Source organism: Fistularia commersonii, chromosome 1 (assembly GCF_037954325.1).
Source record: "Fistularia commersonii isolate RoL2024-O1a breed Wild chromosome 1, RoL_Fcom_v1.0, whole genome shotgun sequence".
NCBI lineage: Eukaryota > Metazoa > Chordata > Actinopteri > Syngnathiformes > Fistulariidae > Fistularia > Fistularia commersonii.
This window is the reverse complement of record NC_141284.1, coordinates 25,777,861-25,922,039: the sequence shown is the minus strand read 5'-3', so window position 1 is coordinate 25,922,039 and position 144,179 is coordinate 25,777,861. Positions and strand designations below refer to the sequence as shown.

The 144,179-nt window shown below is 43.6% G+C and overlaps 3 protein-coding genes and 1 long non-coding RNA gene across 9 annotated transcripts; 2 read left to right on the top strand and 2 right to left on the bottom strand.

The window, feature by feature from the left end:
- Positions 1-5,310: 5,310 nt before the first annotated feature.
- On the top strand, positions 5,311-8,831 carry LOC147237973 (uncharacterized). Its single transcript, XR_015106942.1, has 2 exons — positions 5,311-5,362; positions 8,640-8,831. It is a non-coding gene; the product is annotated as an uncharacterized LOC147237973 (long non-coding RNA).
- A 22,236-nt stretch (positions 8,832-31,067) lies between these two features.
- On the bottom strand, positions 31,068-40,681 carry tmem229b (transmembrane protein 229B). Of its 5 annotated transcripts, none has more exons than XM_086156843.1 (2): positions 40,453-40,681; positions 31,068-31,920 (listed from the first exon to the last, which is right to left on the bottom strand). In XM_086156843.1, the coding sequence occupies exon 2, from the start codon at positions 31,876-31,878 to the stop codon at positions 31,282-31,284; it is 597 nt and encodes a 198-aa protein (XP_086012969.1). In that variant the 5' UTR covers positions 31,879-31,920; positions 40,453-40,681; the 3' UTR covers positions 31,068-31,281. The 5 variants fall into 5 exon arrangements, with proteins under 5 accessions (XP_086012969.1, XP_086012951.1, XP_086012941.1 ...); XM_086156825.1 differs by having other exon boundaries at positions 40,425-40,676; XM_086156815.1 differs by lacking the exon at positions 40,453-40,681 and adding an exon at positions 32,825-33,539.
- Positions 40,682-48,462: 7,781 nt separating this feature from the next.
- mta1 (metastasis associated 1) lies at positions 48,463-94,285 on the bottom strand. Of its 2 annotated transcripts, none has more exons than XM_086156793.1 (18): positions 94,095-94,285; positions 80,334-80,401; positions 77,479-77,572; positions 65,431-65,557; positions 63,356-63,419; positions 62,889-63,006; positions 62,133-62,235; positions 61,631-61,730; positions 60,171-60,359; positions 59,416-59,490; positions 58,623-58,681; positions 58,141-58,385; positions 56,414-56,565; positions 55,034-55,223; positions 54,501-54,590; positions 53,538-53,693; positions 51,387-51,535; positions 48,463-49,159 (listed from the first exon to the last, which is right to left on the bottom strand). In XM_086156793.1, the coding sequence occupies exons 1-17, from the start codon at positions 94,120-94,122 to the stop codon at positions 51,426-51,428; spliced, it is 1,968 nt and encodes a 655-aa protein (XP_086012919.1). In that variant the 5' UTR covers positions 94,123-94,285; the 3' UTR covers positions 48,463-49,159; positions 51,387-51,425. The 2 variants fall into 2 exon arrangements, with proteins under 2 accessions (XP_086012919.1, XP_086012928.1); XM_086156802.1 differs by having other exon boundaries at positions 48,463-49,156.
- Positions 94,286-110,747: 16,462 nt separating this feature from the next.
- crip2 (cysteine-rich protein 2) lies at positions 110,748-133,543 on the top strand. The gene is made up of 8 exons (XM_086156771.1): positions 110,748-110,948; positions 125,301-125,395; positions 129,820-129,877; positions 130,282-130,413; positions 131,560-131,628; positions 131,705-131,799; positions 131,922-131,979; positions 132,244-133,543. The coding sequence occupies exons 1-8, from the start codon at positions 110,906-110,908 to the stop codon at positions 132,309-132,311; spliced, it is 618 nt and encodes a 205-aa protein (XP_086012897.1). The 5' UTR covers positions 110,748-110,905; the 3' UTR covers positions 132,312-133,543.
- Positions 133,544-144,179: the final 10,636 nt, after the last annotated feature.

Genomic DNA, 144,179 nt, shown 5'->3' with positions numbered 1-144,179 from the left:
AAACTGTCTGGTTCAGTGAAAGATTTGCTCATTAGGCAGCGCTGCCCGGAGAACGCCCGCCTCCCCCCTTGGCCTCCACCCACATGGAACAGGAAGTAATGGATCAGACATTGCAAAAAAAAAAAAAAAAAATTGCAGCCGGTATTTGACAAAGTTACTTTATGCTATGCCTGGCTGCGACGACGCTCCGTGTGTGTCCGCGAGCGCGCGTTTGAATGCGTGTCCTTGTCCGCCTGTTTGTTGCGCGCCGTGTGGTAATGATGCAGATTTTCCATGAGGTAGCGAGCCGTGCACCGCCGTGCACCTCCAGCGTCAAAAAGCCCCCGCCGAGCCACGTTACGGATGTGAACGGCGACATAAAAGCGTAGAGCGGCGAGAAAAACGGCTCCCGCCACCATCGGTTGACTGTTTCCCACCATAAACATCCTATTTATCACCTAAGACCAGAGCGAAGACACAGGAGGGCTGCCACACACACACACACACACACACACACACACTAGCGGCTACAGCTGTCAGATAGAAGTACAGACAAGGATTTTCTTTCCTCCAGGTTGCACTGGCTTCTAAATCAAGTGCAGGGATTCTCCGCTGTCACGCTATCCGGGCACGGCCCGTCCTCAGACCTGTCTGGCATCAGGAGTTCTTGGCACAGAGATTCCTATTGAGTTTTCACACAGACACACACAAAAAAAAAAACAAAAAAAAACAACAAAAGTAGGTCATTTGCTAAGCGCTCGCTGGACGCGCGCAGTGGAAAGAAAATAAAAAAGGGGGGAGTTGAATGGACATCCAGAGCTCGACTGGAGGTCGATAACGGCTTCCTGCAGGGGCCGGAGGCGACGCCGCGGGTGAAGAACGCACTGACGTGATGTTTTGGGAGGACGTTTTGCCTTTTTGCCATCCTGACTTGGAGGTAAGACCGGGCCCCGGTATCACATGGGGGAAAAAAACCAGGAAGTGGTATTTTGTAATAATCCGCATCACGTCGTTGTTACTTCTGCATCTTTTCGATCTATTTTTGATCTTTTTTTTTTTTTTTTTTCGCAATAAACATGCATGTTTTTGCACCGTTTTGTGCCGCCGTTTGCAATCCTAACTCTCAAAGGGGACGCTCGCTTTCGCTTTGCCGTTACAAAAGACATCAATCTCAGCGTTTCGGAGCAGTCGCGATGTGTTTCTGTTGAGAATACACTCGAGCGAGCATTTTCTCGGTAACATTTTATCCTTTCTGTTCCGGCAAAACCCTAAAGAATTCACATTTTCAGTTTATCTTAACACCGGCTCCCACGCAGGCCCTCGATGAAGCCTGAAACCAATTACGTTTGTTTATCAACAAGTCTCCGACGAAGTTTCCCTTCTCTTCCCTCCGACGACCCGACGCAATTCGCGGCGCGCGCGTTGTCATCGCCGCCAAGAATTGGCCACGAGGAAATATCCGGTTCGAGATAAGCGGCGCAGGAAGCGAAAACAAAATAACGTGAGAGGCAGGAAATCAGGTGACTTGGAGTTTCAATGCCACCCGCCCTTATAGAGTTACAACAGAAACGGATTCTGGCCTCGGAGAAACGTAATTACGGCCAAAGAAAGCAAAAAAAAAAAAAAAAGGTCACACCTGAAAGAGCTATATTTCTCTGTGTGTGTGTGTGTGTGTGTGTGTCAGCCCCGCCAGGGTGACTATACTGAAGTTTTCAGTCAACAGTCCATAGAGTTATGGAATCGATCCCTGCCCCCACATCCTCCCTTCGCCGCGAGCCCGAAGCGTATGTCTGCCAGATGTCCAGAACAAGGGTTGGGGGGTGGATATGAAAGGGCTGGAGCCTGCCAGGGGTGTCTTATATCGGAGGAATTATTATCCTAAAGATATAACAAACACATGCCGTCAGTCCCTCCAGGAGTAAAAACCCCCCCCTCCGACCCCAGATCTCTATTAGAGCCACGTCCCGCTCGCTTCGCTGACCTTTCGGAAAAGTCGGGAGGAAGAAAGACGACGAGGATTTTCCCTTTTCCAGTCCGCGACTCCACCTTTCGGTCTCTACCTGAGAGAGTGAGAATTTTTTAGGATTCGATCCCGCGATCTAGCGCCTGGGGGAGGTCGCTGGACGGGTTACCTTTTTCCGGCTTCTTCAAAACTTTCCGTTCGTCGGAACCCCCGCTCCGAAATGTAGCGTTCGTGTGGCGATTAGAATAAAATGCAGCGAACGCCGCGCTACCGTCATTCGGAGACGGTTTTCGCTCCCCCTGCGTTGCAGAGAATACAAATATCCTCGTTTTAGTGAAAAGCTTCCACACCCACAGACACATCTAACCCAATATTCGAACAAACAAGGTGAAGTAAATATTTTTCCGCGCAGAATAAAACAAAAGTCTATTCCCTTTGACCGGATAATTCGCTAAACTAATCATTGAAATCTGGGCTAAATCGCCTCGTAAAAGGATCCGAGCCAGAGACACAGATGCGCCACCCGTCGCTGCAAAAGCCTGGTTTTACGGAACGCGCTCCGCAAAAAAAAAAAAAAAAACGGCCGTAAAAATCCTTGAAATATGTTCTTCACTTTGTGTAAGTTCTTGTAAAGTAAACTATATACACGCGGGGAAACTCGATCCGGTGACTCGACCGGAGTACAACATGTAACACACATGTATACAGACCCTCATAGATGGATATCTGGCCCCCGGCCCCCCGGAGCATTTGGGTGAATGGACTCGGAGGAGGGTAGACAGTACCTGACATTTACTCGGTACCGCGGGATAGACAGGCCATTGTCTGCGCTGAAACGAGAAACTCGGTCGCAGAAGGGCGAACGAAGGAGAAAGAGGGTGGTGTCAGACAACCTGATATCAATCTAATGATATAATGGCGAGCGCTCTGATGTGGATATCTGGGATATCTAGACTTATGGCTCTTTGTCGACGTCCCTTCCGACCTTGGGAAGCTTCTGAGACACAAAGACGGCGAAACAGACGGCGTCGCGCCGAGCGCTCGGATCCTTTACTCGCAGAAGTACCGCAGATTTTCACTTGGCGCAGAAGTATTATTAGCATAATAACAGCAAAAAAAAAAAAAAAAAAAGAGGTTTTAAAAGTGAAAGGGTCCGTGAGGCGGTGGGTGTTTTTCCGCCGTTTGATCGATTCACCGATCAAGGTGATTGACGTGCACCTTTAATACACTTTGTCCGGTCGTGTAAAATTAAACACCATATTTGAAAAGATAATGCGGTAAAAATAGAGATACTGAGAAAATAGGAATTATCCCAGCATATTCTCAGTTCGCTCGTGTTTATTTTTGTCATTGTTGTCGCTCAGTTTCTGTTTCTTATCCTTGCTGTTGTTGTTTTGGTTGTCTTTTCTCAAACTTGCTGTTACTGTTTTTTTTTTTTCATTCTGTTGTCTATTTATATCCTCGTTGTTCATTTTCCTGTCTATTTTTTGTGTTTATTTTTTTAACTATCTTTTAATTGTTTGAATATTTGCACTCATATGTATAATGACATTGTCATTGTTGTTACACTGCGACAAGAGAATTTCCCCTATGGTGATCAATAAAGTATATCCTATCTTATCTTATATGCAACTAAGTAGAAAAGCAGAATCTCAACTTACAAATAGTACTTGAGTAGACGTACTTAGTTACTCTCTGAGACAAGGAGCAGTAAAACAATGTTGTTCCTGCTTTTTCTTTTTTGATGCAAACTTATTCATATTTATACTCATATTTATTGAAATGATCATTTTTGCACTGCTGTGACAAGAGAATTCCCCCAATGGGAATCAATAAAATATATCCTATCTTATACAAGTAGTAAGGCAGAATCTTAACTTACAAACAATACTTGAGTAAATGTAATTCTTAGTTACTCTCTGAGAGAAGGAGCTGTAATACAATGTTGATTCTGCTTTTTTTTTAAAAGGCAGATTTATTCATATTTATACACATATTTATTGATATTATCATTGTTGCACTGCTGTGACAAGAGAATTTCCTCTATAGGGATCAATGAAGTATATCTTATCTTATCTTATAAGTATGTAACTAAGTAGAAAGGCAGAATCTCAGCTTAAAAATAGTACTTGAGTAAATGTACTTAGTTACTCTCTGTGAGAAGGAGCTGTAAAATAATGTTGATTCTGCTTTTTTTTCTTTAAATGCAGACTCATTCATATTTATACTCATATTTATTGATATTATCATTTTTGCACTGCTGTGACAAGAGAATTCCCTCTATGGGAATCAATAAAATTTATCCTATCTTATATGTAACTCAGTAGAAAAGCAGTATCTCAACTTCCAAACAGTACTTGAGTAAATGTACTTAGTTACTCTCTGAGAGAAGGAGCGGTAAAATAATATTGTCTCTGCTCTGTTTTTGTTTTGTTTTTTTGATGCGGACTCACTTTCACTGCCTGAAACGTTCGGATCGTCCTCGCCGGCCTCAAACCTCCCCTGGATTTGTTTTGGTTTTTTTCCCCATCAAATCATTTCAAAGAGAAAGAGGTAAACATTCGGCGAGAGGGAAAAAGAGGCGGACATATGGCGGACAAAGGCAAACGTTAACAGAACAAGCCGTCCCCCCCCCCCCCCCGAAAGCTCAAAAGCTGGGACCTGGTGCGGCGGGCCGACCAACGGGCCGCCACGAAAACACCTCCAACCACTCAGCATCCAGCAGACGAAGAAGGAAGCGAAAGAAGAAGTCAAGAGCCGGTGAAAGGAAGTGAGACCGAAGCCAGTGAAACATCTGCTCCGGATCCTTTTTAGTGGAGTCAGTCCTCTTTTTCACAGACTTATGTTTGTGCATAGGTCAGGAACACACTCCAAACACACACACACACACACACACACATCGTGACGTTCAAAGACGTGCACATTCAGAAGGAGAAGTTACTAAGTCGACGGGCTCCATATCTGATGGGTTCTTGTCTTAGCGGCTCATCCAGAGGAATAATAAACGGCACCGACACAAATCAGTGTTATCTTTTCACTCGTGAGGGTGGAAAGGGGTGAGCCAAAAGAGCAAAAAAAAAAAAAAAAAGAACAAAGGGACCAAAAGGAAGAGGAAAAAAAAAAAGGAGGGAAAAGGAGAATGAAAAGCCCCCTTCTGACTCGCAGTGACCCACATACATTTGCCCAGCTTTTCTGGGGCTCGCTCTCTCTTGGCAACCGGCAGCCGCTGTGAAAGAATCCCAGCGTTCAGCCAAAGGCAAAGACCGATGTGAGGGAGGGGAGGGAAGGATGGCAGGGGGATGGGAAGAGAGAGAGAGAGAGAGAGAAAAAGAGGGAGGTGTGGACAAGTGGAGACCAGATCCCTCCCTCTCTTCTTCAGCCTCTTCATGAAGGTTTGCAGCTCGGCGCCAACGCCACTCGGTGAGCACCTCTCCGACACGGAGAATCACGGTTTTCGGGTCAAAGCGCTAAAATCGCGACATCTAGCAGGAGCCGAGAAGGGGGGAGGGGGGGATTTATGTTACCCGTTTTTGATATTTTTAAACGAAAAATTAAACTTTCAACGTGAGGAAGAAATGCTCTTTATCACCCGATGAGTTGTAAACCTGAAAAAAATATACAGAAAATCCAGAAATGCTTTATGATGGAAATACTTTGAAAGCTTGATAAGTCAGTTCAGCATCAATAAATAATGCTGGAATTAAAATCTGCATTTAAATGCCTGTTAAATTAGACTGTGCTATAAGTGATATAAAGGATTGTCTCAGAAAATTAGTGTGATAAAGTTCTTTATCTTCTGTAATGCAAGTGAAAAAGAAAAAAAAATTTTTCATGATATTATAATATTTTGAGATAGGATTTTTGAGTTTTCTTAAGCCATAATCAGCAATATTAAAATAATAAAAAGGCTTGCAATATTTCAGTTGATTTGTAATGAATCCAGAATGTATGACATTTTTGTTTTTGTAATTGCATCACAGAAGAAAAAGAGCTTTATCACAATATTCAAATTTTCTGAGACAGTCCTGTACATAATAAAAGTCGAACAAATGCTAAAATATAGCATAATAAATGATAGAGTATAAGTTTGTTCATGTGATTTTCAGCTTGCAGGTGAAACAGCTGATTATATTTGTCACCTGCTCGGCGAGGTTTAGTCAGTTTCCAGTTTTTCCAGCCAAACGAACCTCGGTCCCGCCTTCGGCGCAAATTTAATAACCGAGTGCGAAGGAAGCCCACGCAGGCGGCTCGGGAGTGAAAACATCCAATAATAACACCAACCTTCACTTCCCCGTAGACGAGCGAACGCGGCGGCGGTTCGTCACCGAAGGGAAAGCGATCGGATATCAGCGAGCGGCGTAAACGTGCCAGCTGACAATTACCCGGAGGTCGGCCGAGATAAGGTTGCTCTCCAAGGCCCGGCGACGTGTCGACCCGACAGTCGGGCTGCTGATACGGGGACCACCGGCCCGCTTGGCTCCGCTCGCCGCTCTTGGAAGCTCCACAAACCGCTTTTTGCTGTAAAATCTCAACATAATGTCACTGGGAAAAGAAAAAAAAAAAAAGAGCAAAAACCAAAATGAGGTTGCACAGATTGGGAATTATAGACGTAAGGCTTGAAACCAGCTCTCTACAGCAGGGGTGTCAAACTCATTTTGGTCCGGGGGCCACATACGGACTAATTCCATGTCAAATGGGGGCCAGACCAGTAAAATCATTACCTAGAAGTAACACTAAGTCCAAATTTTTCCTTTGTCTTAGTGTAAAGGAAGTAAACGGGTACAGTATAAAAATCTTTATATGTCATGAGCTGTTCCTCTAAAAAATACATGATGAATTAATCTTAAAAATGAATATTAAAAAGGATCGATGACACCCTAAAAATATCATTGGGTTAAAAGAGAAAATCTTGCCACTAGAATTTATTAGAAAATGGATTATTAGCAAGTATAAGGGGAGGTTATAATATTTACAAGGCTAATGGTGGCTATTCTGGTTATTAAATATTTTTTCTTAAATTTTGCCCATTTTTTTGCTCCTGTTTTTGTGGGTTTTTTGGAAGATAAAAAAAAAGAAAATATTGTTTTAGCCATGTCAAAAGACGTTTTTCTTAAAAAAAATTTTTTTTCAAATTTTGAAAAAAAAAAAAATTGAAAAAATTTTTGGAAAAAAATGCAGTTACTTTTTCATTTTTTCCTTGCCTGTTTTTTTTTTTTTTTTTTTTCTCTTAAACCCACTGTATAAAACAGATGCATGTGAGAAAAAATACGCTTGCCCCACCAACACAAAGATTTGATTTCAAGCGGGGGGGGGGCACAAAATATTGTTTCCGAGGGCCGCCAGTGTGTTTACATTCTGACACCTCGGCCACATCGCTACACGCAAACAAAAGAATTCAAAATCCCTTCGTCTGCGGAGAAATACCGACCTGTTTGATTGCGTTTCAGGAAATGACGGGCGCGTTTCGTGTCATGCGATGAAGTGTGCGGTCGCCATGGGAACCGTGAGGTGTTGCGACCGCGATCCTCGCACACGGAAAAATAGAAACAAAAAGGGAGTTCCTCTCTCCGATTCAAATTTTCCCGCCGAAGACCGAATACTTCCTCCAACTTATCTCAATCGCAGTTTTAAACGACGGCGATTTAAAATGCCGAAATACATTCGTTCGCCCCGAACCTCCGCTTAAAAACAGTTTAATCCCCCCCAGACTCTGATTTTCGTCTTCGCATCGTCGGCCTCCGAGCCTCGTCATTTAATACTTCAATGAGCGACAGACTGACAGAAGCGCGTCCAGGCTCGGTGCGGCTGAGTTTTAGAGGAATAACAGCCCGAGCGCTGGTGTTTCAGGCCCAATTGAGTTCAGGCCGGGACTCAAACCTCTAAGCGGCGGCCGCGGTTCGGCACGGATCGCCATTTGGTGAATTTCGCCCCCCCCCCAGCTGCCCGGCCGGCGGTCACGTGATGTTTTGCGGCGTCTCGAATCTGGTATATTCTCATGTTAAACATCGGCGCCATCTTTGGCGGTCGTTTCGCCACCTTCCTATTATTTTCCCCCTCCGTCTTGACGGAGTGAGAAAAAGAAAGAGAGAAAGAAAGAAAGAAAGAAAGAAAGAAAGAAAGAGCGAGAGGTTCGACCGCATTATTTCAGCTCTTATTTGAAGCAGCAGCTGCGTCTCAATCAGCAAACCGACTGAAAAGAGACCAGTCGAAGGTTTTAATGGGGCATTTGATTGGGGTGTCCAGACATGTAGCCTAATGATGGATGAATGCGTGGCCTTCTCAGCAACAGTGACATAATCAGAGAGCTGTAGGTCAGTTGGAGGCAGCTGAGTGGCCGTGGCCGATCCAGAGAAAGGGCCCTTTCAGCCCCAAAACTCACGGACGTCCATCCAAGTTCATTAGCAGTCAGGCTGGCTGCGGGGCCTGCTGCAACCTTCTCCGACACACACACACACACATATCAGCATGCACAGACACACAGAACATCGCATAACAAACAGCTTTTTCTTCTTGAAGTGAATCAGTTTTTGTTCTTGCTAATCCATGGCTGTGATTTTTCTCCTCTCCTTTGCCTTTTAATAGCTCTGGCAAAGTGTTTCATCCATAAACAATAAAAGGTTGGAGCTAAAACATTTTCTCTGGTTTGGCCCCTTCACTACTAATCATCTATACTCTCCCCTCCTTTCCTGCCATTAAGCCACGACGGAGCCAAACCCGCAGCCCAGCCAAAGAACCTGATAGTCGTGGAACCCATGCAGCTCGCCGCCGCCGCCGCCACCCCCCCCCCCTTGGAATGCATTTCTGCTGCGCTGCACTTTTCACCATCCAGCAGGGAATGGATGCAACAACCCCCCTACCTCACACACACACACACACACACACACAAAATACCCCACCCACTCAAACCCCAAACCACTTGCTCTTGAGCGATTGCCCTCGAAACCTGTGCTGCAAACTTGCATCAAATCTCAGGGATTAATAGCGCACATCAGCGGGTTCTACACACACACACACACACACACACGGACACACGAGGAGCCGCAAACACTCGCGCCCGCCTTCTCATAAACGGCCACGACGGCTGGAGACAAATTCCTCTCCCATCACACTTTGCAGTGCAGCTTCCCTGAACCGCAGCGGCGCTCGTGGAGGAATGACAGCCAGACATCGCATTCACCTCAGCGCGTGATTCTTGTGTTTCAATGTCAACACAACGGGGGAGACCACTTCACTTACCGCTCCCCCCCCCCTCCAAACACACACACACACACACACACAAGTGCACATTCACTCCCACCGAAGCAGCCGAATCCTCTCTTTCGTTGGTCCCGCATACATCCTTCCATCCCGCCCTTGAGACGGATCGGCCCTCGCTTCGCCCATCGGTACATTTTGGCGAGCGACAGAAAACAACAGCTGTTTTCTCATTTTATTTTATTAATCCCCGGCGGGGAAATTCATTATCTGCATTTTACCCATCACGGGTGAACCGCTAGCGGTTGGCATGCAGCGGGGAGCAGTTAGGGGGGGGGGGGGGGGTTCGGTGTCTTGCTCAACAACACTTGGACACACCGGGAGGAGGCGGGAATCCCACCGGGGGTTGACGAAAAGCGAAAATGAAAAAAAAATAAGATAAAACATGAAAGATAAATAGAGAGACAGAGAGGAAAAGATGAGGAAACGAGGGGGGAGATAAGTCGAGTGTGACCCGCATCCTGACGGGTCGCCCTCCCGCCGCCACCCGCTCCTCTGGGAACTATTCTACCGCCCCCTGCTGGACGCCGCGCTCGCAGCCCTCCGGCTCTCAGGGCTTTTCATCCGGTAAAACACCTCTTTCCCACACTCGGGTAACAGCACGCTACCTGCACGGCTCACTCGCGATGACTCAAATTATACACAACGCTCAACCGTAATTATATAGGCCGTGGCGTGTGGTTGTCCCCGTGTGACAACGGGCCTCCACACCCTGCCACTCTACACCGCTCACATGAACTCGCCCGCAGCGCCTTATTTCATAAAGGCATCAACTAGGTTACCATCTGATAATGGCTGGTATGAAACATGGAGACGGAGAAGGACCATCCCCTCCGAGCGGTGCTGCCGTTGTGCCCCGGCCCGGGTGAGTGTATTATACGCCCAGGTGAGTGTGTGTATGTGTGTGTGTGTGTGGGTGTGTGTAGTGTAGCTGCAGATGCGTGGGTGTTATTTTAGCCTGATACTGTTTCTTTCTCTAGCTGGATAATATTTAAAGTCTATATATATATATTTTTTTTTAAGGTTGTGAAATCAGTAAGATTCTTTCCGCTTGTCATTATTTGTTGCGTAAGTGTAACTATTACTAGCACGTAAGGTCCATCCTGTTGAATCCCTCATTCCATAAATTGGAATTCACCGTAAAAATCAACTTGGATATTTAATTTTGCTCCCAGGGACAGAAAACAGTCATATAGGGGAGAAAAAAAACATTAAAATACACACAAAATTTGAGTCTTAAAGACACTATATAAGTCAGAAAAATATATATATACTATATATATATATATTATAATCTTATATTGTGTGAAAATCAGTTACCTGAACATCTGCAGACACGCATCTGTGAAAATCTAAAAGAAATGAAAGAAGGATTACTCAGACTTTAGCTAAATATCAACATATTATGATGTTTAAAGCTTAAATGAGTTGCCGATTATGAAAGAGACAACTCACCATTTTTATGATTTTATATTCATGGTTCATTTCATAATAAAGTTGTTGTTTTTGTTTTTTTGACATGTGAAGCAGAGGAGGAGAAGGCACTTCATCACCCGCGGCTCTGGACCTTCATCCAGACGGCCTCCGTGTAGGACGGATAAATAATCATCTGGGACCACACGTCTTCTAGTCTGTGATAAAACACACACACACACACACATACACTTGTATGAACTGTGTTTGTGTCCCTGTGTCATTCATGATGGTTGTGTGTGACTCTGTGATAAAATAAGTATATTTATGTGTCTCTACTCATTTTCCTGTGGGTCCATAAGCACTGCGGGGTCATTTTTCCCAGTCTACAGTGGAGCAGGTTATGGGATCTGGCTGTAACGCGGGGGTTGCGGAGGGGCATAGGTGGTGGTGGGGGGGGCATAATGGTCTCATTGACTCAATCGCGAGCTCCGACCTGCCAGCCTGCCAACTTTGTGAGCAAGCTGCGGAGTGAGCATTATTGTAAAAAGGCCTTTAAAACCGCTACTAAGCCACGTTAGGTGTGCGAGCGAACGCGAGGTAGTGAGAATTGCACGGGGCGACGGTTGTGTAAAAGCACCCCTTTTTCCTGGAAAGAGAATCGGGTGGGGAAGGGGAAAAAAAAAAAAAAAAAAGGTAGGTCAGATTGTTTTGAGAGGTGTGAAACTTTCATTAAATGCTAATTTTGCAAACAAGCGCTTGTTAATTTAAAATCGCTCTCTTCCTCGCTTCGTCCTCCTTCCTCGTGTCGACTGATTTCTTCGTCCACTTCGTCTCCCTCGCCGTTACTCTGCCTGCGACCCGTTTGTCTAATTTCCGCAGTTCCTCCGTCGTCTTTATCCTCTGTCCTTTTCCGGGTTATCTAAACGTTTCTTTGTTCTTCGACCTCCGACAACGGGAACATTGTCGGGGGCAAAACACTGAACCCTAAGAACTCCCCTAAGCGCTCCCTAACCTTAAGTAAAGACCATTTTTAGCCCTCACAGTTGCAATATCTTTATTTTAATCCTTCTGGTTTGTGAGTCAAGCCTCTTAAGTCGCGAGTATTTCCAGAAAAGTCACGGCAACAATGATAGCGAGGGAGGAAATCAACATAAATATGATAAAATATACCGTCAGCGTATTATCAAGTCAACCTCAGCCACCATAATGTGTCTGTAACATGTGAACATTGGTGTTTTCAAGACTGTCTCTCCAACCCCCCACCCGTGGCTGAGATTTGTAACAACAGCGCAGAGTCGTATTCCCGTCTGAAAAAGGCCAGTAAAGCGATCACACACTCAGATATCAAATGACACACACACACACACACACACATTATGAATCAAACACAGTCACAACACACAGGGACGGACAAAGAGCGCAAACACAGCGTCTTTGTCTGATTCGGCCGCACACTTGTAAACAGCCGCTGGTTTACAGGTTTACTACTCATTTATTGCGGTTTCTGAAATCGGCGCGACCGTGTCGGACAACAGTGTCTGTCGTCGGCGAGCGTTCGGATAGCGGCCATTTTTGGCGCGCTTGTAAAATCGGCCCTGGCGAGAAACCGTATCGGGCGAAACGGATTTTACGGGCGTTTCATTTGCGCTCCCTCCGGGCCTAGCGAGGGCTCGAGCCCCGTTTCAAGGTCAACAATTTTTTTCCGTCATGATCGCACCGGTTATTTTAACATTATACTGGCTATGTTAAAATTGTGATTCTAATTGTGATCACTTTTTGCAAGAAAGGCTTTAAAATCCTTCTCCACCAACCATCTTCGTCCCCTCCTTTTTTTCCCCCCCTTTTATCTGCTCAAACAAGCGCTTATCGTTTTATCCGTCCTCAACGGCCCTCTAGATTTCACACCTGCTCCGATAAACTCCCATAAACGCCGTCGGATAAGTTTCATATCGAAGGTGATCTCCTACCGTTGGTCCGGGTAAACGAGGAATGAGGAAACGGGGGGTTAAAGTTCAGGGAAACGTCGACGAGGGAGACGAAACTTTTCCCGTCAACTACTTCGACCGACGGCATGAGCGTGTGCTGTAAAACAAGAAGGGGAAAATAAAACACAACAATGAAAGCTCGCGCTTCGTGCGAATGAGAGGAATTTGTCATCTTATCCGATCCTGAATGCCTCCTACGAAGCTTTTAACGTTTTTCGGACGATCCTTTGGAATTAACTTACAGGGTTACTCGCTGGCTTTCCCGGGTTTAGAGGGGTCCAGATGGGCCGCATTCTTGAGAAAACTTAAACCTGGCGGGACATTTTTCCAGATATGGGTGGTCGACCCGGGTAACGAGGGAAGGGCGACGCTTCGGAGGAGCGCCAACTGTCAACCGTCCAACATCAAACGCGGAGAGGCGTCCGGTGGAAAGTGACCCGCGGTCCAGTCTGGCTCAGTCTGTCGCCCTGCGCACATGTCGGCGCCCCCCGCGACGCGCCGCCGCCTCCCCCTTCCAGACGGCCGAGATCAGAGCGGCGCTGTCACAGATCCGCCTCGCAGCATCCCAGAGGGCCGGCGCCTGGATGCTCACATACCAGGCGTCCCGGTCGAGGCACCTGCTGCACAGGCCCGGGAGGGTTAAGGTCAAACTCGGTCGAAATGAATACATTTTAAAAATCGAACCTCTCCGTGTGGGAATTTGAAAGAAATACGGGAATCTGGGGCGGCACCGAGGCAAGCGCTTCGTCACACCAAGAGGGTACCTGTTGGATTCTAACAAGGGGTTTTTCTTTTTGGGGTTTCCAGACGCCTCTACATTTTCCGCAAAAAACCTGCAGTCGGTCGATTGGCGACCCCAAATTACCCAGATGTGTAAAGAAAGTGAATGTTTGTATGTTTCTATATGCGCCCCCGTGATCAACCGGCAACCGGTCCGGGGTGAACCCCGTCTCTGCTCCAGTTGGGTGATCTCCAAACCTTCCAACCCTGGCTGGAGGATTTGCAGAATCGATAATGGATGAGTGAGTAGCATTAAAACGTGCGGCGGGTCGATTGGAGGGCCTAAATTGCCCAAAAACGTGTGAATGACGGCGTGAGCGGTTGTTTGTCTCGATATGCCAGGGGCGCCCGAAACGTCGATCCCGAACGATCGGTCGATCGCAAAGGTGACGCGGGTCGATGGTGAAGCCCCGCCTTTCATAATAGACTCAACCGGACAACGTCAAAAAACGACTCAACAGCGAGCCGTACGATACACTTCAGTACAGGTACCATGTCATTAAAAATAGCTGTTAGCCTATCATCAATCCCATTTAACCGCTTGATTGACACACAGTATAGCCAATCCGGGATCTCGATCCGAATACAATTCCACCATGACTGATGGACATTCGGAGGCTGGGCTACATGTTAGCTGACTGAGTCCATTCTGTGTGTGTATGTGTGTATGGATGTATCTATACATACATATACATATACATATACATATACATAAAAATATACATATATACATATACATACATACATATACACATACATACATACATACATATATATATATACACATATACGTACATATATACATATATACATAAAACATACATACACATACATATATACACATATATTTGTTTGTATATATGTTTGTATACATGTATGCGTATATACAAACATACATATACACACCGACATACAGACATATATACATATACATACATATATATACATACAAACCTATATATACATACATACATACATATATATACACTTGCATACATACATATATATGCACATATAGATACATACATACATAAAACATTCACACACATACATACATATACTCACATGTATATGTATATATATATATATATACATACACATACATATACACATATATATGTATGAATTTATATATACATATGTATACACACATACATATATACCTATACATACACATACATATACATACAGGACTGTCACCGAAAACTTAGAATATTGTGATAAAGTTTTTTGTCTTCTGTAATGCAATTAAAAAAACAAAAATTACTTTCTCGTGATATTCTAATATTTTGAGATAGGTTTTTTGAGTTTTCTTAAGTTGTAAGCCATAATCAGCAATATTAAAATAATAAAAGGCTTGCAATATTTCAGTTAATTTGTAATAAAACCAGAATGTATGACATTTTTTCTTTTGTAATTGCACAGAAGATAAAGAACTTTATCACAATACTCTAATTTTCTGAGACAGTCCTGTATGCACACACACACAATATACTGTATATACATGCATATACATACACGCGCACACACACACATACACACACATATATATATATATATATAGATAGATTTTTATTTTTCTTTGCAAGTAGATTATTTTGAATTGGTCAGTTTAAAATTAGCAAAAGGCCAAAAAAGTGTGTTCACCCATGCTTTATGCTACGTGTCTAACTCAAGGCCAGCGGCCCTCAAGAACTTCTTAAAAGGTCTGCCTGTCTTAAAATAAATAAGTCAAATGTGTGCATTGACCTTTAACTACATTTCGCACAATTCATGCCGATCGTGTTACCGCCATGTGTGATTAGATTGCAGCGTATCTAATTCAACTGAGAATACAAATGATCCGTAATGTCAAGGAAGAGAAAAGCTGATGCAGATGGAAGACTGTTTCAAGAAAGATGGGAATGCATATGTAACATTTTGGATTTGAATGAGTGATAAATTCAGATTTATTTAACATTAAGGAGTAGTTACATTTATTTTACATTAAATGAAGTTACATTTATACTGTTAGCGTTCCATGTGGCCCTTTGGTCTTCTACAGCAAACATCAAACTACTCTCCCATGTAAAAGCTACAACACCAACCCTCTAAAAACAACAAATCAGCCGGATCTGAGGGGTCAAACAAGGACGGAGGAGAAATGAAGATCCTCAGTTTCCCCTCGATTCCTTCACCTCTGGAAGCAAACCGAGGGGAAGACGCTCCGCGATGCTCGGCGCCGCTCGGCCGCGTCATCGTTTCGGCCCGGCAGCGGCGACGCCGCATGTGAGCCTGACCAAGTTGTTTTCCGTGCAATGAAAGAATGAGGTCAGTGATGAGCTCAGACAATGAAACAGACCCGCTCACTCATCCAGGCATTCACTGACCTCTCCGCCGCTGAAAACGCCGAACCTGCTGTTCCAGTTAGCATAACCTATTTTCCATCATTGTCACTTGTCTACGACTGTTTGTGTGCGTGCGTGTGTGTGTGCGCACGCGCCGTTTCCTTGTGTGTACATGCCTTCCCCGCTTACTTGATTGACAAGTCAGAACAGCCAGAGCAAACAATAGGAGTCTAATGAAAGGTTTAAGGGTGTGTATTTGTGTGCTCGCAGACGATATCAATCACCGGTAAAAGCCTGCTGACTCTCTGAGGTCAAGACCAGCTCGCGACACACAAAGGGGAGCCCTCAGGTACACGTCCACGCTTACATCACCGCCGCTGTGGACTTTCCGCGTCCCGTCTGACCACCGGCTCTCGGCCAATCGGCAAGCGCGGCGGGCTTTGCCCAAAAGTGATAGTAAGAACGAGTATCGTTCTGTTTTGAGTCAACATTACCAGCGAGGTCAATGATTCACTGGGAGTTTAAAGGAACTTACTTTGTTTCACGAAACGTAGAAAATGCAGGGAATATAATTCTGCAAGTTAAACCAGGATCTTTTTTTTTTTTCTTTGCAAGATCTCAAAGCATGTCACGCATGTTGGCTAACAAATACTAACTGTAGCTTTACTGACTGAGGCCGAGTGAACTCGCCCATTTCTGTTAAGAGCCGACTGCTAAACTACAACGGTGATAAATGTGTTAGCAAACTACTTTTGCTTGCAATGTTAAATGCAGACGATTGCCGACAGATCAATATTTTAGATGTCGTTTCATCCATGCATCTTCCACTCCAGAAGTGTGGTGTTGGAAGCGAACCTTCTTGTAGCCCGTCACTTCACCACCCTGCAGCAGTTTTGTACTCTATTTATACCCATATTTATTGATATTGGAATTGTTGCTCTGCTGTGACACAAGAATTCCCCCAATGGGGATCAATAAAGTGTATCTTAAAACAATAATCCCCAACCTGGCACTGGGGCGATATATTACGCGATATATTAACGCTGACATTAAACCCACAAGCGAGCAAAATGACTTTAAAACAATTTTTCTTTGGGGAAAGGGGAAAAGGCCCAGTTAGGAGAAAGAGGACGAGCCTATGCGCGGCGACCTGATCTCCAATGAGGCAATGAAGCCTTCAAAAATACTTTGCCACTTAGAGACCGAGTACCCTGCGTGAAAAAACAAGCTTTTGGAGTGTTTTGAAAGAAAAAAGCAGGAATATTTATATATTAATATGTATTTATCCGCCACACCTTGAAGGCCAGTGTGTGAAAAAGGTGATTTTTTTTTTTTTAATCTTCTTGAAAGTGAAAAGCGAGTCCAGTCAAGTCAAGTCGCCAATACGATAAGATTTCGACGCGAGTTTGCCAAGACCCGGATGACCGAGACCCTCCGCAGACATATTGTCTGATATTAAACCGGTAAGAAACGGCGAGAAACATAACGGGGGACTTTTCCCACATTTTTTGGGACTGCCCTAAAACTGATGAAATTCTGGGAAGAGGTAAAAAAACAAATAAGTGAGATTTTAAAATCAAACAGACCAATTGATCCACAGCAATGTATTATGGGTACAGCATCAACAAGTGACTATGACAGGGTGCCAAGAGAGGAGCTCTGGTATTGTATGAGGAAGTCTGGAGTGGCAGAGAAGTATGTTAGACTGGTGCAGGACATGTATGCTCGCTGTGAGACACTGGAAGTTCAAGGTGGAGGTGGGACTCCATCAGGGATCAGCTCTGAGCCCCTTCTTGTTCGCAATGGTGATGGACAGGCTGACAGATGAGGTTAGACAGGAATCCCCATGGACCATGATGTTTGCGGATGACATTGTGATCTGTAGTGAGAGCAGAAAACAGGTAGAGGAAAATCTAGAGAGGTGGAGGTATGCTCTGGAAAGGAGAGGAATGAAAGTTAGTCGCAGCAAGACAGAATATATGTGTGTGAACGAGAGGAACTCGGGTGGAACGGTGAGGCTACAGGGAGTGGAGATCAAGAAGCTGGAGGATTTCAGGTACTCGGGGTCAACAGTCCAGAGCAACGGAGAGTGCGGAAAAGAGGTGAAGAGACGGTTCCAAGCAGGTTGGAATGGGTGGAGAAAAGTGTCAGGGGTTCTATGTGATAGAAGACTTTCAGCCAGAATAAAAGGAAAGGTGTACAAGACAGCGGTGAGACCAGCGATGATGTTTGGACTAGAAACTGTTCCAATGACCAAAAGACAGCAGGCAGAACTAGAGGTGGCAGAGATGAAGATGTTGAGGTTCTCTTTGGGAGTGACCAGGATGGAGAGGATCAGGAATGAGTCTATCAGAGGGACGGCACATGTTCGATGTTTTGGAGAGAAGGTCAGAGAAGCCAGACTGAGATGGTTCAAGAGATAGTGAATATATTGGTAGACGGATGCTGGAATTGGAGCTGCCAGGCAAGAGGTCTGGAGGAAGACCAAAGAGAAGATTTATGGACGTAGTGAGAGAGGATATGAAGGTAGTTGGTGTGAGAGAGGAAGATACAGAGAATAGGGTTAGATGGAGAAAGTTGATTCGCTGTGGCGACACCTGAAGGGAAAAACCGAAAGAAGAAGAAGAAGAAGAAGATCAACAAGTGACTTAAGGAAAAACCAGGTGTTTTCGCTTAGAGTTCTTCTATTAATTGCACATAAAATGATCACAGTAAACTGGCTCAAACCCCACCCACCTACCCTGGACCAGTGGCGTCAGAGGCTTAAGGATGTAAACTGCATGGAACGCATAACAGCAAACTTACGACTTCAGACAGACCTATAGCTTGACAAATGGGCATCCGTTAAAAAATATTTGGAAAGTTGAAGATATTATCTCTATTTGACTGAGTTAGATGTTTTTTTGTGATTTTTTTTTTTTTTTAATTTTTCTCTTGCTATTGAGGAAATAAGTGACCTATAAAGAATATTGTATAATGTGTATCTTGTTATGAGGTTTTGTAAGAATGTGTATGACTCTGTTAAGGAACCTGTTCTAATAAATGTTAAAAAAAAAAAAAAAGAAACGGCGAGAAAAAAAAGGTTGCGGAGCGCTGGTCTAAAAGTCTCTCGCAAGAAATCAGCGAACCCCACCTGACACCGGGACTCCCTCATTCCATCGAGCGACTCGCGCCGCGGTCACCTGCGAGCAATCACTCATCTCCCCTCTCGCATTTCACCAAACACACACACACTCATAAACACACCCGGCGCGGGTCCACCTTCACAGAGGCGCCATTCTACTGCGTGCGGAGCTGCGACGGCGCTCTATTTTCTTAATGACAAGAGAGATTTGTAGAAAGGGGGAGGGCTGCTGAGGAGAGCAGACATGATGTAAAATAAATTAACCGCTTTATAAAGAGCAGCGGAGGGTCGTGAGAGGGGGCGGGAGCGGGTGAGAGGAAGGAGAAGCTCCCGCGAGGGGGAGCGGGCGAGTCTCGGACCGCGGTTGGACGACGCAAACCCGACGTCCGCGCCAAAACCAACACGAGCCGAGGCGAGCAGATGCTGTTTGCGTCGCCGCCAGAAGACGAGTTATTTCGTCGATGTTGTCGTCGTCGTTTGTTGTAGCCGAACCCGCGAGGCGTCGCTTAAACGTGTTCGACGCGGGTTTGTTTATTTTACATTTAGAGATACTTTCGTCGGAACCCGACACGTAAGGTTCGCCTCGGCATCGGCTACGGTACGCGCCGCCCCCCCGCTTCTCCGTCATCATGAGAGCGCGCAGGTGGCTCGCCGCAGCGCCCGGAGTTCAGAGGTCGCCCGCAGCTTAATGCCGCACGTTGGAAATATCAACCGTCGGGCCCACACATCAAAGAAACTCTATAAATAAACGCAGACTCCGTCCGTCTGCCCGCGCCCGAGTAGCTTCAGAGGATCAGGGTGATGAAGGTGGCGGCTGGGGCGTGAGGGCGAGACCGCAGGGGCCGACCCGGCGCCGGAAATCGCTCTGTTTTCCTTGACTCTCAAGCGGGGGCTTTTTTTTTTCGAACCGACCAAATGGCTGAAAAAGCAAAGGCTACGAACGTCTAGCATATTTCACGATTCGACGTCATAATGTGGCACACCTGCACAAACAGCCGCGGCACTGAAGGCTCCTGTCGAGCGGCTCCCATGCAGACGGCGACGTGCCCCTCCGAGGGTTCGGCCGTGTTTGGTCTAACGCTGAAGTTTCCACAAAGAGAGAGAGGGAGAAAAAAAATTAAAAGAACACAAAAGTATTAGCTGAATTGGCAGGAACGGCGCGGTTGAAAACGTGGACGTTCCAGCCCCGCTCAGCCGGACGTTCAAAAGCACCCTTACACCTGGTAACAAAAAGGTAATTATGGAGCAAACAGAGGCCTCACACACACACACACAAATGCAGCAAGTCACTCAAACTAATGGCATCCTTCCTGAAGAGGTCTGTGTCAGAACCAGCCGCCACCTCCACCTCCTCCACCGCTCCCGGCCGGCGGCTTGGAAGCCGCGCACGGAAAACACAAACACTTCCCTCGACAGGCGAGTCATTCTCCCACCGTCGGAAAACATGAGAGGCGGATGATGACCGGGAAGTCTTATGCAACAAGAAGCTCCCGCAGTTAAGCCGACGGCTGAGGGGCGCTGTTAAGATTCTTATCTGTTTTTTGTTTGACTTTATGAAACAATGTGTGTGTGTGTGTGCGTGCACGTCCACATGCCAGTGTTTGCGCGCCCGCAGCTGTCGTCAGTGTAAACAAGCAGGTGATGCTTCAGCGCCGCCGTTAAATACAGTTAGGTAGTGATTCGGCGACGACGGTTGAATTCGTTTTTCCCGCCGTAACGGACGATGGAGAACGCTATCTTCGTATACATTTTGGTGTGTTTTTTTTTTTTTTACAACCCGTACAACCGTAACTGTAAATTGGAGTTGTAAAGTACATTGAGGCAATCGCAATGCAAATGACTTTTTATTTGTGCAAGTCAGTGTGCGGTTGATGTTTTTCAACGTTGGCCGCAGTTGGAAGGGAAACGGTTGGGAACAAACAGGGGAGTTTGGCGGTGAATTTCCGAGGAATCGGTCGCCAATCTATTGTTACTTTTCCCGTTCACCGATATATTACGAGACTTATCAAATAACGAGACGTGAGACGGAGCTGCGTTTTTATTTCATTCTCAAAAACCAACCCTCGCAAGATACTGGTGACCCTCAATATCTCAGGATGCGGTTGCCCGACCAAATAACGCAAATATACGTACAAATACATGAATATAAGTGAGCCGATGCAGTTTTAGATATAATCTCCCCTATTTAAATTTTGTTTGTACATTTCTTATCCTCGATGAGCAATTAGATGGGCGTTGACCTTTGACCCTTTGTCATTACATATTCACATTTAAAGCCGATTACACGTATTTGAGTGTTTATTATTGTTACTTTGTGAATTATTATTAAGTGTGTTGTTTACATCCCCCGAGGGGAACAGCGACCCTGACCTTTGACCTCCGAAGTCATGCGAGGACCATCCCATGAGTCCAAGTTGAGATCTAAATCCTTCCAGGCTTCGAGAGGTCAGGTATGAACCAAGCGGTCACAGTGACCTTGAGGTTAACCTCTATATTTGATTTATCGTTTTTTTTTTTTTTTTGTTGGAGTTTGAAGAACCTCCCTCGAGGCTCTTCTGTGATCTTGTGTTCAAAAAGAGGGCGGACCGACGGACAACCCGAATATAAAAACACATCCGGACACGGCTGTCAACGGCCGAGGAATAAAAGGAAGCAGGAAATTATGCACTTTCACAGTTGAGGTCTCTCATAAATGGTTTTTAAGTACCAACGCCAGGGGGCTAATAATACAATCAAGTCGCATTTTTGAAAGGCTTGTGGATTAAAGTGCCGGGGAGAGATCGGGAGAAACACGGGAGGATCTCCAAAGTCATCTATAGACTGTTAAGCATGTAATAGCTGGTAAATCATTTCTTCGCCTCGAACGGGTCTTCATGAAAATCGAAAGTCAGCTCAGCGAATTCGTCGCTGTCGCACCCCAAACCAACGCTCTCCCTGAAAAAAAATAATAAAATAACAGAACAACAGTGTTTGAGCTCATACTGCCATTAATCCTCCAAAATGGAAAAGATTATTTAAAAATGAACACCCTCCTTGTCCAAGCGGGTTCTAGCCGCTAACTGAAATGCTATTAATACTGCGGGTTCTGGTGGTAGAATGAGGTCTACGGTCGTGTAGGCCGTGGGGAGAAAAGTGGGAAAAAATGCGTAGTAAAGCTCCAACCCCGGCATTTGGATCCCATCAAGCTACGATGACGTTAGAACGTGCAAAGTGCAAGGATTCCCACTTCAAAGAGGGGAATGTGGACGAGCCTCGGCTGCAATACAGTGTGGCGTCTGTTTGAAGCCTAGCGGACCATTTTAAGACACAACGCAGACTGGGGCCCTCGGGGCCCCGCTGGACTGAAGGCAAGTTGGCATGGGTTACGTTGGACAAATAAGACACTCTGATCGGTGCCCAAAAAACTGCATCTGAAAAGGCCAAATGGAAAGGAACTTGGACTTGAGATTAAGCAGGGATGACGTGCGTGTGTGCACACAAAATAAAAAGACCGTACCCGCCGAAGCCCTCTGACGGATGGAGGCTGAATGGGCCCCGAGCGGCCGGCTCGAGCCCCCGCTGCAGCTGCGCCCCTGGTCCGCAGGACGGGCAGCGGCAGCACATTAATTTTAATAACTGCTCTTATTTTCTCTCCTGCCAGCGGTTATTACCATAATTCACGCTCTGCTGAGTACCTGGAGAGCCGGACCGCCTCTAATAGCCCCGGACACCTCGGACAGAGAAACAACACAGGAGAGGAGACAGGAAGGATAATAGTGCAGGGTCAGAGGAGGGGGGCGGGAGGGGCCAGGAATCGAAAACAGAAGCCTATTAGCTGACACGCTGACGTTAAGGATGTTATAAAGTGATTATTAACGTGCAGACGATGAGAGTTTGCGTATGAACGCGGGTCCTTGACAAGGTTGTCTGAGTGCGTTTAACAAGAGAGCCGACACGTCTGTGCACGGGGGGGGAAGCGCCGCGTGTTGCGGATCCGCAATATCGGGGTTGACGTTCGGCTTTCGAGATCCCGCGACGCGGGATTCGAGTCGCATCGGCGAAAAGACCCAACGAGGTCCGGAGACTCGAGGCGGTCGGTCGCGTGTCGGCGTCCATTATCGTCGTCATTTTTTGGAAGCAAATACACGGGAGCGACCGCTTTCCGGACGTGGGCGAGCCGCTCCGTGAAAAACGTCGGCTGTATTTTCCGATAAAGGGATCCAAACGATGCGGAAGCAAAAAAAAAAAAACGTCATGTCGCCGACGGTGACAAAGCATTAATGTTTTATTTACAGCTGCGTGAAGAAAGGGGGTTTGTGTCAGAACGCGGCCCGTTTCGAATCCTCCTGCGACCAAATGTTGGATGTCGGTTTGATCCGTTACATAATCTGGCTCCCGTCGTGCTATGAAACCTTACCTGCGTTTGGAAGCTCGGATTATGGAATGAGAGTTTGAATGGTTATCCAGGGCAGCACCAGATTTTCCAGCAGATTTTGCCATTTATCTTAATTTCCACGCGTTTTCCAGAACCGGGGAACGATCGACTGGTGCGGAAACCCAGACTCTCGCTGTAACTTTATAATCTTTACGCCTCAAAAATTTAAAACTGCGCTCCCTCCCCCTCCCCCTCCCCCCCCTTCGGGTTTTATTCCGTGTCGGACGCAAACACGATCCAAACACTCCTACGCGCACTTTGATTTCTAACAATCATCCCTGAAATAAAATACATGTAAAGCAGCGTGGGAAAGCTGCGTTCTTTTTTTTTTTTTTTTTTTTTTTTTTTTTCTAGTTATGCAAAACCGAGCCGGAGATAAGCCGCGACGGTTGACGGAAAAACGGCGAGTTTTCAAGACACAGCTGTCGAGAACTGTCAACGTATCGGCGCGTCGTAAGCGACCTGCTTTTTCATCCGATGCGGGCGGATAGAGAGAGAGCAAGAATCACCGCGACCTGGACCGGGTTTCTGTCCAGATCTGCCGTCTAATTGCTCTTTGAGCTCATCTCCGGCACCGCCAGGTTCTCGTTTCACATGCCCCCGTACAGGAAATGGATAGCGAGGAGCCGCGTTTTAAAGGTTACCTGAGGGAATACACCTGGGCCCAGGGAAGGATCGCTCCCTGGCTTGTCGGAAATCCAGAAATCTGTCCCGCTCGGTCGAAATTCAAGAAAAGCAGAGCGGAGAAAGAATGTTAACTTCATGGAAACACTTCTAGTTTCCCTAAATACGTCTGTCGCTGACAAGATTAATATCTACTCCTCTGTATGTGTTGCTGATAATTAATTACATCTGATAATACATCATTCAAAATATAGAACACATACCTTTTTTTTTTTTTTTTTTTTTTTTTTTTAGAAAATGCAGATGTTTTTTCGGTTATTAATGGATATACCAGTATTGTAATTCATGTTCCCGATGCCTGTGTGTGCGTGTGTGTGTGTGTGTGTGTGTGTGAGAGAGATCAAGCGGCCTGTTTAAAAGTGAATATCCTGCATACTGGAGAGCATTACCGTTTTATTTTTAAATGCAGAAGCCCTGACTAGTGGAGTCTCATTGATAATGTCTCAGTAACCTTAGCACGTGTGTCAGTGCACGTGTGAAAATTGAATAATAATAGTGACCATATTACCTCATCTTGTTTTCTCAAATTCAGTCACCTTGAAACTTCAAGAGCAGCCTGACACGACACCTTCACGTTCAGAGGTCTTGTTTGTTATTTTTGCAGTTTTTGAAATGTTTGGAAAAAATGTCACCAGCTCAACGGTAGAAAATAGACCAAAAACTTCCAAGAATAGATGAAATGTACTACGAGAGGAAGAGTATACCATCAATGGGCTGTTCTTCTTCTTCTCCCCCCCCCCCCCCGGCTAATCCAAACCTCCGAGCCCTCCCGTGCCGCGCCGCCTCACGGGGGGAAAAAGTGAGTCCAAAAAAAAAAAAAAAAAAAAAAAGCCCCAAGTTTTCCAGGGCCAGTAAAAAGGCCCTTCCAGACCTGTGAAGGCATGAATGTGTTTCGGCGAAGGAGCGGCGATGCATTCACCGACACGTCAAGCAAGTTTTCCCCTCCATTGAGGGCTCTGATTCAGTGGAAATGCAAATGTTTAAGGTCTTTTCCCCCCCGAACCCTCCGCAAGACACGCACACAAACCCTCCCTGACACTCAACAAACTGGCCGCGATGCTGTCGCTCGGCCCAACGCTCTCCGACGCCGTCCTGACATTCAGAACAGCGGCCCTTTGTGCCTTCACACACACACACACACACACACACGTCTCTGCAGAGGCTGTGCCACGCTAATCCCTGGACTTCTATCTACCTGCACTTCCTGTTAGACTAACTAGAAACCTGACACAGCCAACAATGAAGTCACACACACACAAAGCCCAGCGAAACCATAGAAATTACAGTCGGCTGACACACACACACACACACACACACACACACACACACACATAGTCTTTAAACAGACCGGAATAAGCATGAGGTAACAGAAGACAGGTTGTGGATCTCCATATTTGGAGTGACAGTGAGTGATTGGAGGATGGTCGAGGAGCCGCGTGTCAACAGCAGTTTCGAGCCATTACTGCACAGGTGGGAAGTACTTAAGTCCAAAACTTGCAGGTATTTTAAGTATTTTGGTTAAATTTGGTTTTGTCATTTTCTCTGACAAGTTTCTACGTTGACTCCGTCGTTTTAATCAAAGATTTTCCAAACAGAAGCCCTACGTTAAGCGGCTGAATCGTGAATTTATGCATTTATTTTTTGCTTTTCATTTCGGGTTTCCCGACATCGAGGCGGATTTCGACTTTACAAAGTAACTCAGAAAAAAAGCCGTCAAATAAAGTTCCTTCAGAAGATCAATCACACGCGCCGGAGATAAGGAAGAAAAAGACGCATATAAACTTTATTGATTTGCTTGAGACTTATTTTCATTAATCTAATTTTTTTTTTTTTTTAGAACATTTCCCATATGTTGCCATTTGATTTACCAACAAGTTTCACATTGCTGACCCTGACAGCTAAACAGAGGAGGCCCGTTCATGTTAATATTACCATTTAAATTATTTTCCAAATGTGATTTAAGTTGAAAAGAAACAGCTTGTGGACGTCCGAACACTTTAACTTATGTAAAGATCGTCTTCCGAGACTTTTTGTTGTTTTTTCAAATCCGAGTATCTGCGCTCCTACTTGAGTACACAATGTGTGTGTGTGTGTCTGTGTGTGTGTGTGTGCTGCTGTCATGCATTAGTGGGGCAGTGAAGTGGACACACCCTCATCCAGGTAGGTAGTGGGAGTGAACGCCGCCTGAGGCTGCAGTTAACTTGAAGCCTATTGAGGCAGCTGCCCGGACTCGTACCTGACCCAGATTGTCATTACCTGACACAAGGTGTGGCAAAGAAGACAAGGGGGTGATGGAAAGGTTTGCTCCGGGGCTCCTTTGCCGTCAACGTGCAGAATTATCTGAATGAACTTTTATTGCGAGGCGTGTGACGCAGGACAACAAAAAAAAAAAAAAAAAAAAAGAGCCTGAGCCATAACACGCGGGTTTAATCTACTCAACAACGTGTCGTGTTTTTGCGAACGTCCGATCCGCCGAGTTAGATTGGAAACCAAAATTTGGTTCCCGCGTCTCGTCGAAACGCCTTTCTTGACAGATTTAACTTGCGCTGTGACGACTCGGTGACCCGACAGCTCGGGTTTCTCCGACTGTGAAATAGCGCCCCCGTGTGGCCAAGCATGTGCTGTCATATTGTATTTTCAATTCACCCGGACGCCGATGGATAATCGATCGATCGAAACGATCGGGCTTACCGGGTTGGCTTCTGCCGCTCAAAAAAAAAGGAGGCCTCCGGGTGAGAGAGCAGGGACCCCTGACGGTATCTGGAAGAGTGCAGAAAGAAATGATCTTTCACAGGATAGTCATGCAAGAGGCCCTTAGAAAGCAAAAGCAGAAAAATGTATATATATGGAAAGAATATTTAAAGATGAAGTGAAAGAGGAAATAAAGTTAGTTGAAGAAAATGCAGAAGTTGATGGCTGTGTCTGTGTACACATTGTTCAGAAATAAAAAAAAAAATATATAAACAATGGATTTTCAAAAGAAAAAAAAATTAAAAACAAAAATCAGTTACCCAATAACTGACATAAACTGAATTAAAAAAATAAATATATATATATATAAACAATGGATTTGTAAAAGAAAAAAAAGAATTAAAAACAAAAATCAATTACCCGATTACTGACATAAACTGAATATAATGAAATATATATGTAAACAATGGATTTGTAAAAGAGAAAAAAAGAATTAAATACAAAAATCAATTACCCGATTACTGACATAAACTGAATATAAACAATGGAAAAATGATAAATAATAATCTTTAAAACAAGCATCCAAAGATGAACAAGACCTCGCGAGAAAATGATCGTCATTGATGAGAAAATGGAAGAAAAAGAACTGAAAAAAATCGTATAAAATGATCAAATGGACAGTCGCCCGCCACTGACCAGCCGTCTGATTATGAAGAGTTAATTTAGCATTAAAAAAATGTCACATCTTACATACAGGGTGTGAGGAGGGGGCACGTCGCCCCGGGGCGGCGCACAGAGTCAATCCGGGCCTGAGGCCAGATCAGACTGAAGGTTTCCAGCCTATAATAACAAACAGCCGAAACATGAAACCTGGACAAAAACCCTTATGAAAATATAAAAGCGCTGCGTACGCCAGAGGAAACCCATTACACACTTGCAAAGACCCGTCTGTGCATAGATGCGGAAGATAAAGAAGACATTTTAAAAGATAAAATGTTAATTACCGAGTTACTATTATGCTCAGCTACTATATTGCTGAAAAATAGCAAGCTGTTATCATCTGTCAGCCAAACATAATGAAATATGGTTATTTGATGTGGTAACCAGCAAGTGTGTGTGTGTGTTTATGTGTGTGTGTGTGTGTGTGTGTGTTTAATGAGTGAAAATAACTGGCGGCCCAGGAAGTTTGTTTCGGTATTGATGCATTTATCTGATTTCTGAGGAAGACAAGCATGAGAGCACTCAGTGTTTTTACGAGAGAGAAATTCTGTTACAAAATTAGGCGCTGACAAAACATGTACATGATATTTAACTGAAAAATCAGGGAACTGACACTCTTCCGTGTATTAAAAAGAAAGATTTTTTAACATCAACGCCATTGTTTTTCAGTATTTTGCATTTCTATCTCATCACTATAGACAACCTTACTAAATTATTATACTAACATGTTTAATTTCACACATATACAGAATGTTAAGTGTTTTCTTTTTAACAATTCTGCCATCATAATAATGATAATAATAACAATCGTAATCTGAAAAACAACGATAAGTGGTTGAAACTGAAGGCAGGCGGAATGTGGAATTGTTTTCGCGGATGGACGCAGGTCACAGTTCAGACGCCGGTCCACACAACGCAGAAAATACCTGGTAAAGGTGAGAGAGAGAGGAAAGCTCCTGAAATATTTCCATAGGAAATGCAAAAGGGTCACTTCTGACCCGCTTACGGAAAATTGCGGAACCGATAGAAATCTCCCTACGTTAAGAAATTCACGGTTATCAAAAACAACGTGAGTGGCGGATGATAGGTGACCCCTGAGAGGCCCGACAGTGACCAAACACTGCCTGCGGGAAGAGGAAAAAAAATCCTATTTGTTCCTTAAGGAATGACAAAAAAATGATAAAAATAGTAAAAAAAACAAATAAATAAAACTACACCATATTCTCAGTTGGCTATTCGGGATCTTCCCGCCGCCTCGTCTTCGATGTACATGTTTTGTCAGCTAGCAAAAATAATGACTTCTGAAACATACATTTCATGACCAAATAAATACACATAATCCCAAAGATTGAAAAATAATACACATACGCAACCAGGGTTAGTGATATAATATACAGTTCTTTCAATTTTAAAAAAATCTATACATTTCTAAAAATTGAAAAATACAATAATCATCATTACAGAACAAAATGGGGATATTCGATAAAGTTTGGAAGGGGAAAAAAAAAATGGGGGGAAAAAAAGCGGACATGCAAAAAAAACCCAGGGTTTCAGTTCAGTTTAAACGTACTGTACATGCATATACTGAGACCCTGTGTTTGTAAAACACGCTGTTCACACGCAGCAGATATTTGTTCATTCACGTGATGCAAATACATCTCCAAACATGTGCATGTTCTAACTATGCGTCCCATCAGAGCAGGAAAGCCGGATAAAGAATCTGCTGCATGCCTGGTTTATTCCCGGTAAAAAGCTCACATCATGATTGAATCTGAACTTTATGGTTTGTGTCAAATGATAAAAAAAAAAAAAATCTCAAAATTAATGAATAAAGGCAAAAAGGCAATACTGTTGATTTTTTTTCCCCTTAGTTGCAGTTATTAAACACGCCACCAGGTGGCAGCATCTCATCTACGATCAGTCATGTCTACCATGTGAAGGTTGGAAGTGGGTGCAGGGGGAAGTGGGGGTACTGCAGGTCGATGCGGCCACAGCTATGAAGGTCACACCAATCATCTGCTGGGAACGCAGATTAAGATTATATGCCGTTTTAGAATTCACAAAGAGTGGAAAATTGTTCGTAAAACGCTCCCTGGTTCAATTCTGACGCGATTCTGCTGGTGACCAGTCCCGGGAGAAACCCTGCCTCTCGTTTATTGACGGCCGGGATAGGCTTCGCCCCCCCCTCCCTGCAAAACCCTGAGTGCAGGATGAGCTCTATAGATAATGAATGAGTGAATGATCGCTTGTCAAGCCAACTGTTAATGCAGGAACACTATGTTCTTCTGCCTTAAACCTTTACTGAGGCGGAAGCTGTCAGGCCCGTTTCTGATCTTTAACGTTGATCCGGCGCTCCTTCTTCAAAAAACAGATCTGCAAAATCACTGCAGTGGGCCACATTTCCCCCGGCACCGACACCACAGCAGAGCTGAGGATGGGAAACTGAGACGTGACTTCAGACACTCTAAGTTTGTTTTGAGAATTATCTTTACTGGCGGTTCAACAGGTCCAACTGCGGAATCTGACGGGTGAAATGTGAGGGTGTCTTCATTTAATCAAAAAAAAAAAACATCTTTCCATTATGTATTGTCACTGCTGGACTTTTTGCTTTCCTGCCTAAAAATGTAATTCATGGATATCTGGGGGGGGGGGGTTCTTTCCAAGTATTTATTTTTTTATGTTTGGGCTTTTGTTTCAGGCGAGACTGATGTTTCACAGGTGAATCGTGGCACGGATTTCCTGATGGCAAATGAAAATTTGAAATACAGGTTTTTCAAAAGGAGGCAAATCGGACATGCAGACTGTGAGTCATGACGAGGCTTTCAGAGAACCTGTTTTAAAAAAAAAAAAAAAAAAAAGGGAAGTTTGTTTTTTTATGATTCATAGTCACTGCTGTCCAAACACAATCCTGCAATTATGGCAAATGGACTGTATTTATTTAGTGCCTTTGAATGCATCGCATTAGCCTGAAGCACAAACACATTGAGCCCTACAGTGATCGGCGGCAGAGCTGCCATGCAAAGGCCGCCTGGCCGCCGGGGGCGGCTTGCGAACCCACCTCGTCCTCAAGGACACTTAAAACATGCTCTCAGTCAAAGCTAACGGGGGAAAACGTGCGAACCCATCAAGAGACTTTTCTGTCCGAGCGGAAAACAAACACTGGCTGCCAGGTGAGCTAGTCTGTTGAGGATGTGTGTTACGGGAGGACGACGCCCCCCCTCCCAGGCTCGAGTGGTCCTCATTTATTTCAAAAACAACATTCTCCATTGCGTAAGCTGATGCTTAGTGTCCGGCTGAGCGTTCTGCTCTTAAAGTATCCTCTCGTAGCTACATCACTACAGAACTTGGAATAATATTAAAAGACTGTTTAAAAAGAAAATTGCAGCTACGTCTTAATAATGTATATTTTAATGCAGCAAGCGTTCTGCTCTCAACTAGATTGAACTGTCCACGAGTACAAGACACAGTGTCCTATGGATCTGGTCCGATAACACTAATCTTTGCGACGGTAATCATTTTTTGATCCCCGAGTCTTAGGAGCTGATGGGACGAGACAGATTGAACGTGTAATCCCGGTTTGGTCGGCGGGTCCCTCGGTGCCAGAGGACCCTGATCTCCTGGAGGTCCGACCCCAGCCGAGAGAGGCGGGCGTGTTATGAGTCGCGACAAACGAGGCTGTAGGAAGTTACCGGGCCTCTGCTGGACGTGGAGCACGCAGTGAGTGATTCGGGAGCCCCGGTTTCCTTTTTTTTTTTTTTTTGTTTCCCCCCGCTTGTCGTGATATTCCTTTCACCTCTGCGCATCAAACCAGTCGACGGTACTGTTTGTCTGCCCCTCCGCTCGCAGCGCCGGGAGGACATCATGAAAGTGGCTGTGGGCGGAAGAACAGGTGTGGCAGGGCGATCTGGCTGCTATCAGACCGTGCCCTTTAACTTCTCTTTAAATCATTCCCCTTTAAGGTAGCCGTTAGCGCTGTTTTCGATCCCTCTGCTCCTGTCTCTCCTCCTCCCGGCCCCCGAGGTTCCTTCTGCCCGTCCTCCGCCGCGGGCGTCCGACCGATGGTTTGACCCCCCGTCTTCGGGCCCCTCGTGGAACCGCAATCGCAGAGTTTTACGGATGACCAGGTGCTCCATTATGAAGGAGGCGCAGAACCAGGGGACGGCGTACTCCGCCGTGATCAGCCCCATGAAGTTGTAGCGGAACTCCGAGTAGTCCCAGGGGCAGGCGTTGAACTGGCGCAGCAGCAGACCTGTGCCGAACTCCCACAGGTACGTCCATAGGGTGTAGATTATGCAGCGTAGAAGCACGGGGTAACGGCCGCGGAGCTTCAGGTACATTCGCTCCACGATGAGTATGCAGGTGCCGTAGATGAAAAGCGCCCACACGCTGGTGACGCCGGGGAACTTCCAGTTGCAGTTGACCACGAACTCCCAGGCGGCGGTGAACATGACCTCGCAGAAGTAGCCGTGAATGGCGTAAAGGTACCAGCGCGAAAGCGCGGTCAGAGGCACGGGAGCGCCGGGAGTTTCCATGGTCGCCATCTTCGCTTGGCCTGATCGTGTCGAGGCGGATGAGGAGCGGATCTGAAAGATGAGGAAAAACAAAGAGCGCGAAATAAACGAGGATCTCTCGCCTTTTATCAAGTTTCGTTTCACTCTTCAGATCGACCTGACCTCCTGTTCAATGACAATCTCGTTCCAGTATAAATGGCCAATGGCGACAAGTTATCAGGAGGGTGATCGACTGTGTCCCATAGATACCGCCAAAGTGCACTAAACAACCTGGATAGTATGTCTATGTTAAAAGGTTTTTTAATCCACTAGAAGCGATTCCATGATCGCGATTATCCAAAAATAAATTAAAAATAAAAAAAACTCACCCCGGGGTTAAAGATTTTATCATATATGACTGATAAACGTCCTTGCAAAGCAAACAAACGGTGGCAAAGTTGAATTCAGGACAGGGTAAAGAAAATAACCGCTGCTTTCTGTTGACTGACTTAGGCACTTCCTTATGTAAGGTATAGCTTCATCATCTGACTGCCTACATCATGTGCTCGCTTTCCAAATCCCACAGCTTGACGCACACAGGTCCGGTGTCGGGTTTCAGGAGGCCCACGCAGCCCCCGATCCCTCCTCTACCCCCATTTATCACATCGCGTGTCCTGTGAAAGAACACGAAGGGCAAACAGCGTCACGCCGGGGAGTAAGGAGACGAAGGCCGCGCTTTTAGAGGCAACCGTTGTAAAATGGATCATAACTACACAGAGTCATACAAGTACGCAGAGAGGCGAGGAGCACAAAACCTTTTTCTTGAAGAACAAAAGGCGTTTTTTTTTTTTTTTGTCTTCAAAAAGGCCGGCTGGCTAGGGCCCAGACCAGGCCTACAAGGATTAGCAGATTTCTCCCAAACAAGGAACAAGGGCTTTATGTGAGAAACCGAGCTCCGGCAAACGGGGCCGCGTGACCTCCCTTAAACCCCACGTACCGTCCTTTCACGGCATCCCGGAGGAAATTCTCCTCTCGTCCTCCTCATCTGTCAAAGCGGCCCTGTGTCAAGCTGCGTTTTTGAAGGTGTAACACGGCGACATTGTACCCTCGCGCAAATTAGTTGACAATACGCGAACGTCAGCAGAGGCTCGGTAACTTTTCCCCATCGGCATCAGAGCCGACATTTTGAGGAATCTTCTTTCAGGGCCTGTCGACCTGGCGCGGGTTAACGGCGCCGACTCCGTAACAAGATCTCCACACCTCCCGAGCTCCGCGATTAGCGAACTGAACCGCTCGTCGCGATGGAAAAGTCTCAGCTATGTTTTGCCGACAAGGCTGCTATCTTCGGTAGGCAGTCTCCGCTAGAAAGCGCTCGTCATGCTGTCTCACAAGCAGATAGCAGTCGTCAATAGATTGGTTTTAGAACCCGTGAGCTGCCTTATCAGCTATAAATAGATCCGGCGGACGTTCCTTCGAGTACCGTTTAGTAAGAGGTGGACTTTGTGAAGAGTGATGATAAAACAAGATCCTCGTCATTCAAAAGCGAGATCAAGTCGAAACAGAGATGAAGCGGGTGTTTGTGATTCTCAGCTCAACCAATAATCACCTGTGAGTCACTCGACCCGCGACGAAACGCTGATCAAACGCGTTTCCAAGGCGGTCGGAAGCCAGAAGCGAGCGCGTGGTTCAGGGTGTTTTCCTTGACCGGCGACTAGGGGAATAACCTTTACTCCTGCCCATCCCGCAGCTGCTCCGGTCCCATTTTCAGCCCTAACCTTAACATGAACCCATATTTTCCTAACAGCATACTGATTTGAAACTTATCATTACATACCAGGATGAACTCGAACCAGGGACGCTTACATGCTCAGCATCTTTTAACCCTGTGTGTGTTAAGGTATATCTATTGAGTCGTGGCTCCGGCATGCCACGGTTCACACGTGGCGAGTCATTCGATTGGGCTTCTGCTGCTGTAGTTACAGCTGTTTTAGGTTGATCGCCCACCGAGCCACCAGCCCTCTCATTAGTATCGATTATTCAGGCTCCCGCCAGCGCCGGCTGTGGCGCCCCACATCACCGCTGCACTCTATTGAACCCCGCGACGGGATATCACTGTGTGATGGTGATCAGAGTGGTAGATGTGATGGAGCTTTGTGACGGTGGCGGGTGCAGGCGGGGGGCGTTTCTGAAGCAAGGAGCACTGAGATCTGAGGACGGAGACGGAGAACTTTGACCGGTGAACTGAAGCCAGTTAATGAGTAGGAGCGAAAGGTTCACGTTGGAAAGGGGGCAGTTGCGTCTGTCAGGAACCCCCCCCAAAACACAAGGTAAACACAGAAAAGGAAGCCGGCGAAGTCAGGAGGGGCGCGCAGAGGTGACTTTACAGTTACAGCCGCACACTGACAGTTGAGATCTTCGACACGGTGATTAAAATCAGAGACCGAACGCGGTGACCTTGCATCACCATTTAATCCCTGCTCGTGGAGCTGTGGGAGTCTGGCTGCGACAAAGATCCCAGGCCGATGCAGATTTTCAGAAGGTCACTTTCCAGCCGTGTGTGTGTACCGGTACTATCCAGCGCTTCCCTTACTGTTCTCCTTGTAGCAGAGACTCAGCAACGCTGTAAAGCATTGGCACAGTCTTCCACCATAATATGATTTATCGTATAAATTCTGTTACTTGTGTGAGAACAGTCAGCATCAGACATCTTTTATCCAAATCGTGACCCAAGGGCAGGAAGTGCCCCCCCAAAGTCCTGGGGCTGGGATGTGTTTCTTCTCTTGGTTCTCCTGTTTGTCTGCTATTTAGGTGTAAAGACCTAGCAAAATGCACAGAGGGGTGAATCTGACAGAAAAAAAATTCTAAAGATCCAACGCGGCGTTTCCGGTTGCAGACTTTGTCCTTCAACAAACAACTCAGGACGCCGGCGATTTGTCTTGCCTTATCGGACGGGGGGAAATTACTGGCCCTCCGGTCAATGAGTCAATCGGCAGAAAGCCGCAGACGACCTCACGCGGAGGACGGAGCACATCGGGAAGCAAGGACAGATGCCGGGTGTCGCGGAGCAAAATAGACTGGATGTGTTTTGCCTCGATTAATTTGGTCATATTTGTGATGAACACAAAACTGTGATTTCAACAGAATGCTTGAAATCTAGGCAAAACTATAAAAGTTAAAAAAGAAAAAGCCGCTGAACATATCGTCCCAGACAGGAAACAGCAATCGGCACAGTTTGTGCTCCTCGAAACCGTGACATCCAACCCACGTGGCTGATGAACACTGGTGACTACGTTTTGGAGAGAAAGATGTGATCAGTTTATTTCACGAAGAAAGAAAACACTGTTCGCCGTCAAAATGCCAATTTTGAGAAAGAAAATGATGCAAGCTGTTCACTGAAAGACTTCTTCAAAGCAACAGAGACCTATGAAAAGTTATGGCCGTGCCATCGCAACGGCACGGCGCTTTTTGGAAAATGACACATTTTTTGAGCGCTGCGGAGACAAATCTCAGGGTTCCATAAACACGGCACAAACAAGATTCAGCAATATTTACCGCGCGTGTCCGGCACTGATGTTCATATTTCGGCAAAAGGGTCGGTGACCCACCGGGTCGGTATGGAAAATGTTATCCAACTGTATTTGAGGCCATTTAAATAAAAGAAATATTGCAGCAGGAAAACCTCGTCACCCCGGGTGTAAATCTCCTGCTCAGGACACCTCAAGAAAGTTACGGGCAGGTTTTCTGAACATTTTAATCTCTTAATTCCCCTCTTTGTTGGGTTTTGTCACATAAATTCCACTGTGCATTGCTAGCAGGAGGAAATACAAGCACGCCAACTGGGTGTGCCCCAAAGGAGGAGGTATCAACAGAAGTTATTTCAGCATGGGGTTGTAAGAGGTCGGTGGAGTCAAAAAATGTTCCGAAATCATCCAGCATCACCAATCCTTGTTTCTAAATAATCATTATTCATTGCAAAATTGAATTTCCTCAGACCATCAATGCAAAAAAAACACAAATACTACGGTAATTCACCTGGTGATAAACGTCACGGTGACACCAACTCATTCTATTGACCTTGGCCAATTCTCCCAGCAGGGTTTCAAACTACGGCTCGTCTCGTCTCGTCTTTGCCCTCCAGCCTCGGAAACCCAAAGATTCCCCCCGGATGCGCGTAAAGTATCCGGGTATCTATCAGGAGTGGCCTCTGATGCGAGCTGGAGAGCTGCCACGGGCGCCGAGACTAAAAGCCTGGACTCAGCACAGCCTTCGGAGGATCATATAACTTTATAGTAGGCATCCTCTCTATAGCTGCAAGGTGAAAGCCTGAGCAAAACAAGAGGCGTGTTGGCGTTGGTGTTGGGGGAGGGGCTTTATGTAAACCGAGATCGAAAAACAGTCTTGATGTCCAAGTAAAACACCATCCGATCTGCAAATTCCATCTCTTTTCCCTCGACCTATCAACAAAGCATTTGCAAAAATGTAGAGCTGTCAGCAAGTGATAGTGGGCGTTCTTTCATAAGGACATGGGATAAGTACATGAAGAACTCGGCACTGGACTCGAGCACTGCGCCAAGCATGTGACTCGGTGAAAGACAGGATATGAATGTAGAGATTATTTGAAGATTTAGATTCAGGTTTTTCTAGTCAAATCACGCGGTCACGTGATCAAGGATTAGGCACTTTGCGAACACTGACATGCTGATTTGTTGGGGAAGATTGTTAGCCGCTCATGTTGTGAACCTACTCGCTGCAGACAATGAGAGGTTTTCAGTGATTCCAGCTTTTTTTTTTTTTTTTTTTAAAACACCACTTGTGTAATGGCCAGATTATACATTAAAAGGATTGATTTAATTTCAAACCATTATTTTGTACATATTTCAGCACATTGCTGCCAAAAAATATTAAATGGCAGTCTTACATTTCCTCATTTTTGCTCGAGAAAACTCTTAAGCTTTGAAAACAAGGTCGTTAAATTACTTGAATACATAAAATAATTAATAGGGAAACCCAACATTATATTTATGTCTTTATGTGTGCAACTACCTATATTTCACATGATTAAGAATTAAGCTAAAGTGATAGAATGTGAAAGTTGAATAGTGCAAATTGCAAAAAAAGGGATTTTATCAATATCCAGGTCAGTTTAAGTGATTGGAAGTTGAGGTTCATGCACACAAAAACATATCTAAATTTAATTCTGCAGATACAGTCAAGCAAAGAAATTCCCACACATTGCCTAGAAAGCAAATGACAGAAAGTACATTTCATGATGTCATAACAAGGATTAAAAAAAAAAAAGGAAAAAAAAACTGTTTGTCACAATTGTTCAAACTTTTGTGAGATACTATATGACATATTTCAAAAAAATGAAATAAGAAAGAGATTTTTAGACCTTTTTTGATACTTTAAAAGTCATTGTGACTCTAGAAAATATGCATTCTTGCTATTCTCCCGCAGTGAAAAGTGTTCTTGATTCCATATAAAAACAAATCACACAGAAATTCCAAGATTCCAAAAATGAAACACTGCAATGAATAAAAACAGTCCAACACACCGGGCTTTCCCAAACGAAAAGTGGAGGCAACCAGTCGACCTAATATCTTTCATTGTACCTTTCTTTCCCTGCCCAACACACAAATTTGATATTGCATCCAAGCAGAAGATGGAGGGAAACATTGTCGTTGGCATGAGGAAAGAAAAAAGCATTTTGCCTCATTGCTAATTTGGTACTCCACCGACTGGTAATTCCACTGAATTTTACCAATCATTTCAAGAACAAAACATTTTAAGTTCATTTTTAATTTGCCCTGCAGACACTCAGCTGCACCCACAACCAAGCAAATCAAGTAAAGGAAAAATGACAGAACCACCAGAGCGACCGAACACGCAACTCTTAAAAATGTAAACAGATGACATTTAGCTGCCAAAAGCCGTCAACCGTCTGACAGATATATTTCCTCTCGTTTCTTTTTAGCCTGGTTTTGTTCAGCGGTCTCACCCGCAGGGCCTCGACGGGCTCCACGGCCCCCGATTGTTCGCCTTGCAAGGCCATCTTTCTCTTGCCCATCCAACAACTATATGCATAGTTACCATAAGTGCACTTTAGAGTTTCTAGAGTATTTCTAATAATGCCCCCCCCCCCCCTCCTCTTTGCCCCCTTATCCCCCTACACACTCATTACGGCTCTTGAGCTCTTTACATTTTAATGAAAGACCCTAAGACATTGGAGCTAAGCCCTCTGTCCTGAATTGGATGCGGGCCGTGACCCATAGATTAGAAATCTTGGAACGGCTACAGAGGAAGCGTGAGATTTACTGACACGGTCCCTCGTGGAGACTAAAGCCTCTAATGGAAGGCTGTGTGTGTTGTGTGTATGTGTGTGTTGTCACACAAAGGATCTTTATAATCAATGGCTGAGTATGTATAGTTGATGCTGCAAAGCTGAACAGCAGATTGATAGATGCTGAAAGCCATCTAGCTGAAATATTCTATTTTGAGGGGTTTCTTTTCTCCCTTGAAGAACACAGGCCATAAATTGTTCGTATTTGAATCAAAACACAGATTGCCTGGGGTGAAAAAAATCTTTACGCATCTTTCTGAATCTGACTGATCAAAAGTAATATGGCGACCTTTTTTTTTTTAAATTTGATTATTTATTTATTTTCTTTTGAGTTTCTGTTTTCTTTAAGGTTTTTGAATAACATGAAAAAATTTGGGGTCACTTTTTTTTTTTTTATTCCAAAGAATAATCCTAAAATCAAGGCAGAAACTATATATTAAAAAAATCTGCTTTGAAGTTACGGGGAAATTAACAAAAAACTGTAACATTTTACTTTTTTATAAGTCACCCAGTTTTGCTGTGAGTAGATAATGTGGCAAAGATGCCAACGAGAATATGGAGCAGACCTATCACCTGATCTCAAGGCGTCAGTAGCCTGCTTCAATGTGGGGAAATCGTGCTGTTACGCCTCGCCACCTGCGTGAAGCGTTAGAACGATGGGAAAACTTTTACAGTCATATGACGAAATCTCTGGTGTGATAAGAGAGCGGCTCCGCAGTTTCAGCTGGCACCGTTTCAAGTTCTTTCTGTGACTTCCTCCACTGACAGGTCTGAAGAAAAAAACAAAAAAAAGAAGAAGTTCTACCCCCCTGACCCCCATTCCATCTGTGCCGATTGTAAAAGACAAGGTGTGACTTCCACAGCAGTCCCCTCAAGAACACTGGCGGAACAACAGATTCTGAGTTCATCAACAGCAAAATCTATTTAATTTGATTTCACTTCGAGTATCGTTTAGCGAGGAATCTGACTTATCCTTTTAACGCTGATTAAAAGCGCAGCTAAATGTGAATTACAACCCTTGATAATTAACACAGAGGTATCTTAAACATCCTGGCATCACTTGAATACCGATTTGACGCCAAAACTCTTTGCCGAGCTGATTAAATCTATCTTTTGAGTTCGAGTCTGTTTTCATCAAGGCCAACTTCAATCCAGTTAATGCATCATGAATAGTTTACTGTGAGCCCGTGAACTTGTCTGTTCTTTGGGTCAAGCTCAATTTATATTAACTCTCATCTCGGTCAACCTTGTACCTGTAAGAGTATAAACACTTTTTTATTTTATTTTATTTAATAAATAAATAAAGGTGATTTTCTATTATTCACTCTTAGCTGCATGGATAACTCCAATTTGTCCAAATAAGAGACAGAAGCTTTAAAATGGAGCACGGGGATGAATTCAGACCAGCTTTCGTGGCTGAAGTGGGCAGTATCCCACTGGGTTCTTTTGAAAGCTGGAGCCCGGGTTAAAAATAGGTCCAAAATATCAATATGGTGTAAAGCTGAGGGGAAATATAGGCTACTGAGGGAGCAGCAGGGATTATCTCAACCCCCCTCCCCAAATGATGATAGTGAACCGCAGGCCTTATATGGTATAACATCAATGAGGGGGGTTTTGGAAACATCCTCATATAGCAGCGTTTTCCTGCACGGCAGCATCACTGCAGGGAACTATTGAGCCGGTGCAATCACGACATATCCAACCTGGCTCTGCAGACACATTCGACGGGGTCATAATAATAAAATAATAATAATTCTGGACGTCCAAAGTCGTCATGTTTTGTGTATGGAAGCCGGTGGCCAGTGCGCAGGCCCGGCTGCTGGGACTCCGCTGCAGCATCACGCCGAGCCGAGCCGAGCACGGCGCTGCGCTGCGGTGCGTTTAAGTCCCTCAAAAAAGGTGATAAATGGGAGACAAGTCGCCGGAATTGGCTCGAAAAATGACTTCTGGACTCACCAAGTGCCCTCACCGGGTACCGCAAGGCAGGGCCAGACAGACGGGGCTACCGGCGGAGCATTTTTATGAGCTTGCACCGCTGGTCCCGTCCCGAATTGAACAGGTGTAAAGAGATTAAAAAAAAAAAATATGATCGCGATGTGAGCGGTGGTAGTTGACAAACAACTGGCGAACAGGCTCGAATCGATAAAGAAAAGGAAAAAAAAAAAACTGGCGACAAGACAGAAAGTAAACTACCGCGAACGGACACGCTTCCGTCACCCGAACATGTCGCCGGACTGACCGGCTTCCAACGACCCACCTCCTGCCTCCCGATTCCGGTGACTCACTGGCCGGCGAGGCGGTCCCGGTCCGTTTCCCTCTCCGGCTTACAGTCGTCCGCCGCGTCTCGGCTCTGCGACGGGAACTGAGGCTGACACATCCCGGCTCCGCTGCGGCGGTGGCGGCGGCACATGCTCAGACACACTCGGCGCAGCTTGCTCTCATCCCCGGCTTTAACCCTTTCCGCTCCGCTGGATCCCCTCTCTCTGGTTCCCCCGTTAGCGAGGCTCACACCTTGCAGTCTGGAAACAAGTTGAATTCGTTTTAAATGACTAGTTACAGCTGTCCAGTGTTTCTGTTTTTTTTAATAAAACCTATAAATAAAGAAATAAAGAAATAAAACTCGGTATTTTAAATGAAGCAAACATGCTAACTAGCAAAGGTGCTAACCTGTTGATAAAATCAAACATGCTAACCAGTTAATCGATGCTAACCACTTTAATCCTCGCACAACAGAGGCGTTTTTGCCTGAAATTTAGGGATTCTGTTGTGCCATATTTGTGTTTTTAAGCCTCTTTGGAGCTCCAACTTACAAGATGACATGCCCCTCCAGAGGTTTTAGGCTTCCAGTCCTTTGTAGAAGTTAGCATGCTTGTCACCCAGCGCTGATGTCGCAACAATCAAATCAAACCACGTGGTTTTAAAATAAGAGATAAGAAAGACTTTTCTGATCCCACGACAGGGAAATTCATTACATTACATTACATTTGGCAGACACTTTTATCCAAAGCGACTTACAATAGAGGACATAAGGACTGCAAATAACACTTGCAACACTTGCAACGCTAGCTTGAACTCCTGCTAAGCGTCGCTGAACAATCTTATGTCACAATGATACGTTTTATGGGCAATTATTTTGGTGGCTGTTCGGCGATGGACAGGCTGACAATGAAACTAGACAAGAATCTCCTTGGGCGATGACGTTTTCAGATGATCTGTAGTGAGAGCAGTGAACAGGTGGAGAAAAGTCTCGAGGTGGAGGGAAATAAATCAGACGAATTAAATTTAGCTACAGCAAGAAAGAGTACACGTGCACGAATGAGAGCGAGAGATAAAGAAAGTGGAGAATTTAAGAAAGACCTGCGTGCCAAATGTGGCCTGCCGCATCATTTTATCTGGCCCGCGAGAACGTCTTCAAAGGTCTGATTGTCTTAAAATAAATAATTCAAACCATAAACTACATTTCCCACAATTCATGCCGATCATGTTACCTGCAAAATAATGTTGATGCAGATGGAAGACAAGAGAACTAATACGTTTGTGATTGAAAGAATATTAACGGTATGTCTTTTGCGTTATGCGGGAGCGTCGGTTGTCATAGTCCAGTCTATGTCCAAACATGGAAATAAGTATGCTAAAGTTAGCTTTCCAAAAAACAACAAATTATCCAAGAAAATAAAAACCAAATTATCATTAAAATCCAAACAATGATGGCAGCAGAATGTGTTCACCAAAGCTGCATCTAAAATCCCCGCAGTAGTGAAAACTAGCTTTGTAGCAGAGCAACGTTTTTTTACACCTATGCAAATGCGTATTTTGGATCAAATGAGTTATTTAACATTAAGGAGTCGTAACACTCTCGCACACTCTCAGCGCATGAGAAAACCGATCCAGCGCAGAGAGAGCACTGCAAATGAATTAAATATGTAACATTTTTTTCTGTATCATTTTGCTGTGTAACCCTTTGAGTGACAGGTGTCCAGCCAATCACACGATACGATGCAATAACGCTAACGGCCAATCACGGCATTGACAGTACTTGCGCACGTGTTCTGCCCGTACACGCTATATAACAATAATTTCAGTGTGGTGCTAATGCTAACATGCTAACCCCTTATCATGGTGAAACGAGCGGACGGTGAATGTGTTACGTGCACTCAGCAAACCAAAGGACAAAAGAAATGCCGTTCTTTTAAGTTGGAACGGCTGTCGGAGTATGTGCAGGTAGAAGAACAAGCGGTGAAACCGGGTGGGATGTTTTCTTTTTCAAGTAAGAAAGGTCTGCTCTGCAAAACAAGCAGCGAAGCCAAAGTAGTAAGCAAGTTTTCTGATGGAAAAATATGGACTAACTGGAAGTTATGATCCCAGGTGTGATACTGGTGTGTGGCCACAGCGTGCACATCTAATGTTGCTCACAGTGGTCCTTAGTGTGCTCAGGGAGGTTGTCTATATGCCCAGAGATATGAAAAATGACAGGGAACATTGGTGTACGGTGACATCAGCGATGCCGTATGGTAGAGAGACGGTGCCATTGAAGAACGAACAGGAAGCAGAGCTGGATGTTGCGGAGATGAACGTGACGTTCTCTTTAGGAGTGATGAGAATGGACAGGATCAGCATCAGAGGGACAGGACGTGTGAGATGTTATGGAGAAAATCAGAAAAGCCAGTTTTAGACGGTTGGACGAGTACAGAGGATGGATAGTGAATTTCCGTGTAAAAGAGATTGCAACTGTCAGGCAGGAGGCTGAGAAGAACTCCAGAGAGGAGATTTATGGATATAAAGAAGGTGGACATGAAGTTAGGTGGTGTGAAGGAAGAGGATACAGAGTTATGGGTTACCTGGAGGCAGATGATTCCCTGTGGCGACCCCTGAAGGGAAGAGCTGAAAGGGGAAAAAAAGACAACTTTGGTGGTGGGTCAGTGATTTCCTTGCCAAGCAGAGAGGTCATTGTTTAGGTTCCTGTTTCCAAAAATATCTGCAGCTTTGCGTCTTTGCACATTCAACTTTCCATGAGGATCACCTCACATTCCAAAGTTCTTTTGAAGGGACAGCGCAGTTATCGGGTATCATACCAAACAAAATGCATTTACAAAAATGCCCCTGTCAAAAATACAAATTTGTTGAAAATGTACAGTGCGATTTAACACGATGAATCCCTGGAAGACGTCGACAGGTTAACAATACAATTGACAAACCAGCAAATTTGTAGTTTGAAATGATCCTCACTCGCCGCTAACTTAAGATTACTCCATCATATTCATCATTAATTATGATGCCAAACATGGATACAGTAGAGGAGAAATCCCAGCTTGACTTCCTGCTGTTATTTTCCATTAACAAGCTCAGAGTAGGTAAGAGGTTGTACTTGCTGTTTTTCGTTGGTGTATTTGCTCCAGGGCTGTGGAAACAGTCAACCAGCATGTTTACTCTATTTTAATGCGCCCTTGTAGTAGTGATGACGGAGGCAACATACTTTTGAAGCACTCACTGCATTTTGAGCCAAAATGCATGTTTGTCAGAAGACTGCACACAAATAATACACACATAGTTCTAAATGAAGCCCTAGCGCTCAGCATTCTTCATTCCTTTGGACGATTTTACTCACACTTTCAGGTGGTTCTCAGCGGGCTTCGACCAGGATGAACGCTGTAGGAGGTTGAGGAGGTGTAATAATTTCACACATATGCAGGAACACAGGAAGCAACCAGAGCAGTATCTAATAATGTCTCGTCTTAATGCTTACAGGATATTATGACCATGGCAGACCCCTGAATTGTAATGCGATGATTAAAAAAAGCTTCGCTCCGATTTATTACATGAGATTTCGTTATTTATCGTGTCATTTTATAGATATAAATCTCCGTCAGTGACCGTTGTGTTGATTTTCTGATAAAACCGGCGATGCAACTGGTTAAAATTCACGGTGAAGCTAGCCTGCAGGTGCAAGTTCAGCGTCTCATAATCAAAATTCATCCAATTCAAATGAGCAAACGACTCACAAATAGTGACGATGGAAGATGGTCAGAGCAAGAATTCTATACATGAGCCCACAAACCGATGGCCAATGTTACAACTCTTCCACATCCAGTAGAAACCAAAGCTGACAAATATCTACTTGTACTTCTGCCAGGCTTGGAAAGCAGACACTGCGATACTGGTGTTTGTTGACGCAACAGCGACCTTGTCATGTCTAAGATGACGTTGAACAAATATTTGCATTTAACCTCTGCTGATGAGGAGTCCTTTAAAAGTACATACTGTGCAAATGGAAGTGATTCAAGATGTTATAAGGCATGCGGTGAAACGGACATAATGAACCATAAACACAAGCTTTTTTTTAAGAATTTGGAGCTTGAATTAAATGTTCCATTTTTTTCTGACAAAAGCTTTTTTTTTTCATTTTATTTCAAAGGATGCAAACTCTTTAAGACCTCAGTAATTTTCTTCTCAGTTTTCCAAAACTTTCCTTTGGTGTTGTATAATTCCTCCCCGTATTTCCTCGGGCATCACCAGAAGGTCCCTTTTCACATATCCTGTGAAATTTCTCAATAACTAGGGCAAACATTAATGACTCCCACATTATTCAATCATTAATGAGCCCTATCCTTTTACGAGAGATTTTCAGCGAAATGCCTGATTTCTGGTTTAAAATGTAAGCTTTGTAGACATTTATCAGTTTAATTCTCACAGCAACTTTTATGAGCGTGTTAGCTCAAGCCAGGGAGGGGAGCTTTCTGCTCGGACCGTCTCATAAATAATGTCCTTTTCATTTCAGCTTCACGTGTCAGGCTCTCCGTGGAGACGTCTCCATGTTGCTATTCATTTATATTGTTTCTGAAGGTTGACGGCCATGTAGATTATCTGTTTTAACAAGATTTTGCACTGAAAACATTTTGTGCTTCACCCTACCCTCTTTTGACACTGGGGTGCGCGAATAATGCCAGGCTTTTCATCTTATGGTGAAATACGGTGGTGCATCAACTACAGATTGGACTGCTGTGTTTGTGGGAAGTAAACAAAAGTCATGATCAGGACCAGGGATGAGGGACAGCAGTGGCTGAAGTGTCACATGTAGGAGAGTGTTTCATGATGCAAACCACAGCAATAAACCATAATGGAAGTGTAATGGTTTCTTTGTAATGGAGATAAACTTTGCTGGTGATCTAATAAAAAAGCATAATCACACTGTGATGGATCTCCAGTAACGGCGCTTCTGCGATACAACAACACGACGTACATTGAGACACACCTGCTAACAAATTGCATGATTTTGTTACAGCGGATGCAACTGAAATATCAGCCATGGCATGTCCATAACTTCTCAGGCTGGTAATTTGAAAAGCAGCGTTATGATATTATTTGTAAGCTCAGGCCATTCCATTAACCAGATATGTTTTCAACTTGACACCAGAAGCAGATACTAAAAGATCTACATTATGAAGATGAGATGGGTCTTCACACATGATGATTTTGTTCGCCAATCGGCGTTGTCCGAAACTGGCAGTTAAGTGAACAATAATAAATATTGGATAGCCTCGATCCCGGGTCGGCAGCTTCGCGCTCAGCTTAAAAAACATTATACTACGTCATTGGTCCCACCTATGGGATGTGTATTCAAATAACTGAACAATATAGAGCGGTTTTAATATTTTGTCTGCTAAAATGATAATTCTAATAAATACCCTCAACCCTTTTTTCTGAATTTGACCTAAATACAGGAATCCAATCTTTCACAGACAAATTTCCTTTTTTTTTTGTCATGTCATGAGTGGTAAAGACAAATACTTTGTTAAAAAGCTAAAATATTGTTTTTGGGCAGCCTTTCCTGTATTTCAATGATGCATTGTTTAAATTTAGAGCAGTAGACAAGAGGTGTGTCCACATGAGTTAGTGGTTAGAATACATACTCCACTGTAACAGTTATATAACCTTGACTTTTTGTAAGAAATCTGTAAAACACTTTCCTGTCTAATTTCAAGAATTATTCTGCCCTTTTCTGAGATTTGACTTTGATTCTTTGAAGCTGATTTGATTCATTTATTTTTAGTTTAATTGACTTGTTTCTTCCTAAATTTTAAATGACTTGTCTCTGACTCCAAGCTGTGTCATTTGGGTTCACCACAACACTTGACCGACATTTCTCTAAATATAACTTGCATTCTACTTGGTTTTATTTTTAAACACGGGGTCTTATCCTTTACTGACTGCAGCCCAAAACACGAGAGCATGAGTTTGAGCACGAAATACACAGGAACACAGATAGTGCGAGTCCTTTCCAATTTCACGTGTTTCCAGTTTTGTTTTGTTTTTACTCCAGGAGACAAACTGAACCCATAACTGACTTCTAAGACACAGTGACTCAGTTTCTTCTGATGTAGCCCACAGCTGAAATACTTGTGGAATCATTATATTTAACTGCATTTACACAGTGTGGACTCACTTTATTCGAACATGCACGCTCTTGTTTTTTCTGTTGTTCATCTGCTGACAAGCAATTTCCTTATTGGCTACAATAAAGGTATTTTCTCCCATAATTAAAATGTAGGTGTAGGTTAATGGTTTACTTTTACAGAACTGCAGAACACAGAAGTGAAAAAACAAATACATTTTCAAAACCTCAAATTTAGAGATATATATTAAAAAAAAAAAAACAAAAAAAAAAAAAACCTTCCTGCTGTGGTAAAATAAGGATGTTAAGCTTGCAAAATGTGGTTGAAGCCCAGCTGATGGCTGACTAGATTGTTGAGGGTAAGAAGAATCACCAGCCTGCTGGGGTTCAAGTCAGAGCTTAAAGTTCATGAGACTGAAGGCTCTCAACATCAAGCGTCTTCCCAAGAACAACTTTTTTTTTTCATTTCCATGAGCTTTATGTCCTGTCAAATCACTTAGCATGTGACTTTTAACCCCAAAGAAATAAGACACACCGACTTTCTTTGAAATGCTATTATTTTTAACCTCAATTCCTATTGTTTTCATAAAGAAAAGGAAAAAAAAAAATCCCTCTCTTGCATGCAAAGACAGACAACTGCTTAGCCTAAGTCAGTTTAGCATAACAAACTAATAAATAGTTTGAAATTGCCACACCTTGTTTCAGACTCACGGCTGGGACTACACGTTCCTGAAAAACATCATCTCAACAGGTTATACAACAGCTGATCAAACAGAAACTCTGATATTTTTTGGCATCGGAGAATAAAAATTGGTTGTGATGTACTCACTTTTGAATATTTCAAATTAAAGTGATGCTCAATGCATTGCCAGTGTGAGACAATCAGATTATTTGCACTTCTAGCCGTAAGCGTCAGGAAACGTGGAACCCACTACCTATGAGGGCTATGTGGGTGTGAGTGTGTTCTTGTGTTCATGTGGGTGAGTGTGTGTGTGTGTGTGTGTGACTGCAGAACTAGAAGCAGCAATCTTTGATTGTCACGCAGCCATTGCTAGCATAACTAACTCAAGAAAAGACTAAGTTAATTCACCTGAAATCGTGCTTAATCATATGAATTCATCTATTAGTTGTTTACTTTGTAGCGTTTCGATCATTTAAATAGGCTTTTATTCAGAAAATTAATCAATGAATAAAAAGCACAGACTATATTACCAAACTAATTAGAACTGACGTCCATCCAGAGCATTTCATAGCTTGACATATTAAATCAGTAAGACAAAAATCATGCTTATGACTTTTCAGCTCCAGAAACAAAGACACCGGTGACAAGAATTTTACAGCAGTATTTCCAATAACAAATCCCTCCATCATCATTTATCATCTGTATACAAACCAGCCTTGACTTTGGAGCAGCCAGGAGTTCAAGTTGTGCACAAAAACACACCTGCTTGCAACACCGTCAGAGGGAGGTAATGTTTTTCTGCAATGCAAAGTACTTGTAAATGCTGACTATTTGACTTTCACAAAGGCATTATACCTGTTAATTTCCTCGCAGCAGCAGCAGGTCCGACTTGTGTGTTGTATCGAAGAAAAGTTCATGTTAGCTCTTCAAAGGTGGCGGCTACATAAGCTAAAAAAAAAAAAAAAGGAATTGAAAAACTTGCTGGACATGAAAGCGGCGCTGGTTTTTAGTAAGTCATCTTCAGGTTTTTGCTTACAGAATACATGTGTTTGTGTAATTAATTGCTTTCTTTTGTAATTTGACCTGACAACATACCTGTGTTAAGGAAAAAAAAGAATAAACTGCCAGTTATTTGCAAGGACATCTGTGTCACACACACACACACACACACGCACGCACGCACACACACACACACACACACACAGAAAAAAGGGGGCAAATCAATTATCCTTTTTTTTAATTACATTATCGAAGCATAGATGCATTACTTGTGAAAAAGGTAGAAAAAACAGCGAGTCTTTCTCAATAAGTTAAACCTCTCTGGCCGAAGAACAGGGCCGGCTCACAAAACAGAAGATTCCCGTAAAGCATTCAAGTTTGTTGAAAAAAAAAAGACAGAGATAGAGTGAGAGAGAGAGAGAGAGAAAGAGAGAGAGAGAGAAAGAGAGAGAGAGACACAAGGATTTAACTCATGTCGTTGAAATAAAAGTGCGTCTCCTTGAGGAATATAACTTGTTAAAAAAAAAAAAACAACATAGAAGATGCAAGTGGCTTATGTTACAGTCCTTCCACCCTTTTCCACAGGGTTTACAAGCGTTGTTCGTGAAACTTCACAAGTTCCATCGTTTGTTCGCAAAACAATAAGCTGAGTTATAGTCGGTAAAAAAAAAAAAATATAACAACAATAACAATAATTACACTGACAGTAATAACAAGAAATGTAAGTAATAAACACAGTCCTGTACAGTCAGGCTCATCTTCTGATCGACCACAGCAAAACCGATGGGTTGGTCTTCAATAGTCTGACGGACCCCGACTGACTGAAGCAAGATGGCCTGAACCGACGTCCCCTCCCTTCTCAGCTTCAGCTGCCCTCAGCGATGGTTTACTGGAAAATGCCTTTTCATCACGTGCCCCCCTGCTGACAGAGAGACATGACCACAGCTTATTAGCGCGGGGGGTTCCCGAAGTGAGGATAAGAAGCCACTTTTAGCCCCCCCCCGCCCCAAACCCCTTACAGAAATATAAACACTTCAGACACGGAGTTACGATACTGTATTAAAGGACGCTTAATAAAGGTTAGCTCGTAGGTGTGTCCGAAAACATGCTGCAGGTCCATTGAAGACTATAAATAGCCATACGTGTAAATGAGAGATGAGATGAACTTTAAGGGTCCCATGCTTGGGAAAAAGCAGCAGCAAGACATACAAGGACAAGACAAGCTAAAAATACACATAACAATAAATAAACTCTGTGTGTATAAGCCAAAAAAAAAGGGCTCCCATATTTACTAATGTACAGGAATAACTAATAAGCAAAGTGGCAATGAGGAAACTGATTAACGTGAGTTATTGTGCAGGGTTATAGCATGAGGTAGGAAAGATTTTCCCGTATCTTTTTGTTCGACAGCGCAGAGGATGGTTGTGCGTCTCCATATGAAATGTGAATCAGAGGGTGATCTGTTGTATGTCTCCATATGAAGCCCTGTAATTGACTGCTGACCGGTCCCGGTCGAACCCCGCCTGCACAATAAAAGCTGGGATAAGCTCCCCCCCCCCCCCCCCCCCCCCACACACACACACTCCCCTCGCTACCCTAAATGCAGGATAAAAGGTATAGATCATGGGTGACTGAATGGATGGATGATGCTCCCCACTCATATAGCAGTGTTATCACCTTGTGGCTCCAAAGCGCTTTACCTTGGTTCACATTCACCCGTTCACACACACACAAACGCACACTGATGGTGGCAGAGCCGGCATGCTGGGCGCTAGCAAGGCCATCGGGCACAAATGGGTGTTTAGGGTCTTGCCCTCGACATGCAGATAGGATTGGGAATTGAAGGGCCAAACTCCCAAAAAGGAGGGACGCCCGCTCTACCAACTGAATGAAATAAGTGCATCATGCTTAACATACATGCTTTTGAGCTACCGCTTCATGAAAACAACATTTTTGATTAAGGTTAAACCGTTTCTCGTGCATTTGGTACACGACAATTTTACACTGAAAGCAGATCATTATTCTGAAAGTCCTGATTAATTCTGCCGTCTTCACACCCCGGTCACACCGAAGTCAGCACGGCAGAATGGAAAGCAGGTCACAAGTCTGAAATTGTGGCTTTCGGGCGCTAAACCCGTCGATGTCTATCGAGAACGTGCGAACAGCCATGCCGGCTCTAGACACTTTCCACTGCTGGCAGGAACCGGCAGACGGACTGCAGACGGACTCTGACTGACAGCCCTGGACTCTGCAGCTCCTGCGCTCAAATCTATTTACCGCTGCATCTGACAGAGGATGAATGGGAGCTTTGTTACATCAAAATGAGACGCAGCCTTTACAGTGTAAGTAGGTGTTAGCTGGAGTTAATTTGCAGACTCACGTCAGGCTTTTAACAATAAAGGCATCAGACAAACAGCGAAACAGACAGGCGACCAATAACCAGCGGTAATTATCACATAAGTGGTAAAAAAGGACAATTAAAACAACAACAACTGAAAGAGACCATAGGAAAAGACCTGCAACGAAAGCTTGTCTATCACACTCTGCCGATCGGCTTTTGTTCACGTTATTATTCTTCATCGGCTTTAAAATCTAGCTGTAGGTGTTTCCTGTCCAACATTTGGGGGGTTGACAAAAGAAATGACTGAAGAGGGGCAGGTACACAATGGAAAAACAAAGCAACTAAAAACAAGAGATTGATTGAAATCGCCATGATAGATTTTACGGAAGTGCTATTTTACGGCTCGGCGGCCGAATATTTCCACTGTTGAATATTTTGAGTTTCTCTGCGGTCTGGACTCAAAGCGTCTGATGGAACAAGGGTCTTTATTTGGGAGGCCTTGAAGGCACCTCATTGCAAAACGGCAATCGAGAAAGGTCTGGATGCATACGGATCATTTAAAAAGGGCCGATCCTCTCTTGGTAACCGTTTTGGGACTCGAACAAAGACCTGGGCTTACACAACAAGTCATGGATGCGGTCTAAACAGGTTCTTCTTCCCTCTAAACCTGCAGAGATCTATACCTGCAGTTTCGAGTGGAAAAGGCAGGAAGAAAATGAAGAGGAGGCTAATTGATCGTCACTATCCTTCATCTTCAACTGCGAAAAATCTACCAAAGAAGTAACTTGTCACCGGTAAGGTGCCTCACCTGGCTGGGGTTGGTGGTGGAGAAGGTTCTCAGGGGCCATCAGTCCAGTTCGTGTATTTCGTCCTGCATGGGGGCAGCGGCCCGGCCCACCTCGCTCACCCGCTTGGCCATTATGTCCCACTGAGGAGTCAAAGCTTTGGATTTGCTGCCTGGGGGGGTCGGAAAAAAGAGAGGAAGAGCCGCAGGCACGTTGGTTCAAGAGGGTTCAGAGAAAAGGACAAGATGCTGAAGGGATTCGCTGTAGGACAAAGTCGTCTGCCCTCTGGTGGATTTATTAAGTACTTATTTGTGAGTCGCAGCACTTGGACCACTTTCACCGATGCACTTCTGGGTTTTCTCGACTCCGATGAACGTCAAATTCTGCATTATCTGGTTATGATATAGTCAAAACCTCAACTGTGAAATGAAATAAAACGCCAGTTTGTTGATGCCGTTTGATAGCATCTTGACTTTTCTGGCCGTCTTTTAGAAAAGAACTTCTTGGTGATTTTCATTAATTTTCAGGTTGATTTTTCATCGTCGGATTAATTAATTTCCTGCTGTTTGTTTTTGTTCCTTTTATTTAGATTTCTACGGTGACTGATCCTACACGGGAGTGTCAGGGGGTTGTCAAACGATATGATCGATTTGTCTGAAGAAAAGGATTTAAATTATAGAGGTCAAATTTCATTTTTGTATTTTGCTTTTATGTGAAATGGAAACAAAGCTCAGGAAACTTGTCCTTGGGTCGGTTTGGATCCCTCTCCCCTCTATATCTGCCCAAATCCCATTATCTCGTCATGCGGCAGGATTCTGAGATCGTGAAAACCGTCGAAAATCCACCTGTTATTCGAACGGGAATCCGAGCTGGTGAGTTTTCAACGGACCGACACAAATTTGTCATCCTATGATCTCATCTTAGAGATGCGACATCATCCGATTTCCCCCCCCTTCAAGGGCTTGACGCTTCCCGAAAACCTTTCCTGCGTCCTGCAACATGTGGATCGACCAAAACGTGGAAATTCGGAATTGACTTGGCCGTCCTCCGGTCCAGATCTCCTCTTGGGGTGTTATTCCGAGCCGGGCCTGAGGTGGGCCTGCAGACCAGCGGAGAGCTTCTCCCTCAAGATACACTCATCAAGGCCGCCGCCTCCTCTCTGCTGTTACCATGACAACATGGATTGTACCCTCCAGCTACGGCAGCGAGGCCAATCCCATCCTCTCCTGCAATCTCCCTCTCCCTTCTCGTTCTCTCACTTGCTTGATCTCTCAGTCTGTCTTTTCCCCATTTCGGTTCATAAGAGACGGGGAAAGTAGGACATTTGCGCCCCCCACCTCCCACCCCGACTCCTAACCCTTCAGCCGTGGATCTTCGCTGAAAGTTGTGCTGTGGGACGCCAGCCTACACGTGAGGGGCCCTTGGTATTATTCACATTGGCATTCCGCCATGCGCATTATCTTTTGTGTCATTGCGGTGAATCCTGAATTTATATTTCACAGAGACATCCAGATTTAATAGAATGAGACTAAAAAGTAAAAAGAGTAAGCGCCGTTACGTTTTGTGGAATAACATCTGATGTCCGATGTTCACCTGGCAGAATTTTTAGAATTTACAGCTGGATTTTATTATGGCTGAATAAGATTTTCAGCGACGCAGTTGCTTTCTGTAGCTTTCATTTCAATTTCAATTTTTAAAACTGATTTCTGAGGGACAATGCGCCGGGGTGATTTGTTTAAAAGGCAATCTTTCAAGTCATTCAGGTAAAAGGAAATCTGATTGATTTTCCCTTCAAATGCAGCTCAAATGTCCTCTATTTAATCAACCTGATATCAAGGGACATCATTCAACTTCACAATGGATACGCTTATTAATTCATAATCACGACATGGTTTTCCGTGACAAGCTGGAACCCCGTTGGCACGGTGATTATGAGATGAGCCTCTACTGATTTGAGAGAACTTGTCAAATACGTTTATGCAGTTTTTGAGCTTTGTATGTGGCATCATATAGTGTTGGGGGGGGGGACCCAAACAAACATACGATAAAATCAAAATATATAATGATTGACAAGAAAGCGTCAGAACGGGAAGCTTATACCGAAGGGGACTCAGAGGAGGGGGTTCGGCGGGAGCGAAGCGATTTGGGGCTGCGAGAGAAGAGCGATCCCTCACCATCCAGTCCATTGTGCTGTTCGTAGGTGCGTTTGCCCAGGATGGTGGGTGAGCCATTGTTCAGGATGGGAGAGGACTTGATAGGTGTCAGGCTGCCTGTGGAGATGGACGCTCCGCGGGTTGGGGGGTCGGGTTTAGCTGGACGGGGATGTGCTTCTGCAAGTTAAACAGGGCACACAATACAGAGATATTACTGCGGGCAAAAAAAAATGCTGTGCAGGAGGACAAGATGAAAAAAAAAAAAGGAAAAAAAAGTCACTTTCAATTTCGTGTTCCCTCATTGTGTGTGTGTGCGTGGGGGGGGGACTGGTTTGTTTGCACACACACTCCTGCCAATGGATTCACGCTTTTCCACACATCAACAGAAGGCAGAGAAAAGCCAAGAAGCACAGTCATTCACAGGCAAGGAGAAATTGAAGGAACGGCGGACATTAAAATCCGTCCGGCTCCGCTCTTCATCCTCCGAAGGGTCCCGGCTGACACCAGGTGAGAGGCGGCGGCGTGCAGACGGTGCCCGGTGGCAGAAGCGTCGGAACGCCCCCGCAGTTGGTCTTTTCAGGCGTTCGCCTTCCGTCGTGTCGCGTAGGATGCGGCCGGCATCAACCGCTCTGTAAATTTAGAGCCTCTCCAGAACAACAACAGAAGACATGGACAGATGGCGAGCAGAGGGGGAGCCCCGCAGCCTGAAATACAGCGAAACAGTTCCTTTGTAGAAATGTAATTGTTGTCAGTTTTCGGGCGGGGGGGTGGGAGGGGGACTTGGACACTATCAACCTACGGCTCCACTGACTCACAAGTCCCCACCCTTCAATGAGGAACCCTTTTTCTGCCACGAAAGACGGCCTGAAGTGCCAGTTTTGGCAGCTGGAACACCCAGCTAAAAGGAAGCGAAAACACACACAAACACAATCGCGCACACACAAACAAACAAACAAACACACACACGGTGCGCCTTTGTCTTACCTAAATATCGGACCACAGACTCCAGGGGTTTCCGATCCACGGGTTTCAGTGGCAACGGCTTTTTTGGCCTGTCTGGCAACCGCAGGGCGCCTTGCAAAATAAACAGCAGGAACAGTCAACGTAAACTTCATGAACGCCACAGAAGGTGAGGAAACATCAGGCCCTTCAAAACAAAGCGCGGAGGAAATACAGGCTATATCTTACACACAAAGGAAATAAAAACAATCCCTTTCGTATTCTGAGAATTAACTTCAGAAGCATTTTTGTCGACTATTTACCTGATCAAAAAATTTCCAGAAGCAAAAAAAAATAAATAATCAAATAAAATCAGAAGCAGTCCATCAACCTTCAAACATACCACTTTAATAATTAAAAAAAACAGGTTACTTGTTTACCCTCACTCTCCTACTTATTTACTGGTTTACTCTTTTCTGTCTTTTCCCAATGTTGCTGGCACATAAAGGACTTCCTTTTTGGCATTTTCTCTCTGACATAGCATTTAGAGGTATCGGATGTGTACGGATATCGCTTACACTCTGCCTTGATAGCGGCTGTGTTGACGGGGAGGTAGGGGTGCCGAGCCAGGAAGCGCGGCTTGACGATGTCCTGGCAGAGGCGGCGGGCCATCCGCGTCAGCGCGGTGGTCTGCAGGTAGAACGCCTGCCGTGTCTTCACCGCGAATTTTGGGCTGCCGCTGTGCCGCAGTGGCAGGCCGTGTGGGCTCTGGGGGTGAACACATTATCGTCTCGGTTACACACCATCAAATCTGGGAGTGCTGGCGCCTCCTTCTCCCATGGCTGCGAAATCATTTTCATCATATATTAAATGGACTGGAGAAAGTTTCTATCATCATTGTTCACTGCTATATGATAAAATATGATTCTTAAGTGATTTAGATCTTGTTCAGTACATAGAGTTACTGTGTTATAGTTTTATGCTGTTACTCAGTGAAATACTACAATTATGTCATTATGAACATATGAAAAATGTGAAGTATTTTATTACTGTACATATAATTGTCTTCTGAAGCTATTCGTCAGTAACAGAAGAAGAAATGCATGAAATGTGAGAGCAATTATTTCCACATCAGACTATTAGACTCAAAAAGACTGTGGGGTGAAGATGAGGTCCCCCAAGTCAGGCTTTAGACGCCTTTTAGAATGTAACCGCTTGACTACGAAACGGGAAACGGCACGCATTTACACTGAGGTGAGCTCGCCTCGTCTCTGGCCGCCATCTTAGAAAATCAGCCTCATTTACCTCTGCGTGTTTTGCACGCATGCAACAACATACAGTTCGGATCAAATCAGAATAAAAAGACTGGTATCTGGCTGGCAGTGTTTTTTCCGTGCATTTAAAAACTGTTTGATGAAAAGACTGATTTAAGTTATTGAACAATTGAACAATACTAGAATAAAGATGATGTTAAAAAAAAAACAAACACAAGAGAATATCAATTTCAAGGGTAAAATTTTGCATCACCTTTATCTGAATTTGTATGAAATAAAAATGATCAAAACTACATCTCGCCCACACGATCTCTTAGTGGGACTTATTTGTTTATGTTTGTAAACTGAATTCGGGACGAGTGGCTTACAGAGAGGAAATGCGTCTGGAATGGGAAGAAAATGGTTTCCTTTGAACTTTGAGCAAAAAGGAAGCACTCAGGATGCTGTTTGGGTTTTCCGGAATAAATAAAAGCCTCGTCTCGTCTGCTCCCACAGCACTGTGTCTGTGAGTCCAATTTGAATAGCTGTCTCTGTCAGGGCCGGCATGAGACTACGCCTGTCGTGGCTTGGATAGAGGGTTTCGACCTAGCGCCTGTTCTTTGTCAATTAGATTTGAGATAAGAGGCCGCGGAATACGCGGCGTGACATGAATGTCCCAGTGCGGATGTTAGTTGTGACTTGTACCATGTTGTTGCGGTTGGGTCCAGGCCTTTCCCCGTCCAGCCTTGTCGGCATCTTTAGCCCGCCGTACTTCTTCCAGTAGGTCCAACAGGACGCGCACAGGCGGCACTGCATGGTAGGGGGTCCCCATGAGTACCACTGATAGGAGCTGCTGGCTGAAGACACACACACACACACACACACACACACACGCGGATGCTTTGGAGACAACCTTTAAATCATTCCTCCCTGCATTAACGTCAACTACTATACAGACTCAGATAAGACGCAGCCGCTGGGCACAGAGCTCTATTCTCTCCGCTCTCCATTTTGTTTAAAAAAAAAAAAAGAAAACAGTATCAATTTTATGCCACATGAAAAAGAAATCTGCTTCCAAGTGCTTGATTCAGAATCAAACGTTTGGGGCCGGCTCTGGAGCTCGGGGTTATGATTACATCTCTCAGCTATTGACCTCGCTTCCCCCCCCCCCGTTCTTTTTAATGGAAGCAAACCTATTTAATTCATCAAATAGGCATCTTAAAAATGTGATCAATACCGAGCGGGATGGCAGAGGAACTTTGAGGATTTCAACAAGGACTCTTCTGAGGCTAAATAATATTTGCAACATTGTGGATCCAGGTCTAATCACACTTGTCACTCTTTTCTCCTGGTTAACGGATGCAAATTGGACATGTGCCACTCTTCTCTTCTGCTCCGGATATCGATTGCTGAATTGACTGTTTCCTTAATTTTCAAGTAATCTTTGAACAATTTTTTGCCAGTTATAATATGAATATCCTTATTTCCTCCACAAAAACACATGACGTATAGCCACGGTTACTTATTAAACCCCTCGTTTGAGAAACTTGAGTGTTTAATGACTTTATACAATTTTCCGTGACAGTACCGTTTCCCAAGATATTTTTTCCCCTCTCAGTTAACATGTGATTTCCATGACTTCAAAATTGGTCGACTGATTTCGTTCCAGTACGCGCAGGGGAGTGTGCCAGCGCTGGAAGGAAAGCTGAAAATCCCGCCGGGAGTGCGGAGAGCTGGAATCACGTTGGCAGCGACTGGGGGCAAACACATTGCAGTGGAGTACAAACTTTTTACGTCTGCTTTGCATCGCCAAACGGTGCAGAAGAATAAGCAGCGGATGGTAAACACCGGGAGTAGCAACAGCTGAGCGGAAATTTTACACCATGATATGTCTTAATACTTTTTAAAGGAAAGCTGTTTTTTTTTGTTGTTTTTTATAAAACTCAGAAACTGTTGTTTGTTTGTTTTTCAGCTATTCATTGAACTGTAATAACAAATGTACATACTCGCCCTAATTTTGCTCACAGACGCTAAAAATCATGGTACGCATGATTGTCACCACAAATGCTAACACCATGTGTTCGCAAAATGGTGGGAGAATCTCCACACTGCGACCAACCCTGGTGGATAAATAAATAAATAGCTGGCCATGAAAAAAAAACGAGAGGCAGAATAATTGAATAATGAGCTGATTCACGGAAATGCAGGGCAGAGATAAGGTGAGAAGCCAAGTAGTGGATCCTTTTCACTGCATACAGGTGACTTCTCTGCCGTCGAACCTTTTAGCGACAAGCGAGACCCGGCTGCTCAGCGATGATGACGCACTGTTAAATATATACATCTCAATCCATCTCAAGGCCAAAATCCTGATTTGTCTGAATGGAGGAAACCGGGGAAAGCACGGTCAGTGCAGCAGTGTGTGAATGACTTACTGTAGCAGCTCTCGCAGGCACGGCCCAGGCCTGGGGTCGGCCCCTGGCCGGGAGTCCCTGGGGCCGCTGCTGCGGTGGCGGCTCCAGCTGCTGCTCCGGCGGTCGCCCCGGCAGCCGCTATGGCGGCCGCTCCGGCAGTCGCGCCGGCGGCGGCGGCGGCGGCTCCAGCGGTCGTTCCAGCGGCTGCTCCATTCACCAGGGCCGGCTTTACATTGTTGCTCAGCTGGTTGGGGTTCGGCTTGTTGCTGGCGTCGACATAAAACACAGGGACGGGGTCAGGCCGGGGCCGATCGCACCGCGCCCACTCAATGTACAGTACATTCACTGAGGGAAGAGGCAACATTCATCGGCTCGCACACCGAAAGAGCTTGGGAGATCAGAGGTGCTTCTTATACGCTGTATCAAGTGAGACTCATGCTTTCTAAACATTTCCAAATCTAATAAGTGATCGAAAAAGAAAAGAGGGGGGCGCTGATACTCACTAGTTGGGGATGTAGACCTGCTTTAACTTGCTTTCCGCTTCGGCTGCTTTTAATCGTTTCTGGAGCAAAGAGGATGAGGAGAAGGATGAAGAAAAAGGAAATTAAAGAGGTGCGTTCAATCCACTTTTTATGAATAAGACTTCACGCGGATATGCTTTAGTGAGCAAACTAGTATATCGCTAATTACTACAAACATGGAATTAGGCAAGGCGGAGACATGTTTTACACATTTCGAAAAACTTCTTTAAACTTTGTTGGAAATGTATGAAAAATTGACGACATATTGTAACATGGAGACATTTTCTATGGAACTGCACTATAAAAAGAGAAACACTTTGTTGATCCGCGACATTTCCAAAGGCATCATGTTAAGGTGCAGATGTGGTGCAGGTGCGAGTTCATCGACTGGGGGACGATGTTTGCAAATTCACTCTCTTCCAACAAGACTAAGATCAAATCCCGATTTGGAATAGATTTGCGAGATTATGGCGGACTGTCAGATCAAGATCGTATCGAAAACATAAGAGCCAAATCTCTACCGCCGCAAAGATAAAAAGGTCGAACTTTTTGCACGATAAACGCCATCATGTTGATGTGGCTGATTGCACTTAGACTGGCCAAATGTGAAAAAAGAAGCGGACAAAAACGACAAGAAACCTTGAAATGTCAAACAGTGGCTCGAGTCCCTTGATAAATACTCATTTTGCAATAGAAATTCAGATGGGGGGAAAAATCCTTTGCAACACTATTTTACCAGAATAAAAGAAGAAAAGAAAATTCGAAGGGATTTTACCTGCTGTACATATCTGTCGGTGGTCTTCCACATGTAGTAATACTCAATAATACTTGTCAGGGACTTCCAGGGCAACTGCAGAGACAGAATAGATTTCACTGTAGTTGGGAGAAGGTTGCAGAAGGAGACACGTGACTCAGCATTCACTGGATCAAAGTGAACTCTTCTGTAATACAGCTTTTAGATTATTTTTTATAACTTCACTGGATGTAAACTTCATAAACACACACGGAGAGTTCATTGTTTCACATTTGAGACGACGATGCTCCATTACTCATAGTGTATCCTTGTATGAACTCCATTTTCGTGCAGCTTTCTCTCGCGGGAGTTTGAAAGTAAAACGAGCCGTCGAGCGGAGACCCCACCCATCGCGGTGGTTGCGTCCAGTTGTGCGAGAGGGCCTGTGTGAAAAGTGTGAGCGGCACTGACGGCAACCGGCCACCAGGTGGTGGAGTGATGCACACAGTCGGGAGCTTTCCATGAGGCAAAGCGGAGAGGTTGCCAGTGGCAGCTCTATTCATCTCAAGACTCAAAGCGGAGCAGATGCTCTCTGCGATTCGAGCTGGGGCCGGTCAAAAAAGGCCTCTGCAGAAATATTCCACTGTCCTTGGTGGTGCTGACGGCAAGATTAAAAACCGCAGTAGCGAGTGGCGCCGATCGAGACTTCGTTTTATATCTCACCTATGTCAATTAGAAGGGCTGCCAATTATCTTAGGTACTCCGTGTGACACGGCTGTCATTGCTTCTCTACTCACAAAGTCCTGCTGGATGTCGGTGAAGTCTTTGCCGTATTTCTCTAGCGCTTCCTCGAACAGGTTGGCCTCCGAGGCGCTCCACTCCTCCATTTCGTCCCTGCAGAGGACGGGCCCACCCTGAGGCACCAGCGCCGCGATGGCTCGAGTCATGTCATAGCCCATGACGTGGAGGGTGTCCATGGCGTGAAACTAGAGGGGGGCGAAGGTAGACAAGTCTACATTCTCAGTTTGTTCTGAATGGGCGCAGTTAGTCTCTGCTTCCTTCTCTAGGAGCTCCGTGGAACAAGCAGACAGATTTGTTTCAGTCATTCCACATAGTTTTTTATGCATCCCATTTCTTAAGCTGTGAATGCGTGTGCGTGCATGCAAGACTGTGTGTGTGTGTGTGAGTGTGTGTGTGTGTGTGTGTGTGTGTGTGTGTGTGTGTGCGTGTTTCACATGTGGGATAGCTAGAAGGCCTTTCATGTATGTTTAATGTGAGGATACAAAGTAGGGCACAATAGACCTGATCCAAGGTTCTTGTGCCAAAAAGAACCAATACAATCACTCACTGACAAACTGGCAGACACACACACACATGCACACACACACACACACACACATACACACACACACATACACACAAATGACGCGCACACACGTGCACATGCACGCGCACACTTGCACACACACACACACACACACTCATAACTTCAGAGGTCACTGCGCACATTCATTTTAATTTCCTCATAATTGCCATCCCTATAACCATCACTAAAGTGGGGAGAGTACAATCCCCAAGAGCTTCCTAAGATTTATGTTTTAGCAATATTTTTGCAATTGGTCATTGTTATGCACATTTGACTCTTTTTTGTACATTATTTTTAGTGAATTTCACTCTCATTTCATGTGCTTTGGAGTTTCTGTTTCTTTATGACAATCATCTGTTTGCTCATGGCCTTTTCCTCTCATTTTGAAATCAAGTGAATCTCCTCTGCAAATCAGCCATCAACACTTTCCAATTAGTAAATTAGCATATGTCCAACGCAATTAACTAATAAGATCGCAAGATTGCGATCAAGATTGAAATTTGCTTTAAAAAATCCAAAATTATTTCAAAATTATGATAATCACTATTTTCAAAATGTATATATTGGTATCTTGTCTGGCTCAAGCTATAAATGCCGCTTCCGAACACGAACCTCACACCAAGTGTACAATTATTCTGTCCCCAGGAGGGTTAAGCGTCCCCACATTGTGACTGAAGACCAATTTATGGCTTCCGATCACAAGAAATATCCTGCGCAAACAGGCACACACATTTCTTTGATTTAGACTTCTACTTCTCTCTTCCACCTTCCACCTGTGGTGCGATACAGATTTAACCCAAGGCTAATTTCAAGTGTGTGCCTGTGTGTGTGCCTGTGTGTGTGTGCGCCTGTGTGTGCGCCTGTGTGTGTGCGCCTGTGTGTCTTGCTCACCAAGGTAATGTCTCTGGAGGCTGCGGCGGCACTCATGTGAAGGCTGGGCTGACGGACAGAACTGCTGCAGTCCAAGGCTCTGGCAAATGTACCTACTGACCTGTGGAACACAGGAATGGAAGAATTAACACAGAGAAAAGTTGATCGGGGAGGAAACGCGGCGATCTTCCCCTTTTACTGGCTTAACTTGGTGCACGAAACGATTTCTACCTGACATCACATTATTTTACAAGCTAATTAACAGCGAAAACAGCAAAGTCCTAAATTTTTTGGCGCTTCCTGCTAAAATATTCAGTAAAGATGTGTTTGCACAGGGACTTACATCCTTCCGGAATCAGCAACAATCAAGCAAAAACTGCACAGCAATTCAAACATTTAGGTTTCAAATGGAAATACACAGGATGCTGAAGGTTTGAATATTTCTTTTTTTTTTTTCAAAAATGGAGTAAGTATATCGTTGTATGATTATTTGAGGGGTTTTCGCAATACTCTGCTGACTTACCTAGCTACAACCAAAAATTGGTCGATCTGTTTTTCTGTCAGTGAGCTGTTGGGATCCCAGACTTTCTCCTCAAGTTTCTCCAGATCCCTGGCATCCTCCTCGCCTGCATGGATGAATGCATACGCAAGCGCGCGCACACACACACACACACACACACACACACACACACACACACACACAAGGTCTGAATGTGATCACAGGAAGTATCGAATCCTGCATGAGGCCAGGGCGATTCTTCTGTCGACACATCTCTGAAATAAAACTTAGAAAAAAAAAAAAAAAAATCTCCAATCAAAGATTTGCCTCAAAGTTTACTTTTGGAGAAAGAAAAAAAATCTTGAGTGAGACTGTAATGAATCCCAGAGCAGAAGAGGTGGGGGTCTGTCAAGCTGCCAGCCTGCAGCTAACCAGCCAACCTGCCCGAGTGTCTAACACATGCAAAAGAATTTCATTAACATGGGTTTAATTAGTGAGCTCAGAGTCCCCGGGTGCGTCAAATGCAATTGCAAGGTTTTCCCACCTGCTAAGAATTAAATTCTGTACGAAAAAAAAAATAGCACAATCCAAAATCTAGTATGAAAATGGTCAAAAAAAAAAAAAAAACACATCCAGATTGCTTATAATTACAATAATTTTGGGATTTTAATTACACGGTTGCAGAGTCTTCGAGAGCAGAGCGGGAAATAAACAGCAGGAAAGACAATGCGTTTGTATCGGTGGCAAATCCATTTCAAGAAACTCAAGAGGACCATGTACCTTCTTTTAGGAGGTCGGTGATGTCTGCCTGATACTTGTTCCCCACGCGGATCTCCCCTTTATCTGCCAGGAGTGTCTTCTGCTGGGGATCGTACACCAACGAGTAGAAGAACGCATCCTGGGGAATGAACGTGGCAGGGAGGCATGAAAGGAGCGGGACTGCAGATGAAGATGAGCATGCACCGGAGAGTGTACACATATGTGCGTGCGTGTGTGCATGCATGTGTGTGTGTGTGTGTGTGTGTGTGTGTGTGTGTCGGTGCCTTCCCCTCTTGTAGACGCTAGTGACCTCATTAATGTATGTGGAAAAAAAAACCACATCAGTGGTCATTCCGTTAAATTATTAATCTGGGAACATAATCTCTCGACTCATATCACTCGCACATGCCATAAGCCCGCCGTACTTTTGTCGTCAAACACACCCGGTTGTCACGGTTTGACACTTGGTGTGGGTACAAGGGGCATACCTCTCTGTCCAGGTAGGACTTCAGGGCCTCGGTCTCGTTCAGCAGAGTCACGCAGCACTTCCCCCTGGAGGGGGATGATTAAACGGGGAGAAAATTTGCGAGGGTTAAAACAAGGGTAAAATGAAGGAGAGTCCTGGAGAGGCCTGTCACTTTCATTCTTATTGCTCGATAATACATTTTCTGAGTAAAAATATAAAACTGTCGCATTAAGGACATTTTATGGCCTTGATATAATGATTGCTAAATTGCATAATAATGCGACTCCGCCTTTTTTAAATCGCAATAAACCCTATCATTCACAGACCCAGCATGTGAAAAATTATATAAATACTGTATACTGAAAGGTTTGTCAAGCTTCCCTATCTGCTCTCCACACTCAGCATCTGTGTATTCTTATGATTATGATTGGGTGAATTTTTACTCCATATCTGTGGCAAGAGAATGAAGGGAAACATCTTTTATTCCCCACACATCAATGTTATTTCTTTTTTATTTTTTACTGTTTTGTTAGCGCAGACTTGACTGTCATTGTAGAGTAAGGTTTGTTTTTATTGGGAATCAGCGGGGGGCTTGTTTGGGAAAGTTGGGTTACGTTTTTCGGTGCCGTCTGTGTGACCAAATTTATATTTCTATCAATGATCAAAGATTCGAAGAGAATATCATTCATTGCCATTGCAACGCGATGCTGCTATTTACACTGTAGGGTTTCCCTCAAAATGCCTGCTGAAGAATAAGGAATTCCTCGTCCTTCCGTCTTCTTCCTCGAACACGGGCAGGATAGCCCAAAATAAGACGATGACGCCGTGTCATGTTTCGGATCAGCTGCAAACTGCAACGGGGCTGTGGGATGCGGCTTTGAAACAGATTCCATTTGGGCGATTTCTTCCAAACTGACTGGAATTATGCGGTCATCGGGAAAAACACAAATTAGCCCTGAGTAATGTTATCTTCATCTGCCGCCATCTGCTCGGTGTGTGTATGGAGGAGACGCTTGAAGGGGTATGACAATGAGCCTCCAACAGTGTGACTTGGGGGGGAAGAGGGATGAGGACTGTATACTAAACATCGCTGTCTATTTGGCGTTTGGTGCGGATTTTGGGCGATTCTTGGTGAGCTGTCGAGCTCCCACGGAGTGCCTTCACTCTGTGCTGGAGAATTGTTTGTATGATTCTTCTTTAGTCCTCCCTCTACAGTTGTGCATCTCGATGCTTGCATCGTAAACACAAAAATTATTCAGCTTTAAGGTGGCTTACAGTGGCAAAAACATAACCCGGATGAAGAGGTGTTGTCGAAGGAAAGTTTGTTGCAGGTACTGATTAAAACAAATCACAAAATGGTAATCAGTGAATTGCAGACAATTTTACAGTTTTTTTTTTTGTAGAGGATGTTGGTTCGCACTTTCTATCCCTGTCAGGTAATCATGTGTTGATGATGAGGTTTCATCTGGAAAAAAAAAGCTTTTTTATGACTTTACCGCTCAACATGCTTCCTGCACTTGAGAGAATTGTTATTTTGAAATGACGTATTCATGCATACGATTTCAAAGGTCTGCAGGCTGCCATTAACTCGTTTCTTCTCGATATGCGCTGGACAACACGGGAATAAGAAGACAAGTCCACAAAGCGTCTGTCCACTCAGATGTCTGTCTGCTCGTGACCTTTAAACCGGAAGCAGTGAGCTCTGTTGGTCCGGAATAATTCACGGTATGACTTTCTGAAGACCCATGTAAACCGCATCCGAGCAGAGTTTATCTTATGTTGACAACGGTTTGTTTAATCTGTTTGGAGACGCAGCGTTGCATCATTTGGTCATGTGACCAGCACAGCTGCACAGCAGCCACTGGCTCAAGATCCTTGTTATTCCTTCGGCACAATGTCATCCCGTATCTTTGTCTCGCTAATGTAATAGCGGCTTTTTTTCCTCTTTCTTTCTTTTTTTTTTTTTTGCATTAGCACTTTGAGGTAATCGATATATAAATTAAGTAGTCTAATCGTTTTGAGTATGTGAGATGGGAGAAAGAATCAGTGTTTTTTAGAAGACGGACATTAAACCAAAGCAAAACAAAAACACGATACCTGATGTGTGTGGCGGGTAAAGACTCCAACTGACGGGACAGGAAAAGCTCTCTGTGTCTGAGCTGGTGTTTCTGTTTCTCAGGGAGGTCCGCCATCTCTGGATTCTCCATCTCCTCCTCCAGCTCCCCTGGACGGTTGAGGGCAAAGATCACACTTCAGACGAGGCGGAACAATAATGCCAACGGGGGGGGAGCGCTGGGATGTAGGGGGAAAAAAAAAAATCCGTCCGCGGCCACACACCGACATGGCGTAAAAATACAGCACAAGGATGCTCATTTGATGAGCTCTAACAATAAATTCCAATCGGGCTGGGGGGGCCGGTTTTACAGACAGATGTCGTGCACGAAAGCTCGCCATTTCTGTCCGAATTATGCAAGTGTGAAACAAACAACACCGGCGTTGCACCGACAATTTTTTTCTATTCCGTAACGCAATCTTAATCCCTTAGGATAGTTATGTCATTACACCCCCTTCTTTTTATTTGACTAAGGAAGAAAACCCCATTTTCTCTCCACATATGGAGGCAAAATATCTATCCATCCCCACGGTATATTAACCCCTCTTTTGACAAAATGTCAGCTGAGTAGTTATCCCAAAGGTTTCGCATCATCTCTAAGTCAATTCGCAACATCGGGGCTTGGGTAAAGCGAAACAACTGCCGAGCACGTAGTTTCAGATTTATTTGAGATTTGCGGGGGGGGTTTGAGATCATTTCTGAGCCAATAGAGTGGGAGGAGACACAAGTATTATTTAGTCTGCGAAAAATAAAATGATATGAAAGTCTGATTCATTCCAACCTTGTCTTTTCAGAAATAATGTCCCAGACATGCAGCGAACCCATCATCACCGCATCGATCGATGCGTGTGTAGTAATTTGATGAAAAATTGTGCTTATGTTCAACAGGTCTGGAAACTTTGAGAAGGCTTTCAATTTTGCGATGGTAGAACAAATATAATCACATTTTGCACCTTGTTTTGAGTGCAAATATTCTGAACAATTTGTATTAAAAAGAAATAAAGTAGGTAAAAGAAAAAAAAAAAGGGGGTGACAGAGTTGGTTGACTAACACGGCTGAAGGACAATGACATTTTGTTCCTCTTTTTGCAGACCTTCAACATGTAAACAAAGAGATTATCTTAACACTGGCCCTCAAAGCGTAATTAGTAGCTACTCCACCAAATGCTGCATTCACAGCACTCTTTGTGAAGAAATACTGCAGTATTTATAGGTTTGTCCTGGCAAAGCCTCTGTGTCTGACAGTCAACTGAGGGGACGCGGGCAAAGCTTGTTTGCGTACAAGATCAGGCAAGCCTTTCCCTGTTAGCCTCGTAACTGAGCCGATACTGTATTCTTGCCATCGTCACAGTGTGCGTTCCCTGCAGGTCAGCTTAGAGTTCATTTGGATGAGTGGATTACGAACTGAATGCTCGGTTAGGAAAGAAAAAGAACAAACCGGCAGTACTTTAGTGGCTACGTTTATCTTTACCTTTCAGGTTAATATGTCATATGTCTTCTATTGGTTATGGGAGTTGATTTGGTAGATATGCATGCACAAGGCATCTATCATGTAAATTAAAATACAGAGCTATAGTTGAATATTTCTCAAAAAACCCAGAGAAAGTTTTTCTCGGGGGGGAGAAAAAAAAACACCTTGATTTAGTTTTCTCTTAATTCACAAGATGATTTTCTAATAATTCGTGATTAGGCACTTGTTTCTCTAGAACAGAAGACCTTCTGGTGTTGCAAAGCGATGCATTTCACTTGCATGCAAAGAAGGGAAATCAAATTACGTTACAATATTATTGCTTATCGCCATATAACTGCAAAACTAATTACATTTTCACCTGGCATTCCTTTTGTGCATTAATTAGCAAATTTCCAGTTTCCTAACGCGCTAAAACGCTCAAATATTTTTTTCCTAATTTCACCCACTGGGTGGTTGTCGTTTGTGTCACATGAACACAGACTTACAAGGTGTATTTAAAGGCGGCGGGAATGAGAAGGGAAATCGGGAGAGAGACTGAGAGCCAAAGGAGACCAAGACAAGGGGGCAGAGCGGTAGAGGGAATAAGAAGGACAGCGGGAGAAAGAAAGAAAGAAAGAAAGAAAGACCAAGAGAGAGCGCACCATCTCTACATGCTCCAATTCATTTGAAGATTCATTAGAGGAAGCGAGACAGAAAGAGGGAGACAGGGAGCAGAACAAAAGCAATCAGGGGATTTTCAGGAGAGGAGATCTGTGGCCGAAATCAATAACTACTCCTTCACACCCGCACTCTGCCCAGCACTCGGCACCCACCAGAGAGGACGTGCGCACATTCACACACACACACACACACACACACACACACACACACACACACACACACACACACACGAACGAACACACGGGGGGGGCTCACTCTATCTTCCACCATGTAAAAACCAAAAATTGGGCCTTGCTTCGTTAAAATAACAGATTAATGGGAAAAGGAAATTAGGTGGGATGTGTTAAATAAAAACAGATTCAGGTGTGTTTACACATTAAGCGTGAAGTCCAATAACAAATGTTATGACAAATAACATGAAGTGTCTTGCGTGCACTGTGCTCTTATAACTATATGCATTTATCCGAGGCTGTGTGTAGAAATTGAAAACGTTAAGGGAAATGAGACACGGGAGTATCTTCAGGTCAGCGTCACGTTCCATCCAAGAGTCGGTCGGAAGAGACTCCACAGGTAGCAAAGAAAGGAGTTGGTTCAATACATGTCTCTGACAAAGTCAGACTGATTCTCATTCAACCGGTTACTGCGGAATAATTTATGTTTTTTCTAGTCGCTCGTTCTGGACATTCTGGACCCTGGATTAGGATTGCGTTTGCGATGCCCGTCCTTGTGCAGCTGTGTCCAAAAACAACTTTTGCACAGGAGAAAGTCCATCTCATCCACTTCTTTTCGACATTCTAGCGCAGATTTGTTTTTGTTTATTCCATCATTATTATATTCAGCGATTCTTACAATTTGTACTGAAAAAAGAACAGGAATTTGCCGGCGTGGCTGGCGTTTGTGCCGGAGAAACGAAGACAAACTACAGCTCTCACGCCAAAGACCATAAACAAAATAAACACTTGGATTATTTATTCGCTGAACTTTGTCGGGGCATCCATTTTCAGTATTAAAAATAAAGTAAAATGCGTCTAAAGAAAAATGAAGGGACTGGCCTGTGAAGTTTCGCGGGAGACTTATGAGAGTTACCTTAGTGGAACTCAGGAGCCCTGAGGCGGACGGTTACCGGGTCCATGCCAACCTACATTTCAAATTTTTAAATTCATAGATCATAAACCGTTACCTAACATTTCCTCCAGGGATACGCTTTCCCTTGGCGGTCAGAGCTGCCTGCTCTTGGTGCAGGTATCAGCAGCACAGTGGGGCGGACAGACCAAACCCTGCAGTGACTGTTTATAATGATCATACATGCGATGAAATTTAAAAACACAGCATCTCTCATTCTTATTTTTATTTTTAAGTTCTATTATATATTTTTATCATGGCTGTCTTTCTATGTTTTACAGGGTTGTTTTTTGTTTTTTTTTTTCTAAATGAGACAGGCCACGGCAAGCGGACACAGTAAGTTACGACTAATAACGATAATATGTTGTTAATTCTAACATTAACATGGGTATTGATTGTTTAATATCATGTACGGAAATGAGCTAGAATGCTAGAGCTTCAATTGTGGATTGTGTTAGAACAATAAATTGCTGAGCTCTCAGATGAGCTGTAGAGCTACTGCTGAAAAAAAATACTCATTTTGAGAGTGAAAATGCACCATGTAAATCTGTTTGGAAGACAATATTTTTAAAACCACTAATAGCACATGATAATGGCTGTTTCTGTGAACTCATGTACAATGTGTGTGAACTACCACGGCACACATGTTGGTACTATGTGCAGAGAGATGATCAGTGGGCTGCCCCTTGGCAGTGTGCCACTGAGTAGCAACTCTACTCCCAAACCTCAATTTTTCCTCCTACACCATCGAGCCAATCTCAAGGCAGTGAACCCGCACCATACTCTCTACAAATTGCCTCTCCATCTCACCTGTCCCAGCCAATTATCAATTATTGATGAATGGGTCGCCTTACCGGGGCCCGAAGACGGCGAGGGGAGGGAAGGAGCGGGCTCATGGGCAAGGGGAGGAGGCGAGGAGTGTGCGGCGCGAAATAATTACCTTAACAAACTCACTTCACCTCTATGATGAAGTGCTTGTTTCTTGGTGACAGAAGCGGACGGCGTCAAGGCAGATTGGTGTCTCTGCTCGGATATTATCAGTCGGGAGGGGAAGTAGGAGTTCACTGTCCATACTGAAGCTTTGAAATCGATCAAAAGCAGATCAATCAGCTGAAAGGGCTTATTCTTAAAATGATGTAAATTGTATTATACATCTATGAGTGCCGAATGTTGAAGGTCTAATAATGCTATGCAAATATCCTTGGACTTTTTTGTAGGATTTTACTTTAAGTACACAGACAAGTAGCTACTTTTAAAATCCACACAGTGATCAGAAGCAAACTATTACCTCACAACAATATATTTAAGAGATAATGAAACAGAAAAAAAGTCCAAGAGTTCCAAAACAAATAAAAAAAAGGAAAACCAAAACACAAAATGATTTGAAAATTATCAGAATTATCAGAGAATTAGATATAAGAAATTCAGAAGCTATTCACAAGCTTTTGAGTTCAAGTGGAATAAAATCATTGATTTGATGGAGAGGAATGTATTTGTGCTTTGTATCAGTTTATTGATTTAAAAGAGATAAAGTATCACGATATATTTGTTTATTATATCAGCCAGCCAAAATAAGCTGTACTCTATTACCTAACTTAATGTTATGGATATCAAAGGAAGGATCTCCATGTTATATGTTACTCTTTTTGAAACAAGCTGATAATGTTTCCCACATCTGCAGGATACAAAACAGGATTTCCCCAATAATGATTTGTTGATGTTTTTTTTTTTTTCCAACAACTTAATTCAACTTAACTCCATCCACTTAATTCATAAATGCGCTATCTGTCATTATGCATACCCCAAACATTACTAACATCGAGTAAGACAGGGGCAGATTAACCAAGTTTACCACAAATATGAAACACATTTTCAGAAAAATGTGGAAAAGTATTCTGCAAATAGAAGAGGTTGGTTTATCTAGTTCTTTCCCCCTGTGTCTCCTTCCTCTAACATGGCCAGACATTTTCCATTTCATTTTCTCATGAATCCAGTTCAAGTTAAAGCTTGTGTAAAAGTGCATTAATTAGCTGAGGCTTGCTGTCAGAAACAAAAAAGCCTTCCAACATTTTTGCACATCAGTCATTTCTGTGAGCTGAATATTTTGGCCTCCAGTTCAATTATTAAACAGCATCAAGTCAATTTCAACTCAGACAACATTTTTTTTGCTTTTCCCTCTACAGATTAATTGTCTCGCATTTCATATTGTGAGGTGCGTTGATGGGATTTCATCACACATCAAGTGAATGAAGTCTTCTTAAAACAGCCAAAAGCTGCATGAACTCACCTTCACATTTGCGTGAAGTGATGGGTGATGCTTGCCTCCTTGCAGCTTTCGAATATGATACTTTACAACCACACGTTAAAAACATGGTGTTGAGCTGATATCTTTTGGCTTATCCATCACTGGTTCAAGTGGAACCAGCAGGCAAGGACGTGGCACTGCTCCCTGTAAAACCCATAAGTGTATCGTGCAGCGAGGCTGACCTACCAGCAGATATTTAAACTTTAAACAAGTTTGCCCCGAAGCATATTTAATATTCAAACAAATAGGGACGATTTAAATCCACATGTGAAACTGTCTAGCGCTCCCAGATACTATGCGAGGGCACAGGGTGAGGATTGTCATATTGTAATCATTGCTGCTGATGCAACCACAGTTCATAAAGCTCTGCAGCTCGGGATGCAAATGAGACATTTATCTTCTATTGAGGGATGCTCTCTGCCCAGCACAACAAACCATGAGCCTTGTCAAATATAGAATGGGTAACTCGAGCTGTACAAGGTGGTATTGTTACTGCCGGGGTGAAGGGTGTCAAATACAAACTCTCTCCACACTGTGCATATTATCCCCAACACGAGGATTGTTGACTTACACGTACAGAAAAGTGAAGACATCAGGTGCAAGGCCTCAATAAGGGCACTACAGTACTACTAGGTACTTTTTTTTTTTTTTTTTTGGACAATAAACGTCCTGCGCTCATTTAAACTCTATCTGCTTTATGTGCATCAGCGCACTTGTAACATTGTGCATTGTTTATGGCAGCTGGGAGTCACGTCTTAAAAATAGAAAACAATTTGGTCTTGGCAAATTCAAACGTTGGGAGGGAGGGGCCACAGAGGTAAAATGCCAAGTCCGCCAGAGGAGCTGACCACTCAGGAGGCCGCCTGGGCCACAGGGGAGGGGCTAACGGAGGAGCTGGGAGCCCCAATGAGGGAGTGCTCTGAATCTCTGTAAGCAAAATATTTGATCAATGACTCACAGTAGACACACATAAAGAAATACAGGCTTGCTCTCTCTCAACCACACACGCACACACACACGCACACGCACACGCACACACACACACACAGGCTGCCGTTCTTCACTGATCCATAACGAAACTGAATTAAACTTGCCCAATGGCAATTCCTATATCGGGGGGCCCTAGTGCTAAAAAACTGCAAGTCCATCATGCATACATAAGAACATGTGTACACACACACGCACCTACAAATAGTGAGGCTGAAGCTGCAGAAACACTGACAGGATACAGCCCACATCCATGCAGTATGCAATCACTCTTGCCATGTATATCTTAGATATAACGTGTCTCAAAGCCCCTCGTCGAGTGGCAGCAAGCAGGTCCAGGACCCGTGCAGACACAGAACAATGGTCATGCACATCACTGTGCTGTCCTGTGAGATGATGACAATGATGATGATGGAGGTGGTGGTGGTGTATGTGCAAGATTTGATTAAATAAAGATGAATTTTTTTTAAGGGTAAAAGGTGATAATAAATGAACAGCTTTGTTTCTATTTTTAAAATGTTCCAAATTTACTTTGTAGGAAGTCAAGGCACATTTCCACTATGTTAGCAGGCGCTGAAGTAAACCATCAGTAAAGTAACAAGAAGTCTTCCAAAGGAGCAGTATATCACTGAAGTAGCATATACTGTATTATGAATGACACAAACTGCTTGAGAATAATCAGACCTCTAAAACACACACACACACACGCAGATGGTGGGTGGTCCAGTAGAACAAACAATCTCCCGTCTACCATGATAGACCAATCCCAGGCCTCCTCTGTGGAAAATGCTTTCAAACGTTACACACACGCACACACACACACACACACACACACACACACACACACACACACACACACACACACACACACACACACACACACACACACACACACACACACACACACACACACACACACACACACACACACACACACACACACTATTTAGACTGCCACACCCAGTCAAAGCTGGGCAGGTTTGGCTAACCTGCCCAGCTCGATTGCAGTGACAACATTGCTAAATGTAGCTACAAAAAGTGTATCTGATAATAGAGAAATTAAATGACCGAGATTTTATGCCTTTGTTTCAAATTTAAATGTACATTTAAAAGTTGGCCGGGTTCTACCAGAAGGAGCTGGACAACTTCCCGATTGGCTGACTGTAAAGAGCGCTTTTCAAAAACACGGCTCGCGTCCCTGAGAAATGCTGGCGTTTCTCTGGCTGCACAACACAACACACAGATACAGACGAACAAGCAGAGTCACAGTGGCTTCACTCTGATCCTATTTTTGATACTTGCATGTACAATGACCTTAGCGTTAAAAAAAAAAAGGGGGACAAGCGATGTTGTTAAGCGATGTGCTTTCAGTGGATTGACCACCTTTGGCATTGAGAACTGCCTTAACTCTTAACTTCCCAGATTCAATGAGGCCACATTGATCTGCTATGATATTATAGCGTTGATGCTGATGGTGTGGATATCGCGTAGCATCAGCTCCCAAAGATGCTCTCTTGGCTTGAGACCAGGTGAGAACTAGTCAGTATAGTCTGAAGGGATAGGTGCTTTGTTGTGTGCTCGAGGAAAACCTGATTTTTAAAGATCTTTTTTTTTTTTTAATTTCAATAATGTCATATAGTAACACATCTAAGTGTCTGCTTTGGTATGAAAATCATGTCAGACAAGCAAAACAAATATATGTGACCGCTGGCATAAAATGGGAATTGTTTAACTTCTCTTTAAATGCTTGTCAGAGGCTGACTGCAGCGTTCATTCAAAAGAAAAAAAAATGAAAATAAAATAAAGGCAGAGTATCCGTAGTCTTTGCCTTTTCAGAATGATATCCAGTTTTTTAGCATTAGTCGCCAATTAGTTACACAACCACTAGCAGACTAGACTGTTGATACAAGACAAGACGGTGAGTGTTTCCGCGCTCAGCGATCGGGCTGACCACGTGAACGCTGCAAAAGCAGTGGAGACTCATCGGATCAACCCAGGTTTGATTTTTCAAACTTTGGGTTGCGGGACAGAAATGCGCCAATTGTCTCTGCAGCCTCTTTCCGATGCTCTTAGGTAGAATGCCCTGAACCTTCGACGGTTATCACCCTCTGCGTTCAGAGATGCTCTTCTGCTAATCTGCTAGGATGAAGTGGCAATTAAAGCCTCTCTATCACCTTTAGTCAGTCTGGTCATTCTTCTCTGGCCTTTACCGCATTTCACTGGAGGTGTACGTTGCTCAGACAACTTCAAACCAGCTCACCCTGCACCGACAAAGAAGCCAAAGAAGTGGCCAGTAGACGTAATCCCTCCACGGTTGCTGATATAGATGAGTTAGCTGAACAGATCAGATGCTTCAACAATTCCTTTAACATTTACATGCACGAAGGTTGTGTCGTTCGAAATGAAATCCGAAACGAAATAGCGGACATCTGTTCAGCGTTAAACCGAGTCACGTCTTTCTTTAGGCGATTCTTGTCTGCCTGTCACAGAACACATCGCATCACCGCAATCATTCATGGCTTTTAAAGTCCAATATTTGCACACAGAGTAGTACAGAAAACCGACAGGCTTTGCAGTAGGTTATTTTTGGTTCTGTTTCACATTAACTTTTTTTTTTTTCCGTTTTATTCCAGGTACTTCTCCTTTATGAAAGTCCCTCTTGAGAGTTGGATGAAATTTGAACTACCTGCGACCCAGCGATATTTTACAAAATGAGAATATGAAAACACACTGCTGGCATAAATGTGCAGGCTGTTTCGCTTGTAAAAATGGATCCGTACATGCCTGCGTGTCGATCCACGAGAAATCACATTGGTTTAAATAAGTCACAAAGAAAAACAAATTAAAAGATTCAAGTTTTAAAAAAAAAAAAAAATATGTGTACAATCTCATTTAAGAAAATATCCAAAGTTACTCAGTTATGTTATCAGATGTTGATTCGATAAATGAAGCCCAGATTTTTCTCTTTGTATCAAACAGATGTTAATCGGTATATTTTCATGAGCTCTCAAGGCCAAAGATTCTGGGGAAAGGCCCAGAACACAAGTCTCTGGGCATTGTGGACTTTTGTTAGTTGATGATGACGATGGAAATTCTGTTGATTATTACAATCCAAAAAGTTTGGATGAGTTCATACATGCATAAAAAGGCCAGGGGTCCTGTTTTGTGTATGAGAACACTGCCTAGGACATGGGTGGGCAAACTACAGCCCGCGGGCTACTTCCGGCCCGTTGGTGTTTTTAATCCGGCCCGCCAACGATTGGTACAGAATTCACACTTGACGTGAATGATTGGATGATTGGATCAATGAATGTGGGAGCTCAAACAGGAGATTATTTCAATTTGGGAGCTACTTGAGAATTTTCCTGAGCTAAATAACACAGATTTGCTTTTTGATTTACCCTTTACTCTTGACATACTGACACACATGAATGAGCTGGACGTGAAGCTATGAGGAAAAAACTGGTTCGTGCGTGAAATCCAAGCAAACGTCAGAGCCTTCAAAACCAAGCTGGCTTTGTTTCCAAAGCAAATGTCAGACGTGTCCGATATGTACTGTTAACAAATGCGTTTTTTTTTTTTCATATGTATTGTATCTTGTGCTGACCCGGCCCGTCTGTCAAATTTTAAAAGTCAATGCGGCCCCCTGAGCCAAAAAACTTGCCCGCCCCGGCATAGGATATAAGAAATGAATTTAAAAAAGGGTTTTTAGCTTTGCGACAAGTCCTCATAAGCCAGATACAGTGGATCAGTTGCATTCTGCTGTTATTTTTTGATACATGACAAGAGGCCTTTCCCTGTTCCTGCAGAGTAAAATCTCAAACAATTATTTTATATTGCTCAAATCAGTCAGTGGGGATCTGCTGCTAGAAGGAACTCTGTGTTAGAGAATATTTCAACAAATTATAGATACGTTTTGTTTTATTCAGCGTTTGAGATTTTCAAAGGACATGACAGTACGACGACCTCTGTTTAGATCTTGCAGAATCCTCTTTGTACCCACACTGCTATTTGCCAGGTACAAACAATACGTTACCCCAGATGAAGGAAAACTGCAGGAGTCCCGCTGAATCTTTCAAACATATTTTGTGAGACTAACTGTGACTATACCTTTGTTTTGAATTCACCAAAATTATTACTTTTACTCTGTTCAAGCCTTTTGAGAGAGTCTGGATATAAATATGTATCCAAAGATCGTCCCCCTGCTATTGATTTTTTCTAATTAGATCCATGGTAAATTAGAGGAGTCAGAGAACCAGAAAAAAAAACCCCTATCTGAGCACAGCTGCTCTGGAATACCACAAAATGGTGAGTTGAAGTGTTTGGCTTTCCCTGTTTTTGAATTCAAGGTAGGGTTGGGCAACGAAAAAAAAAAAAAAAAAGTGTAATTAGGAAGCTTGCTTTTTATTTTGATTTCTATTGTGATATTTGCATTTGTTAGAAAAATCACATGCCACACACACAGGCTTGCACACACGCGCACACACACACACACACACACACACACACACACACACACACACACATCACAAAGGAACAGAGTACGTCTCCTGCATAATGAGGAGCGGTTTAAAGAGATATCTGACACAGTATCAAGAGATCTGGCTCTTTTAAATATGTTTTGATTGGAAAATTCCTCTTTGTTCAGACTGACAATATAGGAAGCTTTTTCATACAAAGAGCCTCGAGTTTAGGAAAAACAGAAAGACACAAAACCTGTACTTCCTGTACCTGTACATGGCTTCTCCTTATTTCACAGTTTCTAAGTGTCCATCCAGTGAGTAGGCGACCTAATGTGTCAAGAATATGACTTAAGTGGAAAACTTTAAGTAGTTGTCTCTTGACCACAGAACATACTCAACTGACCCGTTCGAACCCTCTGAATTTTCATTTTCCCTCTGTTTCCTTTTCATCACTATTTTTAAATCGCCTATCATTATTTTCCTGCTTTTCTTTGAAAAACAGCCCAGTACCTGCAGCATAAGAAGATCACACTGCACTGCTAAGGGCAGAGCCTATTTGAAATCTGCCAGCAATTCAAAATACTGCAAAATTTTGCTCTGAGCACCGGTTCCAAAAAAAAAACCAAAAAAACGAGAGCCCGTATGGGTAAAATGGATGAGCAGACGTGCGCGAACACACGCACGCACGCACGCAAAGGTGTCGTGATACTGATACACGGATCGAATGCTGTCTGCAGCTCTATCAGAGTACGCGCTGTGTCTGGATTGTTTCTGCAGGTTAACGGTGTACAAACTCAACCTCATATCATTCCCTGATAACATCTGAAGCGCAAACAAGCCTCACAGTCACACAAAGTGACAAATACAGTTGTGTTTCCCAGTTCGGCGAGTGTCGTTCTACAGGTCGCATAAGCACCGGAACTTTACAGTGGAAAATAACCGCAGAAGGGCTTTCGGATGGAACAGGTTTAAGCCCGTCTTTGGCGGCCCGGTGTTTGCCGAGCAGGTTATGGTTGATCACTCACTTGCATGTTTGTCTGCCAGGGCGATGAGTGTGCTGGAGATGTCCCTGCGCCGGTAAAAACACACCACTTTGGCCTCCACGTTCCCATTGGCTGTCTGCAAACCAGAGACAATCGGCGTTACCATGGCAACAAGCCGTGCCGCACATAGAGAGCCCACACATACAAACACACTCACATAGATGAAAACCCATAAATGAGGCTCATTCTTAACTTTGGCTGCAATTGTAGTGTGAGATTATAGTCGTTCTCCACGAATTACAAGAGAGTGTTCCGGCGAGCGAGACAGTGTCGCGTGCTGTGGGTCCATCGTGGCCCTTAAATTTGATCCTTTCCATTATTTTGAGACAATTTTGAGAGCATGATTGACTGTGCGGAATTTCACAAAGCAAACTTTACATAACATTATTCAGGGTACAAATAAGTAAACAATGTCGAAAGCAATGCAGGCTATAAAATTGATTGGCGAGTTTACCTCCTTGAAATCAGACAAATAAAAAAAAAGATTTAAACATTCTGCCAAAGAACAAATCAAAATATGATAAACTGTAGTTCTCTGAAGTGTTCATATGCAGTAAATTATATTAACATTGCATTGTATTACAGACGAGGCATTCTTGGATTAGGAAATCTGTCACTAATCCCACCGTGGTCCAACGTGCGAGTCAGATGGCAGGGGGACGGAGAGGAAAAGCCGCGCTCACACCGCATGGCCTCCTATGAGCCGACAACTCGGAGAGCTCTTAGTCAGGATCCTTCAGGTCTTTGTGGTTTATAGACGACCACAAAAATGCTTCCTTATCTAGAATTGTTGATATTTTTAATGACTGCACATAGAAAAGGTGACAAGAAAAATGATATCATACACTGGACAGAATATTCAGTTTTAAGAGTGGATGTCCTTGAGGACAAGATTTTACCGCATTATGATTTGCAAAGAGGCTCTGAAAAAGAGAGCACGCATTTAGGAACGGACCGGGATCTTTCTTATTTGCACACGTGTTCGCAATTTCTAACCTGTTTACTTCTTATGGTCTGCAACCCCTAAACACAACAACACTATTCTGTGTTGCAAATGCACATTCCTGACCAACAGCCCCCATTAATACAGATTAACCCTCCTGCAGGTTCCTTCTCACGCCATGTCTGGCCCTCTCTTTAGAGCCTAAGAAGCACTAGCTTTTTGAGCAGGTAAAGGAAAAATAATGTTTATGAATTTCTGAAAACAAACAACAACAAAATATGCTCAACCAAGTACCAATTTTCTGAACAAAGATGGTGTCGAGCTGAGTCTCTGCAATGAAAATGCATTTCAAATCTGTTCGGATCGCAAAAAAATTGAATTTCTGCCAACACACTCCACCGTACAGATTCATCTGTGAAAGGATGACACTGACTGCTGACATCGGTAAACTGAAAAATGAAATTTTTAATGGCTCAAGAACAGGAGGTCAGGTCCAGGGATGTGTCATACTGGATGCCAGGGCTGTTTCTGCAATATACAAGTCAGTTTTTGACGGGCAATTACCAATTCACAAGTTTTATGCATGATGTATGTACAGTAACTTTTGCAGGGATCTAGATTCCCGTTCTGATTTTGCAATTACGTAATGTTCTATGGGTCGTACGACCCGGACTTTTCGAACAAAGATGCAGCTGAGAGGCTGGAGTCTGCATTTTTTTTTTCCACGGGGAATTATCTGTAGCCAAAGAACTCTCCGCCCTTTCCAAGAGCCAACTCACATGATTGGCAGCAAAGGAAGGACACACGAGTATCAGTAGCACAACACCGACAGAAAAGCTGGATGACTTGTGTTTCCTTTTTAACTTCCACATCAAATTGTGCCGCTGAGCGAGGGAAATTACGAGATGTTTGGAGGAAGACGGGCTCTTAGAATGTGTCAAATTATCATTTAGTCGTATTTTTACACAAAGGTGGGGGTTGTGTGGACTTTTCTCCTCGCGCTGTTTTACGCCGCCTAGACCTGCATCTCAGCCCTTGCAAAGATCCCCGCAGAGGAGAGAGACTGACAGTGACAGGCAGAATAAAAGGCTCACTCCGAGCTGTGTGTCAATCACATTAAACAGCCCGCATATTATCGAGCCCAGGCCTGGGACAGGGGACAGGCGGCAGGCACCTGTAACTAGTCAGTGGAGACAGCGCTCTTTTTCTGCCTCTTTGACTCAACAATGGAAAGGCAGAAGGGCAGGGTTTCACTGCTAGGTTTTGCACTATCGTCATGCTTCACACGTGTTCATCCGATGCCGTCTCTCTCAGAGTACTTTGCATTACATGGACATAAAAAGTGCAGTACATAAAACCTACATTCAGAATCGGTTCTAAACTAGATTCATGATTGAACGAATAAAGCCATTTAATGGTTGAAATGTTAATTACCGATTTAACTTTTTTTTTTTTTAAAAGTTTGGGCATTTTCCTCTGTAATCTTAGCACACTGCCATGCATACACTTCAAATATTTGCTTTACGACCAGCAGTTGTGAGTACTTCTAACAATCAGTATAATCTCAATGAATAAGCATGTATATTAATCTTATCAAATGATGTGATTTTCTTCTTCATAATACACATCAGCAAAATGCATTCATTCTCCCTTCAAGGCGGAGCGACAAATCTTCTATTTATTATGAATAAGACACAACTTAAAGCTTATGACGAGAGACGGAAAGAAAATAACGGAGAAAAAGTTCTTTAGTCAGATTGTCGTTGAACCTCGTGTGAGAAAGAAGGCATATCTAGACAGGCTTGGGATTCGATGGGTTGAGTCGAGGAAATCCAGTGAATGCACCAGTGCCGCATTCAGGGGTGTAAATCCATCCCCAACACACGCAACTCACCTTGTTCAGCTCCTCTATCCTCCTGATCAGCAGTGGGTTACTGGACGAGTTCTCAAAATAAACATAATCTGCAGAAGGAACAGCGAGGAGGAGAGGGAGATGGGGGGGTGAGGAGGAAGGAGAAGAAGAGGGAAAGAGAAATGTCAGTCGGTGCTCAGAGGCAATTCGAATATTCAGAGCGATTCTCGATTGGACCGAACAACAGCGGCAGCGCGAGGAGGCGACGGAGGAGCGAAACACAGACGTCCATTCAATGTTGCTTTAAATTGATTAGGCTAATTTTATACTCAGATGCTACCCTTGTAGGTGGGAGGTCTGACTGAATGAGATGTTGACAACACACACACACACACACACATACACGTGCACGCACGCACACACGCACACCTCAGCAACCCTTCTATTCAGACTGCAGCCTTGCATTTCTTGTCTTGTGCATTCACTGTTGTGTTGTCATTGTTGCATGTGTTTGCCTGAATTTGTGTGTGTGTGTGTGCGTGTGTGTGTGTGTGTGTGTGCAGCTCCTGGCACCACTCCAGGCTCGTTGGAGGCTTAGCTCTCACCAGGATGTCCCCACAGGCCCCAGGCTTGGTAGGGTGCCTGGTCTTAGCCCTGCATGTGTCTTGGCTGAGAGCTGTCAGATTATACTCCACACTTGGTAGGCTGCCTGGAGCTGGAACTATCCTCCCTTCACCCCGAGCCACCCCCTCCCATCCCCCACGCTCCCCCAGGCCCCGTCCTCTTGATCGACTCGGCCAGAGATTGCCTACCAGCCAAAACGCAATACAAACTGATTATTCCTTTTTTCCCTTCTGCATCTGCGAGTGTCCGGAGCTGACTGGTTTAGGCGTTCCCCTCGACGTGCAAGCTCAACCAGCCTCTGCTCATCTATCCTTCAATGCTGCAGCGGCTACTAGAAATTGGACGCTTGTCAATAGACTTGACAAACAGACAGAGAGAGAAAGTTTGAAGTTTCTTGCTTTTTCGATGCTTTTTTTATGCATTTGAAAATGAACTGGACCGTTGAGCAAGTTAATACAACAATACTGTTCCGCCCCCTTTCACCTCTCCAGACCAAAAATATATCGCAGACCCTGAGGATTATATATTGTTCAACCTCTGACTATTCAATGGAAATTAAGGCGTTTAAATTATTCTAAAGGAAAGCGCTTTGGAGCATTTCTTGTATTTTAGAGTCGATCCCCAGAGCAATGCAATTAAACCAATGTTTGGGTCCAGAAAGTGTGATTTCTTGACCAATAGAAATACTGGACAAATGACGTTCCAACAGAAATCAGCTTTTTTACACGTGCAACCAGGAGCTACCATAACGGCCAGGATAACTTTACAGATCACTGGCAAAATGCTGCATCAGGCCGTGTGGAAAACCAACATACAGCACAGTAAGAGCCCCAATTATGCTTGCAAGCGGGATTTCTATTTGGAATACCTTGAAGGTCCCAAAAAAAAGCATTAAAAGGTACAACCAATAAACCTTCTGAACAACAAACGGGACAATCACGCAGTCAGAAATTACTATCAAGCAGATAAATCTTAAGCTAGCCTGAGCCGCATACACCACACGTCACTTCCAAATCAGCGTTTATACCCCAGAGCATTTCGATGTCGAGTCCAAGCGAGAAGCGCTGCACTTCATTTTCTTTTGGCGTTTTCTTTCATAAACTTTGTCCTCCGAGCGCTTTCCATTGAAGAAAAGTAATAAGGAGTTTGTGATTATTTTTTTCAATCTTATTTCTTGGATGGCGGGAAGTTGAGACTCAGAAGACCAGGCATTTAAAATGCAGGCATCAGAACTGGTCCCCCTCCGTTCGCTCCGTGTTCTAATTCGAGCTAAAACTACAATCTAAGGACAGTCTGCAGCATTTTATCAAATATAAATTAAACCCATTTGGCATTTTTTCTTGATTTGACTTGAAAATGAACCTGTCCGAAGCAAATTAAAGATAAAGCCTTAAGCTAGGGGACGGCGTCCACTACTTTTTCCTGCCATCCAAGACCACAGTAGCAAAACCAAAACCACTGTTGTAAATTGCAGAAATAATGTAGTTACATAGCTGGAAAGCTGATTATTTATCTCGGAGAATGAAATGGCAAACTTACTGATTCAAAATAAACTTTTTTTTAAGTTAAATGGTCATACAACAAACAAAAAACACGTGATAAATATCTATCCACCCACACTATGAAATTAATGCAAAGAAGGCATATCACTTAATGTCTCCACCAAAGAAGCGCACACCTTAAACTTCTCCGTCGGGGGAACTTTCCGTCCACTATCCATATTGGTATTCCCCTCTCCCCCCACGCTTGAGAAAAAAAAAAAAACGAATAGATCAGGCTCACACCCCATCTCTAGGGATATTCAAAGGCAATCACAAATGCCAAACGTCTTCGGTTGAAGCAGCTAAAAACTGGCGAGCCGAATAATACAAAATACAGCGCAAAAGGTAATACAATCAATAAATAAAAAAACGAATTCAAGGTGTTGAACATCACTTGGGGGGGCCGTCTGTATGAAGATGAAAGGACTTATCACAGGCTCATTTGGGTTCAGCGACGCAGCAGCAGTATTCCAGAAAGCATTTAGAGTGCAATTGCCGCGCGGCTTCATCTGGCAACTACAGACACGTTATTCGCTATGAGAAGGAGAGCAATCATCACATCGTGCCTGTCTAATCTTCACCCTGTAACAGCTTGTTACGAGACCCCAATGCCACTGTGACATTGTTGTCCCACGACTGAATATCAAATAGGCCAACTTCAAATTGAGCGGCCCGGGCAGAAAATGAAGACAAGATATCTCACTGTCTTCGGCGACGGGGAGGAGGCGGCAGTCTGGGGTCAAAGGTTAGAGAAACTGGCTCGTGACTTATTGTGATCAACAGGACGGCTGTGACAAAAGGGACTCAGTATCCCACTAGGCTGAGGGGTGGATTGAAAAAAAAAAAATTCAAATAAGCTGGAAAAAAAACAGCGTTCAATCAAAATCATAAGTAAAAATATATTAATAAATATACTTAAATCCAACTTCTTTTCGGCACCAGTGTTCTGATCTGTTGATTTCTCTCTTTCCAAAGCTTGTGAACCATTAAAAAAAAAAGGAAATCTGAATTTTGAACTGATGATCTGACAGAAAATGCATTTCATAAGAAACTTAATGCTAACATTATTAATCAAAATGCGCAATAAATTACCTGAAAAGGTTTATTAAACCAAACCTATTACACTGATATAAACCAGTACAGAATAAGGGCCTTTTGTATCATATGAACTTCATTTTAACCAGTTTATTTATTTTAATATTCACCTGTTCGAAAGTGCATTCTCACGTGTTACATAAACCTAAAAATCTTTCTTAACTTAGATGAGCATTACTTCTAGACAAAATTAAAATAAGCTGTGATTTTACTGATGGAAATAATCATTACTTGGTTCAATGTCACTGACTGTGGTGTCCCCAATTCACTCATTTTGTCCAATTAATTAAAAGCAAACACAAGCTTGAATTTTTTTACACTTGACAGCTCAAACCGCAAAAGGTTACAGACCAATGCTCTTGATTCATCCAAATTCTCACTGTCTCAAAATCTGCTACTGTGAATTTACTGAGAGCAAAAAAAAATCTCCTCTTGATAACCTTTGCGAAGGTACCCAATTATTTTTGCCATCAAGCCATCGAATGTATAAAGGTTGAATTCCTTGCTGTTTTGGGGAGATTAATCCTCATTTGAGAGCGTGCACATTTACAGAACCTCGGTACATAATTAACTGAGGAGCTGAGTGATATAAGTATTATTTTTTTCTATGGTCGCAATATTGTGTATCTGCCCTGTCGGTCTTTACCCTCTCAGGCTCAAATTAAGTTGTAGTTGCAGGAAAAATCGGATATTTGGCTGTCGCAAATCTGCAACATCTGCCTGGAGAAGGTTAAGTCAAGCTAACATTCCATCGCATTACTTTTAATTTCTAGCGTAAAGAGTCGGTGAGAGAACGACCTGGGAAGGCGTGCATCATCCTGGTGATTTGAGTAGTAGGCAATGAGTGGGAGCCACTGGGCTGATTTAGCTCCACACCACCTTGTCAGCCCAGCCACAGTGGATCAGACAGATCACTGGCCTCCCGCAAAGGCGAAGTTGATTGATTAGTTTCCTCCGGCACTTCCATTTTAGTCATTGCGGCAGATTGAGGGTATTGAGTCATATCAATATCTACGCTTTAGAACTACACATCATAAAACATGGTAGGAGGGAAAATTGGGGGCCAAATGGGCAATTGGATTAAGCCAAATTTAAGGCAACAGGTCTGATTTGCGAGGAAATCGGGCTGTTTAGGCAAATCTACTGAACCAAAGTTATTCAATATCAGCATTTCCTGTGAGGCCAGAACAATATATAAATAGGTATTGATTACTGTCATACTATGATTCTATATTAATATATTCCCTATCTATTTTACTGTGTACTTTTAAATGAATATTTTATTTCCCCTCAGCAGATAAACTTAAGTTTTCAATATCAGAGGAAAAGGCAACGATTTAGTCACTTTCGAAAACATGGATAAGTTAGCAAACAGTTATGTAACGTTTTGTAAAAAGTTACCCAAAACAACACGAAACAGTCTGTGAAAAACATGGCCAGAAATTACATTTAAATGACTAATTAGATATATGAAAAAATATCTGAAAAATGTCAATTCTTGAAATTGCATTTCAAAACCAGTAAAAAGATATTAGTATCTTAAAATTTATTTGAATAATTGCCAAAGGCTTCAGCCTTATTAAGCTCTCATTCATTCTGACTTTTAATGTGATTGCATGCACTGTTACTAAATGCGCCTCATGGCATCTAAATTTAGAAAATTACACGCGTCAGTAGAACCTACATTAAACTGCCAATGTTTGAAAGAACTCTGATCAAAAACTTTTTTCTTAAACTGTAAAAAAATTTAATAAAATAAACAGTTTCATCTCCGACCACTGAAAAAGATGCTGACGTTTGCTTGCAGCCTTTAACGTTTGCCAGCTCTAAGGGACCCATTAATCATGAGCCAAAATGCGTCACGACACAGTAAGACCCTTTTTTTTTTTTTTTTCCTTTTTTTTTTGCTCGGTGACAGTAAACATTTTCGCTGTGAGAAGCGGGATACTAGACGCCGCCTTCCTTTTTCCTGGCTCAAAAAAACTTTTAAGTCATCTAGGATTGAATCGCTTGAAAGTTCAAGTGTAGCTTGAAGTACAGTAAGGAAATGGCAGCGCTGGAGGAAAAAAAAAAAAAAAGGGTGGTGGTGGTGGTGGTGGTGGTGGTGGTGGTGGCGGCGGCGGGGGTGAGCGCAAGTCAAAAGTGACAGCGGAGAGTGGCAGTTTGGACTTTCCGCCGAGCGAGAGGCTGCAGACGACTGGAGAGCGATGCTGGAGAGGAACTCAAAATGAGAGCAGCTGAGAGAGCAGGGCCTGAAGGCGCTGAGCAGCGTCACTCAGTCTCTCCGTTTCCCATCAGCCCTCCCGCTGCCTCAACCCAAGAATACCCCCCTCTCCCGCCCCCGCCGTCCTCCTCCACCCCCGCCCCCCCTGCTTCCAGCGTCAGCCAACCGGCGCGCTTTGGAGCCGATGATGTCACGGTGCAGTCGAGTTTAGCGCGAGCCAATCGCGGCACGTTACTGAGCCCCCAAAAACAGAGTTTGCAGGGTTGATTCAAACCAGGCCAGGGAGACACAATGATGGGAGAGGGAGAACATGAGATAGCTGATGGGGTCTGGGCGAACGAGATATACATGGACGGAAAAAGGGATTGGCGACGATCGGACGAGGAGATAAGTGGGGATCTTGATGGAGGGAGACGTGGACAATTGACTGAGACAAAAACATGAAGCAGAAATCTTAGACAATGAAATAAGTGTATTTATTAACGAACTCATGAATCTCCATCGTTCTACACTTAAATCGGAGCATTGAGGCACATGCGTTGCATCGCGTGTCACGTGGCGGACTTTGTGAAAGCCACTTCCAATCTCTTCACTGATTAGTCACCACAGAAAATTGCGGATTTCACATTTCCAAGACAAATAAAGGCCACATGTGTGGCCAGTAATGAGGGTGACAGAAGATGAAACCAGAAAGTGTGAAGCTGTTTCATAGCTGATTCCACAGATGGTTACAGGACAAGCGAGGCAATGTTAAGAGAATAGTTTCCACTAAAATGAAGCGAAATATGATGTTTTGCACACAAAACCATCTCTAGCTGGGATTTTCAGCATTGCAGATTTTCTCTCTCTCTTGCTCTGTCTTTCTCTCTCACTCTCTAACAAAATGTGCTTCAATTCTACCATTGTAATTCATCAAATTTTGGGTGGAGGCTCAAGAACCTTGAATAAGTGTCCAGCGCACGATTGTGTCTGTGTATTTGGCCGGTACATACTACGTTTCTTCCCGTGATAAGGGAGAAGAAGCGTAAAAAAGAATGAGGCGCAACAAAAGCGTATCGGTGACAAAATGAATTGAACTCCATTTGATGTAAAGGCTCTGTGCCAGTATCTGTCTGAGATCTGAAGATCATCTGATAATGGATCGACACAGTTGCTACTGCAAGCTCATCGGTTGCACAGATTTCCCAGCACTTGCTGCCGCCAGCGAGACCTGAAGGGAGTACACACATCCCAGGCTGGCACACGAAAACACAGGTAGCAGGGTCAAACCAACACATGGTCCAGGAGGAGAATCACAAATCGAGATTAGGGATGTCAGTTTCACTTAATTCTGCTTTCAATAGTCTAACACCCATTAACCAACATCTAAAGAAAAAAAAAAAAGAAAAAAAAAATATATATATATACCACAGAAGGCGCTTTCCACAAAGTTAGGTGCAGTAAATTTGCAAGTTGTTATGTATAAAAGGCTAAAACAGCCGTTGAGGTCCCTGGTCACCAACTGCCCTGCATGGACTGAATGGCTCACAATTAACTAAATTACCAGGTAACTGACAGTGGCGCATTAGTTAAGCGATTCCGAGCAAGAACGTTCCTGGTTCGATCCTGACAGGGGGGTTTGCTTTGCGGCTCGCGTGTTCTCCCAATAGTTAGTTAGGTTTCCTCCACTTTCATCCCAATACGTGAATTGGAGACCCTAAATTAACCCTAAATCAAGGCTTGTGAATGAGAGACTGAATGGCTGTTTGTTGTGACCTACAGGTTACCAGTCCGGGGTGAACACTGCCTCTCGACCAGTGACAGCTGGGACAGGCTGGAGCCCACCCGCGCCCCCGAGTGCAGGATAAGCGGTATAGATAATGAATGAACCAATGGGATGTGGCTATTGAATGTCATGGCCCCTGTTCACAGTTACTGCATGGACTTCTTGAGTTTCTTCAGCCCGTGCACTGCAGAACTTGATGAATTTGCGCAACCATGAATACATATTACTTCAAAAATCTAATCGGACGGTTCACACTCTCGAGACGAGCACGTGAGACTCCCTGCAGATCGAGTGTCTACTCTAACCTGTTAACCTGATTGCGCTGTAAAAAAATTGAGAGAACACAGACTTAGAGCTGTCCTGCAGTCAACACAGGTGCTACTCTAAATTCACTCTTCTTCTGCCTAAAGTAGTTTCACACATCAGTCCAGCAGCCAGAGATCCTCCGCTACATGTACCTAACTGAGGAGCAGCATCATAGTTAACATATTTGGAGAGCTCAGAGAATTCACTACATTTAGATCCTTGGTTCTTTCCTCTTCTTTTCCTCCGGCAGTGTTTGAATAAATTAACCAAGAGGCTAACTGCATGACAGTTTGAAATAATTTTTACGATAGAGGAAAAATTCATATAGGATAAATATAACTGAATGTCTTGGCTCGATATATCTTTGTACACGCATGAAAGCAAACTTGCCAAAATGCTATCATCCAGAGAGAAGCAGTTGGAACGAAAAGAAAGGTTGTGATACCGATATAAACGCCACCCCGCCCTCACCACTGATTCGACACTTTCCTTGGAATATGCACAAAAATATTCACAGAGAAATCAACATCAAACTGTTAAGAAATTTTGACGGTTGACATAAGTAAGCTGTGGAGGACTTGGGTCTAAACAATCCGAGGGATTGTACTGCGCTCAGGGCCAAGTCCATGTCCTGGGCAGTTTCCAGAACATGTATGAACAATCTTGAGTGTATAAAGTTCTGAGGGCTTCCTGTGAGGTGCAGAGGTGTTGTGGGAATATGGAATACCACAAATGACAGGGGAAAGGCTTTGACTAGAGTTGGGATGGAGGCCAGAAATGGAAAAAGTGGACATCCATCTACACGTGTCCACACACCCCCAACCCTCCCAGCCCCACTCCAACGCTCACTCTCACTCTTGCTCTCTCTCTCACAGACACACACACACACACACACACACACACACAGGTTGAGTCTTCTGGTGTGAGCTACAACGGTGATTCACATTGTCGTAGCATGGATGACGTGTTGAGTGAGATAAGGATACGGAGAATACAGTTAGTTGGAGGAGGCTGATTCGCCGTGGCGACCCTTGAGGGGAAAAGCCGAAGAGGAAAAGAAGAAGGAGAGGAATAGTATGGATGATGTTTCCACAGTAACGGCAAGTAATTGTATCTTGTGATTCATCTTGCACCTTGTTTTTACACTTATGAATCATTCACTCTCGCTGAGATCTACTCAACAATCTATACCCTCATGTTTCCTTAATGAAGAAGTTCAAATCTACACTCAGCCAACAAATGGATGCGTACTCACATGATTTCAAAATTTCTCATACAATAAAACAAAACAAAACACCTGAATTAAAACCAGACCAGCTTGACAACATTTTTAGGAAATGAAATGTATAAACTTTGATGAGCATCATCATGTCAGATTATGTCTATCGACACTGGTGTAAAACAGATGGTTCTGTAACTGGCTGAGGCACCACGCCACTGGTTTGACCATCACGTGATGCAAATACAGCCTCTGGACGCGAGTACGCCCTAAACTTGGGACAATTTTTAACAAATCGTGGTTGAAAAGTGGCTTCATGTGGCAATTTTGGTTTGCCATGCACGGTCACACTCTGTGCCACCCACCGCCACGAGTAAATTATAAACCTGTGGGAATCATTGAATCAATCTTCTTTGTCTCTCTTGAATTGCAGATACCTCAACAATGATTTCTGAAAGCAGAGACATGTACGGAGCCAATTGTTACGATTTAAACCAAGGCGATATCTCTGGCATATCAAACCGTATTTATGGGTAAAAGGGTAAAACAAACCTTGCTAATTATTTTCCTCTTCTGTGCATTTTCGCCCACATCAGCCTGCCAGTGCAAAGCTGCTCTCCCAAATAACAGCTGGACATCACAGAGAAAAGTTTCCACCGCATGTGTGAGTGAAAATGAAAGGGGGTGCGAGTCTTTTTAATTGTGGCCTTATTGCAAGAAAAACAAGACAAATTAAAGACAGGTTTGCTTACCTCGATTTGTTGCAAACCAATCAATCAGCATCATTTCTTTGTGTGATGGGCAAAGAACAGCTGTGACAAAATTCAACCAGCAGCTTCTCATTTGAACCAGCGCCGACCGTTACCAGCTCAAAACACAAAAGACCCTGGATGTATTCCATCCTCTGCCGCTGTGTAATTATTATTACAATGCAGACTGGGTATCTTTGACAAATGCATTATAAAGAATTTGAACAATCTTAACTAGTTTCTGGGCTGAGGCTATGATTTCATAGCTATTTCTAAAGATGCCACCACAGCTCTGTGACAATAACAGTGACCTGATTGTGACACTTTGTTTACACAGAAACGACACAATACTGGCGTAGCGCCTGTCTGGAGGTGCGACGTGTTAACGCAACAGCGTCCATCTTTTGAACGGGCCGCTACGCCATTCTGTCTGTCTCTTTTACCGCCACGCGGCGACAACCTCGGTTGCCGTTCCACCATTCCCCCCCATCAACTTTTATACATATGTTGAAACGGAACTACATTGTAACATTCCGGCTTGAAAATGCTGTGCAAAAGAGGGAGCTATAAAAACTTGCGGCAACTAAACTGCTACCGCCCATCTGTCCTGCACTTGTGCTTCAGCAATAAAAGCAGCTTATTCTTGATTAATCAGCAAACGAGCAGGTTGTCAGCTCGCAGACCTGATCTGTAATTCATCATAACGGTGGCACGAGCAAGATGTGAAAGGTTTAATCGCATCCTGTGTACTGCGACAGCTGACATTTGCCCTCCACAGTTATGCGATGATGGCAATCAATTAGCTGTTGCGCATCTGTTTAAATGACTATCCAGAATTTGGCAAGATGGCAGCAGGCAAGACTCAGAAATTTATTTACACTTCCCGGACCTGAGAGGGCCAACTAGTGCCATGGGAAATTAACGCCAGCCAACAGCTCCCCCCAAATCTCCCCCCCCAAAAAAGGTGGGCGCCGTCAAAGTTAGTCAGTTGTTAAATTAGTAAACACGAAAACACCTTTAAGCAGATTCAGAATCTCAAGCAGCAGTGAAAAGCTAAATCCTTACCAGCAACCAAGACATGTGGGCAGTGGGAGCGACAAGGTTGCCAATTTAGCAAAGCCTGTGCAGGTCAATACGACGGCCTCGTAGGTAAAGCGTCAAATCTCATCCCGAAGTGTCCGATTTTGAGGGAGAAATGTGGCGGCCGGACTTCTTTTCTTTCTGACAATTTGCGCCCAAGCACTCTTTATCTGGGCCAGCCTCTCTTTCCCTCACACCACTTGGATGATAAGACCCATGATGCGGCCTATAGTTAGTCACCAGCATTTCCCTGTCTGTATGCAGGGAAGCGCAGGGAAAGAGGCAACGCAGGCGCAGGAAGAGGGGCTTGTGGCCTGCACGGCAAAAACAAAGACATCAAGGACGACACAGGCAGCTTTTGTCTGTGGTTCATTCACGGGGGGAAGTCGTTGCTTTTTGCAAAGGCGATCCAGCAATTGTCCTGTAAAGTAAAGGCCCTCTTCCGAAGGGTTGTTCATAAGCTGGGCTGAGTGGATGTCCGGTGAACCGCCGGCATATTTTGGGCCTCAACTGTGCTTGTTTTTAATAGTGTAATTATTGCATGATGCATATTTCATGGCTTTTAGCTCCAGATTCATTTAATTAATCAGGCCAACATGATTTCTGAGAGGACGAACAATAGCTTAAAAATTCAGTATTGCATCGATGAAGAAGAAGGAGATACTTTTAGCAGGCATCACTTCATTAATATAGATTTATTACATCTACTGCGTAAAAACGGTGTCCTGAATTAACATCCAGACCCTGCATTTTCATGAAGGGACCAAAATCACCTATTTGTAAAACCTTTAAAAAAGTTAAAATAAAGGATGTAAAGTCCATGTTAATCTTGCATCTGGAGCATCGAGTTTCACCACGACCAAGTTAGACACAGCTTAACTAGTTGGGACCTACAGGCTTGATTTGATTATGAATCAGAATACGGTGTCTTTTAAAGGGATTTGCCTTCAAGTCGATTCGCACCATCATCTAAACAGCGAGTGGAAAGATGATATTTCTGAAAGTCTGCATGTGATGCTGTCCTGCTTCCAGACAGAATTGACAGTCTAAGTGTAAGTCTGTCAACTTTTCAATGACTATATACCGATTCACTCCTTTGTCCTCTGTTCAAACTTGTTAATAGCTGCCATTTTACAAGGTCGTCACTGCATTTCACACTAAATCTTTCATGGTGTCGCGCCAATGAGGGCGGAGTAACTCTCTGTCAAGGTGGTGAAGGTTTTCTGGTAATTTCATTTAACAACTATATTGGAGTTTATATTTAAACAACTGAAAAGACAAACGGAGTCAAACAGCGATGATTGTATCGGAATCACACAACAACGAAGACACAACAAAGCGGGTCCCGGGAAAATGAAAGATAGAGCTTTCATTGATAGATGTTTTTTTGCAAAACAGCCTTTGCACCCGGCTCTTTTTAATCTTTGAAAAGACGTAGCCTATTAACCGCCATCTTACGACGGACCTTACGTCAAGACTTGTGGTCACGGTGGAATTGATTCGGCAAGCTCGACCTTCCTAGCATTAGAGCTACTCGATCTCGATTTAGAACTTACATTCGAAGAAGGTTACATTCGAATTTGTGAACTGGCTGTTGCAATCCTACGTTAATCGTCATATTGACTTTTTGCGGCGTCTTTTGACTGCGCTTTTGCATCCGAGCAATGTGCAATGTATTCTGTGTGTTTTCACTGTTGCTCATCAGCCATTACAGTGCGCTTTAATATGAATCTAGGCTGGAATGACAAATTCACAAAACAGTCTCCAGAAACTAGAGGGGAAAAACTCGCACACAAATCACGCATCACCAATTCCTCAGCTCCTACGGACCAGATTTAAACTCGAGTCGTCGAAAGACGACGACAAAACGGGAGAAGCCGAATGAATTCGACGATATTTTGCCAGAGAAGTGTTCCATTTCTCCCCCGTCTGGGTGAAATCCCGCTCTCTCTCAGGTAGTCTTCCTTTGGCGAGATCAGAGGGCTGAGTCGATGCAGGTATAAACCGAGAGCCCTGGCATTGCCCGTTCCTCCTGTGGAGGGTTCGCCCCAATATGAAACTAATCGCTCACTTTGACCCCCCACTCTGTCACCGCATCTGCACACTTAGTACAGAAAGACAACCTCGTCTCCCCCCTGAGGCAGACGAAAAATAAATAAATAAAATAGCGGTGCAGTATGACATGATTAAGGTACATCGGGTTTCCGTCGCTGCACGCCAATGTTCTCCACCATTCCGACGCTTGAAGTGAAGCCACATGAAGTATAATATCCGTAACTAGCGAATGCACGCTACACCTTATTGTTCTCAGCCCAAGGTTCTCCCAAAAGAGGAACCATATTCTACCAAAGCCATGACTACACCGGCGTCCGTCTTGCGACCATTGCACAGTTCCTAAAAAGGATGCGATGCCAGGCAACATAAGCTGAGACCGAGTGGGAGGGAAGAGGTGAATCTTAATTGGCTTTTCAGGGATGCAAAGAAAGACATATGTCTGTGTTAGAAATGTTCGAACATGCTGCGGGACTCATTTGCATCTCTCTCCAGCTCTAGACTTGTGAGTTTGGCTTTGTTTGAACTTATTTTATCCTTATGTATGTCGACGCGCTTTCTCTGTAAAAGCATCCAGCCTTTTCTGATTTGCAAGTTTAGAGGAGGGGGGGGGGGGGTCAGGTCATTTCGCTGTTTGGAGCTTTGGTCCGGACGACGGTTACAAACTTTTTCGCCGTGTTATCTCGAATATATTCCAACGTCATGCATGTAACTCCGGGTGCATCATCACATCGAAGTAGTCTGCCAGTTTGTTTAGGGGGGCGGTGGTGGTGGTGGTGGTTTAGGGGTTGATCCATCTGAAGTTACAAGCAACGCACAAAAGAAACGAGGGGAAAGCGGCAGCTGCTCTACTCTTCATCACCATCCTCCCCTTTCGCCCATTCAACCATCATCATCCGTGTGACACACGCGCACGCGCGCGCGCGAGCACACACACACACACACACACACACACACACACACAGGAGGGGGTTGAAAAAAAAAAAAGGGGAAGGGAGAGACGGGACCACGCTTCTCCGGCGAGAGACACGGCCACACTCCGCGGCGGATCCACGGAAGAGCGACGTCGGATAGCGCGGAGGACCACGAGTGCCCCCTCCCTCCCTCCAACCCCAACGCCCCCGCCGCCGCCGCCGCCGCCGCCTTACCTCCAACCCGGTACATGTTGGCTGCCATGGCTGCCCCGGTCCCTGGCTTCCTCTCCGGGCGGAGGGCTCCGGCTCTCTGCTCGCTCTCTCTCCCTCTCTCTCTCTCTCTCTCTCTCTCTCTCTCTCTCTCTCTCTCTCTCTCCTGGTGCTGCCGGAGCTGTTAGCACTGCCGCCGCTGTGTGTTGGAAAATGGTGGATGGATCAATACGAAACAGACGAGCCTGGAGACCTTAAAGAGACAGCGCACTTTGTTATTTTTTTTTCTTCTTCTTTTTTTTTTTTTTGCCCCCTCCCTTCTTCTTCTTCTTTTTTTCTTTCTTAAAGCGGAATTTCGACTAGCGGGCCCGGGTTCGGGCTTTTTTTTGGGGCGGTGGTGGGCGGCTCCGGTGGGCCGTTACGGCTTCCAGGAAATAGCCGCCTCCAGAAGTGAACGTGAACGCCGGCACATGACGTCATCACCTCGGCCGACAACTCCCGGCTGAAATTCCACAAAAAAAAAATAAAAAATAAAAAAATAATAAAAAGTTTTTATTTCCAATGAATTTTGCGCAACTTTACTTCCTCGCGAATAACTATGACACGGTCACTTTTTTTTTTTAAATTCCTCATATCCGAGAAGGGTGTTGTTTGTCACATGAAGCTAAAAAGCATGTTTGTGTCACTGGCTACTTGCAATGTGTTCATTTAGTATTAAAAACCTGGACGACACCGACTGATACTGGTGTCTATGAATGAATTGTATTCTTGTGCTTGAAATAGTTTCTTCTTTTATTAAGACTATTTCATTTTAGTCACTCAATTTATTCATTTGCACTTAAAAAATGTCTCTCGTATTTATATTTATAGTCATAGTTATTGATACTGTCATTGTTGTGCTGCTGTGACAAAAGAATTTCCCCTATGAGGATCAATAAAGGATATCTTACCTTATCTTAACATGTTCATCGTCACACATCTATATACATTTCTGTCATTATTTTTCGCCCATTTCTCCTGGCTTATTACTATCTTGTATTTTATGATTTATCTGCTTTGAGCCGGGTGACTTAAATGTGCTGAATAAAATGTAGATCAGAACCCGGCATGTTACCAGAGCAACATTCACTAAGTTTATCCATATTTAGATTCAATCAAAGTTCTTCCCTGGAGTTAAACAGTATTGAGAACTATCTCTGTCCAGCAGTGGACAGGACAGGACCTGACACGAATGCGTAAAATAAGGATGTACCCGTTTTTCTGACATTTATATGAACCTTGGGACTTGGGGAGATGACGCGGCCATAAAAGCCACGGCGGGATCCCAAATCCAGTTGCTTATTAGTCTCCAGTGAGGTCCAAAAAGCACCAAGGGGGGCATCATGAAGAGGATGTACGTAAGGCCTTCTAAGCCCCCTGGCTGATCCCTCTCCGCTGTGATGGTTACAATTCAATATGCAAAAGAAAATCTCACATCGAAACCCCCCCTGCTGTGATTCCTGAAGTGTCAGAGAAGCTTTTGTGACATAAGCGAGTCAGGTTATGCGTTGCGGTGTTTTTTTTGTGCGTTCTGCTTTAACAGGCAAAATGCATTTGTGCCGGCAGAAGTCAGACAAAACTGACAAAATCTCCCGTTGAAAATTGAGTCTTTTGTAGGCTTCTTGGACAAAGACGTCAACTGCGACTATACGCACCGTTTTCCTATTTACCTCCAAATAAAAAAGTGATATTCTATTGTCCAGTTATATAACCGTAGCGTTGTAATTAAAAATACGAATTGTGCTTAAAACAGGAAGCAGACGGTGAAGGCGGCTTTCGAAATCTGCAAGAAGAGAAAAAGCGTAGTTTGATTAGCCTCTAGTTCTCTCTGGATGAATATCCTCCATGCTGGAGGAATTCTGTGGTTGAGGCAACATCTGATCTATACCATATGGAAGCCTCAATTACTGAAGCCTAACATGGGACTACAGTCTGCAGTCACATGACCATCACGAGCCAATCATTTGCTCTTCCAGTGCACGCCGCTCCTGCTCAAGTGTGCAGTATTGGCGTTGGAACTGTGCTGCATCGAAGTCACTCTGCGCCTTCTCTCGTGGAAAAGGAACGAGAGTCGGAGTGAGACAGGGTGTGTTTAAACGTGCATTTTGTTTTGATATAATTACAGTGATTTTGATGCTGTATTGAGGGCGCTCAGAGATTTTTGATTTGGACTATAATTATGTTTTGAGCTTAGAATTATTACCCAATGGATGTTTATACATACAAGAGAAAAAGGAAGACATTTTCTGTCAATATGTAGAATTCTCTGAGTGAGCGATATATGCAATATACACTGCATCTCTGCATTTGTGAAATTATACACAGTAAATAACCTACTGAATAATAGTGCTTGGAGCAACGCTGACTTTAACTCTAGGTCGTTCAAAAACTTACCATGCATTTATATTGTTCTTTGGGACAGTAACTATGCAATCACATAGTATGTTGTGGTATACCATAATCTGTGCGCTATTTGTGTTACATACCCCGGAACAAGCCTGTACTCTTGTACGCCGTGGTAACATTCCTCAATTAAATTCGGAGAAGAACGGTGTCAATTCCTCATATGGTCTTAATTAAAAGTAAATAGATGGTCAGCAGTGTAGCCTTGCATTCGTGAACTGTGACTACTTTCATTAGGGCTGTTTGTTTACTTGGCTGCTCGCTGATGCGCAGATGTTCTTTTGAATCCACTGCTCCGCTGCCAGATGTTGCTGCAGTCCGAAGACAGACGAGAAAACACGCAGGCAGAGTCGTATTCTGCACACGGCAGGTGTTCTCCCCGATGAATCCGCAGAGATGGATTGGCCCGAGTCACCGAATGTCTGCAGAAACTCCCCTCGGTTTGGTTGCAGAGCCGGAGAGCGACCTTTGAAGGCCTCCCCTCTCTGTCTACTTTTTTTTTTTTCCCCCATTCTCTTCTCCTCTTTCTTTCCATGAAGCAGATAAATACACAGGAGAGACAAAGACACAGAGGAAATCAATTAGGCCTGTTTCCTGGCAGAAACCATTCCATATCTTTGATTGTGCCTTCTCATTTGTTCTCTCCGTGGGTATTGGATCCAGAGACACTATGGGAGGTACGGCCATAAAGAGACTATTGTTCGGGGAGTCTTTCCTATACCTAACAGCCGAACCCTGTACTGGTATTCTGTATTTACTATGGAGAAACACAAAACTCACTCCATTACTTGTTTCAAAAAAACAACTCACCAGCGGCAGCTGACGCAACCTGCATTCAGGTCAGTGTGTGTATTAGGCACAACAAATCTAGGGCTTCATAATCATATCAAGATTATTTGAAAACCTTCACCTCAGTTTTGTATGATGAAGAGTCGCCAAATGATTGGATACTGGATTGTAAGTTTATCACACAGAAAACAAGAATATGTATCGCTGGACGGGTTCAATGAGCAGCACTGAATACAAATTAATATTGTTTTCTCCTATATTCAATCACCTTGGGGGTGAATTAATTTGATAAAAGATCTCAAATAAGATTTTTTGTAAACACAAAGATGTTCATCCCCACTCCCTTGTGAACAGCCATCACATCCATTTCAAAACAGAGCTTAATCACCGCACATAATGATCCCAATTATTTTTTTTTATACAGTCTGATTCAAATTATTTTGTTTCACCAAACCACATTCTAATTTCTTAAACTATTTTGTGATATCTATAATTATTTATTAATTATCTTCTAAGCATTTCGTTTTTCATTCAGTTCAATGGTCTTTAACAAGATCCCTTAATTAAAATATTCTCATTTATCTGTCTCATTGTATTTGCTCTCTGCCCGAACCATCCAGCAGACATTCATGCAATTTATTGGTTTTTAGATAGTTTGCTCATTCGTATTGACAAATACATACGTATGTTTTTTTTTCCAAATTGTAGGCATTCACTTGTATTCAATATTAGATTTTCTGTGGCTATCTCGTATTGACAAATAAATATGTTTTTTTTTTTTCTAAATTTTTTAAATTTTTTTCTAAATCTGTTTTCTAAATTGTAGACATTCACTTGTATTCAATATCAGATTTTTTGTGGCCATATCAACTGCAGTCAGAACAAGATGCAGTCAACGTAAAATTTGTTTACTATATATATATAAGGAGAAAGAAAAAGAGGCATCATCACCATTGTCACTTTAGATGATGGAATCCATTACCTCCCAAACATGTAGTATTTTTTAGTGCAACTAAATAGTTCACAAGGAATCTTCCAGATTCTGGAACAAATTCAGTCATTTTTCAATTAATTTGAGATTCTGTTGTGGAACTTCAACGCACCGTGAACCGTCCAGCGTCAAGTGACCTGCAACCTGTATTTACGCACAGCGGACAACAGGGGAAGCTATTGTCCTATTTTTTAATTTAAGAATCCCACACAAAGGAGTCGCTGTTTTAAGAAAACGTTCATCTTTGTATGTGCAATTTATATACCCATGTAAAACACATATACGGTACTCTAGCAGTCACCTAACAGGACAAGTCATCTGAAAGTCTAAAGAGAAGCAGAACTTAATCCTTAATCCATTACAGTGGTAATGATGTTAAACAACCAGCAGGGGGGCGTCACTCTGAAGGCCTTTGCTATTGTCCCCAGCTGCTCCCAGGACAGAGCAGAGGAGTCATGAGCGGTGTGTGTGTGTGTGTGTGTGTGTCCATATAAATACAAGGCTCCAGGTGAGGAACCTTTGTTGCTTATTATTAATTCTAGGTCGGCAAACAGCATCAGGATGACACATTGCAATGTCTACAAGGTATGAAAAAAATCAATCGTCGCGTCATCGTCTCATGTTTCACGTTTTAGGCGTGTGAATCTATTTCATGGTACATGTCGGGGGAGTGGTCTTTTCTGCTAACATTTCATGGCATCAGCTATAAATGAAATATCTAACTTTTGTTTGCTATTCTCAGCCCAACAATTGCAAAGAATTCATAAATGAATTCATTCATTACCTATACTGCTTATCCTGCATTCAGGGATGCGGAGGTTCTGGAGCCTGGATCCCGGCTGTCATTGGGCGAGAGACAGGGGTTAACCCTGGACCGGTCACCTGTCTTACGCAAAACACGACACCACCCGGTTAGAAATAATGTCATATAAAAACAGATAACAAAGTACATGTGGAACTGAACCATACTTGTCTGTTTTTCCATCGTGAGGATGCTGGGGCCTATCCGGGCGAGAGGTGGGATACACCCCTGGACTGGTCGCCAGTTGATCACACACATAGAGGCAAACACTCATACACACATGTCGGCATTTGCGCAGAGGAAACCCACACAGACACGGGGAGAGCATGCAATAACCCCTGCAATAACTGTGTCACCGTGCCACCCCGTTATGTTTCTGTGCAGAAAAATACACTTAATGATCAGATATTTTAAACATCACTATTTAAAAAACATTTAGGGTATTAAGTCTGGAATTCTACAAAATGAATATGGGAAAGTGACAGCAGTCAAACAAATCACAGGTGCTCAGAAACAACTGGGACTTTGAATGGTCGATATGAGGTTAAGAGCCGCTGGGAAAGAACGAAATTAGCTCATAAATTCAAAAGTTACTCATAAATGATTGATGAAAGAGTTTTATTTGAGATAAGTAAAGAGACTAATCAGTGACTAAACATGAATTATTGAGATACAACATCATGCTGCAAAACGTAAACGTGACTTGTGGTGAAATCACTGCAGCAGCAGCACTAGGGGGCGTACTTCTATAGTGAAACATCAACGTAGATATAAGATAAGATAAGATAAGATAAGATAAGATAAGATAAGATAAGATAAGATAAGATAAGATAAGATAAGATAGGATACATTTTATTGATCCCCATAGGGAAAATTCCTTTGTCACCGCAGCGTATAAGTTATGATGTCAAAAAATAAAAAAGTTAAATAAATATGAATAGACAGAAGATAGCAAGACTTCCATGAATAAATAGACAGCAGCAGCAGCAACAACAACAACAACAACAACAACAACAACAACAACAACAACAACAACAACAACAACAACAACAACATCAGGGATAAAAATGCACAATATAAAGGAACAGTAAGAGTGAAAAATACACTACCAGAACTAAATGACAATGTAAATAGAGTGACAATAGCAATGACAAGAATCAAATAAATAAATAAAAATAGGCAGGATGTGTGCGGGCCGGGATCAACAAGGATAAGAAAGACAGCATGCCATGAGTTGGGGCATGACGTGGATGGGTGAGGTAGTGGTAGGAGGACGGATGCACCTCGGGCCGGTCAGAGTTTTGTGCCGTCTAAACTGCTGTTATACAGTCGTCGGATGGCCTTGGGCACAGAAGAGCGTCTGAAGCATCTAGTTCTGCACCAGGGTGGGACGAACCGTCGGGTGAAGGAGCCGCCCGTCAGCCTCAGCTTGTCGTGCAGGGGGTGAGAAGGATTATCCAGGATAGCTCCCGCTTTGTCCGTCACCCTCCCTACTGCCATCGATTGAAGGTGGTCCAGGTTCAGTCCCACCACCGAGCGAGCTTTCCTCACTATCTTATTGAGCCTATTGACCTCACCGGTCCTGGCAATGCCCCACCAGCACGCTATATCAAATAAGCATGCGCTGGCTACCATAGACTGGTAGAAGGTCTTGAGGAGCCCGCTAGAGACACCAAACAACCTTTGTCTCCTCGGGAAGAACATCTTGCTCTGACCCTTCCTGTAGAGTCCATCAGTGTTGTGTGACCAGTCCAATTTATTGTTAATGTGGACCCCAAGGTACTTGTAGGAGTCCACAATCTCCACCTCTTCACCCTGGATGCTGATCGGTACCTGTCTCCTCCGATTCTTCCGGAAGTCCACCTCCTTAGTCTTGGAGACGTTGAGTTGGAGGTGGTTCTGATTGCTCCACTCAACAAAACTCATCAGACCTCTGTACTCCTTCTCGTTGTCGTCATTGACGCATCCAACGACGGAAGAGTCATCCGGGAACATCTGGAAGGAACCGGAGTCGGAGGTGAAGAGGGTGAAGAGGAATGGAGACAGGACAGTAACTTGGGGCACTCCTCTGTTGCACAGTAGTAGCGGTCCGAATGTTAGGTTTACGTGCAATAACCCAGTCATGGAAATACCCGTGTGTGTTTGTGCATTTTGCTTTCGGACAGCGTCTTTCATCTCTCACCGCAGCCAATGTCGAGTCGGTAACACTTTGAAAGGCTCGGAAGAAACCAGCATCCTAATCCAAAGGGATTAAACACGGTTTTTGATACCGTGGCTTTCATGGGACGAGGGTGTGAGACTGAACATACAGACAGCGGATGCAGACAGACTGCAGAATGTTTGGCACCTAAAAAAACACACCCTTCGCCGCTCCTTCAACAGCCAAGAATGCTTCATCTGTCTTTCCCAACGTGCAGGGTAACCCTGCTGTTATGTGCGCACCTTCCGCCACGCTATCATGTGCCAAAAACGGAGCCATCGGGCAACACTGACACGACAGCTGGTGAACCGCCAAATGTGTCTCCATCCTCGGAAACGCTGGCAGTTGGTGAGAGGGGCACGAGGGGAAAACCCGCAACTCAGAGACACGAAGAAAGAATCACTGGAACAGCAAATGGCATTAGAAAGTCATGTATTGAGTTTCAATCCATTTCTGACAGGAATGCGTGTCATTTTATTGGTCAAGATGGGGAACTGGAGCTGAAGCGGCCAATGAGAGGAATTTGGAGAAGGAAGTTTCAGCAACTTGTTGAGAATTCAATGTGTAATGTGATAATTGAGTGGCAATTTTATGTCTATTAAGCTTTAAATGAGTTTGTAACTTGAGCAAGTAGATTAAGACACAAAAAACATCCCTCAGTGTGACGATGCTGCTGATGAAACAAATTGAAAGGTTTCACTGAAAGACGGTCCAACATACCAGTTGAGTCCAAGACAAAACAGAAGTGTGCAAATGAAAGCACAAACCGCTTGAGCGATGTGTCAGTATGCTTTCCAATCTGTCAAAGAGAGCCTGCCAACATTTCTATCCTCTCTAAACCAAACACAAAAATCGCTGATTTCCTCTCAAGAGAGTACATTAGAGGTGTCAGCCCCTTGCGCGTTGGTTTGCGAGGGAACTCGATTATCTCCGAGCTTCCGTAGCACGTGACAAACTCAGAAACAGCCAATATCGAAGCAACGCAGCTCCAACATTACTTGATAGAGAAATGAAATTGTTCTGTGGTTGCTTCACCAAGCTCTGTCTTCATTTTGAGGCAATCACATGTTGCAAATATTAGATCATAATTGTCTGAATACAAGTAATTGTTCCCTAAATGAGGACTGCACAACAAAATAGAGCACAAATAGAGCAGCTTCTGAGGTTATTCAATTGTAGAAATTTCTGGTTAAGGGTTCTATTTGCGTCGCAGAGTCTTGAGGGCACCTTTTACATTTGATATTTCACAATAAACATCTATTTGGATTCAGGGATAAACTGATTACATTTCTGCCATCAGTGGTCAAATGAAAGATAACCGTCTTTCGTTTGGTGACACAAGTTTATTGGATAAAGGTCAACGCTACTGGGACATTGGGGAATGCTGTTTTTCATCGTGAACGGCAGAATTACGCTAATTACGAGCCAATTTCATGCAGATACGCGAAAGGATAAAATTAAAACGCTTAATCACCAAATGGTCAAAGGTCAGCTCCACTGTAACATCACGATGTTCAAGACTTTGTTTTCCATCGCTATGCCATGTTGACATTAAAATACAAGACGGCACGAGTGCGCAGAGTGCACGCTGCTCTTGAGCATCGCGGGTTTCTGACTTCTGATGAAGTGGAACGAACCTTTCGCGTTCCAAATGCAACCAGATATTTTGATTTCTAAATTGAGCATGTAAAGGAAACTGATAGGACTCATTTAATGCTGATTTATAAAAATATCTCCAGTGCAGATTATTTTTTTTTTTTAATTCAGGAGGTTCAATCACTCAAGAGCCGGTCACAGACACTGTACGTATCGTGCAGAGAGAATCAGTGAGGAGAAAAGTGCCTGGCAGTTTGAGAACATGAAAACGCTCCCATTTTCTCCAGGGAATTTGCCCTGAGCCATTCAACTGTCTTGTGACTTTCAGTTTACATAACTTTGAATAGAAGCTCTTGAAAAATTTCTCCCCAAAACGGCGGATTTAGTCCATAATAACTATGATTTAAGCATTCTGCTTGATTGACAGCAAACAACATAAAAAAACATCTCCCCTTTTCCCCAATATCTATTGATTTTCGATTACTTGTGCTTTCCACCACTCATCATGCCAGCTTGTGCCCTGTTACAATCAATCTGGTCATAGAACTCTTAGGAAGAAGTTATTAATACGACTTTCCTCTCAGCAGTAGATAATGGATGGAAGGATCGTCCGAAATTCCCGAATGCTGCATAGGGGATGTTGACCGGTTGTCAGTCTTGGAAGCAAAACAGTGAAAGAATACCGATAACTGGTGTCTGAGCAACAGAGCTCACGCGGCACATTCACTCATTACACCTCCGCTGACCAAGTAGGTCTTCAGAAACATTTAATTACTTATCGGACACACTGACCGGTAATCAATCCGTTTCGACATCATCCTGCCAATTATGTTTCGTATCATTGAACTGAGCACTTAAAATCCTTATATTTTCTCAAAAATCGGCCTTATAATCCATCTGCGCCTTACGTATGAATTCATGTTGTACTTCCTGAACTCCAACCAATTTTACGTGACACATTTCGCTCAAAAATCTGTCAAAATGTTGTAGTGTGACTGGTAAGCGACGAAGCCGATCTGCTTGATTGATTGATAAGATAAGATAAGATAAGATAAGATAAGATAAGATAAGATAAAATAAGATAAGATAAGATAAGATAAGATAAGATAAGATAAGAACAACTTTATTTATTCCGAAGGAAATTGTTGTGCCAGAGTTTCAAGCAAAACATAACAATAATAGATAATAGTAGGAAGGAGGGAGAATAAGAAATACAATAAAATATAAAGTGTCAAGGTTAAGGCTATCAAGTTCCCACCTGACATGGGGACGTTGTATTAAGGCCGTCCTTGGTTGAATTTGGGTTGCAATGTCAGACAACGTTAGCTAACTAATTATTTAGCGCTAAAATTCAACGTTGTCCGAACCTCATACTAACTTCAAGTGTCCGCTATCGCCGGCATCAATAAGCCAATCAGAGAATAGTACCTAGTACGCTTACCTCCGCCACTTTTTGAAATACCAGTACGTACTGGGCTTCAACATAATATTACTACACATTTATGTGTGAGAAGATGCTCAAAAATGGCCACGGTTTCGAGAAATGCTTACGAAACGGGATTCAAACCGAAGGCTATCAGTCACGCAGTAGAGCAGCCGCAAAAGAATTCAACATTAATGAATCAAAGGTGCGAGAGGGGAGGAAGCAAGGAGGTGAATTGCGACAAGTAAGGAACACCAAACAGAGTTTCCAAGGGAACAAAGCGAGATGAATAAGATGAATAGAGTTCGACGAAACTGACTGTTTTGTTTTGCTATATCCTCATAACGCCGTGAGCATTATGTATGAAAATGAACCCGTTCATTGATATAAGATAAGATAAGATAAGATAAGAACAACTTTATTAATCCCGAAGGAAATTGTTGTGCCAGAGTTACAGAAAATATAACAGTAATAAATAATAAAAAGAAAAGGCAGAATTAGAAATAAAAATAAACTATAAACTATAAAACTATAAAGTGTCTCAGTGAAACTATAAAGTGTCTTAGTAAACAAGTGATAAAACTATAAGTGTCTTAGTAACAAGTGGGGTAAGGAGTGCACAATAGTATGATAAAAGGAAAAATTGTAGTGTAGCTGTTATGAAATGAAATATTGCACAGTTCTGAATATTGCACGCATATTGCGCCTTATGGTCTGCAAAATACAGTAAAAGCACAAAGGGCAGGAATGTGAAAAAGAATTCCATGTAGCGGAAGGTAAATCGTATTCCAGTACATAACCCGATTTATCTTTGAATTAACTCGCTCTTTGCAAGGCCGTGCAGATCTTAATTTATGACACAACCCTCATTTGCATTCATCCCAGGAGATATTTGGGGGAAAACAAGGAGCCATGTGACAGGGAGGATCACAGAACATGGAGATACAGACATCAAAACCTCAAAAAACCTCTGCCAGCTGCCTCTCCCACACCCGCCTTCTAACCAGGCGGCGATGGGTGCCACCCTTATATTACGGTCTTAAAAAGCATAACTCACGCGCCATCGACTTCCTGCTGTCACGAACTGTTCGGAAAACGAAATAACAATTTCGATGGACACATACCAGCTAAAAAGGGATTTTTAGATCAGCGAAAAAGTAGTGAACGTCAACCATCCGGGAATACGAAAACCAAGAATAGCCATTCGCCCTGCCGCATGAGTAAAATGGAATTCGGCGGAACGCAAACCCTTCGCAGAGGGAATAGAGCTTAATATTCACGGCTTGTTGCTCAAAAAGTAAGACTGTTTTTTGGGGTCAAAGGTCACAGGGTTCGTGTATGATGAGTCAGGGTGCAAGGGGGTCACTGAGCATCTGACTAGGCGGTGGTGCTTTTGCTAAATCATTAAGAAACAGCATCTTGAGCGTTTCCAAAAATGAATGATTTCCTTAGAAACACGTACGGAATTTAATCAAGCAAGCATTTTGAATGTGCAAAATAAGTTAAACTCACTTTACTGTTCCATTAAATGAATGACAAGTGTGCCCTACATGTTTGTGCTATGCAGTATTTATTTTAATGTGCTGTTGTGTTTTTTTGTTATTGATCTTATTTTGTCCAGCTCTAATTTTTTCACAACTTCTTGTGGTTCCAATGAAACAAATCTAAAATGGCAAAAGGGTGTATGTTAGTGTGGATGCGAGTAAAATATCCAGTAATAAATGTCATGGGACACCTAAGATAGATAGAAGTGAACGTCAATGATAGAAAAAAAAAAAGAAATATGACACACATTATTCTAATTCACCCGCCCTGATGAATCACATTTTTGAGGAGCCTAGAAAAACATGTGATTCAAATAAATCAATGTAAAAACTTCTTCCCGGTTGGTTTGTAAATCAAATGTTCTTTGTCTAAAAGAAAAAACATTTGGGCTGGTAATTCCTGATGGAAGAGCGACCGACAACACCAATACATTGGACACCATTCTTCTGTCTTCGTGACTCACCCTGATTGTGTCTCTACTTTCAAAAGACCAGAATTCTAAAATACAGAGCGGCTAATATCACAGTATTAACCGCAATCGGCATCATTGTGAGATCTGATCTATCAGAAGACACAGGCATCATGTGATGAGATGCAGTAAGAGGGTGACTGTCTCGTCCTCAAGACACAGCAACTGTCCGCTAGCACTTTCTGGGACACTCTGTCACCCAACATTTAGCTTATCATCTACCAAGACTGCTCAATCTTACCGCGGCCTCCAACAGAAGCTAAACATAGGCCGCTGTATCTAAAATAGTCTCCGCTCCTGAGGAGGTGTTATGGGAACATTTCAATATTTGATTCAGTCCTCTTGCTTACTCAAACACGCACGTGCCTCCCAAACGTGGCTTCCCGTTCGAACAGATCACGCTTGCGTTCGTGGAAAAACATCCACGTCCATTTGTGGCCTTTTTAAACGACGGGCTTGTCCGGTTTAAAGAGGGACCTCAGAGCACCTCACATCTGATGTAAATCATGTAGCGGCTTCTTGTGCTTGCACCCGTTTTGCGGGGAGAAGCGGGTTCCTGAGGTGGCGTCTGGCTTTGCTGTGGAGTCCTTGCAGCGAACGGTATCACGTGGGTGGGTGTTTAGGGCGGGGGTGAATGAATACACAGGATTGTTGCTGTCTGGAGTCTTAAGCAGCTTTGCACATGTTTGGTCTTGAATCATGCAGCTCACACAATGTTTAGGACAGGTGTGTTCAAAAAACACCTGCACGCCGGGGGACGGACCTTCAGCCGGGTGGTCCCATGAGGGGCTCAGGGTAGAATACATTCACCGCCGGGCCGCTGTGCTGCGTTCAGCACAGACAGCCTGCTAAAGCCATTCACACCCCGAAAAATGATTCAGAAAGTCCCTGATAGGTCTGGGCCATATGGAAAAAAAACATCAACTTTACAATATTTGGAAACTTTCTCCCAAGTATTATTTGCAATATACATGGGAGTGTGTAAAATCACAATAGCTTATTTAAGGCCACTTCTTGAGGATGTTATATGTAATGATCAGATCATTTTGAAAGATGTCAAGTCTTGATCAGGCCTAACTCCAAATAACTCTTGCTTATCCAATTTTTCCCCTGTTGTTATCTATTCTTATCTTTGCTGTTGCTGTTGTCACTTGTTTATATTTATACTCATATTTATTGATATGGTTATTGTTGCGCTGCTGGGACAGTGAATTTCAATATCAATATCTTATCTTATCTTATCTTATCTTATCTTATCTTATCTTATCTTATCTTATCTTATCTTATCAGTAACTCATTGGCCTCTTCCTTTAAGTGAATCAACAAGCAAATAAAAGCTATAACTTGTGACGACTTGGATCATATAAAAGTACATCGGGTCACTGTCGAAACAAATCTGTCAAGCTCAAACCGGACAAAAACAAGACGTCAGCAAATCACATTTATATTAATATTTCATAGCATGCATTGCGTTATAAAGCACAAAATGGTCTGGATACAACACGCTGTATTTAGAATTGTACTTTTTATGCTCCAACCAGTGTTGCAGATGGTAAGAGTCACAAGTATTTACTTCAAGCGTGGAGACTTTAAGGGTTTCAGGAGCGCTGACATATTCCATTATGAATAATTGACATAATTTAGCATTAAATTGTGCCGCACGTTTCCCCCCCTTGTTTCTTTATCTTCTGTCTAAAACAGTAACATGCTCGTAGCCCCTCGGGAGCCACTCGCCCTTCCCTCGCTACCCCATTCCGTCTATTTCTGTCTTTCCCGCAGGGGCAGCATCAACACTTTGGGATTTGCCCCAAAGAAGAAAAGACGGCTGCTCTGCAACCACAACCGCATCAGAGGCAAGTTAAAAAGCCAAATAGTATTCACTCCCATCTCCTCCACAGCCTCCAATCAGACTGGCCCAACTGGGGCGACTGTTTCCATCCTTAACCGCCTTGTTTGCTCTACGTATTCTCCCCGGTTTGAAAAAAATGTACATCAGCTTAAGAAACTCATGACTTTGCATTCTTTTTTTTTTTTCTCACAAACGTGATTGACAGAACAATGCGCTCCTCCTCTTCGAAGAAGGGATGTCTAGGCAACATTTCGCCATCCGCCGCCACCTCTCTCCCCTTTTCCATTCGTGCCTCTGCTTCAGTCTGCAGTATATACGACCTTCTCCCCGCAGATCTGATTGTGCACGACAGCTGAACCGGCAACAAACCTGCAACCACTGCGAACAACCTGAACGGCAATGAACTCGTGTCCTCTACGAAAGCTCGGCGGCGAGCGCCGAGGCGGAAACCCTGATGCCGTCATATCTGTTGATTTCCTGATGTGTCACACAGTGCAGGGGTTTTATCATGGTTTTAACAGGAGCTACTGTTTTCCCTATTTTGGGTGGCAGAATAATAATTCAAATTGGGTTTAGCCCACTGAGACTTCAGCTTTTATTTGCAATGTTATTCTAATATCTCCCGTCTTTTGTGTTCCGTAGGGATAATTAGGCATCGCTGTATCCTCGGCAAAAAAATGCAAGTACTCTTGTGGATACAATGGGCTTATTTTACTGTATTATAATGACGTCAGTCTTTTCACGCTTTAATTTTCACACCCTCCTCCCCCAAGTGGGCGTGTGTAGCATTTGAGGGTGCTGGAATTTCAAGATCCTAAAGTCCTAAAATACATACAGGCCAATGAGTAATGTAGCAATGTCTTGCCAAGACAATCTTTAGCAATTAGTCTTAGTCTTACAACCGTTTAATAAAAGTTCTGTCATAAAAAGAAGTTTTCTTATGAATTTCATTTTTGGAACTCATTGATCGATGCCTTGAACGTTGCCTCAATAGTTCACAATTTTTATAAGTCATACATCTCCTTTATATTCAGTTCACGTGATACCGAGGTTTGCTGTGCTTGGGGTTATGTTTGCATGCAGTGGGCTGTTTTCTCTGTTTTTTTAAACCTTTTGGCTTGTCACCGGGAAAAATTGCCATGACGGCCGAGTCCTGCACCCAGAACTTCGAAAGAAGACTAACATTACTGTCAAGGAATACAAACTGAAAAAGACTTCCTCCATCTACTAGCTTTATATAGGCGGTGTGCTTTCAGTATAGCTTAAATATTTACATGGACCATCCTGCAGATGCTGGAAAAGTAAGGAAAAATAGACAGCGCGGTCTGTGTTTTAGAGGAGTTTGTAAGGGAGGCTTCTGCCTTGATATGATTTGTCATGATATGAGTGTTTTAAAGAACAGATAAGGTGGAAGCGGTTACAAAAAAAAAACAAAAAACGACTCTAATCAACTGAGAACACAGATGCCAGAAATGAGATGGCGTGTTCCTGCGGGAGAACCTGCATTCTGTCACCAGACAGATAGACCAGACAGCAGCCATGTGTGAAAGAGATGACCTCAGTCACACTCACGAAGAGCGGAGGCGGGGGTCCTCCCGAGCTGATAACACACTGTGTGACTGTCAACACTTTCATTCAATCCGGGCCACGATTACTTCATTTATCCCGAAAGTGAGAATTTGTAGAATTTGTATTTCTCCTCTGCTTGTGGGCCTCTGCATAGTTGGAGTTGCCTGCAGACTTTTCTTTTTAGACATTTCTTTTTAAGGAAAAAAAAAAAAAAAAAGCGATCCACCCTGCCCACTACTCAGCGTCTTCCGTTGGCTAACAAATTCCTACAAGTCACTCAGTCTGAAAGGGTGCATTGTGATCCTACTAAACTCAGCCCACTCCACTTGTGGAAAAGGGGAAACATGGCAGTGGGAGTGAAAGTTGCCCGCGGTGCGTTCAAATGTCTTTTCCCGCCTGGCTGTCAAGACTAATGATGCCTTCACTGGTTGCTCGTTAAAATCAAAGAATAACAAGCGTAAATAGCAAGTGATGTCGTCATTATGTCGATAAATAAAGTAAACATACTCAAAGTTCTTTGCTGGTTTAACTAATTGAGTATCTATAAGGTATTTGGACTCTTGTGTTTTGTGAAAGTATACCTCTTGAATAATATTTACCTGTTTTTAATTCTGCGAACGCATGCGAGGGAACAGAATTTAGGCTACATTATCATAAACTGTAAGGCTATATTGATTTTTTTTATTTTTATCACGAGTCATTCAATTAAATATTTCTATTTAAGACATTTGATTAAAACAGACATGATTCAAACACAAACGCTTTTCTTTACCTCATTTGCTGTATGCCCCCCACGGTTCGAGATAAAACACAAATAAGACTGACGAATAGCTGAAAAATGGTTTCAAGTGACGGGTATTTGTGGTTGCTAGCAAAGAAAGAAAGAAAATATCACCAAAAATCGCTGTTAACGGTCGATTTGTGGGAGAGAAGCGAGATTTCCGGGAGAACGTGAAGTATCTGTGGGCGGGGCCGGCGGGGAGGGGGCGTGGCTATGCAAATGAGGAGCGGTTGCGTGAATAGATGCTCCCCGCTTCTTTGAACGAAGCGGGACACTTGCTGCAGACGAGGAGACAAAGTGGACGCCACCGCACTCGAACAAAAAAAAGAAAAGAAAACAAACCAAAACACCACCTGCACTCGATCCATCCCAGCCGAACATGGCTTCCAAGTGCCCCAAGTGTGACAAGACGGTGTATTTCGGTAAGTGATCCACGATCCATCACGTTCTGGCTTCGGAAATCACTTTCAGTCACATGAGAGAGATCCGTCCGAGGGGTCGAGTTTTATTTTATTTCCTTTTTTTTTTGCAGCTTTTAACTTGTTCGGCTAATTAAAAAAAAATCGTATTGATGCACCCCTGTTTAAAGCAGCCAGGGTATTTAATTGTCTTTACAATGAGTTGGTAAAATCTGGAATGGCATACATATTTAAAAAGCCCATGCATTTCTTGATGGTCAAACACATCTTTTGCCACAGGGATATGAAATGTTTTCACAGGGATTATTATCCATTATCGAGTCGCTTATTTTGTGCACGTCTGCGGAGGTTCTCAGTCATCCGGATAGTGGTGAATTCTCATGAAAATGATTTATTTTGTGCACATTGATATGTCTGCAAACATACCCCATAGGAATCTTTCAAATAAAGTTCCCTGCATTATTCCAAAGTTAAAGCTCATTTATTTTTCTGTTTTTGCAAAATTGTCAGCAATGTAAATGATTCACAAAGAAAAAGTTGGAGGAAAACCAAAAAAGCTATTGAGGCCCCCAGGTCTAAGCAAAGAAAGGACCCATGTGCAAACATTTCAACACACATGTCTTCTTTAAATAGTCTTCCAAAACACTTGTACTAATCGAGACGTCTGCAAGAGGAGACCCTGTCTTTATTAGGCTGGATTAACAATTTTATCTGTGCCTCCACCCCTTCCTCCAAATATGTTGCGTTTGGTAAATATTCAAGCTTGGCAGTTGGCACCGGAGATCCGCCGATTGCGATCCTCGCCAAGAGCGCAGAAAACGCCATATGCTGAGATTTCCCACTCACAGATCAGAGCGGTGAGACATCACGCCGCGTCACGAATCAAGAGGAAAAACAAAACAAAACTGTAAACGTGTGACTTCTTTCACAGAACGCAGACTCGCACGAGTCGCTCGGAGCACGAGCTCCGTCGCGGCCGGGGAGATTATCTCATATTTACTCTCCGCGGCAGATGTTTACAGTGGAAGAAACGTACACAGACGAGAGCAGAGCAGAAGATTAAAAGATTAGGTCACGGGGGGAGGTTATAAACAAAAATGCCAAAATGACTGCCCCTTTATTATGATGCAAAGGATCTTAACAGACGTCGCTGTCACGGTTCATCTCGTGTATACATTTGTCCGTCCGCCGTTATTTTAAATTTTTAATAATTTTTTTCGGAGATGATCTTCTCGGCACTCTGCTGCCCAGCGTCAGCGTTGTCACGGGGGGTCAAAATCAATTATGTGAATGGATGCAAGTCCTGTTACGTAACGCCAGAGTCGCCGAACATCCCAGCTGCTGCTCAAACGCTGCGAGTCCCAAGAGTCACTGGCATGGAACAATATCTGCACAAATAAGATTTCATTTTTTTTTTTTCCTCAAATGCAGATTTATTGCATGCCTGAGCAATCGTTTCGGCTCGTAGCCTTAATTTGCCGCAGCGAGTGAGTCAGGGTTCTCGGTGATGTATGTTTTTTTTTTTTTTTTTTTTTTTTTTATGTAACGTGCTGAGTTATTTTTGGTAGGGGTGTGTCTTTTTTTTTTTTTTTTTTTTTTTTTGGGTGGGGGAGTGCCTGGGGCTCTGTTGACTAAAGATGATGTGGATGAGGAACAGTGACTGGGAGGCTGCATGGATGGAATTAGCTGCACATTATAACCAAGGAAGAGCGGAGGAGGAGAGGGGAGGTGTGGAGAACGTTATTAGATTTTTCTTCAGCCTTCACAAGGGGAGGCTGTGTCACGTCCGGTGGGGTCGCCGGCTCTGAGCCCTCTTGGAAATCGACGCAAAGTCAGCGAGGAACAAAACTGGGTCGCCTCCGCCAACAAACATCCACCAGTGTGGCGCTGAATGTCCCAATATTCCAAATCCCATTCTTTGAAAGTCCATTTTTAATGAATGGGTGGATGCCTTTTTTTTTTTTTTTGTTATCAAGCTTTATGAATCTAAAAGATCCTTGATTCTGATTTTTTTGCAGTGTTTAATTTTTTTTAAATTAAGATTTATCACTTCATTCTAACTATTACATCATTTATGTAAAAATTTTCCAAACCTTACTCCCTGTCTGGATGTAGATTGGAGCTACATACAACCAAAAGTATTTGCGATAAAAGAATCACAATAATATATAGTTGGACGATATTCAATAAATCAGGCCTGGGCCACATCCGGCCCGCCAAACCATTTTCTTTTAATATCTTAACAAGTATTATCAATCAAAGTTGAATTTAGAAACTCCTCATTTTTTCCTTTTTGTTTAATTTTGTACAGACGACTACATACAAAATAATGTCGGTTTAAAGTTTAAATAAAATACCAAAAAATGTAAATATTTAAAAAGCAATTTTCCTTTGGTTCAATTTACATGATACCTTGTCAGCCCGCGTGTAAAAATTAAATAAGACATGTGACCCGCCAGCCCAAATAATCGCCCACCCCTGCAAAATATCATAGAAAAAAGCTGCCCTGCTGCTGATCTACATCAAAAAATGCATTACCGATCGTCATATAATCCCTGTTGTTTTTACTTGTATTATTTTTTTTTTATTACTCTGTTGGTGGTTTGCGGTGTTCTGCACGGAGCAGTGAACGGCCCACCCTGTAGTTACCCACCGGGCCGTCCAGCTGCTGCCACCCAGTATTGGATTCAGCAGACGAGACGCCCGACTCCCGCAAAGAGGCTTCGTTCCGCAGGGTGGCGGTGAACCACCGGCGCGGCGGCTCTCTGTGTTTTATTTTCTTATTTTCCGTTCATTACTTTAATGAACAGCTGTCTTATCGTGGTACGGCCTGTTTGATTTTTACTGCGGTGTTTGAAGCTGAGACCTCCTTACGATAAAGCTTTTTTATTTCATTGTCAGACACCCAAATAAAATGCAGATTTCTGCAACGCTACAAATGCACGTAAGCGGTCCGGTAGTTGCTCTGATGTTTTGATTTAAGGATCGCTTTATTCGAAGTCGGTGTTTACGTTGCACTGTTTGATCGGTCTTTCTCTTTTTGTCGGATATTTTTAAAACACCATAATAGCCGGTCGATATTAAATTTCAATTTTTTTTGGTCACTTTTTTTAATGAATTGAGGGTAAATGTATATGAGGATATTCAGAAGCCACTATTTTTTTTTTTTTGGACGCACGTGTTTTTGGTTTGGAGTTTACATCACATCATTCAATCATTTTAAAATGTCAAGAAATTTTATTTTTATTTCTATATTTTGTTTCTAATGACTTCTTCATGGTCCAACTTCTTCATCATTTGCTGATTTTCTGTACAATTTCTGTGATTAAGGTGAGTTCTTGCTGAAAATTCAGTTACTCTTCATTTTATACCGAAGTATCGGCCAGCCCGGTTTTAGATAATAAAAAATATCCTGTCTAATAGATAATATTTACAGTGATTGATAACAGTTGTTTCCTTACTGTCGTGCTTCACTTGTCGTTGCATTTTAGAGGAAATAACTAAACAAAAGAATCTTGGTTTGCCATTGTCTGTATTCCCGGGAGCTGGGCGCCAGTGTTGTGAAAACATTTATATTTGGCTGAATGTTGATTGTGACATCAATTGAGACAGAGACAACAGCTGCCATTGTGGGTTGTTGTTGTCAACTGGCCAAAATTCACCATCCATTGTCTGTAATACATCCAAATGTTAACGTGCACGTGCAATTTAAGGAAGGAAGGCTTCAACATTAGTTCTTCAACTGAAGAAGTAGGTTCATCATCAGCTGATTTCTATTTTAAGATATCAATTTCCAAGTACTTGCTTCAAAAGTCTGACCATTACTTTTACTTGCGGTGACTATTTATGGGCCTAAAAATGCTAATGTCCATAGAAATGCTGAAAGCTGTGTAAAATGTCATTATTTACTATTGATTGCGGCGTTAACTGATTCGCGTTGTGGTTTTTGTATTCGATTATCAGTAACATGATGAAATCGGATTTATGACCCCGGGTAGCACGTGGGCGAGTCGTCACCGAGCGCAACGCGGTATGGCTAACCGGATAACCCGGCGCCGTCCCGGTTCACGCGTGAACAAACGGCGTGCTCGACGGAACCGAACGCCGCTCTCTCCCAGCATCTCCGTCGGTCTTTCATCGCCCGTCCCCTCGCTTATCTGGCTTTACGGACGCTCTGTTTAGCCTCGGACTACAAGTAGCTCCTCCCTGGATGTACAGAACTGAGGGAAACAGGGTGATGTAGCTTGCCTTTTATTTAAACGGAGACTCCCGGAGCGCTTCGTGCATTATAATTAGAAAGGACATCCATTCACACAAGGTTCTTTTTGTGTCCGCTGGCGACAGAGTACCTTCAGCCTGAGTGTGCAGAGTACCGCGCCGTTTTCCCACACACCTCTTTTTGTCCTGCTATTACCCCACAATATCCTTTTTATTCCCCTCCTCTGTGTCAACATTAGACTACCCTGTTTTCCACTTGGCTGCCTTCGCCCTGCGCGAATGTGCCTCGCCAGTTACGTAACTTCGCTCCTTCAGTCGTTGCCTCCTGTTCTATGCCATTGCATAACCTGCCACCGAGTGCCAGTTGATGAGAGGCCCTTTTCTCTGCCTTTTTTTTTTTTTTTTTTGAGGCACAAAAATGATCCCCTAATGGAGATGGCATTAAGCTTGTTGAAAGTCAGGCCGCCCCCGCCGCTACCGCCATCCCTGACGCAGGTGAAAGCATTCCACCTTGCACCAGTGTGACATGTTATGCAACATCAGAACCAGAGAGGTACTGAGATGGTCTCTCTTCGGTTTAGCCACAAGATTTACTCCTGACATGGTCTGAGCTGATCCCACAGAACAGCTGGGCAGAAAATGCAATTTCCCTCACCTGTCATATGGTCATGTTCAACAAAAATTGGAATGCAGACGTGAACCATTATGGTTTCCATCAACTGTTTCTAAGAACATTTTGTTTTGGAGAGGTTTACGTAAAGGGTTTTACAAAAAAGGCAAGCAAAAAAAAAAAAAACAAAAAAAAAACCTCGGTTGCGAAACAGACTGAGACACTCACCTGAGGTGGATTTCATCTTTTTTGACTAAAAAACGATGAGAAAAACGGGAGATGGAAACATTTGTGTGAAATAGAGGTTAATCAGTATAGGAAAATACAAATCATGAAAATCTAGCTTACAGTTACCACAACCTAGACATAATCCACTAACTTAGATTTTTTTGTCATGATCATTTTTTTATAAATCAGCAAAAAAAATTGCTGGGGGGGGGGAATAAAAGAGTAGAAGTTGCTTTGCAAAAAGTTATCAAGGAATAATGCAAACAAGTAAATAACATTTTGCATTAAAAACAAGAAGACTTGGCATGAACTACCCTCCCCCCCCAAAAAAAATAGACATTTTCAAGGAAAAACCCTAAAGTCAGCATATAGTTAGCAAAACATCCGTAAGAAATTAGCTTCGCGGGGACATTAAACTATGTTTACATGTGCTGTCTCAATCAGGTATTGTGATCAATATCAGAATTGACACAAGGCTTTAGACTAGGTTGTCAAGAGTAATATTTTCTTCCATGTTGCTGTTCCCTATGACGGATTATTTATCCTACTTATTCTGTTTTTTCACCTCTGCCCTTCTTTGACACTCTAATATTAGGCCCATCTGTCAGCGCGCAAGACCATCTGTAGTCTGAGAACTTCAGGAAACTGTTTCCTGCTGAGTCTTAATAGCTACAAGGTAAAAAGACAGAACATAAAATCAGTGTACCAAATCCCGAGCTATTTCAAGTCTGTTCCAACACCTGCCTCCCTGCGTTCCCGCCCCTGCACGGTTCGGAGGCAGCGCCGCTCGTCAGGCAGAATGTTAGGGTGTGTCGTTCCAAACGCGGGTCAGATCGCATTGATGCTAAAAATCGATATCGGGCTGAGAGCCAGAAATGTCACGTTGTCGTCCACATTTTAGACTTTTGGAGGTAAACCCCTTTACCTCGGCATCTATACAGACGGTTGGCGTCCGGGCGTCGCAACCCAACTAAACATCTGCATCGAAATGTTGGTTTTCAGCTAACACACTCACAATGCCAGACGGGTATTTTGCTATCCCAGATGACCCCAGATGACCAAAGTAACAATATCACAACAATAGCACTTTCAACTTGCAAAATACATATTTTATTGCCTGTTTATATATTGTATAGTTATTTTATTGCCTATCTGTATATTTTATATATATTGTCTATTTTATACAGTTTTATATTTGTATTGTCCAGGACTGCAGATGGAAATTAGCTATGTGCTATAATCTGGTACAAACATCTCTGCCTCTGTGCTTAATGTATTTGTACACTGTCCTAATAAACTTCTAAACAAACAAACAAACAAACAGCTGGGTGACTGCTGTGCGATAAATATCGATCCGCAAAGATTTCGTTTTAGGCTTATATTTACATCCGCTCCAGCTCGACATTTAACCTTTCTATTTTTGAAGTTCCTTTCTCCGCTAGCTCACGCGCTCCCGTAGGCGTGGTCGGTTTTTACGGCGCGACTTTACGAGACTCTCAACACCGCCGTGATTTACGATTCCGTCGCATTCCGTCGATTCCGTCTACTCGCCGAAGGTGCCCTTCTAGCGGTGCCGTTCCACTCCCGCTTTTCGGCCAACTGTTCCGTAAGCGGCTCGGTGACGAATCGTTTTGAAGTCCTTGTAACCTGGCACGCGGCGTCCAGGCTGAACGGGGATGAGATGAGCTGTAGCGGGGGTGGCGGAGGGGAGGGGACGGGGGCGCGGACTCAGACTCAGCGGGGAGGTGAACAAACCACTGAGGTTGGGACTCGGAGGCTGCCTCGCCCCCGGGCTTTTCTGACCGGCGCAGACAGGATGCGAATTAACTCCAGTCCATTTACGTCAGCCTGCAGAATTCACGAGGTCGGCCTCTTTTATTCTCAGAGGGAGGGGAGGGAAAATGGGAGAAAGCCCGGAGAGGAAACCTCGCCTCGGCCGAGGCGACGGACGACCTCCAGAGCTTAAGTTTTGCCACGAGGTTGCATCAGCCGCTGGGAGAGGCCGATATAAATACGTGTTTCCTGGAGCGTCTAGCATCGGCCCTCTGCCTGCCTGCACCGCCGCTGTGAGATGCTGATCCGGAGAGGGATCGATGCTAATTCGGCGCTCCGCGGCTATGCTATGGCGACCTCATTTCCGGGTCGCCCACAGCTACCAGAGGATGTCCCAAAAAAAAAAAAACACATAAACAGCCACTCAACATTCGCAGTTGTTAAAAATTGCCGACGTGTGCGAGGACTCCGGCAGACGGATGTTACGATTGCGTTTTAGGAGTTTCAAGTCGACGCCGCTTTATTTATACAGCCTACTGTTCTCAGTTACGTGTTGCAACCTTTTCACGGGGGGAAAAGACCCTCAAGAGTGTCAAGGGAGGGATCCTCGAGCTGAATGGAGAGACTAGGGGAAAAAAAAAAGAAATATAAAAGCCAGGCCTTCCTGACTCCGACAGTTACACGATGGTTAATCAGTTACTTAAAAACACACAAAAGTATTGATCCCTCTGGAGAGCTTAATAAATATGAAAAGGATCGGTCATCATTCACTGACCGTCGGAAATGAAGAATAACGGCGGTGAGCAAGATGGATATTTTATTTACTGAATCCAAGATATTCACCTGCATAGTTTAGTTCCCGTCAAATAAAAGTAAAGACCGCCGATAAAGTGCGTCCGACTGACGGAAGCCACTTAAATTTGCCTTTGCGGTGACTTTGCCGGGTGAAGCTGAAAGCCCCTGTGTGTGTCCCGACTGAATGGCCATTGTCTGGAACTCCATCAAAAGGTCACCAACCCTTCTGGGGTTCATATTCTGCAGAGCTGAATAGCTAGAGGATGCAGGAAAGGAAACTTGGGCCGCTTGTTTTTTCCTTCCTAGGATCCCGGCCGGTCAGGTGTGCGTTTTCACACGTCGCCATGCTTTTAAGCACAGCTGACACCGATGCATGAAGAAAAAGAGAAGCGCGTCTGTGCATGAGTGTGTGTGTTTTGGCCGTGTTTACTGTGGGAAGAGCCGAACAGATGGGTCCACATCACCAGAGGGCGTGACACAACCGAACCCGGCCGGCCAGGATTCGCAGATTCATACCGTACGACAACATCGGTTACATCACAAAGATCACAAGTAGCTTCACGTGGTGTAACGTTGTTTGTTCTTTTGTCTAATTAATCATGTGATCCGCAATGTTCTAATCTACTGGAACAGTTTTAATGTCGTCCTCATGTCACGAAGAAAGGGGGGGGGGGGGGGGGGAGTTTTTCCCGCAACTAGAAACTCATCCCCTTTGTCAAACACATTAGATTTCCCCCTGTTGCATCCTGATCGAATTATTGACCCGTTATGCGATTTCCCAGCCCAAACCCTCACCGGCGGACATTCCTGCCAAGCTGCACGCTGGGATCAGCTGCGTAAAATGTCGCTCAGCGCCCGGACGCTTGTTTACCCGTTGTGGCTTTTCAAAGACAGGGGGGGAGAATTTACCTTCTGACCCGGGGTGAATTCTGGGTCAGCGTCGGTGCTTGTGTTTGGCTGAGACTGTAATTAAGTAATTGGGAGAAATGCGCCGTTTACGTGCTTCCCCCTCCCCCCGCCGACCCTTTTTTGAAGGCCTCTTGTAAAACTTCTTTCCAATTACAGCGTGTATGTGCGCCTCTTGCCACAGAACAGCTCCCATGCAGCTCCTCTCGCGCTCGCCGTGCACATGGCGTCCTCTTATTCCCCCTCGGCGTGACCCCGACAGGTACATCCGCCAAATAAGTGCATTTCAGCGCAATCATTTTGCTTGTGCTTTATGATTTTAAATGCTTTGCCGTGTGTTGCCAAGCACTTTCCAGCTTAAAAAAAAATGATCCTCACATGAGAACGTCGCCAACATCTGTTTACTTGACGATCCAAAGTCCTCACTTTGGTTTTCTCACTCACTGTTATTGCTGAACGCTGAAAGCAGACATTTGGGCCGACGCCGGCAGACGAGGCTGCTGCATGAACCTGATTGGTCCGGCCAAAAAAACGTTTTTTTAAGCGTAAGTGATTGATAATTTTACCTTTGTGCCGAATCACATGCGGTACTGAATTATTTCCCCGCCTCTGCTGCGTTATTTTCTCCCGAAACTGTAACTCGATTCCGGATTAAAATATGAAGTGAGCCTTTGTCGTTTTTTTTTTTTTTTTACATGCCAATGTTCCCTCTGTGATTTTACCGATAACAGAATCTCGTGAAATGACAATTGTCTTTTTGCAACAGCGGGCCATTCTCCGAACTGATACTTCAACCCAAATGCTCGATAGGAATAAAAAAAAATCAAGATTCTCTCTAATATCCTTCCAAAATCAGCCCCTCTAACATTTTCAGTTCTTGTGAAACTATTGATAACACATTTTTTTCAGGTTTCCTGGATTAGAATATTGTGATGAAAGGTGCAGATGGTGTCGTAACCGGGCCAGTGAAGAAAACTTGTGAAATAATTTATCAGTTCTCCAAGCGTTACTCGCTCCCATTGCTTTGGAAGTGTGAACTCTTCGCCCCTGTTGATTCTTGTTCTTTAATGGTTCTTTTTTTTTTTTTTTTAATACATGGACATCTTCCATTTATTTGCGGTTATTTTGCTAGACTTGAGGGGACAGATAACCTGACTCACAAGTAATTTGTTTATAAAGTAACTCAATCTATTTTTCGTTATTGTTAAATTTGCGCTCTTCTTTGATGTCTCATGACTCCAGTTTACCAGAAATAAAATCAACCCCGATTAATCCTCATCCCAATCAGATGCTGTCTAACGACTTTACATCAAACGCCATTTTTTTTTCCTTTTTCTGATGACTTTCTTTCCGCGACACCGTGTGACAAACCGAACCCTTAATTCGATTAGCTTTGTGGAAACGACGCGAACGGCTGCGCGTTTTGTGTTCACCTGCCAGTCGAGATGTCGGGAGAGTTTTGGCACCGTTTCTAGCGACGCTGAAATAAAACAGCCGCAAACTAACTAAGCGGAGCATAAAATCTGGTTTATTATGCTCGATCAAAGCTCTACAATTATCTATACGGGTGTTCGTTTGAGGTTTAAAAATAATACGGGCATTTCGATGTGAAATCGGGTTGCGTTTTTTTTGTAAAACAAGCAATAAACATAAGTTTCACAGACGTTCGTTTGAACTGTGACGTTCTGCTCCTAATCCGCTGAGCGTAATAAAGTAAACGAACTCGAAAATGACTTCCAGCAGACCGGAGGCTGCAAAGGCTGGACGTTTGGAATAAAAACGATGCTTACAAATGTTGAACGTCGCTGCTCCTCGCTGGATTTTGTTAAGTCTGCCGCTAATCTAGCGGAGGCTACAGGGTTAACAGGGATAGTCGTACGGCGGTTACATCTGCAAGGTCAAATGACCCGCTATTGAATACCTATAAATACTCGGGCCGGGCGACATGAATGATGTATACATCTAAACAATAACTTGCGGACTGGAGACGTTTCCCCTCAGGACACATGCTAATGCAACATCTAAAAATTCCATCAAGCAACAACTAAGTATAATGAAAGAATTGTCATTTTTAATCACTAGGGAAAACAACATTTCATTCAAAATGAGCAGGTGCCAGGTCAGCAGCTGTTTTGAAATATTTGTTTTTCCGAGCAACCGCAGGGAAAATTATAACTCGTCGAAAGTCATCTTGTCAATTTTTTTTTTTTCTTCAAAATAGGCTCAGTGGGTTGGTGTGAAGACGCGGCTATTTTGATACAAACTGAGCGACGGGAACCTTATTTGCGTGTGATTTTGACGACCTCAAAAAAAAAAAAAAAATGTAATTGTGATCGTTCCCACTGGCTGAGACTTCCTCAGAGGTCGCCGCAACCAGAGGCTCAGACCTGGAATTTACAAAAAGTTAAGCAGCTTACTGCATTTGGAGATATCATATGGTTACCGCGACGACCTCCGACCTGCACTCTGTTTCAATTTTCCCCATCCCCGAGCTCAGCGGTGCCGCGGGAACGTCATCTATGAGCCTCGACAGATTCGAGGACTCCGGTTTGGCACTTCTTTCCAGTGTCCGCGGCTAAAACCGCGGCGGCAGACTCTCTTACACACAGACTGGAATCTGTTTTCACCGCATGATCACATTACGTTTTGATCCAACCGTCAGGGCAGATCACCGCGTCCCGTCAAAGCCTTAACCTTTTTAACCACTTTCGCAGTTATTGTGGCTGCAAGCCGTAAGTACTAAAGAGGTGACAATAAACCGAGCGCCACTTTTGCGTGATTTAGAAGTACACGGACTGCTCGTGAATTTGCAACAATTACTTGTCACCAGCAGGAGTGTTTACAATTAGTAAAATCAAAATATCAAAATATACTGCTCAAAAAAATAAAGGGAACACTTGAACAACACAATGTAACTCCTCACACTTCTGTGAAATCATAGTGTCCACTCAGGAAGCAACACAGATTCATTTTGACTTGTTTTAAGGACATTACATCAAAGTTGGATCAGCCTGGAGTTTGTTTTTACACTTTAATTTTGAGTGTGATTCCTAATCCAGACCTCCATGGGTTGATACAATTGATTTCCATTGATCATTTTTGTGTGATTTTGTTGTCAGCACATTCAACTGTGTAAAGAGCGAAGTATTTCATAAGAATATTTCATTCATTTAGATCTGGGATGTGTTTTTTAAGTGTTCCCTTTATTTTTTTGAGCAGTGTATATTGCTTTTTTTATGACGTTTACAGAGCTCACATGCATATTTGCAGCCTCTATTTTGGGACAATGGACACTATGAGGGGGAATAAGGATAGAGGCTGGTTCGGAACTGGGACTATAAACATCATGGCAAGATGTGGCTCCACCTCCCCCGCTCTTTAACTCCCCCTTACACATAATACAAACCGAGGGGCTGTTTAACTGAGGACTTTGTTGCTACACACAGACGACATCACGCACTGAGAAACTGGGACACACTGGTGACGCTCTGACGTCGCTTTCCATTCACACGTTTCTCTTCTGTCTGTCTGATTCGTACGAGTCACTCGGTGACACGGGCGCGCTGAAAACGCAGGACGGACGCGGCGGCAGCAGGGCTCCTGTGGAATATCGGCGCGGTGCGTTTTAAGCGCTTGCGGAGCTACGGTAGCTCAATTCGTGCTCTCGACCGATTTGAATCCGACAGATGCTTTTAAGCGACCCGAAATCTCAAAGTAGCCTAAGAAGGTCCGTAAGCTGTACATGTGACCGTAATTTCCGGACGATAAGCCGCGACTTTTTCCGCTGAAACTATGATGCGGCTATTATAGCTTCGCGCCGCTAAAACATTTATCCTCGTCACATCGGACCGATGAAATGACCGGAAATTCTCCGACTCCGAAGAAGACGACTTTGACGGTTTTAGCGCGCAGGAGGAAGCCCAAGATAGCGATCGGCTAGCCGGTGCGGCTTATATTGTGGTGCGCTCAATAGTCCAGAAACTACGATATATAGGACGTCCTTCATGAGGGAGAGGAGAAACTACCCAAAATTAAACCCTCAGGAAGAAAAGAAGCAGGCCTGACAGTGAACAGACCGTCTAAAGATAGGGATACACTCGTATCTGTATTCAAAATTTGAATATAAAGTGAATAGGAAATGTTTATCGGTGAAACAGCTCAGTTCTCGAAGCTAACTGGCAATCGAACTCAGAGGAATTCAGTGAGATCGAATCTCCAGTTCTAAGAAAGAGGAAAATCTCATTTTGTTAATTTGATCTCGGTGCCAGAGAGGTTAAAACCCTGAAGTGTGACTTTTGGAAGCGGGTTCGCGAAAGGTCGCTTTTTTTTTTTTTTTTTAGTCGGCGAGGATTTCCGAAGGACACGGTTCCCTCTGATTTCAAGCCAAATATTCAGGCAGGAATTTTGTCACGAAGGATGTGACGGTTCGACATTTTCAGCTGTTTCTCCGAGTGACTTCTTCTCTTCCGTCTTGTTGACGAGGCCGACCCTTCCCGTCCCGTCCCCCCCCCGTCCCCTCCAGCACACCTGCTGACTCCAGTAAGCCTTGTTCCTGACCATTTGTCCTGGAGTGTGATTGACAGAGCCGTTGACGGAGTGCAGAGTCAGATGATCTCCCAAAAAAAAAACACACAAAGTCGAATCTGAAATCTGTACTCTCACCCAGTGTTTTAGTCTGTGATGGTTGTTAAGTGTTTTTTTTCTCCTGTATGTCATTTTTTTTCTTTCATATCCTGTGCATCGTGTGTTTGCAAGTGTATTTGCAGTCCCTATGTCCTCTATTGTAAGTCGCTTTGGATAAAAGCGTCTGCCAAATGCAATGTAATGTAAAGTAATGTAATGATGCATTCAGGCGTCTACTTAAAAACACGAAAAAAAATTTTTTTTCGTCTTATTCTATCCTTTAAAGTGCAAAAAAAAATGAAAACCAAGCAAGAAAATGTGTGGAAAGGTACGATTTAACCGGTTTGTCCACCAGCTTTTCCTTTGTTTTTGCTTTTTACTTAAAAAAAAAAAAATCCCGATTGAACTCCTCAGAAAGCCAACCGTTAAAAACCGTTAAAATCCGTGTAACGACTCGCTTCCTGACGAGACGTTGATGCTGGAATTCGCCCGAATAACCTGCTGGTCACGTTGCATGTGGGAAAAGCTGCTGCAGAGGGGAAGCGCGAGGGGAAATAATTGTCAATGTGTGTGTGTGTGTGTACTTTAGCGTGCTTTCTGAAGTCTGAAGGAAACAGACCCTGGGATTTGGCTATTTGTGTCCTTCAATGATAAGAGAAGGTTTTTTCCGAGCCCATTGTTTGGAAACAGGCGATTTATTATTGGGAGGGGTGTAATTAGGGCCCCGCTCGTCTTGGAGGGTTTGTCGGTCTGGGAATGTGAAGTGAACGGGGCGGCGGAAATGGGGTTGAGGGGCCGTCTGAACAGAATACTGTAAACTGGGGGAGGGGGTGTCTGTACATTAGGGGCCGTAACACAAATGATCTGGGTTAGATTGCGGGGATCCCCCTCCCCCGACCCCCCCGGCTGTTCCAGCTGGACCGGGACTCAGAGCTGCCATCCCTCTGTTCATGGATGGCGTCACCTCGGCATCCTGTTTAGCACCCTCCTCCCCGCCCCCGACACTCATGGAGAATGCCGGGCGTAAATTCCTCCGAACAGCACACACACACGAAGCCACACACAAGTGATGCAAATCAGTAAAAGGCTGTTGTTGGTTGTGTACAAATGCAATTGTGTGTGCGTTTGCTCACCCCGCTTGACTTTTTTTTTTTTTTTTTTTTTTTTTTTTTTTTTTCCCGTCTTTTGTCTCTCGCCCGCAGCTGAGAAGGTGTCATCACTGGGGAAAGACTGGCACAAGTTGTGTCTCAAGTGCGACCGCTGCAACAAGCTCCTCAACGCCGGAGGGCACGCTGAGGTCAGTGCGACGTCATCCGATCGAGTCCGGACGCCGACGGACGCGTGGACGGACACTGATGCTCTGTTCAGATGGCAGAAGTAGAAGTGTGTCCGTCAGAGGAGTAGAATCAAAGTTGGGGTTACTTGCAGTGTTGTATTTTTGTTTACGCACACACATACATACACTGCTCAAAAAAATAAAGGGAACACTTAAAAAACACATCCCAGATCTAAATGAATGAATATTCTTATGAAATACTTCGCTCTTTACACAGTTGAATGTGCTGACAACAAAATCACACAAAAATGATCAATGGAAATCAATTGTTTCAACCCATGGAGGTCTGGATTAGGAATCACACTCAAAATTAAAGTGTAAAAACAAACTCCAGGCTGATCCAACTTTGATGAAATGTCCTTAAAACAAGTCAAAATGAATCTGTGTTGCTTCCTGAGTGGACACTATGATTTCACACAAGTGTGATTGACTTGGAGTTACATTGTGTTGTTCAAGTGTTCCCTTTATTTTTTTGAGCAGTGTACATACATACATACATACATACATACACATATATACAAGTGTGTGTGTGTGTGTGTGTGTGTGTGTGTGTGTGTGTGTGTGTGTGTGTGTGTGTGTGTGTGTGTGTGTGTGTGTGTGTGTGTGTGTGTGTGTGTGTGTGTGTGTGTCACATTTATTGATGTATTTTTTTCCCCAGGGTTTGGCTACATTAAGAATAAGAATAAGAACAACTTTATTTATCCTGAAGGAAATTGTCGTGCCAGAGTTACAAGAAAAATATAACAATAATAAATAATAGTAGAAAAATTGTATAAACAGTAAAAAAAATAAGAGAAAAAGGGAGAATAAGAAATAGGAATATACTTTAAAGTGTCTTAAGTAACAAGTGAAAGATAAGGAGTGCACAAGAGTATGAAAAAATATTGCACATGTAGCTGTAATGAAATATTGCACAGTTATGAACATATGTACGAATAAATTATTACAGTTTAAATTATTACAATTCACAGTAAGTGGGTGAGTTGTTTTTTTATGTAAGGTTTTTAAAAAAAAAATCAATACAAAATCAAAAAATATGAAATACAGACATACATATATATATGTATGTCTGTATTTCACATGTATTTATTTTTCAGTCAAATCAAATAAATCAAATAAATGTGAAATACACACATATATATTCACATTTATTGTTTTTTTTCCCCCAGAATATGGCTACACAAATAGTTTTCACTAAGAGCCCTGAATAAAGGCTCCTTTTATTTATTAAAATCTGTTATATTGGTTTCATATGATTTCTGATCAACTATAAATAACTGTCAATTTCAGAGTCAACAGTTATTTCAGTGAGGAATCAAGCAAACTTTCATGGATTTTTTTTTTTTTTTTTTTTTTTTAAACCTTTCTGATCAACTTCTGTTTCTTTTCTACTGGTCTGTTGTTATGGTGGAATCTAATAAGGAAAGCGCTTCCAGGACACGTATTGATTTATTGAAATTCGTCTCTGCAGTAAATCTTCATTGACATCCGTCATCTGCTTTTTTGGTGTGTGTTTTCTGAGAGGAAAATTTGCTCACCGTGCAAGAAAGTAACTGTACTCCAGGTACAAATAGGGATTACTTCTCAGTATTTCAGGGGAATATTCTCCTTCCGAGACTGTATTTTTTTTTTTTCCTGCCGGAAATTGCCGCGTTAGTGTCGTTTTCCTGCCGTGTGGCGTGCATCTGTCGGTGCAGGATGTCCTCCAGGCTACTGAAACATTCACTTTCAGATCCCTCCCCTTCCTCCCGTGGCTCAGTCAAGCGGCGGTATCACGTCCCAAGGCGGATTCCAACCAGCTAGGATCACTGTCTGCCACCTCCAACCCGGAGTTCGTTTTTCTGCCCTCGTGAGGGTGGATATCGCCCCGCCTCTCTTAGCGGGGGAGGATGTGATCTCAGCTTTTTTCTCCCACAGACCTCAAAGGATGGCGTTTAATATCTTTAAGGCTACACTAGTGGTGTGCGTTCTGAGGCCAGCATTCCTCGCCACCTCAGAGCTATCGAAAGTCAGCTAGATGTCCGGCTTTGAGAGAAATTCAAAGCCTGGGTATCGTCATGGAAACAGTGAGGCAGAGTTGTTTTTTTTTTAAGAATTTTTAGGATTGTTGGGATGGTTCCAGACGCTCACAGCAACTGCCTGCAAAAGTAGGAAGTTCCTTAAAAGGAGTCGGGAGGCCGGAGGCCGAAGCATCGTTTCTGGTCAAATGGCTTTTCGACCTCTTCCTCCGAAGAATCTGGCATTCTGAGTCGGCAGCGTTCGGCCGAGGGGGGGGATTCGTCTCCAGCAGTCACAAGACATCACTGATCAGACACGGTGTTCTTGCTGACTAGATAATTAAACATTTAAAAAGCTATATATTTTTCATGATTCAAAAGCAAAGGATTTTTTTTTTTTTTTCATTTTAATTTTTTCATTTAAATAATAACGCATTTAAAAATCTATATATAATTTTTCATGATTCAAAAGCTCTGGGAAAAAAAACAAAACAAAGGATTTTTTTTTTTTTCATTTTCATTTTTTTCATTAAATAATAACGCATTTAAAAATCTATATATTTTTCTTGATTCAAAAGCTCTGCAAAAAAAAAAAAAAAGTTTGTTTTTTTTTCATTTTAATTTTCTGAACACTTTTCTCAGCAGGTTTTTTTCTTGCTCATTTTAACGATGCCGCCTATTTTGTTAGCAAACAAATCAGGTGTGTATTTGAGTCAATCTGCATCTGCCAAATAAAAAAATTCAAAAATAAATTTGTTTGAGGCAAAAAAAAAAAATCTGTTTTTACCAGACGGTGATCCAAACCCTGGATCGGAAAAAGTAAAATTATGGATCAGATTTTCCATAATTGACAAACGTCTACAATTTGACACCGTAGTCAGTTAATAATAAATATGTATTGATACACAGGTAGGCACTTTTCTTAGTGTAACTGATGGAAAATTACGACTTCTCCTAGCCACAGCTGGTTTTATGGCTCTTACCTAAGAAATATGTTGGAGGACGAGAAGCACTTTTGGCAAGGGTAACAACTGGGACTTTTTTAACCAGACAATAAAAATCTGACAATACGGATGAGCCAAAAAATAATGAGAGTTCTAAGCAGCTTATAGACCATTACTGATAATCGGTCTAATCCTTCCCGGGGACCAGAAGCTTCGCGGCTTCACTCACTTCTTCATCAATGAAATCTCAGGAGAGACAAACCCGTCCCGAACGTGACCAGATACGACCGATTTCGGTCCGAGCTCTAAATGCGAGGACCGAAAAGCAAAACAGGAACCGAACAATTGATCCATCCTCCTCTGCGGCATGTAGACTGAAGCCTGGCGAAGGTTGAAGGGAATCGTGCTGAAAATGAGAAGCACAAGAAAGGAGGAAGAAGATGGATTTAAATGCCAGGATGTGGGAAGTTAACTGCTGGGAACAGAGTGGGCTGTTCAGTGATATATAATCTATTTTTTAGACGTTTCAATGCCAAAAAGGGTTTTCTGTGCTTAAGACTCCGAACAGACCACCGCCTGCCTGACAAAGGAGCCTTGTGTGTGTGTGTTTCTGTCCTGAGAAAGTCATCAGGGCTCATTTATGGTCGGGAATCAGCATCCAGAACGGCGTCCCAGATCTCGTAAACGCCGAACGGGGTGTGCGGTTGCCGCTTTAACGGTAGCCGATGCCGTCACGGCCGCTGCATTATTAAAGGTGACTGAACAATGATCACACCGTCCTCTAAGCCGTCTTTTGTGGCCAAAGCAGAGGGGATTGTGGGTAGCGTGTCTCTTTACTTCCCGTAGCGTGACATCCTGCCTCCGGCATCGATGCCGTGCTTCTCCTCATCTATGGGCATCGGGCTTTGGACCAGTGGTCACCCTGGCCCTCGGCCACCGATTCCCCGAGCTGAGAGCTGATCTCGTGCTCCATCACGACTCCCAGCATGCATCAGCAACAAGCCATCTTGAGTCTTGGAATGGGTTTTTATCCCCAACCCCCCCCCGCCGCCGCCGCCGCCGCCGCCTCCCCGCAAATGGAAACATTCGTACGTCCGATGAAGCCGTACCCGCCGGAGCGTGACGCCGGAGTCCTCAACACCGACCCGTTCCTTGGATACCGGCGCTGTCGTTATTATGTGTTGAGCGGACCTGTGACGGTGACATCACCGGGAAGCTCGGGGAGGCTCGTATCCCTTTTTGGGCTCTTCGTCTCCTGAAAATCTGCACAGAAATAGGTTCAGCCGCGCCACGGAACGACCCCTCTCGTTCCAGTCGTTCTCGACTTTCCCCTCCTGCGTCATCGCCTTCGTGTTTTTTTTTTTTTTTTTTCCACGGACGGTTGTTAAGTGTTTTTTTTTTTCTCCTGTATGTCATTTTTTTTTTTCTTTCATATCTCCCACAGCACGATGGAAGGCCCTACTGCCACAAGCCGTGCTACGCTGCCCTCTTTGGGCCAAAAGGTGTCGTACATGTCTTTTTGTTGAACATAGAAATAATAATCAGATATTTATGGTCATTCAGGGTGAGCTAAATACAAGTCTATAAATGAAAATATGATCCAGAAGCTGGAAAATCAAATCTCAGTAGCCAACTCTGTAAAATTGTCCAATTCCAAGGGCTAATGGGGAGAAAAAGAGAAAAATGATTAAAAAAAAAGCTTCGCTCCCTGAAAATAACCTTAAAGTTGTCCTTAAAAGTAATTTCAGTTTCGTCTGCCGTCCTTCGGGGGAAACTATAAGATTTTATTTTGTTTGATTTGAGTTTGGTTTAGAGCGCCACGAACAACTTCTCTCTTTCAAACTCATCATGACAGTATTTTTGTGCCGTTCCCAGTGGACTAAATAGAAATCCCTCCTGCTTGCAGGTGTGAACATCGGAGGAGCTGGTTCTTATATTTATGACACTCCAGCCAACAATAACCAGTCAGCCAGGACCGTGGATTCGGCCCCCAAAGCCGAGGAGAAGAAAGTGTTTGCACCGAGGGCACCATCGAAAGGTAATCGGACGTGTACGTTTTAGGACGGGGCATTATTTTCCTCTTATTGATTATACATTTTTTTTAAACTTAAAAATGACGTGAATAGAACAAGTGATCCCCCCCTGCAACCTGAGTGAAAAGATTACCTGAAAGTCAGCAAGTAGTTACCAGAAAATCCACAAAGTGGCTGAAATAAAGCAGGATATGAGCAAAAATCCCCCTACCAGGTGTTTTCGCTTAGAGTTCTTCTATTAATTGCACATAAAATGATCACAGTAAACTGGCTCAAACCCCACCCACCTACCCTGGACCAGCGGCGTCAGAGGCTTAAGGATGTAAACTGCATGGAACGCATAACAGCAAACTTTCGACTTCAGACAGGCCTATATCTTGACAAATGGGCACCCATTAAAAAATATTTGGAGAGTTGAAGATATTATCTCTATTTGACTGAGTTAGATGTTTTTTTTTTGTTTTTTTTTAAAGTTTTATTTTATTTTTCGCTTGCTAGTGAGGAAATAAGTGACCTATAAAGAATATTGTTTACTGTGTATCTTGTTATGAGGTTTTGTAAGAATGTGTGTGGCTCTGTTAAGGAACCTGTTCTAATAAATGTTCAAAAAAAAAAAAAAAAAAAAAAAAAAAAATCCCCTACAATTTGCCTGACAATCAGCAGGTTTCATGTATATTTAAGCTGATTTTCATTCACATTCTTCTTAACAGATTGTAAGGGTTTTCAGACATGGCTGGTCAGAAACAAAGATGCAGACACAATAAGGACATACATACGGGGAGGGTAAACAAACTCCTTCCAGGACACACTCTTTCAAGCAGGAGCCAAAAAATCACTTAAACTGTAAATAACAGTTTCCAGAAATTGGAATTTTCTCACCCTCAAGGTGGTCAAAGTCAGAAAATGTATCAATGCGTCTCTTCACCACCACCTGCTGGCGTCGGTGTAGAACCGCATGCATGAACATTCATCGGTCTTCCTGTCGGGACTCCTGCTGGAGGGATTGTAACCCGTGGCAACCAGTTTCCGTAAACTCACATCTCTTCCTCAGGAAAAACTTAACGTTCAATTCAACACGTTTTTTTAACGACCATCGGCCTTTTTTTTTCCCCCTCTCCAAATATCCCTATGAATGCGTCTTGTGTCTGCAGCCGGCAGCATCACCACTTTTTCCGGAGAGGCCAACTTGTGTCCCAGATGTAACAAGAAGGTTTACTTTGGTGAGTAGTTGCGGCCTTTCGGAAAAAAAAAAGCGCGAGGTTTGCAGTGTGTCACGGGTGTGCGTTTGCGTTGCAGCCGAGAAAGTGACATCACTGGGCAAAGACTGGCATCGACCCTGCCTGCGCTGCGAGAGGTGCAGCAAGACTCTGGCTCCGGGCAGCCACGCAGAGGTTGGAGAAAGATTGACCGAATCGAGCATCAGAAGACAAAAAAAAAAAAAAAAAAAAAAAAGCATCAAAATGAAGCAGAATCGATACGGAAAACTAATATATGCATCGTATTTTCCTTCCAGCACGATGGCCAGCCCTACTGCCACAAACCCTGCTACGCCGTTCTCTTCGGGCCCAAAGGTAACCGCTAGGGGGCGTCGTGCATCTACATTTTAAAAACAGAATGTTTGCGTGTCTCAGCTCTCGATCGATCCTGCGAACGCCGCGGACGTTGCACGGTTACTCAACTGCAATTTCATCATGACACCGCGCGCGGCTTCTTTAGCCTGAGGCTAAACGTCTTAGCTTCCTCCCCCACTCACATTGTGACCTGTTTCCCTTTCCTCCACCCGCCCTCCTCTTCCTCCTCCTCCTCCTCCTCCGCTGTCCCTGTGGTTTTTCCAGGCGTGAACACTGGTGGCGTAGGCAGCTACATCTATGAGAAGGAGCCCAGTGCCGTGACCGAGCCTTGAACCTTTGTCTCCTCCAGCTTCCTCCCTTGACACTGACCATTAGCCACAGTATTAGCTCGACCCCTCCGCCTCTTCCCCTCCCTCGTGCTACAACCACTCTTTCCGTGCGTTTCTATTCGAGACCAGACCCGCCCCTCGACTCTGACCCGCGTTCCCGGCGGGGAAGGATTCATCGATGCAGCCCAGACCTGCGCGCCAGATATTTACTGCGGGCATTGCGCGGCATTCACTTCAACACATTTTGACACGATAATAAATGTATGTGACCTCATTAAATGGCACCACGGTTAAATATCTGAGTTTTATCTCACGCCCAACGAAGAGCGAGAATCGGGAAGGCAGCTGATTCAAGATGAGGAATGCTTGAAAAAAAAAACGCGGTGCATTCTGGGTACGGGAGTCATTTCGCCTCCCGGCCTGCTGCACTCGGGAGCCGCCCATTGCCAATAAAGCTGTATTTTGTCAAAATGACATTTGGAGACTCGACTACCTGACTGACAAATTTGATGTTTGAAATTCAGTACAACATATGTGGGGGAAAAAAAAAATGTCACACGAACCGGCAGAGCATCCGAGAGGCTGCGCAAAGCAAAAGAAAGAAATACATTTATTCTGCTGTGGACCTGTTTGATGTCAAACTGATATGGCTAATAAATAAAACACTGTCTTATCCCAGGTTTTTATACATATTTTTTAAATTGACTCGTGTGGGCTAAGCTTAATTATTTATTGCTCCGTAAATTTGACATCTTTAAAATTTCATCGGCCGTTGTTTGACTTATTACCCCCTTAAAGGCTCAGGTTGTGGAAAGGAGGTGATATACACGCTATAAAATTCACTGCAATGAAGATTCTTTTTTTTTTTTTTAACTCATTATTTCAGACCCTGCTGTTTTTATTTTTCTTCCAAATGATGACGCTCTGAATTATTATATTGTTTTGCCATTAGCTTAGTTTACAGCAGACAAGTCATTCTGTAAGAATGTGCATTTTGGTATTATTATTATTATTATATGACTGTTACTGTGTTAATCATCTACTGAACATGGTGGGCCTTTAGACTCAGCAGGGTCACTGTAGAACTGAAATAACTGCACTTCAATCTTGTCCTCGTAATTAATCCCAGGAATACATATTTTAGACTTTACGTCTGTGTTATCACAGTTATTGTTTGACGGATCCTGAACCCCTTTTCCGCTTGTAAACTGCAATAAATCAACACAACATGTGGAGCGTAGTTGTCTTTCTTTGCACACGCCTGGCTGGAAGGAATTGTGAATGGGCATTTAAAAAGCTGGATGATCATCCAAAAAATGTGGCTATAAGTATTAAACAGATGGAAGGTCTCCGAGTCCAGCAACGCTTGTAGTTACTCCAACTTCCCACAGGGTGGAGAAGTAGCCCCTCTGTTCCAGGCGGTAAGTGATACTGATTTAAGCGGCTAAAAACCCCTGTCACTCTTCTACCGACACAAATGCAGGGGGACCGGTTGCACCCTGCGCTCACTCCTACAACAAGCTTGTACTGAGATTGGGAAACATCCTTTCCGGGCCGCGCCTTGGCGGGACCGCGGTTGCCTGGATACAAAACAGATGTCGGTGTATGGAGCCATGAGGCCGCCCGCTTATGAATACTGTTATTGTTTTCGAATCGGTGACGACAGATTGACACGCACCTCGGCCTGACAGCGGGGTACAATGGCAACATGTGTTGTTGACAAAATTAGATTTTAAGAACGTCATGTGTACGGAGGGCCGACATTACTGGCCTATAAATAATTACAAAAATGGGCGCGGAGTTGCAACGACACAGCGATACAACCGAGAAGTCCCTTTGGCAAAAAAGAAATAACAATTGGGTTCATATTTTAAAGGAAATATAATGTTGAGGCCAGTGACGTGCAGTCAGTAGAGGCAGGGGAGGCCGGGCCTCACCTGTCATCATGGAAAGAAAAAAATGCAAAGTGAAAAAATAAATCAAATTGTTATAATTATTCAGTGATTTGTACGATAAAGTTATTTTCCACATAGCTTCACCATTTTTAGTTCGCTAAAACGCTCAATAAAATTCACATTTACCGTTCAAATACGAAGAAGAGACGTGCGGTGACGCGGCAACCAGCTGAGCCCACTATGGATTGCGCAATGATTCTGCTAACTGTGCTAGTATGCTATGCACTAAAACCGTATTGCTGTCTCTGTAGATGTCACGATTAAAAAAAACACTTTTAATATATGAACTAAATTTCCATAGTTTAGCTGATGTGTCTAATGTTTTTTGTCAACACCTGTAACATGTCTCGTGTTTCTTGTGATCATAAAACGACTGCGAAGAGACATTAGGTGAGGCACGCAGTGACGGTGCCTCATGGTAGGGGGCGCCGCTGATCCCAGGGATCCTTCTTACTACTCAGCTACAGAATAATAGAATTAGCAATAGCAAGCTACAGTAAACAGTCAGCAAGTCAAGTGCAGGCATCCAGCTATTTTTTGCCGATCTCACACAGCTCACGAACGGTGAGGGATGAATTATCTCCTGGGCAGCTTCTCCAGTTTTTGGCCCAGAGGGATCTCGTTCAAACTGTTCCTGAGGCGACAAAATTGCTCCGGCCGGTGGTCACCGTCCAGCATCGCTCATTCTCTGCACCGAAAAGACTCAAAACATACAGCCGGGACAGGACCGATCTCCACTGAGGCAGAGTGACTTTTAAAACTGAAGAAAGATAAGGAAGACTTCTACAAGCAAGTTATCGATGCTTCAGAAGGAGAGGCGCATGGACTTCATTTATAAGCAAAGGTAAGAGATAATAACATTTTTTTCACATGTGCTTGTTCAGTGCTACGGTTTGTATATGTAAAGAATGCTGATATGATATTTTAAACAAAACACGTCAACTGCTGCTAATAAAATGGTGAATAAGCTACTCTGTAGGGTTCATATGTTTGTAAATCTGACTGATGACGTCAGCGCCTCACCTGCCATGAACCTCACCGCACGTCACTAGTTTAGGCGTTGAGGAGTCATCGTGACAGTCTAAGGGATTCACCTGTCCTCCTATGAAACAACCGCTTAACTAGTTGTGAATGACTCATTGTTCGGCAAAACCAGTGGAAATCATAACTGGGGAAGTTGGATGACCTGCTAATAACACCGTGGTTACATGGCCTTCTTCTTCTAATCATCATTTTCAGCTGCTCAATAAATTGCTCGAGCAGATGGATGACCCCAGAGGTCGGGATCGAAATCATCTTTCTATACTAACTGGATGGGTCGGTTGGATTTTGCAGACTTCCAATTTGACAGTCAGCAAATCAAAAACAGCGAAATAGGGGATATCCTGTTTTTTCCTTCAACTTAATGTCTTTCGTGGCTGCTTTTTTCCCCCGCGCGTTCCTTTCATTTGCATCGTTTCCTTTTCATCGAGGGAAGCGAGGCTTTGTCTCACGTCGTAAAATAATATATCCACCATCTACAGTTATTCCCGAAATAGAACTTATGCAAAGTATCTGTAAACGATTCAGGATCTCAACCCGTCTAACAGATGTTTAAAAAAAAAAAAAAAAAAAGAGAAAGGAAGGGAAAACATCACCGCAATGACTTAAGCAGGGTACACTGGAAGGGAACGAGGGAATGATCACTTTCCCGGACAGGCCTGACTTCTTTTCCCATGTTTCCCAAGGATTTCGGCTTAAAGATATGTCAGCGCAAATTCTTTTGTCACTGCTTTCTGCGGAGAAACGCTTCCATCAATGGGAAATTGTGCATTTCTGCATTCTATTCATTGCTCGAGAAGATTAAGATCACGTTCCGTGTCTAACATATTCTTTTTTTTTTTACCAAAAACGTCCCACCAGCGGCAGCCATTTTAGTATTCAGTGAAGGTCCGAGCCAGGGCATGTTCCAAAAATAAGCAGTCGCCCCCAAAGGACCTGCGACTAGATCAAATTGTTTTCTATCATGCTCAGAGGTCATGTAGTTTTGTGGCACCGTCACATTTAGACTCCTGCGGCGCCTCTCCCCATCCCATGACACGCACACATACACACACACACACACACACGGAAAGACAGGTGAATGCAAGCATGAAGTTACAGACTGATGGAAAATTGCATAACCTCTATAGCGTGGTAAGTATTATGCAGAAGTTCAGACTTGATTAGATGATCTCAGCATGCAGGTTGGATACGAAGGGGAAAAGGGCAAAGGTCACCTTTGCACTACAGTGTTCACAAAACAGATATTTTTTCTTTCCTCCCGAGTCTGAAAATTAATTATTCAGTCATGTGCGTAAGATGTAAGTAAGCGTGTGCTTGTGTCATCTAAGAATACCGTACATTTCGGCATATAAGCCGCTACTTTTCATCCGCTTTTACAATGCTGCGGTTAATTTATGGCTTTTTATGGGGTAATTACAGGTAGCTTCCTTCCGCCAACACTGTCACAGTGGACAAATGAAACTTGCATTTACGATCATTCTTCAGATCGGGCATTTTGCGCTTTTTGCGCACACACCCCCATCATGAAAAAGACACGCAGAAATGCATTGGATGCAGCTTTTCGGGTCAAAAGCGACCCGTCTGGCTGTCGAAGAAGGAAATAGAGCTGCTGCTGCTGCCCGTAAGTTTGACATCTGTTCTGAAAAAAAGTATATATGTTGTGTACCGGTAGTTGTAGAAGTTACCGTCATTTTTTTTTTTTTTTCAAAAAAATCTGTCCTGTAACATCTTGCTGTGTTCATTTCCCATGTTTCAACGGGGACACTTGGGGCTTTTTAGAAAAATGAGGCTTATTTATATACAATTTCTTTTTTCTTTTAAAACTGAGTAGGTGCGGCTTATATAAAGGTGCGCTCTATAGTCCAGAATTTACGGTAAATGAGATATTTCCATTCGTAGCAAGTCCTCCGCTGTGGCGCTTTATTGAACGTAAGAAGATCCTGTATTTAAAAATAAATCAGTCCACATTTAGCAATCAAAACTGCAACGTAATCAACCTGTGACAGGACGCCTAGTTTTTTATTCTGCAGCAAAAATCAACTGATATTTTGCCAAGTGATGGGAAGGGGGCTTCGGAAGACATGAACTCGGACGCTTCGCTCTCAGCCAAATATCGTCCCATCCGATCGATTACTTCAATTTAAGCACCAGCAACTTCCCAAAAGCTTTACTATCTTAGCGCACAATTACAATGAACAAACATTCCTGCTGAAAAGTCAAGCGCACCAGTTGGTTTTTCCTCTCGGGAGTACACGTTTCTCAAATTTTGGGATATAAAGTAAAAAAAAAAAAAAAAAACGCAGTCACGGTCCGACACAGTTGCTACTTTTGTTGTCGGATGTTGAACTGCACGGGCTAAAGGTCCTCCCTCCGCCTCTCAGAGCCTTGAGATTTCAACGCCAGGAGCAAAACGAACGTGAACGTCACCTCCGGAAATCTCTCGGCGAGGAAATGAAACTATATTTTCTTCGAAATGTCAAGCTGTTCCTTTGGGTAAACTACATGACATCAGATGACATGCATGAAAACTTCTTTAACACCGGACAGCCGGTCGGGGAACGTCCGCCTGCGAAGCTGTGAAGCAGCTGCACGACGCTACGTTTGTTTGATTCATCTCCAGCCCAGTCGCTCTCCAAACCGACCGACTGTTTCGCTTTGGTCGGTTAAGCTGGGTGAATTATCGAGACACCTTCTTGTAATTAGACTCCGCATTTCTGAAGCAAATTCATCTGCAGAGACTAACTACAATAATGCGCAACACACTTACGGTAATGATTTTTCCAATCGGCCTGATGATTGAACGTCACCCAATAAAAACAAGTGCGGTCATTCCTATTTTCCTCATATGGTTGTACTTTTAAACCAGCAGGTTAAAATGAATTCCTTGTAATTTAGTTGTCAAAAACAATTTTCAGATGATAATGATTATTGATTGTTTTCAATTGTTCTAGTGAGACTGAATTATAAATCTTTAACCGGTAAACCGGCGCAGGAGTTATTATAGAGTGCTGACCACATAACATCTCAGCTTGGTTTAACAGTACCGTTACATCAGATCCTGCATATTAGTAAAAGGCATCAGGGGCTTTAGAAGCTTTGTCCGTCTCATCTCAGTGACAGCGCCATTTGTCGGCGTATCCTTCCGCCGTCCCCGATGATTTAGAAAGCCTTCGCTTTTTTTACAGAACCCCCCGGCTCAAGCCGAGAACCCGAATTATCAGACCGAAACAGATGTCGGAGGTGAATCCCGGGAGAGGGTTTTCCTCTCTGGGCGCTCGATATTGTAACTTTACCCGCGATGACATTTGCGGATGACATTGTGATCTGTAGTGAGAGCAGACAACAGGTAAAGGGAAAATCTAGAGAGGTGGAGGTATGCTCTGAAAAGGAGAGGAATGAAAGTTAGTCGCAGCAAGACAGAATATATGTGTGTGAATGAGAGGAACTCGGGTGGAACGGTGAGGCTACAGGGAGTGGAGATCAAGAAGCTGGAGGATTTCAGGTACTTGGGGTCAACAGTCCAGAGCAACGGAGAGTGCGGAAAAGAGGTGAAGAGTTCAAGCAGGTTGGAATGGGTGGAGAAAAGTGTCAGGGGTTCTATGTGATAGAAGACTTTCAGCCAGAATAAGAGGAAAGGTGTACAAGACAGTGGTGAGACCAGCGATGCTGTATAGACTAGAAACAGTAGCAATGACAAAAAGACAGCAGGCAGAACTAGAGGTTGCAGAGATGAAGATGTTGAGGTTCTCTTTGGGAGTGACCAGGATGGAGAGGATCAGGAATGAGTCTATCAGAGGAACAGCACATGTTAGATGTTTTAGAGAGAAGGTCATGTAGGTCATGGTTGGGTCATGTACAGAGGAGGGTAGACATGTGCTGGAATTGGAGCTGCCAGGCAAGAGGTCTGGAGGAAGACCAAAGAGAAGATTGATGGACGTAGTGAGAGAAGATATGAAGGTAGTTGGTGTGAGAGAGGAGGATACGGAGAATAGGGTTAGATGGAGAAAGTTGAATCGCTGTGGCGACCCCTGATGGGAAAAGCCGAAAGAAGAAAAAGAAGAAGACCCGCGACAGCTGTATTTCTCTTTTTTTTCCCATAAAACAAAGAGGGGACATCCTCCTTGCTATAGTTGCAGCCCCAAACTGTCATCGCCCGAACTTCCCTGAAACAACCGCCCCGGCGCAGGTGGATCGTCTGCTATTTCAAACTGATGTAGGAGGTGGCGGCGAGACACGAAACCATGGGGAGTTGCCGCCGTCCGGCCCCACGGCCAAGACCTGTCAACCCTTTCTCCTTCGTACCACCCTCTCCCGCCGGTCCCTCCGGGGGCCCGACCGGCCCACCTTCGGAAAAACGAACGCTTCTTTTGTGCGGATATCAGTAACGCAAAGCAACCGGGCCTCCGAAGAGCTGTTGGGACTTAAGCTCAGCGCCGGATCAGCCCTTTGTCCCACTGCCAAAGCGTATCATAGATTAGCCGGTGAGGTCATCGCGGACCGTCTCTACGGTTCCGACTCCAAGAGCAACAACGGGATCGCGTCTGGTCGTCCAAGCGGATCAAGTCAGGAAAGACAGAGCGGATAAAAATAAAAGTGAGATAATGAAAATATTGTTGGAAGTGAGTCTGCGTTTGTCCTGGCCGGCGTAACGTTTGCCCACCGACGCGAATAGAAAGACAGAAGCGTCGCCTGGTCTCATTTCCAAAAATGTGCTTTTTATGTGTTTACTGATGCCAGATTACATAACGCTCCGCCACGCCCTTCAGACAGCAGGAAGCAGCTGTTAAACTGATCATGTGCAACGGCTATCCTGAATCTTTTCCCTCTTTTGTCGCTTTCCTGTTTTTCTGCACTTCATTGCATGTTTCCACTTTTAATCCACACTGGAACATTAGCTCCCCTCAAACTTTGGTTAACCGGCAAGAATCTGCACTTTGGTCGGAAGGTGAATTACGGAAAAGATTCCCTACATTCACGTGGAAAAATCTGGTTGATTTTTTTGCCATGTTTTCTGAAGGACGGGTGGCGGATTTTTGTGTTCGGCAGGTTGGAACGCACAGACGGAGGAAATACAACCGTCGCTTTGGCCCTTCTTCTGTATACACTGTTATTTTTCAGAGCTCACATTATGATGGTTTTCTCTCCGACCGGGGAAACATTTACTTTTGTTTATCTCATTCATCAAATACACTGCTCAAAAAAATAAAGGGAACACTTAAAAAACACATCCTAGATCTAAATGAATGAAATATTCTTGTGAAATACTTTGCTCTTTACACAGTTGAATGTGCTGACAACAAAATCACACAAAAATGATCAATGGAAATCAACTGTATCAACCCATGGAGGTCTGATTAGGAATCACACTCAAAATTAAAGTGTAAAAACACACTCCAGGCTGATCCAACTTTGAAGTAATGTCCTTAAAACAAGTCAAAATGAATCTGTGTTGCTTCCTGAGTGGAAACTATGATGTCACAGAAGTGTGATTGACTTGGAGTTACATTGTGTTGTTTAAGTGTTCCCTTTATTTTTTTGAGCAGTATATATCTAGGATACAGCCAAACAGATGATTCCTACCGATTGCATTTTCACCGCTTGGATCCCGGGAGAACGTTTCAGCCCAAACTTTTGAATTCTTCGGCACTTATTTTTCTGAATGCGAAGCCCGCCGCGGTGGAATTCTGGAATTTGAACCTGGTTACCACCGCGCGAGTGTGCGTCGACTTGATACGATGTTGGATCGTGACTCCCGAGACCTTGCGGGAAAGATTTTTCCGTCCGCAGCCCCCGATTAAAAACGATTACGGAAATAATCAAGGCTGCCGCATGTGTCGAATGTCTATGAGAACAGCAGCGGGCGTGAGTAGCTCCACCTAACAGTTATCGCTCACTGAACTCAGAGGGAAACAGCGATGACCGAACGCCAGGCCCGAGGCCACTGTGCACACAAATATTCCAGTTAAAACGTGTTGCTCGAGAAGAACCAGACGGCTTCCGCTGCTATTTTCGGGCGCGAATCGAGCGTCCACGGGGCCCCTGGGCGCAAAGGTACGGACCCACTGCGACTGTTAAAATACTTCCCGTATGCATTTCAGCAGGAGCTACAATAACATAATACAGTAATAAACTTGATTTTTACAGTGTTTCTCTTAAAATGAAAGGAAGCTCTAAGAGCTTTACGATAAAAAGGTTTATAGAAATACGAGTGATATAGTAAAACACATCATAAGACAGAACACCGAAACACGATGTCGTTCGGCGTCAACCTTACATTTTATAAAATTGATTATTTGGCTCATTTACAGGTCTCTATTCTCTCAGCACGTTCACCAATAAAATTACCATGCACATTTAGGTCCAGCTTACAGAAAAGTTGCTAAAAACAAGCAACATTTTGTGTTTGCGAAATCCAACGTAACCTCGTAAGGTCAGTATGAAGCGCCGGTAAAAGTTGTTGTTCAATTAATGCGCAATTATTATGTGTTTATTTCCAATTTAGCCATTTAAATCTATGTTTTTAATTGAGATGTCACAGAGTTTGCCCTCCTCCGTACTCCCCGATGTCACAGCGGCTTCTGTCCCGCTCGGTCTGGCCTTTTATAACGACTCACTGTCGGGACGAGATGGAAAAAAAGCGAGGAGGAAAGCTGCAAGACGCTCGTTGTCACTCTTGTGGAGGACGATGAGCCGCGTCTGGAATGTCCTTTGAGCCGCCACGGAAGAAAGATGTCTATATGGCCCACGACAATGACGACCCCGAAAACTAGACCGGGATCTTGACACAGAGTTAATTCACGTTCTTATTGCTGATTTTTTTTTTTTTTTTCTCCCTCACAAATACTCTTCTGAAAGTTTCAAAAAAAAAAACAACACAGCAGGGTACACAAGAGAGGAAAATGAAATAAAAAATAAATAAATAAAGAACCGGGCATCGGGCTGTGGGGTTTTAGCATGCAGAGACCCCAGCTGTTCCTGATATTACATTACATTACATTACATCGCATTTGGCAGACGCTTTTATCCAAAGCGACTTACAATAGAGGACATAGGGACTGCAAATACACTTGCAAATACACGATGCACAGGAAATATACAGAACAGTAAGCTTGGGTTAGTGAGGTTTTTTTTTTTTTTTTTTTTTTGGACAGAGACACACAAACGTACACACACACACACACTGATAGAATTCCAGTCTTTCAGCGTCTGTGGAGCGTTCCCACAAAGTGAGACCCGACCGCAGGGACCCTCCAGAGCCTATCACTTGGGAAAACATTTTCATGTGTGTGCCTTTTATTTGCCTGGCTGGGGAATTAAGAGTCTGTTTGTGTTATGGGGAGCCGGTTGCTATGGAAACGCACGATTCTCAGACAAAAAAAAGCATTCCGGGATGTTTCTACCGTCTCTTGATGCTTTTCAGGGAATGCAACGTTCAAAAAAATACTTGCATTAAGATATGAAAATAAAATTAGGAATCTCACTGTTAATTGACACAAATTCGGTAACGTGGTAAAAATGTGTGGTGCAAAATTCCCGCAGAGAATAATTCAGGAAAATCACCACCGGGAAGGAGTGCGGTTTGACCCTAAAAATAAACCCTTGACATTCTCAAAAAAAGCGTCCTTTCACGTTGACGCAGATTAGAGTGTCCGTTCTGCTAAAAGTTTCATGTAACATATCATCATTTTGTTTTGCATAAGCTGCGCGAGAAAAAAAAAAAAGAAAACACTGGACTCGAAAAGAAGATTTTTCTTTTTTTTTAGCGCTGTTTAACCCTGAGCGGGACTTTTAAGTGAACACAGTGGTGGAGACGGACAAAAACATATGAAAATGTGTGCGATCGTGTGTTAAAAGGTTAAAATGTCAGCCCGTGCACGCCGTGCTCTGTCAGAACCCGTTCACATCAGTTCACACTTCAGAACGCACTCGAGTTTCTGGAGGTCGTCTCAATGCAACAGGCCGGATCGCAAGCAATTTGTCCAGAAGACGGTGAATTCGGCTCTGAGGAGGAGGCCAGTGTCGGTGGGCTACGAAATACCAGACTGAAACTTTGATGATAAACTAAACACGTCTTACCGCACATTTCTCTGCTGGATGTTCAACGCAGACCTGTGCATGTTTCACATTATCTATTAAATCACAAAGTTCCCATCCCTCCCTTAACGCAATCCTCTTTATGGCTTCATTTATTGGGCTATAATGAACAAAACTTAATTGTAAACAGGGAACCGCAAATGTGGCCGCTCGCCGTGTTCGTGGAAATTACACAGGAGGGGGGAAAAAACAGTAAACAAAACACACGGCTAAAATAAAATTTTAAAGTTTCGTAAAAAGCTTTGTGTGTGATTTATCAGGGTGGCCGTATGGGCCGTATGAAAACGTCCGGTTCAGACACACGCACCTGCCACTGAATGTGGCCTGCAAATCATTTTAAACAAATATATTATTATAAAAACAACCTACGCGCCCTAAATTCGCATCATTTCATTCCTCGGATTTCCCTCGGCAACGTGTGTAGCTTCCTTTTATGCTCTCTTATTTTTTATTTTAGAAAAATCAACGTTTTTTTTTTCCACTTCTTTTACAAGCTGCTACGCTAGTTTAGAGCAGTGAGTGTCCTCATAATATGGAGGGTTCTGTGCTAGTTTGTCAGCAATAATGTACAATATTTAATTATGTAACAGAGTAACTGTCCCTGTTTGCTTTTTTAATAAGCAACAAGTGAATCTGTTTTATCTGTTTTTATGTTACATTACATTACATTACATTGCATTTGGCAGACGCTTTTATCCAAAGCGACTTACAATAAAGGACATAGGGACTGAAAATACACTTGCAAATACACGATGCACAGGAAATATACAGAACAGTA

Bases quoted from the DNA above. Each gene is read 5' to 3' on its own strand.
- tmem229b (XM_086156815.1), bottom strand. From the start codon at position 32,872: ATGAGGAGGACGAGAGGAGAATTTCCTCCGGGATGCCGTGAAAGGACG. The intron at 31,921-32,824 runs GTACGTGGGGTT...CTCATCTTTCAG, and splicing joins CGGGATGCCGTGAAAGGACG to ATCCGCTCCTCATCCGCCTC.
- mta1 (XM_086156793.1), bottom strand. From the start codon at position 94,122: ATGGCAGCCAACATGTACCGGGTTGGAG. The intron at 59,491-60,170 runs GTGAGTAGAGAA...CTGTCTCTGCAG, and splicing joins CCGACATCCAGCAGGACTTT to TTGCCCTGGAAGTCCCTGAC. The intron at 58,682-59,415 runs GTAAAATCCCTT...TCTTTGCTCCAG, and splicing joins CCGACAGATATGTACAGCAG to AAACGATTAAAAGCAGCCGA.
- crip2 (XM_086156771.1), top strand. From the start codon at position 110,906: ATGGCTTCCAAGTGCCCCAAGTGTGACAAGACGGTGTATTTCG. The intron at 130,414-131,559 runs GTAATCGGACGT...TTGTGTCTGCAG, and splicing joins ACCGAGGGCACCATCGAAAG to CCGGCAGCATCACCACTTTT. The intron at 131,800-131,921 runs GTTGGAGAAAGA...TTTTCCTTCCAG, and splicing joins CTCCGGGCAGCCACGCAGAG to CACGATGGCCAGCCCTACTG.